Raw genomic sequence first — 144179 nt, 5'->3', positions numbered from 1 at the left:
TTTACTATTCTTGGCACAACTCTCTGAACTCCAGGAAACAGCACATGACTCTACGGTCTGAGACGGTTTCCTAAATATTTCATGTACAATGAAAATCGTTCAAGGGTGGATGACTGTTTGGAAGGTTTTTGCTTGCCCGGCAGTGCCAGTTTCAGAGCTCGGCACAGTGTGTGCCCAGGGAACAAGGGCCGAGGGGCTGACACCACGGCTCAGAAAGGCCTGGCGTCTGCTCGGTCCCCGTCCTCATGTCTCCATCTTACATCCTGCAGTCACTCCGTGTCATTTACCTTTTATGGGGCTGGACTGGCTTTGCTTTTCCAGAAGGATGGTGGCAGGAAATTAAAGCCTGTCACCTGTCAGTGCCTTTGGTGGCGTGTCCTGGATAAACGGTGCAGTGGCTCATGGCGTTACTAAGCAAGAGAGGTGAGGGCGGCCACCCAGCATCAGAGAGGCTTTCTCGTGGAGAGAAAATGCAGAGACTGCACAGCAAGATGGTCAATGCTAGTGATGCCAGGCCTTGAGATCTTCTCCCCAGAGCGGGCAAGCTGTTTGACAAGCATGGCTCTTTCTGGTTACAACAAGGCGAATTTCGTTACTAAAAGCAATAATACATAGATGTACTATTGTTTATAGTTAGAATGGACACTTGTACATGCATGCCTGCTCAGTTGTGTCCGATTCTTTGTGACCCTATGGTCTGTAGCCTGGCAGGCTTCTCTGTTCAGACGTGGGATTCTCCAGGCAAGGATACCGGAATGGATTGCCATTTCCTCCTCCAGGGGATCTTCCTGACCCAGGGACTGAATCTGTGTCTCCTGAATTACAGGTAGATTCTTTACCGCTTGTGTCATTGGGGAAGCCCTATGGACACTTTTTATGGGCTGAATATTTGTTCCTTACCTCCCAAATTCATATGTTGAAGCCCTTGTTGTTGTTGTTTAATTGCTAAGTCACATCTGACTCTTTGCAACCCCATGGATGGTAGCCCACCAGGCTCCTCTTTCCATGGGATTCTCCAGGCAAGAATATTGGAGTGGGTAGCCATTCCCTTCTCCAGAGGATATTCCAGACCCAAGGGCTGAACCCTTGCCGCCTGTATTGGCAGGCAGATTCGTTACCATAGAGCTACCAGGGAAGCCCCCACCGCAACCCCCACATTAAGTTTGGATGAGATCGTGAGTCTGATGCTCTCAAGAATGGAATTAGCACCCTTATAGAATCACAAGAGCATTTGCTTCCTCTCTCTCCTCTCCCTGTGAGGATACAGCGAGAAGTCCACAGTCAGTGACCCAGACGAGGTCCTCACCAGACCCTGACCGTGCTGCTTCCTGATTTCAGACTGTCAGCTCCAGAACCGTGAGAAATGAGTTTATGTCACTCGTAAGCCACTCAACCGGCGAGGTTTGGTTAGAGCCACCTGAACTAAGACAGCAGCGCTTGCTGAGCACTTACTGTTTTCAAGGTACTGGGTCCATCTCTTTGCATGCAGCATCTTAGTGTTCCCTCACCATAAATCTGTGAGCTATTATCCTCATGGTATGGATGACAAAATAAAGCTCAGAAAACTTAAACAGTTTGCCCTAAATGACTCGGGAGTTAATGGTGTGGCCTTTAGCAAATCTAAAATTAAGCCACTTCCAATGCCCATAACCTTAGAAACCCCAAAGCCACTGGTGAAAATGGCAGAACTCAAGATATCTGAGTGTAGCGGAGGGGAACTTTCTCTGGGGAAGATTAGCTACAGGGCAACAGCACCTTCGGGAGATTTGTGTCATGATAACACTCCAAGGGAATAGAATAAAAATAATAGTGACTGTACTTGTACCATGTAGCCTTTTGTTAAATTAAACATATCAATACAGTACTAAGTCCCCCACATACAAATGAGTTTCGTTCCAAGAGCATGTTCACAAAAGCAATTTGTTCATAAATCTAATAAACTTAGCCTCAGTACCCAACTAACACAATCAGCCATATAGTACTATACTGTAATAGGTTTATAATATTTTTCACACAAATCATACATAAAAAGCAAACACAAAAAATAAAGAAAACATTTTTAATCTCACAGTTCAGGACCTTGAAAAGTACGAGAGGACAATACCACAGCTGGCATACAGGGGCACCTTCGCCTCTTTGAAAGTTCACACCTAGAAGGTTCACGGGTAGGGGACTTACTGTATATTTTCCAGGCAAACAGAATCTACAGGTTTGGGAAGTGGTGTTCTAATTGTCCATCTCCCAGTGTGAGGAAACTGGATCCAGTGAGGTCATATGCTGCATCCTGGGCCAGGCTGCTGGTGACAGCAGAGTGGGACCTCAAGTCCCCCCGGGCTCAGCGCTCAGCACCCAGTTAAGCCAGCTTTAGAGCTCCTCAGCCGATGCTCTTGCAATGCTCCATGTCCCACACACGAGGACGCAGGGCATGGGTGTCCTGGGTCCCAAGTGTGGTTGCCCTGGCTTTAACCCGGCCTCATTGTGTCCTTGACTCCAGCCTAATTTCCTCCATTCTTCCTTTCATTTCCTGTAAAGCCAGAGCCGTCAGAAGCAGTGTCTGGGTCCCTTTGCTCCTCTCTTCTGATTTCCTCATCCACACAGTCTCAGTTGCCACCAGGCCCTTCTTTTGAGGATATAGGCCCCCCCCAGAGAGTGAGAGCCAGTCTTATCAGAGCAGTGCCCCTGGGGCTTGTGGAGGGGTCAAAGGCAGTACGTTTTTATATTGGTCTTTTGAAATGTCTTATTATAAAACAATTTTTTGAATCTAGGTTTAGATTTTTTTTTATTATTCTGGATGCCCTGATTCTTCACCACAGTGTGTGGGTTCTTTGTTTTGGCCTTCGGGATTCTTTGGTTTTGGTGCACAGGTTGGCATGTGGGATCTTTTCTTCCGCCAGGGATGGAACCCATTTTCCCTGCATTGAAAGGTGGATTCTCAACCACTGGACCACCAGGGAAGTCCCAGGGGCTCCTCCAGAGAAGGACTTTCTCCTCCTCCTCCCGCTCCTCTTCCTCCTCATTCTTTACAGAGAGATCTTTCTTACAGGAGTTGCTTCAACAGAGTTTCATTAACACAACAAAGTCACAGGATAGAAAATGTTAGAGGTAATATCACATTAATATCTGGCATCTGGTACCCCTATTATGACAATTTCCCTGGTGGCTCAGACAATAAAGAATCTGTCTGCAATGCAGGAGATGTGGGTTCAACCCCTGGGTTGGGAAGACCCCCTGGAGAAGGAAACGGCAACCCATTCCAGTATTCTTGCCTGGAGAACCCCATGGACAGAGTAGCCTGGCGGGCTACAATCCATGGGGTTGCAAAGAGTCAGACATGACTGAGCAACTAATACACACCCCTACTATGTGCCCAGACATCATGCATCATCTCTAAGTTATACAACGATAGGTCTTATAGATATACAGTGATAAGGTCTTATCATCCACATTTTGCAGGTGACAGAACTGTAGCCTGGCATAGCTGAGTACCTTACTGAAAGTCACAGAGCTGGAATGGGAAGGAGCTGGAAGGAAACCCTAGGAATGCCCCAATCTAAACACTCTCTACTACCCGGGAATGGTGTTACTCTGTAAACATCTCTTGCAGATGGTGAGCTCACAGTTCCCCTCCCTCCTTCTGTTTTTAAGTCATCAGCTCCATGGCTTAGCAGTAGCTGGGGACAAGTGGCCATCCTGTTCTAAGCCTGTCTCAAAGGTCTGAGGAAACCTACAAGGCAAAGTCATCAGCCCTTCCCTTCCAGGAACACACCAGTTCTAGGTGAAGAAACAGATGGGAGGGGAGGGAGGTGAAAGAAGGAGTTGATAGTTGACAGACAGATTGGCAAAGATGAGAAGGGCTAGCAAGTTATCCCAGTGGGAAGGGTACCCAGGGCAGAGGGATCACAAGTGCCCTGGTGCTGACATGCAAGAGTTGTGTGGAATTACAGCAACATGATGGAGCTGGTGCAGGGGCGTGGGAAGAATGGGGAGATAACAGATAAGGGGGACCCAGTGGGGACAGGAAGATAGGGACCAGAGACTATAGCATCCTTGGATTCCAGGAGAAGCGGCCTGATTTCCTCTTGTAGGGGCAGAGGGTGCAGACTGAACATGGCTCTCCATCCCCACATGCACCATCTCACAGATGCAAATTAATACTGCCAAATAGCCTTTCTTTTTAAAGCTTTCTCACTCTGGTCTGATCACTCAGAAAGGAGGCTCGTGGAAAGGAGGAGCAAATTGCTGTGAGAGCCACCTGTCTGTCTGCCGGGAAAGCAGGCGTCCTCCCCTCCCAACGATACACCTTTTCCAAGAGCTGACAGCCTTGACAGCCCCTCCGTCACCACAGCGGCTTTCTGGGTGTGAGAGCTGAGCAATGACAGGGACCGGCACCCCAGACAGAAACACAACACACGCCTGGGGAAGGTAAACGATGGTACACATGGCATTTATCTCTGAGGTTGTTCCCCGAGCAAAACCAATTACTGGCCTTTTCCTTGCGAACGTGCAGTGAGTGTTAACGTACTGGAGGCTGGGGTGAAAAGACGCTATGATGCATCTTTGTGATATTCATGAGTCTGCTGAGAGTTTCAAGGCAAAGGATTTAGTATTTCTGGGTTTCTGCAGGCAGGGAGTGTGTGCGGTGCATCTAAGACGAGCTCCAAGGAGCAGGGTACTGAAGTGGCACTTTGTATGACAGGGGCACTTAGGAAGTGTAGGTGGAAGTTGGGATCAGCCTGGGAGAGGAGGAAGGACGGATCATGTCAACAAAAGACCTGCTAAAGGGCAAATGCACTGCTCTTTCCGGAGAACAGCGGGAGGGCTTTTTGCTACGCTACATAGCAATCACCATGTTAAATTGGGATGCAGGGCCAGACGTCCCCAAATGATGCAGGACTCACCTCCCTCTCTGCCAGGGCTAAGGATACCCAAACTTGTATTCATGGCCTGTTAGAGCAGACTTTGCATCACAAAGAACCATCTCTTAGCTATGCTGTCCTGTGGGAGACTGGGGTGGTCATGAAAGGAGAGCGATGCCGTGGCCTCATGTTGAAGTTTCCATCCCCAGGCTTGGCCAGAGTTACAGGACTCTGGTATCAGCGCCGGGGGCCTGCCAGCCACCCGCCTCTGCCTTCTCTATCTCCCTTGGGTTTCTCTGTGCAGGCATCTCCTTCTTCCCCTCTGGGGGCACCATGATGGTTTTATAGTTTTTGTGTTGCGTGAAGGTATCAACCAAAAGGGACCAGGAGAATCTCAAAATACAGAAGAACTCCGTTGCAAAGCCATGTGCATGGGGTATTATGTTTGCATGAGAGGCTGCTTTTTTTCTGATGTGCTCAGAGAAGAGCTGTAGGCAGGTGGTGGTCTTGCTTCTCCCCTCGCTTCTCCTTTACTCACAGGGGTGAGTAGGACTGAGCAGGAACCCTGGAGGCCTGGGCTGAGCTGCATGAGCAGATGCAGTGGGCAGAGAAGCCTGCTAGGCAGGAGATGCAAGACAGCAATGGAGGGCAGTTAGCCCTGAGACACACTCAGAACCCTGTACTGCCTTCCCGAAGGACTCAGCTGCAATTCTTGGGGAGGAAAATTAAGGCTCCTTGCTTATACAGACCTGTAGTCTGGTAGGCTGTCTCTTCTATTATCCCTTAGATGCAAATGGATTCATTCTCTCCTGGAATTAAGAGGGTGCCCCTAACTCACATTTTAGAAGCACATTTATTTTAGAAGCAAATAAAATGAACAGAGCCACAAAATTGTGTTGGAGCTGACAAGAGTCTCAGAGACCCTCTGTCTTAGGCGTTGCAAAACACTAGCCGGTGAACATACTTATTTGACACTTAGAGTTTTATTTATCATTCATTCATCATTCATTCATCATTCATTCATTCAAAAGGAGAAGAGGCAGCAGAGGATGAGGCGGTTAGGTAGCATCACCAACACAATGGACATGAGTTTGAGCAAACTCCAAGAGATGGTGAAGGACAGGGAAGTCTGTTGTGCTGCAGTCCATGGAGTCACAGAGTCGGACACAACTTAGTGACTGAACAACAACAACATTCATTCATTCATTTACCTGTTTTATTTGTTTTCAAAAGTACTCTTAAACATTGTGTGCTTTCCCAGGGCCCCGTTGTCCCCATCCCCTACCAGGTTCATTTGCTGTGACTCTGCATAATCAGCCTGGTTCTTAGAAGCCTTTGAACTTTTTTGCTTTTTCCACTTCCTCATTTTACAGATGGAGAAGCTGAAGTTCCAAGAGAGTAGGTGGCATGCCAAGTACACGTCACCAGGCATTGGAAAGGGTTCAACTTAGAGCTGGTCTCCTCTTTCCCTTGCCCACTGCTATTCCCTTCACGTTGAGATGCTTCCAATGTCTTGAAATGACCTCACTGTATTTAGCTCAATTTTAGCTTCACCTTAACCACCTTTGTGGTCTTACTGGAGCCTACCAGACTGCATATTTTATTTTATTTTTTCCCTTACAAAGGGGAACTGGAAGAGGGTAGACACCTTCAGCCTCTTCTTTATTGTCTCCTGAAGGTCTGAGATGATGTAAAATTGCAGTGAGCTGTGGGCAGTATCAAGGCTGCCTCCTTCACTTTGAATGCATCTTATCCTTGTCTATGGCCATATCACCCCAAGCACACCTGATCTTGTCTGAATGCATCTCCTCCTGACCTCAGCCAAATTCTTCCCTGCTCTGTCTCTACCTTCTCTGATACTCTGTCCATCCCTGCTCAGCTTCTTCTCTTCTAGAGGATTTTTCCTGCCTCCCAGTCTTGCTCAGCCATAATCTGTAGAGCAGCTGATATGTCTCCCTGGATGGTCCAGTCACCAAGAGTGGGGTTCTTGGGACTCACACACTGTCCCCAGCTTCTTAGCCACCTTGTTTGCTGTTATCGGCCTGCTTCCCCTTTCCCATGGCTGTCTAGCTCTATTCTGCTTTTTTGGTCCAGAACTCTCTGGATTATATGTTTTTAAGAGCAAAAAGATGCTTCAAATCCTGCCCTCCATGGCTTTCCACTAATGAGAATTTTGACCTCTGTATTCAGAATGGCCTGGGTAAAGGAGACAGATAGAAAGAGGCTACTCTTTTAGGTTTGATGGCTCTCCCATGATTGAGGCTTGTGCTCTGCTTTACAAGATGATCTCTAATGGGTTCATAGTGCTGCCACCTCTTGGCCTCCTGGAGGAAATCCCTAACAAATATCCATTCATCCATCCATACAACAAACAATAAACTACCAAAAAAGTGACCAAGTCCCCCAGTGTCTGCCCACATAGATTTTACCTCTTGGTGGAGGAAGATAGATAATATAGAACAAGTAAATGAACAAGATGATTTCTGCATGCTATGGAGAACATACAGCCAGATGATGTAAGAGAAAGTGATGGGCTTGGAGGGACTTCTTTAGACTACATGGCGGACAAAGGCCTCACTAGATAGGTGATATTTAGCCTGAAAGATACAAAGAAATCAACCAGGTGAAGGTCTGAGGAAGAGTGTTTCAGACAATGGGGATTGACAGGTGTTAAGAGTCCCGGGACTGAAAAAAGCTTGATATGTTAGGGAAAAGGAAGTCAGGCTAACATGGTGAACCATAATTACAGAGTTGGATAATGAGAGGAGTTGGGATCAGAATCTGGTAAGGAATTTGGAACTTTTCTCTAAATCTAATGGGCAGCCATTAGAGGGCTTTAAGTATTAACAGGAAAGTGACATATTATGATGTATTTTTAAACATGTTATAATACCAAGACTGCAAGATGGAAAATGGGATATTTGCATTCTCTCCCTTGCTGGCTTTGATAAAACAAGTTGCCATGTCAAGGAGGGTTATACAGAAGGAACGGATGAGGACCTCTATCCAACAACCAGATAGAAAGTGATTCCCTCAATCCAATGGCCCAGAACAAATTGAGTCTTGCTAACAACCATGAAAGGAAGGTTGGAAGCAAGTCTTTCCTTGGTCAAGTCTTCAGATGAGATGCCACCCAGGCAAAAAACTGGATTGCAATATTATGAATGACCCTGAAACAGAAGACCCAACTAAACTGTGCTCAAATTCCTAACCCATAAAATCTATGAGATAGTAAATACTATTAGGTTCAGTTTTTATGGCTAAATTTGTTGCATCTTTTAATGCACCCCATAAAGTGTTTGAGTGACCAGTTATCTGAATGTCAATAGTCATGAAGAAATATTGTACATTAACAAATGTATGTGGAATCTAGAAAAATGGTACAGGTGAGCCTATTTTCAAAGCAGAAATAGAGATATAGATGTAGAAAACAAACATGTGGAAACCAAAGGGGAAGGGGGTGTGGGATGAACTGGGAGATTGGGATTAATGTATATACACACGGCTATGTATAAAATAGATAACTAATAAGAATCTACTGTATAGCACGGGGAACTCAATGATCTGTGGTGACAAAGTGAATATAGCTGATTCACTTTATTATACAGCAGAAACTAATACAACATTGTAAAGCAATTAAGCTCCAAAAAAAAAAAAAAAAAGCCAATCATCTTGCTAAAAGCAAAATTAGGGTCTAAAATATTGAGGCGGTCCCATTCTTAGGAAGCATACCAAGAGATTCTAAGATTTAATGATCATGTTGGCATAATTAGCATCTGTGGGGACAATTCATAGTCAGAATTTACAGTAGTACAAAAGAAGACTAAATAAAGGCTCAGGTTTACATAAGGTCAGTCCCCATGAATTCTTGTTACTGCAGCCCATTATGTCAGTTACTCTTGTGGAGCTCTCACTTCAAAGGATATGTTGTTTCTGTTTTTTTTTTTAGTTGCTAAGTCATGTCAGACTCTCTTAAGATCCCATGGACTCCAGCCCACCAGACTTCTTCTGTCCATGGGATTTCCAGGCAAGCATTCTGGAGTGGTTTGCCATTTCCTTCTCCAGGGGATCTTCCTGTCCCAGGGATCAAACTCACATCTCCTACACTGGTAGAAGGATTCTTTACCACTGAGCCACCAGGGAAGTCCAACATCCAAGGATAAACCACTGATAAGACTAAAAGTATGACCTGTTGAATCCCCAATTGCTATTAAAAGAATCTCAAACCTCAGAAGCCCAAAGAACTACTTCTCTAATGATGAACATTCAAGTTACAACATGGAGTGGGGGAGACCTTTGAAGGCAGAGCAAGTATTTTCAGCTCTTATTATCCTCATTCATAAAATCCTAGCCACAAGGCATGCTGGAGCCTTTTTGGAGACAATGAGGGAGTTAATTTCAGGTTTCTGGGAGCAAACTCGGTGATAGCAATGGGCCCTGTAGACATAGGCAACTGCCTGATGCTCAGCATCTTTCAGTTCAGTTCAGTTCAGTCACTCAGTCGTGTCCAACTCTTAGCGACCCCATGAATCACAGCACACCAGGCCTCCCTGTCCATCACCAACTCCCAGAGTTCACTCAGACTCACGTCCATCGAGTCAGTGATGCCATCCAACCATCTCATCCTCTGGCATCCCCTTCTCCTCCTGCCCTCAATCCCTCCCAGCATCAGAGTCTTTTCCAATGAGTCAACTCTTCACATGAGGTGGCCAAAGTACTGAAGTTTCAGCTTTAGCATCATTCCTTCCAAAGAAATCCCAGGGCTGATCTCCTTCAGAATGGACTGGTTGGATCTCCTTGCAGTCCAAGGGACTCTCAAGAGTCTTCTCCAGCACCACAGTTCAAAAGCATCAATTCTTCGGTGCTCAGCCTTCTTCACAGTCCAACTCTCACATCCATACATGACCACAGGAAAAACCATAGCCTTGACTAGACGGACCTTTGTTGGCAAAGTAATGTCTCTGCTTTTTAATACGCTGTCTAGGTTGGTCATAACTTTCCTTCCAAGGAGTAAGCATCTTTTAATTTCATGGCTGCAGTCCCCATCTGCAGTGATTTTGGAGCCCAAAAAATAAAGTCTGACACTGTTTCTCCATCTATTTGCCATGAAGTGGTGGGACCGGATGCCATGATCTTCTTTTTCTGAATCTTGAGTTTTAAGCCAACTTTTTCACTCTCCACTTTCACTTTCATCAAGAGGCTTTTTAGTTCCTCCTCACTTTCTGCCATAAGGGTGGTGTCATCTGCATATCTGAGGTTATTGATATTTCTTCCGGCAATCTTGATTAGAGTCATGTTAATCTTTGGCTTGATTGAGACTATGCTGGTATTTAAGATGCTGGGGAATAGGTCTGATCAGGAAACAGGGATCCCAAGTATAGTGGACATCTGTTCATGGACTAAGTGATTGATGGCAGTGTAGGTCAGCAGCCAGAGCTTAAAGTTTGGTGACAGGGTCCAGTCTTTTAGATTATGAACAGAAATTATATGTTGGCTTCAAGCTGTAGTTTATATCTCTGCCCTTGAAAGGAAATATTGGGATATGCCTTTCTGCTAAGGTAAAGTCTATCTCTTGAGGCAGCATAAGATAATAGCCACAGATTCCACACACATGCATTAATATATGATATTTGTTTTTCTCTTTTTGATTTACTTCAGTCTTATGGCAGACTCTAGGTTCATCGCCCTCTCTACAAATAACTGATGTTCATCCTTTTTTTTATGGCTGAGTAACATTCCATTGTGGATATATACCATATATTCTTTATCCATTCATCTGTCTGTGGACATCTAGGTTGCTTCCATGTCCTGGCTATTGTAAATAGTGCTGCAATGAACATTGGGGTTCATGTGCCTTTTTGAATTAGTTTTCTCAGGGTATATGCCTAGGAGTAGGATTGATGAGTCATAGGGTAGTTCTCTTTTTAGTTTTTTCACAAACATCCATACTCTTCTCCATGGTGGCTGTAGAAAATGGTAGAGATGAACCTATTTGCAGGGCAGGAATAGAGATCCAGATGTAGGGATCTGATATGTGGACACAGAGGGGAGTGGTGGTGGAGGGGCTGGAATGAATTGGGAAATTGGGATTGACGTATGTGCACTGCCATGTGTAAAACAGAAAACTTTGGTCCCATTCCATTAGTTGGGACCAGTCATGTGATATTACCTCGATGCAAGGCAGGCTGGGAAATGTAGTCTCTGGCTTGACAGTCACTTCTCAACAACAATTCTACACCTGGAAGAGGACATAGTCTATCAGGGTCCACTAATTATCTCTGCCTCAGGTTTCCAATGAGACTACTGGGGCTCAGAGCAGATGCTCAAAAACTTGCACAAACCTTAGAAGTGACAAAGTCTGCACTGGCAAAGTGGAGAGAAAACTGTCAAACAGATGGATCTGATGCGACAGCTCCCCCAGGGCTTTTGGATCTCATGGTCTCACAGTTCCCAAGCAGATCTGATTAAAGGTCGAGGCTCTAAAGTCGGGTTGTCTTGGTTTTCAGCTTGGTGCAAGGTCTTATTAACTGCATGATTGTGGGCAAATGATTTCTCTCTTACATTTGGTTTTTGCATTTATAACATGGACCTAATAATGGTATCTCCATCAAATGTGTTTTTTTTTTGTGTGTGAGAATTAGGTGAACTGTAAGCAAAGAGTTTAGATTGGTGCTTGGCAAACAGTTCTAAGCGTTACCTGTGACCCTTGCTGTTGTGATCTCTTGGTTCATTTGGGTTCAATGTTGTTTCCATTTTGGGTTCATCTGCATCAGTATCAGGGCCTTTCATCCTGCAACCTCGTACTCATTCTTGTCATACTTTTGTGTCCACCCCCCACCCCCATGACAATTTCCTCTCTTCTCCCTTAGCTTTAGACCACTAGAATAAGTTTCCTTCTCCCTAAGAACGTTTGTAATATTTAGCAAAATGACCAACCACACTCTTCCTTCTGAAAGAGAGTGATATCTTGAGCCATAATTATCTCATCATCTTAGCCATCTCCCTCCGACTTCAACACAACAAAGATTTTCTCACTATATCTGCTCTGAGATAATTATACAGGGTGGTTGCATGATCCGCATATATTTTGTTCTCTAAATGACTGAGGTTTAAGAGTAGTAAAATCGATCACACTGCTTATTAAAACTGTAAAATACATTGCAATTCAGCATACCTGAGAATAGATGGAATAAGCAAATTCAGTTTGTACCAACAAACTCAAGTTAATACATATAAAAGACTCTCTCCTTTTGACCTCCAGTCTAGTGGATGTTTGGGCAGATAGTGTTCAACAGATGGGAGATACTATTGCTCCGGTCACCTTGCCTGGCTAGAAAGGGCCTAATGTTGAACTTCTAAATGTTAAAGAGGTCATTCATAATGAACTTGCATGCTAGGAATTTTTCCAAGTAAATGTCACATGCTCCTGTGTCACTGACCTACCCCCCTAGGTCTACATACCCCAAGGAATACAATGGCCCAGCCACAAAGAAGGCACTGCAGCACCATGCAATAACCTTTCCTTTACATGATGGTCTCCCTTGACATGGGGGGCATTGCATGCTAGCCATTGTGGGCTCACAACACTGGGCCATTGTGGGCTATGCCCAGGGCATACTTCTTGGACTCAGAGGTCATTCCTGAATGAGAAATTCAAGGACTCAAAACACCCCATGTCACTAGCATGTAATGAACTGGAACCCGTGGTTTGGGCTCTCATTCCAGTGTGAATTTCTCTTACTTTGTTTCTTCCTTCCTATGTAGTTCTTCCTGTATAGTTTCTTCTTCCCACATAGACCATTACTTGGGGACAATCCCTTAAAGTGAGGAGCTAAAAGTGGCTTTGGTAATCACCTAGTCCAAATTCCCATCCTGAGAAAGTAGAGGCTTTAGGTATTTTATTATTATTATTACCATTAACTGAATGGAAGCATGAAGCATTCTCTCATGTCATTGTGATGTAAGAGGTGCTTTAAAGCAAATCACAAGTATTATTTGACAGTTGTGTTTTCAGGGACCTGTTTAGCAGTATATATCAAAATGAAAAAAAAAAAAAAAGGTACATGTAGGTTGACTCAGTCATTAAACTTCTGCAGATTTCTCTACATCCTACATCATTTTTCATAATAATGAAGAAAAAAAACCTGATAGCAATACTAGTGTCCCTCATCGTGACAGTGGTTGAATAAACTATGGCACATCTTTGCAGTGGAAGAAGCTACCCAGGAAGAATACACAGGAAAGAAGACAATTTGGAGTAGGAGAAATTCACGCTGGAATGAGAACCAGACCATGGCCCCAGGCAATTGACAACATGAAATATATCTGGGGGGGGGAAACCCATGCAAAAAAAAATGTTAGTAGTGATTATGGTAGGAGCAGAGAACGAAGGCAGAAGGGCATATAAAAAAGCTTTCATTTTTCTTTTTGTACTCTTTTAATATTCTATATTTGTTTCACTTATCAGCAAGGATTATCTAGTGGATATATGTGTTTTTTAATTTTATACCTTTATATATAATATTTGTCTATAAATATATATGTATTGCTTTTTATACCTTTATGTATATATTTATATATAAAGATATAAAATAAAAACCAGTACAGATATCCACTAGATAATCCTTGCTGATTTTTTAATGAAAAATTTTCACAATGTAAGAACAGTTATATATATACATATATGAAAATGAACACATTGTTATTTTTATAAATCAAAACATACAATTCATTGTAGAAGCTTTTCAAAATACAGATATTCACTCATAATTCTAACACCCACTGCTTCATGATATCATATGCTTGTTCAACCTTTTCATTATGCATAATTTCATATATTCAAATACCATGGAGTTTTTTTTTCAATAAAAATATGATCACATTGTAAATACCTTTGTACAACTTGAAAGATCAAGTATCTATGACATGAAATAATTTTTTACAACATAATTTAATGATTGCAAGGTATTCAACTTTCTAGATAGTATATTATTCCAGATCCCTAATTGTTGATTCTTCTGTTTATTTTGTTTTGTTTCTGATTTGCTGTGATAACTACATAGTCACATTTATGTCCCTCAGGCTAACATCTCAGAAGTGACTGCACATTGTTTAAGCTTTTGATAAATATTGCCAACTAATTCCAAAGAATTCTAAATTCTATGGAGTTACACACTGGGAGTAGATAAAAATTTTCATTCACCTCATAATATAATAGATGCTTATAACAATCAAGGAAACCCTGAAAAGTTCAGTTACATTTGCAGAGCTTTGTATCATAAAATATGAAAATTGTTTTCTTTCTACCATAAAAAAAAATGCAAGAAATGCTTGAAAAGACAAGGATTCAAGTCAGATAAGACCCTGTTTTTACCATTCATTCAGACAGTATTTATTGAGTGTGATCCTCCGTCTTAGTGACTGGGCATATAATAAGATACAAGACCTCAACTAGGCAAATGAAATCTTTCAGAAAACAATTAGGACCAAGTGAAATTAAGTGAGGGCATGGGATGAGGTGGGTCCAAAAGAAAGGCTGGTCAGGGAGGGCCTCTTTGAGGTGATTTAAGAAGGGGCCAGGCATGTGAAGACCTGGGGGGAAAAGTACATTCTGGAAGAGGAGAAGGGAAATGCAAAGGCCTTGAAGTCACAGAGAAAGCTCTTAATTCTGATGATTCAGAAAAGCAGTCCTTGTGCCTTCAGCGAAGTGAGCAGGGCAGATAGTGACTGAAGATGAGATTGGTGAGCTGGGCAAGAAATGTGAGGGCGCTTTGTGCGCGTGCTCAGTCACTCAGTCACATCTGACTCTTCTGCGGCCGCATGGACTGTGGCCCACCAGGCTCCTCTCTCCGTGGGATTTCCCAGGCAAGAATGCTGGAGTGGGTTGAGATTTCCTCCTCCAGGGGATCTTCATGACCTAAGGACTGAACCTGTGTCTTCTGCATCTCCTGCACTGGCAAGCAGATTCTTTACTATTCTGCCACCTAAGGTGTAAAGGGCTTTCTAATTCACTGCAAGGAGCATAGATTTCATTCTAAGTGTGATAGGAAACGGTTGGCTGGTTTCTAACAGTGCAGTGTTGCATGGTTTTTTTTTTTTTTTTTTTTAACGTCTTTGAAGCTGCTGGGCAGAGAATGGAATGCAGGAGGTAGGTGGTTGAGTGGAAGCTGGGAAGCTTGTGAAGAGGACACAGCAATAGTTTACTGGTGATGGGCCCTGAATGACAGTGAGCAGTTGAGATGGAAAGAAGAGAATGGATTTGAGATGCATCTCGCAGGCAAAGGTGCTGAACATGGTGCTGTACGAAATGTGCAGAGTGAGAGAAAAGGGAAAACTGGGCGTGATGTTTGGGTTTCCCCCACTGCAACTGGTTTAATGAAGTAGCTGTTCACAGAGAATGAGGTTGGAAGCAGTTTGGACAGTGGATATGGGAGCCAGAATTCTTGTTTGGAACATGTTGGGCTTGATATTCTTATATATACATTTAAATGCTGAGGTGTCAGTGGATGTACCTCTGGGGTTCAGAAGCCATATAAAAGATGGTGGTCAGTGAGCTTAAAGAGAGTATTTAGAGGCCTGGGGCTAGATGAGCTCATTAGGGATGTGAGTAATAGGAGAGAAGAGGAGGGAAAGCAGGGAGAGTGTAGGAGAAGGGCAAGACTGACTTCTGGTTGTTCTATGATTCTGATTTCCAAGTAGAGGGAAATGTGCCAGACGGGAGGTGAGAAAAGGCAGCCAGGGGCCCAGGAAGATCCTCGGGAGAGTCTGGCATCCCCAGAGTCAGGAAGAGAACACGTGTCAAGAAGGAAGCAGTGGCCAACTGCCTCCAGTGATGCTCTCAGAGCCATTAGCAAGCTGACACTTGGGAAAGTGAAAAAAAACCAAAAAAAGCCAACTGTAAGCCAGCAGAAATGGACCAGGGATATGAGTGGCCAGCAAGCTGGAACTGTGGATCCAAACTGTAGGTTTGGAAAAAAATGTGAAGCTAGAGCCATGGGTACCTGTAATGTCAGCCAGGGGGCATGCCAGCCTGTGTTAGATTTTACACTAATTTTTATTGCAGACTATAACATACTTACAAGGAGGAAATAATAAGAAATAGCTATAGACATTTTTTATTTTAAATTAGTTTTTATTGGAGAATAATCGCTTTGCAGTGTTGTGTTAGTTTCTGCTGTACAGCAAAGTGAATCAGCTGCACTTTGCAAAGTGAATCAGACTCACAGAATGAATCAGGGTATACACACAGGCCCTCTTTTTTGGGTTTCCTTCCCATTTAGGTCATCTCAGAGCATTGGGTAGAGTTCCCTGTGCTATGCAGTAGGTTTTCTTTAGTTATCTACTTTATACATAGTAACAATAGGGTATATACATCAATCCCTATCTCCCAATTTGGAAATGGTTACATATATTTAAACAGAGAATTGTAAAGCAAACTCCTGACTCACATCCACACAGGGCAAGACCTAGAACAGCACCAGCCCTCAGAATCCCTACTGTGTACTTCTTAGAATTTTCCACCTGCCTGACTCAGGGATCATCACTTTGTTGCTCTGCTTTATACCTTTCTCAGTGTATATGTATCCTTCCACGACATAGCTTCATTTTGCCTGATTGTAAACAGTACATAGGAATACTTACACAGTATATGTTTTGGAGTCTCACTTCTTTGCTTCAGTCTTGCATTTGGAATATTCATCTTGCTGTAGATAGTTGCAGCTTGCTCATCTTAACTGGTGTTTGGCTGTGTGGATGTACCGACCCATTCTACTGGTGAGCCCAATTTGAGGCCTTCAGTAGCAATGCTGTTATGAATATTCCTGTACATGTCCATGTGTTTCTTGAGGGGATATGACTAAGATCAGAAATCCTCTATAGTGGAGCATACATGCCTTCAGTGTTAGGTGATGGTTTATGGTTTAGTCGCTAAGTCGTGTCCAACTCTTGTGATCCGATGGACTGTAGCCCACCAGGCTCCTCTGTCCATGGGATTCTGCAGGCAAGAATACTGGAGTGGGCTGCCATTTCCTTCTCCAGGGGATCTTCCTGACTCAGGAATTGAACCTGGGTCTCCTGGGATCAATTGTAGGCAGATGATTTACCCACTGAGCTATGAGGGAAGCCACTCAGTGTTAGGAGACAGTGGCAAACACTTTTGAAAGGGGATTTGACTAATGATTGATACTCTCACCAGCATCGTAGGAGAATTTCTCTTGTTTCATATTTTTATCCTTCTTGGTATTAACAGGTTATTAATCCTTTTGCCATCAGATGAGTATACAATGATATTTTAATGCAATTCTATTTTTCACTTTCTAATTTTTAGTTTTTATTTGTCTGTCATTTGGATTTTTTTTTTTAATTTTTATTTTTTGGTTAGAATCCTGGTTTTGTCTTTTTCAGCTTTTTCTATTGGTTTCTGTGCTTTTTTGAATGCTGATTTGGACTATTCTTTAGAGATTCTAGAAACTAATCCTTTGTTGATCATGTGCTTTATGAAAAATCATTTTATATTTTCACTCTTTGTAGGATGTCTTTTAATAAAGGAGAGGTTTAAAATTGTATCTTTTAAAATAAAATTGCTTCGAAAAGGAAGGAAAATGCCTGCCTGGAAAAGTCCCTCTGAGTCTTAAGGTCCTCATATCTTTGGGCTCTTTTGTCCCTGGAGTCCTCTGAATTATCCTAAAGTAGGAAAGAAGGGAACTTGAGGATGTCCCATTTAAGAATGGTGAAACCACTTTTGCTGTTTAGGTCTGGAACACTATGATAATGAGGCAACCCTTGCAGATTTCAGATTTGGACAAGCTCGTCTTGACAATGACAAGTCTGACAGTTGCTCCTGTAGAGAAAAGAAAAAAAAAAAAACTAGTAAGATGCCAAGGCAGTTACCTTAGCAAAAACATAGAGGTTTTTCTTTTTGTTTCCTTTGCAAAGAAAACTTGAAGATGCAGACTGTGAGACAGGGGTAAATAAGCCCCTGCTTTAGAAATGTCAACAGTTCTCAATAGGCCTTAGTCACAGACAAAGTCTCTTTACGGAGGAGGCGTGGGAGGGGTTGTTCCTAACGGCTGTTTTGTCCGTGGGCTAGTCCCTTCACCTGTTCATTTCTGAATCATCCACCACTACCCCCACCATCATGTCTCAGTCTATTTGACCAAATCCAAACCTATTTCCTCCCACTTCCAAATCGCTGCCTGCCATTCAAACCCATGTAGGCGCACTCCAATTGGCATTTGGTTCTGAATTAATGCATATTAATGGGTGGTAATACATTTCTACTAGTGCATATATTTACTTGAAATACAATTTTCCATCTAATGCATTTTATTCACATCACTGCATGGTAACTGCATCCAGAATAATATCTTTAGTGATTATTCATTACTGGAATAATATATCGGCACCAAACAGCAGCTTTTAAGTGGCTTCAGATTTTTTTCCTTTAAATTGAACATGTTATTATTACACAGATAGAATAATCCCATTATCCTCACTAACTGAAGATGACAGCTTTCCAGGAGGCTGTTTTACAGAGCCTGGCACAGGTGGGAACCAGGGCTTTTTCTCTGATGGGGGTGGGGTGTGTAGGGAACAGGTTTGAGAGGAAGTGCTGCTGCTTAAGATGTGAATACAGATGTGGCACGAACAGCTGCAACAGAGAACAGATGAGCAAGTTGAGTACAGCTCGAAGCAAAACATAGTGTGTGCTGTCTAAAACCAGAAATACAGGTAAAGGTTCTTTGAAAGCTGTGGATGAGGATGTGTGTATATGTGTTTGTATGTGAGAGAGAGACATGAAGGCAGCAAAGATAGCAAAAATTAATACAAGAAATCCCCTAGGATTACAGAGTAATTAGTAAATCATACTCCATGCAGAAACTTCAAGATAAATTGTCACAACATGCTTAAGCCAGTGTCATAACTTAGAACATGAGAGAGACACGGGAAACATTTGCTGACTGGCATTTCTGCTGTGTGTACCACGTATGCATGTTTCATAAGGGATAGTTATCATCCCCCAACCCCCATTTTCTCAGATTAGGAACCTGAGGCTCAGACAGATCAAGTGTAGTTGTCCACAGTTTGTATCGAATAATGGAGGAGGAAATGGCAACCCATTCCAGTATTCTTGCCTGGAAAATCCTATGGACAGAGGAACCTGGCCGGCTATATACTCCATGGGGTTGCAAAGAGTCAGACACAACTGAGCCACTGAACCCTTGTATTTAATAAGTGTTAGAAAGATGACTGGACTCGAAATCCATGTAGTTCCAAATCTGGTGATCCTTCATGGCATTTGGAATTGACGAGTGGTTAAGCATAGTTAAAACAGTGAGCAGCCATTTGATCCCATCCAAAATGTCTGTGAAACACTAGGTCCATGAGACATTTGGTCCACACCAGAAAGGTCCTTGATATTTTGTTCCATCCAAAACCACTTGGCATAGACCAAATATACTCATGAGTGTTTTAGATGGGGCCAAATTTCAAGGACCGTTTGGTATGCACCAAATGTCTTATGGACAATTTGAACAGAAACCAAAAATCCTGCCTGGGTTCAAATGTATACTTGTTACTTTTAGTTGCAAAATATATGGCCTTAGACAAATTTCTTGATTTGATGATTGCCATTTTCTTAGAGGGATTTTGTGAGAATTCAGTGAGATTTCACATGTGGAGTGCCCGGGATCATAAATAATTTTTCAGTTATTGATAACCTGTCCTTTTCTCCCTCTCTGTGATCTAGATTGTCAGGTGCTTCAGAGCTGAAACCAAACAGGAGCCACTCTGCAAGCTCCAAGAAATCTTATGAAACCATACCTCCTTTGGTCTCTGTATCCATGCCCCTTGTTTCAATCAGGACTAGAACTGAACTAGACCTCCAGCCTTTCTTTGCACTTAGCATCAGCACTTCGGAGAAAAGCAGTGAAGTTGACTGGCTACTTAACTTCACAGAAGAACCTAAGTCACCTTCAGTGTTTCATGGTGATTTTCCCATTAGACTCACCTGAGAAATGCTTTAAAAATAAGGATGCCGGCAGCTCAGTCCAGATGGTGAGGTTCCAAGGCATCAGTATTGTTTTAAAACTACTCACATTATTATAATATTTTACTGTTCCAGAAAGGCTGATCACCACTGGTTTAGAAGTTGACTTAAGGTTGAGTCTATAGATGGGAAGATCAGTAAGTCCCTGATCTAGGTGGCATATCCAGGTGCCAGGTCAGGTGTTGAGAACCACAGAAGCCTCCAACGTGGCCTAGAGGGAACCCGACACATTGCACTTACAATTTGCTTTGTTTTTTGACCTAGCTTTTCCTTTATTGTTTCCCTATTTCCTATGTAGATTTTTAAAGATCAATTTTAGGTTTTAAATAATCATATAGTAAAACTGACTTTTGTGCTGTACATTCTGGCAATCTTAATATGTATAAATTTGTGTAACCACCACAATCGAAATACAGAATGTTCAACCTAAAAAACTCCCTTGTGATGTCCCTTAATAGCTGTCCCTTTGTATTCTCAGGGTATTGGTTTCAGGATCTCCTGAAGAAACCAAAATCCTCAGATGCTTAAGTTCCTTATATTAAATGATGTTGTACGGTCAACCCTCTGTAGCCACAAGTTCTGCATCCATGTATTGAACCCATCATGATATGTGGATACAAAGGACCAACTATATAATTGCATCCTTTTCCAACTGCAACCATGGCAACCACCGATGGCTCTCCACCACTATGCTGCTGCTGCTGCTGAGTCGCTTCAGTCGTGTCCGGCTCTGTGAGACCCCATAGACGGCAGCCCATCAGGCTCCACCGTCCCTGGGATTCTCCAGGCAAGAACACTGGAGTGGGTTGCCATTTCCTTCTCCAATGCATGAAAGTGAAGAGTGAAAGTGAAGTCACTCAGTCGTGTCCGACTCTTAGCGACCCCACGGACTGCAGCCCACCAGGCTCCTCTGTCCATGGGATTTTCCAGGCAAGAGTACTGGAGTGGGGTGCCATTGCCTTCTAGCTTTGTCTTTTTGAGGATGTTATTTAAATGTGATTACAATGTATGTAATCTTTTGAGTCTGACTTCCCACACTCAGTGCAATATCTTTGGGATTCATCCAAATTGTTGTGTGTATCAATGGTTTATCCTTTTTATTGCTGAGTAAGTGTTCTTGCCTGGAGAATCCCAGGGACAGGGGAGCCTGGTGGGCTTCCGTCTATGGGGTCGCACAGAGCCGGACACGACTGAAGCAACTTAGCAGCAGCAGCAGCAATGTTCCATTACATGGATTACTGCATTTTGCTTACCCATTCATGAATTGAAGGGCTTTTGGGTTACTTCTGATTTTTGGCAATTATGAATAGAGATGCTATAAACCTTTGTGTACAAGCTTTTGTGGGAATGTAAGTTTTCATTTTCTAGGGCATATGTGTGGAGAAGGCAATGGCACCCCACTCCAGTACTCTTGCCTGGAAAATCCCATGGATGGAGGAGCCTGGTAGGCTGCAGTCCGTGGGGTCGATGAGAGTTGGACATGACTGAGCGACTTCCCTTTCACTTTTCACTTTCATGCATTGGAGAAGGAAATGGCAACCCACTCCAGTGTTCTTGCCTGGAGAATCCCAGGGATGGGGGAGCCTGGTGGGTTGCCGTCTATGGGGTCGCACAGAGTAGGACACGACTGAAGCGACTTAGCAGCAGCAGCAGCAGCAGGGCATATGTGTGTGTTTAACTTTATAAAAAAGCATCACAGCTTTCCATAGTGGCTGAACCATCTGGTATTCACACCAGAAAGATATGATAGTTGTATTTAACATCTTCACCAACACTTGATGGCTTAATTTGTTTTGGTTATTCTAATAGGTGTGCAGGGCTACCTGAGCATAGTTGTAATTGGTGGTGTTCAGCCGCAAAATCGTGTCCGACACTTTGCAATCCCATGAACTGCATGCCAGGATCCCAGTCCTTCACAGTCTCCCCAAATGTTAACTGATACTTTCTTAATGAGTAACGATGTTGAAAATCTTTTCATGTGCTTATGATATGCTTAAATAATCTTTGGTGAAGTCTCTTGTTCAGATCATTGGGACATTTTAGAAATTGACTTTGTTTTCTTAGTACTGATTTTTGAAAGTTCTTTATACATTCTAGATATAAGACTTTTGATATATAATTTCAAATATTTTCTCCCAGTCTACAACATATCTTTTCATTTTCTTAATAGGATCTCTCATCAACAAAGTTTTTTTTTTTTTTTTAATTTAGTAGAAGACCAGGTTATCAGTTTTTCTTACAGAGGTTATATTTCTGTCATCATATCTATGAACATTTTGCCTAACCTCAGGTTATAAAGGTTTTAAGATTTTTATACATTTGTGTTTTACATTTAGGTTTTTGATACATTTAAGATATATCAAAGAGCTTTAGGTTAAGGGTTTTTTGTTTGTTTGAATATAATGTCCAATTGTTGCCATATCATTGAAAAAAAAAAACCAAACACTATTCTTTCTCCATTAAAGTAGTTTTCATCTTTGTTAAAAATCAATTGAGGAACTTCCCTGGTGGTCTAATGGCTCAGAGTCTGCGCCCCCAGTGGAGGAGGCCCAGGCTCAACCCCTGGTTAGGGAACTGGATCCCACATGCGGTAACTAACAGTCTGCATGCTACAACTAAAGATCCCACATGACTTAAGAAAGATGAAAGATCCCGCTGCAACAACTAAGACCTGGCACAGCCGAATAAATAAATTTTTTTTTTTAAATATTAAGCGGCTATATTTCTATGGGCCTGTTTCTGGATTCTGTATCTTCCATTGGTCTACATGTCCACATGTCCATTCCTTTACCGGTAACACACTCTCTTAATTACTGCATCTTTACAGGAAGTCTTAAAATTGGATAATATGACTCGCAGAATTTTATTCTTACCTTTTAAAAATATTTGAGCTATTTTCATTTTGGGGAGATTTTCCTGGTGGCTCAGAAGGTAAAGAATCTGCCTGCATTGTGGGAGACCCAGGTTTGATCCCTGGGTCAGGAAGATTCCCTGGGGAACGGAATGGCAACCCACTCCAGTATTCTTGCCTGGAGAATTCCATAGACAGAGGAGCCTGACAGGCTACAGTTAAAATCAATCTTACTGGGATTTTGAATTTTTGGAATTGCATTAACTCTGTAAATAAATTTGGGAAGAATTAACATCTTTACTGCTTTGAATCTTTTAACTCATGAACATGGTATGTCTTCCATTTATTTAGATTTTTCTTCATTTCACCCATATGTTTGTAATTTTCTGGTCATGGATCTTGAATAAGTTTAGTTTCACTTTTTGGAACTATTGTAATAGCAGTTTAAAATTTTAGTTTCCTATTTATATTGCTGGTATATTAAATCACGGCTGACTCTTGTGGTGATCTTGTATCCTATGACTTTGTTAGGTTCACTTATTAGTTCTAAGAGGTTTTGTTTTTATTTGTTGTTTTTATTTTCTGTAGACTCTATGGAGTAGAATAGATAAACTTGTTGAATTTAAATAGGGAAAGGAAAGTTTTATTTCTTAATTTCTTGTCTGTAGGTCTTTTATTTTATTTTTTCCCATTTTACTAGTTATGAATTCCCATACTATGTTGAATAAGACCAGTGAATTTGGAATTTCTCTTTTTCTCAGTCTTAGGAGGAAAGTATTCTAGCTTTACCAAAAGGGTGATGATAATTACAGGTTCTTTATAAATGTTTTTTATTAGGTCAAGAATGTTCCTTTCTATTCCTAATCTACTTAGGGCTTTTTAAAAAATCATGAGTGGCTGTTATATTTTATTAACAAATTTTTACTTTTTCTGTATCAATGATTGATGATGATTCTATGCTTTAATCTTCTTTAGACTGTTCATACAGTTAAAAGTGAATCGCATTCATGGGTTTCAAAAGATTGATCTAGCTTTGCTTTCTTGGGATAAGCTCTACTTGGTTGTGATACATTGCTGCATGCATATTTTGATCTATTGATTTGCTTATATTTTTATTGAAGTATAGTTGATTTACACTGTTGTGCTCGTCTCTGCTTATAGCAAAGTGACTCAGTTATACATATATATGCTTTCTTTTTTATTTCTTTTCCATATGATGTATCATAGGATTTTGAATATGGTTCCCTATGCTATACCTTAGGACTTTGTTGTTTATCTATTCTAAACGGAATAGTTTGCATCTACCAGCTCCAAACTGACTTGCTTATATTTTGTGTGTTCATGTTCATGAGAGATATTGATATATTTCATTTGTAATTATGAAATATATATGAGTGAAATATATATTTCATTTCAGTTGTCTTTGTTCTATTTATTTATTATTTATTTTTCTTTGCATGGGGTCTTCATTACTGTGCACAGGCTTTCTCTAGTTGCTGTGAGTGGGGGCTACTCTTCTTTGCAGGGTGCTAGATTCTCATCATGGTAGCTTCTCTTGCTGTGAAGCACAGGCTCTATAGCTCAGGTTCAGCAGTTGTGGTGCACAGGCTTGGTAGCTCTGAGGCATGTGAAATCTTTCCAGACCAGGGACTGCAGTGGCAGACGGATTCTTAACCACTGGACCATCTGGGAAGTCCTGTTTTGTTTCAGAATAATGCTTGCCTTATAAAATGAGGTGTAAATTGTTTTTTCCTCTTCTATTGTCTGGATTAGGTTGTGTAGAAATAGTGTTATATTGTCTTTAAATATTTGATAGAATTTTCTAGTGCTATCTGGGTCAGGAAGTTTTTATTTTTAGAAGATTTTGAACTACAAGTTCAAATGATTTAATAGTACAGAAATATTCTGGTTATCTGTTTTATCTTGAGTGAGCTTTGGTACTTTATACTTTTTGAGGAATTAGCCCATTTCATCTTATTTCTCAAATTTATGTATATAGAGTTGATTATAGATTATGGTTTCTTTACTAATCATCCTTTTAATGTCTGCAGTGTCTGTAGAGATATCTGCTCTCTCATTTCAAATTCATCAGTATTTGTTTCTTTTCTCTTTTTTTTTCTTTGCAAATCTTGCTAGAGTTTTGATTTTTATTGATCCTTTAAAGAAAGCAACTTTTGGTTTCATTTATATTTTCTATTGTTTTATGTTTTCAATTTTATTTATTTCTACTTTCATTTTTATTATATTCTTCTTGCTGCTTGCTTGAGTTTAACACTCCTCTGTTTTTAGTTTTGTAATGTGGAAACTTAACTTGCTTTGAGTTCATTCTTTTTTTTTTTTTTTAATACAAGCACTCAGTGCTATAAATTTTCGTGTTGTTGTCTAGTCACTCAGTCATGCCTGACTCTGCGACCCCATGGACTGCAGCATGCCAGGCCTCCCTGTTCTTCACTGTCTCCCAGAGTTTACCTGAGTTCATGTCCACTGAGCGTAAGCATTGCTTTAGGTGAGTCTCCCACGTTTCGATATGTTGCATTTTCAGTTTTGTTCTTCTTTGTGAATTTTCAAATCCTGTTTTCCAAGGACTTATTACATTTTAAACTATTAGGATCCACAGAGAAGTTTGAAATTGTGATTTTGCCAGTGTACATAATATTAACATGTATCACTACTGGCAGGTTACGCCTCATCATACAGTCACTTGATAGATGTTTATTGAGTGTTTACTATAATTCAGGCACTGTTCTAAGCACAGCACATACAGCACTAAAGAAAACATATGAGAATTCCTGCTCTTTTGGAGCTTACATCCAATTGAGAAGACAGATCACAAACAAAGATATAATACAGTTTTAGGTAGTCATATGCGCTATGAAGCAATGCATAGTTTCCATCATTCCATTTAGTAGGAGTGTTGTTTTACATCAGATCAGATCAGATGAGTTGCTCAGTCGTGTCCGACTCTTTGTGACCCCATGAATCGCAGCGCACCAGGCCTCCCTGTCCATCACCAACTCCCGGAGTTCACTCAAACTCACGTCTATCGAGTCAGTGATGCCATCCAACCATCTCATCCTCTATCGTCCCCTTCTCCTCCTGCCCCCAATCCCTCCCAGCATCAGAGTCTTTTCCAATGAGTCAACTCTTCACATGAGGTGGCCAAAGTACTGGAGTTTCAGCTTTAGCATCATTCCTTCCAAAGAAATCCCAGGGCTGATCTCCTTCAGAATGGACTGGTTGGATCTCCTTGCAGTCCCCGGGACTCTCAAGAGTCTTCTCCAACACCACAGTTCAAAAGCATCAATTCTTCGGCGCTCAGCCTTCTTCACAGTCCAACTCTCACATCCATACATGACCACAGGAAAAACCATAGCCTTGACCAGACAAACCTTAGAGAGATCAAAAAGACTCTGAGGAGGTGTTATTTGAAGAAAGACCTGATTGAAGCAAGAGGACTACACTTGATTATGTGGAGAAGAGCCTTCAGTGCAGAGAGAAGAAACTTGCAAGACTTATGCAAAGGTCCGGGCCGGGTATAAGAAATGAACTAAATAGCAGGAAGGAGTCAAAGGATGAGGAGGCATGGTGATAGCTGATCTAACCACCAGCAGCTAATCCCCACCCACTTTGATCCAAGTGGATCTCAGGGAACTTATTAAAAAGTCGCTGAGTTCCACTCCTAACAATTCTGATTCAGGTAGGTGTAGTTGGCATCTGTCTGTCTGATCCAGTGTTCCAGGTCAGTCTTGTGCTGTTATATCTTTGGACCATATGGGGCAGACTCTAGCTTCTCAACTTCACTCAGTCGTTTGGATTTCTAAAGGCCACAGATGACAGGTCACCAGACTGAGACAGCAGTAGCCACTTCCTGCAGCCAGACAGGCGCATCACACATCGCATACACATCTTCCCTGCTTGGAAGGTCCGACCTCACTCATTGTGGCAGCTCTGATGGCGCGGTCTCTGGGGATGAAGGAGACTGACACGACCCTTATGTTTTTCACAATCTGGAAGCCTCGGCTGTTTGAACCACAGGATCTGATTTGAAAGGAAAGAAATGTGTCTCTTGGAAGAGAAATAAAAATAAACAAACAAGTAAACAGACAAGTACATATTCTAGATTCTAATTAGTTAGGAGCAAAATAATTAGTGACAAAACTGTCTCTTGGCAGGCGCTGGAGCAGACCTCTTCATTCCTATATGGAGACACTGACACCACTAAAGGCTTGTTATTCATCGCTTTCCAGGAGCCTCTATGATACTGGACTGCCAAGACCTCGGGGACCTACCATAGCTATTTCCCCACAATTTACAGGGAGAATGGAGCCTGGTTGCTTGGGAGATTAATTAACTTGTCAGACAATTAAGCAGACAGGCTGTAATCGAGGTTTCCATTTCATAATTGATTTATCACTTTGTAGCTTCTTGAATCCCCGCGCTCCAAGTAGAGAGACTGCTGTGCAGAGAAAACCACGCAGAGATGGCAGGAGGCTGCGGGGAGGGCCGGGGATGAGCTGCTCCTTCTCCTCACAAATCCTGCGGTCCAGCCTGGCTTCTCACCGGCCTGCAGACACGCCGAGCATTTCATTTCCTACCTTTCTAGTAGCACTGCCAAGAGAATTCCTTTTGTAGCCTCAGAGGCTCACCCAATCCGCTATTGTTTGGTGAGGCAAAGACTCCAAGGGATTTCCACCGGCTGCGTCTATGGTGTTGCAGCCGCCCTCCCCTGTGCTGAGAGTGACTGTACAAATGTCACACGTGGTGCATTCATTCTGAGACTGCCAAGTGGAAGCTTCCTTCTCTTTGTTCTCAACCAGACCTCAGGGGTCCTTTCTGGGATGCTGCCAGCCCTGAGAGCATCGGCTCACAACTGGTGTGCTGCAGGATGCTGGCTGTTTTCCAGCGTTATTGCGCATCAGTATCACCGGGGGAGAGGGGGTTGTCAGACAAGTGGAGCCTCCAGTCCCAACCCAAAGAATTGACTGTAGGAGGTCTGGGATGGGGCTTAGGAATCTGCCTGTTGAACACATTCTCCCAGGTGGTTCTACTGCAGGGAGTCCAAAGTGGGATGTTTAGATCAGTGTAGACTCCCCAACCTCAGGCTTGATTTGGGACCTTTGCCACCTGGTGCCCTGTAGCAGAGCCTAGGAGACCCTCAACATGCATTTCATGCATCCTTCACTCTTTACTGTGCAGTTGGACACCAGCATGGGGATCCTGGGAGCCTGGGCTTCTGGGTTTCTCCTTTAGGGATGCTTCAGTTTGTTGGATCAATAGGCAGGGGTCAAAGTCTATTCTGCTCTTTTGGATTTCCTTCTGGGTGCTTGTGGATAAGGCTTCCCAGGTGGCTCAGTGGTAAAGAATCTGCCTGTAATGCTGGGGATGCAGGTTCAGTCTCTGGGTCAGGAAGATCTCCTGGAGAAGGAAATGGCAACCCACTCCAGAATTCTCACCTGGGAAATCCCATGGACAGAGGAGCCTCATGGGCCATACAGTCCATGGGGTTGCAAAAGAGTGGGACATGACTGAGGAGCCAAGCAGCATCAGTGGATAGGTTTGGAGTCGCTCATGTGTATATGTGTGCCTGTGTGCCTGAGTGCACACACATGAATTGAGTTGGCCAAAACTAGTTTTTCCATAACATCATATGAAAAAATCCGAATGACCGTTTTGGCCAGCCCAATATTTTGGTTGCATTTGCATGCAGTTTTGTTTCATTATTTGCTTAAATCTCAAATTATTTTTTCATACCAGGCATTCTGTGCATGTCCTTTTCACACCACTTTGCCCTCATTCTCACTTCTCTCCCAGCTAGACTTCCTGAAGCAAATGTGCTCTGTCATCAGCTCTGTGAAGTCCTGTGTGTTGTCATCCATCTAAAGCCTCATACTTTCATAATAAGCTTAGGAAACTGAGCTTTACTGAGGGAGCTTTCCCTCTGTCTCATCTGTTTCCTACTAAGAATCTCAAACCATGTCCAGAGTTGGAAAGAATTTCTTTCTACACCACAGAGCAAGAGTAACTTTTACTTATTGATTGGCTTCAAAGCAAATGGCTTTTAAATAAAGCATCACAAGTATTGTAGAAATCTTCTCCTCCCTATCTTCATGTTCCTTCCTGCCCCCTGGCAACGACTGTTATCCTAAAGCTGATGTCTGGCATATTTATCTCAACTCCATTTTTTATGTTTATCTCTTATGTATTTGGATCCATAAGCCACACCATATATTGTTTCCTGAATTTTTTTGCATGGGGTTTGTAATTTATACTAATGGTATTCTTCATCCTTTAGCAGTCTTAATTATTATCTTTCAACCTGCTTTTTGCTCTAAACATATATATATATATAAAATATATACATACATGTATGATGTATGTATATATTTGATTTTGGCTGCACTGGATCTTCTTTGCTGTGAGCAGGCTTTCTCCAGCTGCAGTGCATGGGCTTCTCATCACGGCACATTTTCTTGTTGTGGAGCACAAGCTCTGGGGCACGTGGGCTTCAGTAGTTGTGGCCCTGGGTTAGTTGTCCCGCAGCATGTGGAATCTTCCAGGACCAGGGATCAAACTTATGTTCCCTGCATTGGCAGGCAGATTCTTAACTATTGGACCACCAGCAAAATCCTAAACATTATATTTTAAAGATCCATCTTTCTTTGCCTCTTGTAGGTAAAGAGGCAAAGATTTTAAGATCCATCTTTCTTAGCTGCTATAGAGTAATTCCTTCATCTGAGTGCACTGTTTCTGTTTAGGTCCCCCGTTGTTTCACCATTTAATGCAATAATCTGGTGACCCAAGCACCACTGTACCTGTTTCCTCCATGTGCCCATGTGCTGGGGCTTCTTCTGGGTTAATACCTGGAGGAGGACTTGCTGAATCTTAGACTGTGCATGTTTTGGATTAGGTTTGAGCAGACAGCAACACGTTTCTCTACTCAGTGCTTCTACCAGTATGTGAAAGCTACCTTTTCCTTTGTCCCCACAAAAGCTTAGTATGGCCAACTATGTACATTTCCACAAGCGTAATTGCAGTCTCCTTTCCGACCAGAGTTGGAAGGGGATCAGATTCTTCCTTTTGCAAATTTTTCCTAGAAGGACCTAGGCTTAAGTGGTGAACCTCCAAAATAAAGGAGCAAGATGAATTTAAACCTAGGGAATTCAGGTCTGCAAGAATGTGTTCTAAAAACCCAATAAAAACCTCATTTATTGAGTGCTCCGTAAAGTGCATACGAAGCAGTAAAAAAGCAGAAAAACCAAACGAGAGTCTATTTTTAATTGCAGCAGTTTAGACCGATAGCAAAGGAAAAGTTTCTGGGTCTCAACTATTCCATAGCCTTTGATTTTGGGTGTATGTGATGCTTAACTACATCATAGCATTTCAGGAAGGTGGTTTGTGGCTGGATCCTCTCCTCTCTGGGCTTTGCTGAAACTGTAAATACTCAGTTATGCATTGCCAGTCATCTCACTTTCATTTTTAGCTGGCTTAACCAGTGTCTTAACATCCCCCCTCCTCCTGCCACCAACATACTTTATTTTTCTTTCATTGAACATGCAGATAAACTTGAGACCAGTCCTCATGTGAATTATTTTGCCATCTGCACTTGGAAACCCTGTATTAATGAGGACTTGTAGGAACTGAATAATTGATGCGTGTGTATTTCTGAGCTTAATTATCAGCAAAACAGATTCTTTTCTTCTTTTTTTTTTTTTCTTTCTCCTGTGTGGGTTTATAAACATCATCGGAATGGCTGTTTTGAAGGTCAGTCATATAGCTAGATTAGTTGCAGGAAAAGTTAGACTGTGGAGGTCACTCAGTTATCTGGTCTCCCAAAGTCTGGGCAAATAATGACATCCAGATGTCTATCTGGAGAAAATTCAACTAGTCATTGATCCTTTCTGATAAGACAAGCATTCGTCCCATGCAAAGCTGATGAAAATGATGTCTCTCTCCCGGTGTTCACAACATAGTCGGAGTAACACAGCACATGTAAATAACTCTAATTCCAGCAAGATAGTTACTGAATGAAAAGTGAATTAAGAGACCGCAAGAAAACGGCCCCCCGGAACTGCCCTCGATTCTCCGAAGACGAAAATCTGAACTTAAACCCTGTGAAAGCATTTTGTAATACACAGAGCTCTGAATGAATGTAAAATAGTATGTCTCCCCTGAGAGACGAGGTTAAAATGTAGACTACTAGACCCTACTCCCCAAAACAACTGACAGAATCTCTAGCTAGGGCTTACATTTTCAGGCAGTTTCTCTACATCAGTGGCTCTCCAGCTTTATATACTATATAATATATATAGTATATTAATAAATGTAAGAGCAAATATCAATATATTTATTTTATATAATATATTAACATACAATTTTATTCATTTTTGACTGTACTAGGTCTTCGTTGCTGCACAGGCTTTGCTCTAGACGCAGCGAGCAGGGGCTACCCTCTAGTTGCGGTTCACAGGCTTCTCCCTGAGGTGGCTTCTCTTCTTGTGCAGCACAGCTCTGGGCATGTGGGCTTCAGTAGTTGAGGTTCCCAGGCTCTAAAGGGAAGGCTCAGTGGCTGCAGCACAGGAGTTTAATTGTTCCATGGCATGTGGGATCTTCCCAGATCAGGGATTGAACCTGAGTTTCCTGCACAGGCAGGAGAGAATTCTTTACCACTGAGGCACCAGGGAAGCAGGGTTCTCCAGCTTTACTCACGTCAGAATCTCCTGGAGGGCTTGTGAAAACACAGGCAGCTGGGCCACAGCTCAGTTTCTGATTCAGAAGTCTTTTGAGTCTGTCTTTCTAATAAAGGTTCGCAGATGATGCTGATCCAGGCTGTGCACTTTGAGAATCACTCCCTGAACGATGAACAGTAGCATTTAAAAGCTACTTACCTGAGACATCATTTGCTTTTGACTGTGTCACTCAGAAATGAAACTACAAAAAGCAAAAAGTAGCAAACAGGAAAGAAACTTAGTAAGGGTGAAGAAAAATCCGACTCTTCAATCAGTTTGCAAATGATACAGAATTCTCACCACCCTTGGGTCTTACTGAGGAAATCAGACACACTTGCCTGGTCTCTAGGATAGTTACAATCTAATGGGAGCCTTCAAACCTACAATAACAACTTGTGCCAGAGAGTAGACACACACTGGAGGCTTGCTACACAAGCCTCATTTGCTGGAGTGAGTCCATTTAGAAACCTTGTGGACTTGTTATATGGTTTGTACTAGTGTGTCTCTTGGACAGTGGATCTGTATAAATGGGATTCCCTACTGGAGTCTTCTCACAGTGAGGTTCACTCTCTCAACTCTTCCTGCTCTGGAGGTAAGATTTTATTCTAAGCATCGGTGCTATGGCTTGAGGGACCCAGTGGAGGTTACTGGAATGACATTTCTCAGTCACTGATTTATTTTAAACTTTTAATTCTGTATTGAAGTATAACCAGTTAACAATGTTGTGATAGCTTCAAGTGAACAGCAAAGGGACTCAGCCATGTATTCACATATATCCATTCTCTTCCAAACTCCCCTCCCATATCCAGGCTGCCACATAACGTTAAGCAGAGTTCCTTGTGCTATACAGCAGGTCCTTGTTGGTTATCCATTTTAAATACAGCAGTGTGTACATGTCCATCCCAAACTCCCTAACTGTCCCTTCCCTCCATCCTTCCCGACCACCCCCCCCCACCCGTCAGCAACCATAAGTTCGTTCTCTAAGTCTGTGGATCATCGGGTTCTGTCTTGTCAGCAAGTTTATTTGTATCATGAAGTGAAAGTGAAAGTTTAGTCATTCAGTCATGTCTAACTCTTTGCGACCCCATGGACTGTAGCCTACTAGGCTCCGTCCATGGGATTTTCCAGGCAAGAGTACTGGAGTGGGTTGCCATTTCCTTTTCCAGAGGATCTTCCTGACCCAGGGATCAAACCCGGGTCTCCCACATTGTAGGCAGATGCTTTACCATCTGAGCTACCAGGGAAGGTGCCTTTTGTGCCTTTTGTATTTGTATCATATCTTTTTATATTTTGCTTATAAGGGATGTCATATGCTGTTTCTGCTTCTCTGTCTGACTTACTTCACTCAGAATGACAATCTTTAGATCCATCCATGTTTCTGGAAATGGCATTATTTCATTCTTTTTTATCATAGCCACTAATTAAAAGATATATCACATTAGGGCTGGAAAGGATCACAGAGTTGATGCAGTCCATTATTTTATGGATTGGCATGCAGAAATTGACAAGGAAAGTAACCTAATCAAGTTCAAGGAAGAATTTATAAATCCCCGGACACTCAAGAAAAAAAGTATTGAGGAAGGTGGGCAAAAAGATGAAGACACATCCAGAAAAGGCAGCAAAAGGAAGTGTAAGCTGATAATAAAGGGAAGAAGGCAGCCCCTACCCCCTGCGTCGTGGTGGGAATAGACTGTATTACCTGGACAAAAGAGCAAAGAAGGGATAAATGCATGAGGCAGAGAGAGAGTAAGAGATTGAGAGTAATGGTGTTTTCAACATGCAACCATTTCACAGATTTAAAATTAAACAAGGGCTCAGTGGTTAGGAATCCGCCTGCCAGTGCAGGGGATACTGGTTCAATTCCTGGTCCAGGAACTCAGATCCCACTTGCCGCAGGGCGACTAAACCCTCGCACCACACCTTCTGAGGCTGCACACTCTAGAGCCTGTGCTCCACCGCAAGAGAAGCCACCGAATGAGAAGCCCACACACCACATTAGACAGTTTGCCCCAGCTCACCACAACTACAGAAAGCCCATGCACAGCAAGGAAGGCCCAGGGCAGCCAAAAGGAAAAAAAAAAGTAAAACAAAAAACCTAAATGAAGATCTTAGACTTGGGGAAATTGGAAATGATTGGCCAGTATGATAACTGGAAAGGATTGGCCAATCTGTCAATATGAAAAATTCAGATTCCCTGGCCTCCTCCAACCAGGAGTCTACCATTTCCATACCCACCACATGATTTTTTCACAAGTAAAACTTGGAACAACTGCTGTAGCTCATCAGATAAAGACTATTTCTCCTCTTCTTGCTTGTCTCCCAGGAAATATGTCATCTGCTTTAGATGCCTGAGCCTGGCCTCCCAGCTTCACTTTGAATACCTCCAGGGACAGGAAGCTCATTCTCTCAAAGGCGGGCTCATTCCGTTCTCACGTACTGCCTTCGTTTAAGTGGTCCTCAGGGCTTCACTGGCGGCGCGGCTGTAAAGAATCCACCTGCAATGCAGGAGGCGCAAGAGATGTGGGTTGGATCCCTGGGTTGGGAAGATCTTCTGGAGAACAGAATGGCGATCCACTCCAGTATTCTCACCTGGAAAAGTCCATGGACAGAGGAGCCTAGCAGGCCATGGTCCATGGAGCCCAGAGAGTTGGACATAACTGAGCACACACACTCACAAACACCCCACCCTGAGGGGCAGGGTGGCACGCGTCTTGGGAGTGAAAGTGTCCCCCTCTCTGGAGGAATGCTTGTGTGGCCCCCACATCCCCTGGGTTCTTACCTTCCCCTCTGTCTCATGACTTCTTTATCACCTGGAGATAATGACAGCTCTCACCTCATAGGACTATTTGGAAAGCTTTAGTTCATTGACACATGTAAAGCATTTACCGTGCTAGCTGGTATGTCAGAACAGTCAGGGCTGAATGTGCTCAGAAGGGCCCTTTGTTTGTTTAAATGCTCTGCTGTCTCCATCTTGAAATTCTTAATAATTTTTGAACAAGAGACCTCCCCTTTTCCTTTTGCACTAGGGCCTGCAAGCTATGAGATCCTGGGAAGAACTCAATATATGGTAACACTTAAATGTTGGCACGGTTGCTCTAACATTTTAAAAAGTTTGAATCCATAATATGGTTTTAAAAAAGAAAGCCTTGGCTCCAGGACCATGTTTCATGTTCATAGGAAGTCGTGGGTCCCTCCTTCATCAAAAGCTCAGGCTTATACTTCCCATGGTAGGAGGGTCTCTCCGAGTCCCAGCCCTGAATGGGGGCTTCCCTAGCCCTGGCATGCACTGCCCCTGCTCTTGTTTCTCACTGGCCTGTGTTGTGTTGAACCCAATTCTCTTCTGCCATCCTGCTCGGTCCTAGCGCAGACCGCTCCCACTCCCATTTCTAGGGAATCCTCACTTCAGTTCCTTTTCAGACATCATCCTGATCTCAAGAGACAGCAGCGAGCAGTTCTGAAGAGAGATCTTAGTTCCCTGCCCAGGAATTAGACCTGGGCAGCTTGGATGAAGACCAAGAATCCCCAGCACTGGACGACCAGGGGCCAGAGGCTCAAAGCAAAGTTTCCCAGGCTCTTTCCCTGTTGGAAATCAAGAATGTTTCAGGGGGGGCAAAAACTGTAAAAACAGACATAAAGTTGATTGTTAGAGACAGCACGATGTATGAGAGAGCACAGAAACGCTGTTTATTTAAGACAGAAGCAGGGCAGAGATACACACCCAGAAAGAAAGAGCGTGGACGTCCTCTCTAATAAAGAGGCGTGAGATAAAGAGGTGGCTTAAATCCCTTATGTAGGAAAGCCCTTCCAGGTGTTGGTTTACCTTTGGCCAGTTATCCTGTTTCTTTTCTTCACACCTACCTGGACGTAGTACTGTCCCCAACACGTGTGTGCATCTTTTTGCTATGGCGAATCCCACCGTAGAAGTCTGTGGGTGCACGCCCACACTTATTTTAAGGGGCGCTCTTTCTGACCCTCCCAGAGCTTTCCTGTGCGTGTGCAGACAGGGAGTCTTCCTTGACCTCAGGAGTGGGCACTTTACCTCCTTACTTCAGCAGAGCTCAGCTTCTGCCACCAGCTTGGTTCTTGGAGTGTCTGGATGAGAACAAAGCTTACGTTTTACTCCACTTGACAAACACCAGCTGTATGGTCCAGGGAACCATCTATCTCCTACCTCAATCTCATGTTGAGACACTGATTTCAGAGCACAGGGGTGTGCCCAGGAGGCCAGGTCTCTAAGAATGTTCTGCAGCAGTCACAAGCTGCCAGCTACACTAATTCTGAATACCTTGCCTTGAACTTGGGTCACCAGCCTCGTCTCCCTTTTTCAGCATGGTCATTTAATTTTAGGAGACTTGTTTCCCGCATGTCCTATTCTATTATAGACCCTTGCTTCAAGTCCAAGAAACCAGTTTCGAGAGAACAAATCCTCCCTTCCCAGAATCTTTATGAGAATCAATCCATCTTGTTCCCAGGGACCAGTTTTCACACCAATGTTCTCAGTCAGACATAGTCTCGATAGAGTAAAGAAAGTTATTGTCATACTCTAATCCCAAAGCAGTGGCTTCACCGGTAGCTCAGCGGTAAAGAATCCACCTGCCAATGCAGGAGACATGGGAAACATAGGTTCGATCCCTGACTTGGGAAGATCCTAAGATCCTCCGGAGAAGGAAATGGTAACCCACTCCAGTACTCTTGCCTGGGAAATCCCATGAACAGAGGAGCCTGGCGGACGACAATTGGTGTGGTCACAAAAGTGTCGGACACGACTTAGCAGCTAAACAACAACAACAACAAAAAACCCAAGGCAATACTGCCCCACGTTTGTTTAAGCAATATGCTTTCTGAGTTAACCCTTTGTGGGGCAAAGAGGTCACTTCAGCTCAGTCTGAATCCTTCTCCCCACAATTCTAGCTTGATGGTTCTATCCTGAGCTCCGGCTGAATTCCTCTTCAAATTGAATCTCCTTCAAGAACTTAAAAGCAGCCTGTGTGGAGGCTGTGGCAGGCCTGCTGAGATGACAAAGTGGTGAAGGACAGCACACGCCAGTGCCTGGAGAGATCTTGACACCTGTGATGTGCTTTGAAGGTGGTGCTCAGCGGAAACAAAGACAAATACTGCACAGTCCTTCTTGACCTTGAGCCATTTCCTTGCACTGAGCCCCAGACCCCCCATTTCTCTCCAGGAAGCGTTCTATCTACTGCTGGGCTGGCTTCTTACAGTCTTCCCTGGTTTTCTGCTGTCCGCCGAGCTGCCCACTGCAGTTTACAGGGGCCATGTCTGGCTGACATGTATTCTGCCATGAGTGCTAGCTGTCTTGAGGTGCAAGAGGGCTTTGGGTTGAAAAACCTGCCGGATTTGCACTTATTTTTAATTGTCCACAGCTTGAAATGAGCATGCCAGGAAGTCTGATTTCATCCCTCTAAGAGGGAGCTAGGCTGGGTTCAGCCCTTTCAGAGCTTTTAAGCAGCCACTGTGTCTAGTATCTTGGGAAAACAAGCAGAACCCACAAAAGATTACGTGACTAGCATACTTCCAACATGAGCACATCTCAGAGCCCACAGGACAAAGCTGATCCCAAAGGCGCATCTGACAATCTTTCTTTTCTCCCTTCATCTGAGCTAGTATCAGCCATTCAGTGGAATTGTTTAAATTGATCAATTAATTTGTGTTGAGTCTTGGTTGTAGCATGTGAGATCGTCGCTGCAGTGCAGGCTTCTCTCTAGTTGTGTTGCACGAGTTTAGTTACTGTGTGTTTTATAGGATCTTAGTTACGCAATCAGGGATTGGACCTGAGTCACCTGCATTAAAAGGTAGATTCTCCATCACTGGACCATCTGGGAAATCCATTCATTCTGTGGAATTTAGTTAAAGTGACTTAAACTACAGACTCTCTTTTTTTCTTGTAAATAAGATAAAGTGATGCTTCTTTAGGGCTGACTCACTTTGCAGGAACGAGCTGCCTGCCACCCTTCTGTGATGGCTTCCCTCCTTGACTAAGACTTTTGTCAAGGGACTTTACAGTTCCTCTTCATCTCCTGTTCACAGAAAGGCTGATTTACCCAGCCGGCTCTTAGTATGGAAACTCCGTTAGGGTCTGGAGCTCCTGGACTAAGTCTGGTTGTTGGATAGCAGACAGTGCCTCTAATTTTTATTCAAGAGGTGCCACAAATGAAACTGGGCAGGGAGGAAAAGTGGGCTGTAAAGAGGATCTTATTCTTCTTTTCATCACTTGCTAATGAGGAGGTTTATACTGTCCATTCTGAAAGGACTCTAAGAATCATGTTGTTGCTGTTGTTTAGTTGCCAAGTTGTGTCCTATTCTTTGTGACCCTATGGGCTGTAGTCCACCAGGCTCCTCTGTCCATGGGATTTCCCAGGCAAGAATACTGGAATGGATTGCCATTTACTTCTCCAGGCATCTCCCTGACCTAGGGATCAAACCCAGGTCTCCTGCGTGGCAGGAAGATTCTTTACTACTGAGCTTTTATATGAATTCCCTAAGTCTGTTCATTGGAGAAAGAACAACAGAGCAAGCATGAAAAGGAAAGCTTGAGACAAGAATGTTTTACTTTCTATTGCACGTCGTCAGCCATTGAAAAACTAGTAAGTGAAAGGAATCTTGCTTTCTTTCTAGGATCATATTCATTGATTTCTTGTATGTTTCTTCTTTAGACAGCACCGTTTCTTTTCCATGGATTATCTCTCTAGGGGTACAGTACCTAGGACTTTCTTTAGGAAACACATAAGATTGAGGCTTCCCTGTGGCGCTAGTGGTAAAGAAACACAGGTCCAATCCCTGGGTCAGGAAGATTCCCTGGAGGAGGGCATGGCAAACCACTCCAGTATTCTTGCGTGGAGAATCCCATGGACAGAGGAGCCTGGCGGGCTATATAGTCCTTGGGGGTCGCAAAGAGTCGGACACAGCTGAAGCAAGTTAGCGCATACACACACACACACACACACACACACACAAGATTATGTGAATAGCATCCTTCCAACATGACCACATTTCTTAGCCCATCAGATGAGAGTCTAAGGATGTAGGTCACTGGCCTTCAAAAACAGCAGGCATCTGACCACATGTGGACCACCTCTGAACCAACCCAGTGCCAGCCCTCATGCGTGTGCTGTGTCTTCAATCAAGCCTTAATATTTTAACTTCAACTGTGTGAGCAGTTCTGAATATCTGCTTTTTCCATCAGGTTTCATGCTTTTGATGATCAGTCAGGCGTCTGATCCAGACCTTCCTCTCAGTCAGCTCTGCCAGGCAGCTCAGCCTGGGTAGCCTCCCAAGGTCTTCCCAACATCAGATTTTAGCCAAATAAACTTGCAACTTACTGATGCCAATCGCACACACTCACTGACTTTTCAGCTCCTCTGCTTGTCTGGGAGGGAAATACTCGGATGGGTCAAGGACAAAATAAAGTCCGTGGGAAGTCACACAAGTGAGGTGTGACAATGAGATCTGGGGGTTTTAGTTTAGAGGGCTGACGTCTCTGCCTGCAGCTGGTGCTCTGGGTTAGCCCTGCTCTTGGGACAGGCTGGTGAGTGGAAAGGAAGCTCTCACCGTGGCAGTGGGGCTGATAGTCACAGACTTTAAGGAAGAAAGCCTTTTTTCCTCCTGAAAGTGAAAATGTTAGATGCTCAGTCGTGTCCAACTCTTTGCCACCCTTTAGACTGTAGCCTGCCAGGCTCCTTAGGCCATGGGATTCTCCAGGCAAAAATACTGGAGTGGTTTGCTATGCCCTCTTCTAGGGGATCTTCCTGATCCAGGAATTGAACTCGAGGTCACCGTGTCTCCTGCATTGCAGGCAGATTCTTTACCCACTGAGACTCCCTGCTTTGGAAAGGTGAAGTTCAGAAGGCAAATGTCACACTGGGACTTTGGGGAAAGGCGTCTGGAAACCAGCCGCTCAGCTTTTTTCTGGTCTTTGTCTCAGGCTGAAAAGGGTTTCGGTAGATTAATTAGTCTACATCTCTGGTAGTACATCTGCCTGCAATGCGGGAGACCCGGGTTCGATCCCTGGACTGGAAAGATCCCCTGGAGAAGGAAATGGCAACCCACTCCAGTATTCTTGCCTGGAGAATCCCATGGACGGAGGAGCCTGGTGGGTTACAGTCCACGGGGTCGCAAAGAGTCGGACACGACTGAGCGACTTCACTTTCACTTTCTGGCAGTACTGTGTGCTCAGTTGCTTTGGTCGTGTCTGACTCGTTGTGACCCCATGGGGTGTAGCCTGCCAGGCTCCTCTGTCCTTGGGGATTCTCCAGGCAAGAATACTGGAGTGGGTTGCCATGCCCTCCTCCAGGGCATCTTCCTGACCCAGGGATCAAACCCCTGTCTCTTAGGTCTCATGCATTGGCAGGCAGGTTCTTTACCACTAGCGCCACCTGGGAAGCCCCCACCTCCAGTAGAGCATTGTTTCAGATTCTGTAGTAGAGAATGCCTTCAGCGCAGTGCCAAGGGTATCTCAGAAGGGGGCACTCTGACCATCCTCCAGGTCCTTTGATGACCCACCCTGCCCCTGTGCGATGGTGGCTCTCTTCCTGGTTCCCGTCGATGGTTCCCTGGGTACCAGGCTCTGTGCTCTGTTACTTCTCTGTATGATTTCATCTCTGAATTGGCGAGTGATGTTGCTCCCAGCTTACCTGGTGATCATCAGCTGCAAAGCAGTTAAGGACCCATTTAAATATTCTTTGAGTGTCTTAAACTGTTGCACCTGGGGCCACCATGGGGGTTGAACCTGAACCCAGCTCTGTCTAATTCCCAAGCCCGAGCTGTCAGTCCTGACACTGCTGCAGAGACTTACACTGGGTCCATTCTACAAGCTGGTGTTATTCATCTATTGAGCAGGCACTGGGCTAGGTCCCGGGGACACTGAGACAGAATGAGAGGACGCAGCGTCTGCATCAAGCCTTGCAGTCTAATGAGGGGACGCGCAGTACGCTTCCTCGTGTGTTCTTCCGCCGTCATCTCTGTGTCATCTGCGACTGTCTTTCCCGTCTGCCAAATCAGTTAAACTTTCTTGTCTCGGCCATCGAAGCCTCCGCCCTCATCTCTCTGACTGTCATTTTGGTATCACAGGCAGATGGGATGCAAGCAGATCCTGTCTGTGGGTGCAGGGTGAGGCGAGGAAGAAGGTGAAGTGCCAGGGAGCTGGAACTGTCGAACAAATGATGTGACAGCAGACACGGGGAGGGTGACAGCTGGATAATAGCAGTTAATAGCCCCTGGTCAGACTCTGCTCAGGGAGATGGCATATGGAGTGACATCATAATGGCTCACGGGAAAGCTGCTCAGGACCGACGGAGGCCTCTGCAAGGCACCCAGCCTGGTGCACATCCTTGTCACGTTCACAAAGACCACTCTTTTGGAAACTGAATCCGTGCTGGTCATTGCCCAGTAATGCAGTCCCGGGGTGCCACGCAGAGAAAACCAGCTGGCCCACCTGGTATCTACTTAGCCATGTTGGTGTTGTTATTGTTTGGTTGCTAAGTCGTGTCCAAGTCTTTGTGACTCCATGGACTGTCAGGCTCCTCTGTCCATGGGGTTTTCCCAGAGAGAATACTGCAGTGGACTGCCCTGACCTCTTTCAGGGGATCTTCCCGACCCCGGGATTGAACCCACGTCTCCTGCATTGGCAGGTGGATTGTTTACCACTGAGCCACCAGGGAAACCCCCACTTAGCTACGGCTCTCATTAATAAACACTTAGAAGAAAAGATTGCCAAAGCCTTGGAGTTTGGGTGAGGCTTCCAGAAGCTCATGGGCTGCCCAGCTACGACTCTTGAAGATAATGATAAAGATAATACCGGTTAAAATAGCTAATGTTTTATTCAATATTTCGGTGAGTTTCAATTACTCCCAATTATCATTCAACCACTTTTCTATTTAAAACGATTATTGCCCTTTGCAATGAGCTTTGAAACAAATCGATTGTTTGCCGTGATTAGTCATCGCTTCTATCAGGGGTCTCTCTCTCTAGTCCTCCACAACTCTGCTGTCTTTCAATTTATGACTAACTGGCAGTTGATGCTGGTTAACCCTTTGTTCCCAGGGTTAGTAACCAAATGAATTCACAGAAGGGGGAAGGAAAAAAAAAGTCACCCCAGTCACCCTTGAGACAATTATACTCATTAAAAATCAATGGGATCCAATTACGAGCGGCAGGACTCTGACTCAGTTTAAAATGTATTGAACACCGATTCCCAGTCAAGTGACAGAGACACATGGCAGGGGCTGGACAGCTGTGGCAGGAAAGGAAGCACTTTGACTGGCTTCTGTGATTAGAGTCAGAGCCATTGCCTCCTAGTCATTACCGTCATCTTGGGTTTATTGTGTCATTTCCCTCTATGCTAAGTGTTAAATGAAGAGTAAGGGAAGATGCAAGGAATGAAGATTATCCGCACTCAGATAGAGTTGTAATCAGACAAAAAAAAAAAAAAAAAGAGAGAGACAGTGCCTACAGAACTTGTCATCAGAAAAGGACACACGCTGCAAGAAACAAGCTCAAACGTGAAGTGTCTGTCAGGCCTCGGGTACAGTCTTCCCTAACACATTTTTATTGAATCCTACTGTGACCCTAGGAACTCGGAGATGACTGAGATCACACCTGGCCTCAAGGAACTTGCCATGCATATTATTGTTTATGGCTTCATTTCATTCATCAGATCAACTACTGGGTTAACAGTGGACTAGATAGGGGTGTTGGAGAAGGAAATAGCAACCCACTCCAGTGTTCTTGCCTGGAGAACCCCAGGGACAGGGGAGCCTGGTGGGCTGCCGTCTATGGGGTCGCACAGAGTCAGACATGACTGAAGTGACTTAGCAGCAGCAGCAGCAGATAGGGGTGTTAGTTTTACAATCTTAGAAAAGCAGAGCTAGAGACTGTCATTGGTATTAATAAAATATAGTATCCTCGACACATTGTAATACTTTAGTGACATTTGTTAACAACTGAATTAGACCACAGAGTTCAAGGAAATGAAATTTAACATTAAAAACATGCTTTTCTGGGAAGGGCCTTTCAGAGTAAAATTGGAATTATCATTTATACTTACATTCCCCCCTCAATGTTTCCATGTGTTAGTATCTGCTTGGAAGTGTTGGGTGCTGGCTTGTTTTATTTACTTATATTTCCCTTGACTTTATGAGATATATTTGTCATATAACACTGTACAATTTTGGACTTCCCCTGTAGCTTAGTGGTAAAGAGTCCACTTGCAATGGAGGAGGCACAGGAGATGTGGGTTCGATCCCTAGGTCAGGAAGATCCTCTGGAGGAGGAAATGGCAACCCATTCCAGTATTCTTGCTTGGAAAAATCCCATGGACAGAAGAGCCTGGTGGGCCACAGTCCACAAGGTCTAAAGAGTCAGACTCAACAGAACACACATACACACACTGTGTAATTTTAAGGTGTACAGCATGATGATTTGATGCACAGATATATTGCAAATGATTACCACAATATGGTTATTTAGTACACGTGCTATTTCACATATAATTTTTCCGTGTGTGTGTGTGTGTGTAGTGAGAAAGTGTTGGATCTTCGAGACTTGCAAGCACCTAATACAGTATTTTAAACTGTATCACCATGGCCCTTTGTCCCATATCACCCCATTTCCCCACTCCTAGCCCCTGGCAACCATATTCTACTCTCTGTTTCTATGAGTTCAGCTTTGTTTTTTCTTTTTCTGTTCAATATGATGTTAGCTAATGTGCTTGCCATAAACAGTCTTTATTAATTTGAGGTTTATTTCTTCTATACTGAATTTGTTGAAAGCTTTTATCATGAAAAGCTGTTGGATTTTGTCAAATGCTTTTGCTGCATTTTTTTGGAGAGGATCACATGATATTTTATTCTTTATTCCATTAATGTGGTACATCATATTTATTAATTTCCATATGTTGAAACATCCTCACATCCCAGGGATAAATCCTGCTTGATCATGATATATGATTCTTTTTATGGCTGTTGGATTTAATTAGCTAAAATTTTGTTGAGAATTTTTGCATCTTATATGGTAAGCAAAGTAAGCAAAGAGAAGACAAAAGAAACATGTGTGCTGTTTTAGAATCCAAGAGAAGTGGATGTTTTAAAATAAGGGGAGATGTCTACTTGCCAATGTTACAAAAGACTCCAGATAATTACAGAATGAGATGTGACCTTTGAATTTTAAAATATGGGGATGTGATGCTTGCATTCAGTGAGGTATTTGTGAGAAAGGTTTGGTTACAGTGGGTTGCAGGATAGTAAGATAGCAGCTAGAGTAACTTTTCTATGAAGGGACAGAAGAAACATGGGGCATTTAACAATTTTATTTCAGGTATAAGCAATCTGAAATCCAAAGTTTTAAATTTCATCTTGTTGTGTTTTAAGGTAGGAGATAGTAGAGCATGTTTGTTTGCTTATGAGATGCTCCAGTAAAAAAAAAGAAGAAATTAATGCTGCTGGAGACAGTATTAATTGAACTGGTAAACACCTCAAGAAAGAAAGTATAGTTGAGACCTAGAACACAAGTGGGAAATCCAGAATACTAGCTGGTTGCAAACCATGCATTCATGGGATCTTGGAATGCTTGAATTGACAAAAGTATTAGAGGTCATCTAGTCCAAATTATTCACTTGCTGATTCAGTCCTTCAAGTAATAGGTTTTGATATCTTTCATGCAGCAAGCATGATTGAAATAGAACCTGTGCCCTTGATGCATAAGCACAACCTCCTTTTTTAAACAAGAAAAATGAGACACAGAACATAGAGTACCTTGCATAAAATCATAACTTTTTTTCAGCTAGAGCTAGAATGGAAATTCATGGTGCTCTACTATCAATACATTTTGCCGTTAAAAGCAAACAAACAAACAGTTACAGTAAAATTAGGAGGGGGCTTCCCTGGAGGGTCAGCAGGTAAAATAATCTGCCTGCAAGGCAGGAGCTGCAGGAGACATGGGTGTGATCCCTGGATAGGGAAGATTCCCTGGAGGAGGGCATGGAAATCCACTCCAGTATTTTTGCCTGGAGAATCCCATGGACAGAGGAGCCTGGTGGGCTACAGTCCATAGGATTGCAAAGAGTTAGACACAACTGTAGCAACTGATCATACATGCACACAAAACTCAAAGGAGGTAAAATTAAGAGATTTCCCATATACCCCTTGCCCCCCACATTCATAGTGTCCCCCATTATTGACATCCCCATAATAGTGGTACGTTTATTACAACAAACCTACATTGACACCTCATATTTGCCCAGTTAGTAGTTTACATTATAATTCACTCTTGGTGTTGCATATTCTATAGGCTTTGATAAATGTGTAGTGATGGGTACATATCTTTATAGTATCATGCAGAATATTTTTACTGTCATAAAAATCTGTATTTCACCTGTTCATCCCTTCCCTCCACCCAAGCCCTTGGACTTGGGTTGATTAGAAGTACAAGGCCTAACCTTGGACTGATCTTTATACCTGCCTCCACAGTTTCAACTTCCCCTGACTGTCAGATAGTTGGAATCATACAGTGTGTAACCTTTTCAGATTGGCTTTTTTCACTTAGTATTAATATTATGCATTTAAGTTCTTCCATGTCTTTTCATGGTCATTATTCTTTCAGTTTACCATCCAACCACTTAACTCAGAGCCTCACTTCCTCACTTACTACACAGGTATATAATACAGTGAGAACTGATGAAACGAGTTCTATGTTGGGTTTGCAAAAAAATGAATGAGACACCCACAAACACACATTCTCATGGGGGAGATGCTATGATGCATCAAAGAAACTTTGTGAAGATAGAATGAAAAATAATATGGGGTATCTCCTGAGAACAGCCTTTCAAACAAGCATAAATTATATACTGTTTTACTTTTATATGGACATAAGAAGTCAGGCTGCTTGATAGAGATTCAATAAAGTTCATCTTGATTCCTTCAGGACTTGAGAGTAGGCTCTTGTCTAACACTCAGTAATGAATTGTCCAAGTAGACGCATGTACTGATAAAGCAAAAGACTTTATTAGAAAGCAATGTCCCTGGCAGAGAGCAGGAGGGTAAGGGAACCCAGGAGGACTGCTCCCCCATGTGGCTCATCATAGTCTCAGGTTTCATGGTAATGAGGTCAGTTTCTGGGTTTTCTCTGGCCAGTCATCTTCCTTGCAGATATTTGATCTGACGCAGGGTCCTTCCTGGGAGAAGGCAATGGCACCCCACTCCAGTACTCTTGCCTGGGAAATCCCATGGATGGAGGAGCCTGGTAGGTTACAGTCCATGGGGTAGCGAAGAGTTGGACACGACTAAGTGACTTCACTTTCACTTTTCACTTTCATGCACTGCAGAAGGAAATAGCAACCCACTCCAGTGTTCTTGCCTGGAGAATCCCAGGGACGGGAGCCTGGTGGGCTGCCATCTATGGGGTTGCACAGAGTCGGACACAACTGATGTGACTTAGCAGCAGGGTCATTCCTGGTGGTGTACACATATCCCAGTCAAGATTCTGGCAGGTTGGGGGACATACGGTGTCCCCTTCCTTTTACCCCTCCCCAATTCTCCCAGTTAGTTTTCTGTGGCAGTGCTGTGTTCCTTACTGGGACCTCTTGTTGCAGACAACTCGTGCAAGTGGTTATCACTGCATCAGCCAAGGTGGGTGGTTTCGGTCAATAGTTCCCTAACAGTAATGTAGAATTATTGTGTCAAAGATATCAAATGTTAAATCAATGCATCAATGCTAAAGCTGATAATCTTTGTAATTAATAATCACAATCATTTCTTTCTAAGCTTGGGCTGTCATTAAATAAGAAGGTCCGTTTTTCAGATTTTGAATACCTCATACATATTCCTATGCCTTATTCTGAAAGCCCTTCCTCTTTCCTATCTTTTCAAACCCTGTAAAGCCTCATTCAAGTAACTCATTCCCAGAAAACTTCCTGACATCTCTCCTCTAGCTGTAGTAAAATACTAATAGAATACTGCTAATTTATTTTCTGGCATTTACCTATGTTTTTAAATCTATTAAGCTGGTATGACTGTAAACTCCTCAAACATCAAATTGCATATTGCTTTCAGACACCCCCAAAGGCCAACCGTGCCTTCGGGAAGATGAAAAGGGTTGGATATTGACTACGATTATTTCTTATTTTCATGCAATTTTTATGGAACAATGCAGTAATTGTATACTAGACTGTAATACTGTGATTTATGATAAATATATATTTAGTATTTGTCCCCATTTCTGGCATGCGTGTGTGTGCTTAGTCAAGTCAGTCTCTGACTCTTTGCCACACTTTGAACTGTAGCCTACCATGTTCCTCTATCTGTGGGATTTTTCAGGCAAGAATACTGGAGTAGGTTGCCATTTCCTTCTCCAGGGGATCTTCCCAACTCAGGAATCGAACCCACATTTCCTGTGTCTTCTGTGTTGCAGGCTGATTCTTTACCTGCTGAGCCATCTGGGAAGCCCACTGGAGAAGGGATAGGCAGATGTATTTAGGAGAGCTCCTAAAACTCTTGGAATTCCCTAAGTGAATGCAGAAATAAAGGTATCTTTTCTATGTTAATGAGGTGATTTTTGGAAAACACTTAAGAATGAAGGTGGGTTGTCAGTGGTGCCAACCATGTGATTAGAGCTGGAACTTTCAGTGCTAACCCCAGACATCTGGAGAGGAGAGAGGAGCTGGAGATTGGAATCAATTGCCAATGGAAAATGGGCTAATCATTCATGCCCAGGCAATGAACCTCCATGAAAACCTAGAAGGAGTGGATCTGGAGAACTTCCAGGTTGGTGAACATGTGTGCTGGGAGAGTGGCATGCCTAGAGGGGGACCATTCCCCACACCTTGCCCTGTGCATCTCTTCCATCTGGTTTTTCCTGAGTTACATCGTTTTAAAATAAACTGGTAATCTAGTGAGTAAACTGATTTTCTTGAGTTCCGTGAGACATTCAAGCAAATTTATCTCATGCAAAGAGGGGTTGTTGATGCCTTCAGCTTGTAGCTAGTTGGTTAGAAGTACAAGGAGCAACCTGGGCTGGCGACTGGCATCTGAAAGAGGGGTGGTGTAGGGAAAAAGCAATTTGGCCAAGATAGTGGTGTTCAGGCTCTGTCTCCCCACAGCCTCTCATTCTCGCCACACATTTTGTAAATAATGGTTATGTAACAGCAGAAGGCTGAGCGCCAAAGAATTGATGCTTTCACCCTGTGGTGTTGGAGATTTTTGAGAGTCCCATGGACTGAAAGGAGATCAAACCAGTCAATCCTAAAGGAAATTAACCCCAGATATTCATTGCAAGGATTGATGCTGAGCCTGAAGCTTTAATACTTTGGCCACCTGATGCGAAGAGCCGACTCACTGGAAAAGACCCTGATGCTGGGAAAGATTTAAGGCAGGAGGAGAAGGGGAGAACAGAGGATCAGATGGTTGGATGGCATCACCAACTTCATGGACATGAATTTGAGCAAGCTCCAGGAGATGGTGAAGGACAGGGAAGCCTGGCGTGCTGCAGTCCATGGGGTTGCAAAGAGTCAGACATGACTGAGCAACTGAACAACAGCTGAGAGCATTTGTAACATGCATGTCACTGTGGACTTGGTTGGCCATGGACCACTTTTGTTCTGTATGTCTACGTAAGCTTCACCTGAGAACCCCCTGCAACCGTGCCAGATGTTAGAGAATCAACAGGTCTGTAGTTCCCACAGCTCCTCAAATCTCCTTCCAGGGTCCCTGCTCACGCCTTGCCTACGCTGGGTTCAGCAAACAGTGTGAACAGCAAGACAAGTAAGGCAGTGTTTTGGGATTGAGCCCTTAAGGTATGAAATCTGACCCTATCTCCATGTATTTTGTACAAGAATTGAGTTAAATTTTTGGACTCCCAGCAGCTGTCACAGAGAATTATTGTAGGGAAAAACCACCACTCATTTGGTGACCAGAAGTGTTGGAAGTGAGGTATTTTGTGTGTGTACTAAAGGAAGCTCACAGGAAATAAATACAGGATACAGAAGAACTGGGTTTTTTCCCCTATGTAGGAAGGCTGGGGTGCATGTGTGCTAAGTCGCTTCAGTCATGCCTGACTCTTTCCAACCCTATGGACCACAGACTGCCAAGCTCCTCTGTCCATGGGATTCTCCAGGCAACCAAACTGGAGTGGGTTGCAGTGCCCTCCTCCAGGGAATCTTCCCAACCCAGGGATCGAACTTCTATCTCATGTCTCCTGCATTGGCAGGTGGGTTCTTTACCACTGGCACCACCTGGGAAGACTTTACCTAGAGACACTGAAATTTCGCAAAATCTAAGTTAAAACTGTTTTGCTGATGTTAATCACACATGATTTGCAAATGGTGAGTCAGCAGAGCCCAACTTCATAGACTCAGGTGGGATAAATTAGAAAAGGTAACCGATCTCCCAAACAGCTCAGGTGACCATTCCCCTCCTCACCCATGAAACTCTGGCCAGAGTCAGCCAGTCTTTGCATACACATAGTATGCGAACTGTTGGTTCATTGGAAAAAGCTCCATCTAACGGCCAGCATTCTCCCAACAAGAGATAAATTATGAGGAATCCATGAAGGTGAGAAACTCCAGAATGAGTAGACAGTTCGGTTAGAGATTGGGAAAGATATGGCAGCTAAGGTTAAGAAGAGGTGATTTACAACTAATGTAGAATGTCATGCACAATCACCAGATCAAGAATAGGGGCTGTGTAACACATGGACGGTTTCTAAAATGATGATGTGGTCCTCGCTGAGCTTCCGGCTCAGCTAAGAAGTGATGTGTGGCATGGCTTGGAGAGAGAAAAAACTGGAAGTCTGGGAAATAGGGGGAAATTAGAAAATGTTTTATGATACATTAAAAACAAAACACAACAGGTGATTGTTCATAAAAATCACAGTGAACACAGTGCTTAGAAGAAAATGGATACATTCACATGCCTATATTTTCAAAGAAAAAAATATCAAATCAATAAGTTAAGCCCAAGAATCTAGGAAAAGAGCAAACTGATCTAAAACAGAAGGAAACAATAAAGATTAGCATGGAGATAAATGAAAGAGTGAATAGAAAAACAATAGAGAAAGTAAGTAAAACAAAAGTTGGTTCTCTGAAAATATTAACAAAATTAGAAAAGTGTAACTAGTCTGACCAAATGAAAATTACTAAATTACTCAAATTACTAAATCAAGATTTTACATGAATAAAAGTGACCAGAAGTGAATACTGTAAACAGTTTTATGCCAACAAAATGGATAACCTAGATGAAATAAACAAGTTTCTAAAAACATTTAAATTACCAAAACTAAATCAAGAAAGAATAGAAAAATCTGAGTAGAACTTTAACAGGTAAAGAAAATAATTAACAATGATAATAAAAACAACTTTCAACAAAGAAAACTTAAGAACCATATTATTTTATTAGTGAATTCTACCAAACTTAAAAGTATGAATATGAATTCTTCACAATCTATTCTGAAAAAAAGAGGAGGAAGAAACACTTTTCCAGTGATTCTATAAAGTGAGGATTATCCTGATACCAAAACCAGAAAAAAAAAAAATCACAAGAAAGGAAAATTACAGGCTAGTATATTTCATAACGGAGAAGGAAATGGCAACCCACTCTGGTATTCTTTTTTTTTAAATTTAATTTTATTTTTAAACTTTCCAATATTGTATTAGTTTTGCCAAATATCGAATGAATCCGCCACAGGTATACCTGTGTTCCCCATCCTGAACCCTCCTCCCTCCTTCTTCCTCCCTCCCCATACCCTCCTCTGGGTCGTCCCAGTGCACCAGCCCCAAGCATCCGGTATCGTGCATCGAACCTGGACTGGCACTCGTTTCATACATGATATTATACATGTTTCAATGCCATTCTCCCAAATCTCCCCACCCACTCCGGTATTCTTGCCTGGGAAATCCCATTGGCAGAGAAACCTGGTGGGCTACAATCCACCAGATGGGCTACAGTCTGTGAGGTCATAAAACGTCAGACATGACTGAGTGACTAAATCACCACCACCACCATCTTTCATGAATATAGACATTAAAATCCACATCCAAAGACTAGCAAACTGCATTTAATAGTATATGAGAAAGACTGTACATGATGATCAAGTAGAATTAATTCTCGAATGCCAAGTAGATTGAACAACAAAACCAGATCATTGTGCTATATTAATAAAATAAAAAGCAAAAAATCACATGGTCATCTCCATAGAAAAAGCACTTTACAAAATGCACATGTTTTCATCATAAAAACATTCAACAAACTAGGGATGGGAAGGAACTTATTCAATCTGAGAAAGTGTATCTATGCAAAGTTTGCAGATCGTATCATACTCAAGACTGCTGCTAAGTCGCTTCAGTCATGTCTGACTCTGTGCAACCCCATAGACGGCAGCCCACGAGGCTCCCCGTCCCTGGGATTCTCCAGGCAAGAACACTGGAGTGGGTTGCCATTAGATGGTTGAAAACGTCCCACTAAAAGCAGAAACAAGAAAAGGACACTTTGACACTTGATACTTTCCAACATTGTATTGAACATTTTGGTGAAGGCAGTTAGGTAAGGAAAAAGTAAATAAAAGGCATCCAGATTCAACAGGAAGAAATAAAGTGATCTCTATTTGCAGATTGGACGACACTGTACATAAAAACTAAGTTACACACACACACACACACACACACACACACACACAATATTGGTGCTTATAAATGAGTTCATCAAGGTTGCAAGGTCAATATAGAAAAATAGATTGTTTTTTATATATTATCAGGCTTCCCTCATGGCTCAGCTGGTAAAGAACCTGCCTGCAATGTGGGAAACCTGAGTTCGATCCCTGGGTTGAGAAGATCCCTTGGAGAAAGGAAAGGCTACCCACTCCAGTATTCTGGCCTGGAAAATTCCATGAACCGTATAGTCCATGGGATCACAAAGAGTTGGACATGACTGACTTTCACTTTATATATTACCAGTGAGCCACATAAAAATGAGGTTATCAAAACAATTTTATTTAAAACACTATCAAAAGAATAAAATATTTAGGAAAAATTTAAAAAATCAGGTGCAAGATTAGTCATTTAAAAGCTCCCCCCAAAGAAATCTTCAGACTAGTTTCACTGGAAAATTTTACCCACATTTCAAATATAATTAACACCAATTTTTTAAAAAAGTGCAAACATCATTGAAAGAAATTAAAGAAGATGTCAATAGAAAAATACTTTCTTTGTCCATGGGTTGGAAAATCCAGTATTATTAAGAAGGCAATGCTCCCTAAATTGGTCTATATATTTAATACAATCCTTATCAAAATTCTAGCTGTCTTTTATACATATTCTAAAAAATTGAAAATAAATTCATATGAATACAAGGCACCCAGAATAGCTAAAGGAAGCTTGAAAAAGAATAATAAATTTGGACTCACAGTTGTCCATTTCAAGAAATTCACTACAAAGCTAGAGTAAGGAAGATGGTATAGTTCTGGCATAAAATCATATGCAGAGATCAATGGAAGAGAATTGAGAGTTCAGAAGCAAACCTATACATTTAAGTTCAATTTATTTTTGAAAAAGTGCCAAGCTAATTCAATGGGGGAAAGAGCAGACTTTTTCAAAGGTGTTGAAATGACTGGATACTCACATGCAAAGTAATTAATTTGAAACCATATCTTAGTCTATATATAACACTTAAATCAGAAATGAATCAACAATAACAACAAAAAAACTAGACTTGTAATACTCTTAGAAGAAAACTTAGTTGTATATATTTATGACTGAATTAGGCAGTGGTTTCTTAAATATAATATCATAAGCACAAGTAAACCAAAAATAAATAAATGGGGCTTAACCAAAAATAAAAGCTTTTGGACTTTAAAAGCATTTCTTCAAAGACAACTCAGAGTGGGAAATATATTTGCAAATCATATATCTGAAAAGGGGCTAGTGTGTAGAATACTCAAAAGCATATCACATGTAAAAGATAAATTTTTAAAATGGGTAAGTTATTTGAATATTCATTTTTCCAAATAAGATATGCAAAATATAATCATCTTATGAAAATATGGTAAGCATCATTAGCCATTAAGTAAATCAATATTAAAACCTCATTTAAAACTACTTCACTCTGTTCTACAAGTAAAAATAAGTATTAACAAATGTAATTAAAAAAAAATTTACACCTACTGGGATGACTGTCATTAAAAGGAGAGACAATACCCAGCAATTTCATCTGCATATGTACACCCAAGAGAAATGAAAGCCCATGTATGTACACATAAAAACATATGTGTGCATAGCAGCATTATGCATAGAAGCCAAATTGTAGCACCAATCCCAGTATCCACCAATGATGAATGGGTAACAAAATGTGATGTATTTATATGATGGTATATTACTCAGCCACAAAAAGGAATTAATTTTACAGTGAATTATATCTCAACAAAAAGAAACTATTGCAGCAAAACTTCATTGATTTCAGTGGCAAAGGAAATAGAGATGACTGGAGCCCACAAATTTCCTTCACATGATAGTAAACAGTGGCTTTTTCTGATATGCCTTTAAAGTAAATACGGTAGTGCATAATTTATTCAAAAGACTTTCAGCTGCCTGAATGGGCAAGTTGATAATAATTAGAACCTTAGGAACAGAAGTTTGGGACGAAAGGCAGCATTAAAGCAGATGGCAGATAGGAGGGAGAGATTTCTGTAGTACAGCCCTGGGAAAGATAAAGAAACTTCATTCTAGCCCGTCGGGGAGGAGAAACCTGAAATGCAGGTAAAAAGGACTAATGGAACTAAATGAGTATGGTCTGTTATACTCTGGCATGAAGTTATCACAGGTTATTTAACTCCCAATCCAAACTGAAGGGTCTTGGAAAAATCCCAGTGAGGACTCACGGAGAGCTGCCCCTTAATCAGGATGAATTAAGTGAATCAGTGGCTGCTATGGGAGACGTTAAGGCACTCAAGTCAAGAGGAAGCTTGTTTGTTTATTTGTTTAATTAGAAATTCAGGTATTCTAGAGATATTGGCACTTTCAAGAGATTGCCCCCCAAAATATTAATTGATAAAATAAGTAATTCCATTTGGGAAATGATATCCCAAGGTAAGAATGCCTGCCTAACCTTTTTCTCCTTAGGGTTGGGAAAATGTTAAAGTGATTTCTTTTCAGTGTTAGCAATTTCACACTTTATATTAGGAGGGAGGAGCTTGGCAATGATCCAAATTACCCACATAAGAGAAGCAGCTAAACAAACTGCCTCACAAATAATGGCTCCTTTAAACATATTAAAATGGTAATACGTGGCAATTTCAGCATATGAAAATCTGTAAACCATGAAGTGAATTAGCAAAACATAAAATTATATGCCAACTGATTACTAAATTTTATTACTAAAATTACTATATTTTCAAGTACTGTATGCATGTTTTATTAAGGGGAAAAATAAGAATACAGAAAGAAAGAACAAATGTACTTGGCAGATTCCCTGTCCATTATTTTCTTCCTCGTGAATGACTTGGTGAAGTTGGTAATATTATCCCAATTTTATACATGAAAAATTAATAATCAGCACAATTAATATAATTTATCTAGGGACACCCACTGATAAAGGAAAGGATTCAAACTCAACTCTCTTGATGCCCAACTTTATTGATCCATAGTCCAGTGAGATAAAATTGAATAGTTTTCTATTTTTTTTTCCTTTGTTTACCAACTCAATAAAGTCTGAGCAGTGAGATACCAAGTGAAGTAATGCTTTCTTTCCTACTCTCTGCATTCATCTTGAATTTTCTTCCCCATCTCTTAATGATGACAGATCCCAGAGGTATCTATCAAATGTTATCATGAAAAAGGCCATTATAATCCAGTTTCATCTGGTGTGAAGCCCAAGTGTCCTCGCTTCATTAAATGTTTATCATCTTCCCTTTCTCTGATATCTACCAGATTTCAGCCCAAGAGATTTGCAGCCCGTGAAAGAGGTCATGAGTGGCAGGTGGGGTATTTTCTCCATTGCTTTCTCCTCTGGTTTCAGCTCCTGGGATGTCAGCTTGGGAAGAGGGAACATGAGAGAGGAAAGAAATGATTTTCTGTAACTAGCATCCTGTTGATGGTTCTATTTTTGACTTTTTCAGCTTCTTTGTGAAATGCTACAGGTATTCGGGTGCTGGCCCTCTCATGGAATGTATGCATGTGTGAGTTATCCAGGGGGCCTGATAGACCTCCCCACTGTTAAGATCCCATAAGTGAAAGATCTGCGCCAGCTTCAGTTACCTTCCCCCCTGACTCCTCAGCTTCTTCCCCAGGGGAACCCAGCCTTCGGTTGTTGTATCTCTTCACACGGTGTGCCGGCCTTCCTGGGTGGGATTCCAGCAAGCCGGCTCAGGTCCGACTGCCTACATGGCGTTCAGCTGGCACATTCACTGGACTCTCGGGCCGCGAGTAACAGGGGGAGCCCAGGCTGCTCTGGTGCCATACCCCCTTCATCTTCTGCCTCTCTTATATTCCTTGTGCGCTTTTGTACAAATAGTTTGAGAAAGGAAACAAAACAAAACAAAAAACAGCAGGTTCACCACAAAAGCAGATACCCTAGTACACAAATAAGATGACATCTTCCCTTTCCTGCAGCACTGACCTTAGAATTACCACAAAGCGCCCTCCTGAAGATCCTCTTACAAAAACTTTCACTCTCCCCATGGAAGCCAGGAGAATGTGAATACTTACTCTCCCAGCTCAATATCACGTCTCTGAAAGTTCTTCAGTTCTCAACCATTACCTCCCCGTCCTTGGACTTTATTCATATTTATTGATTACAGTCGATTTTCATCCATTCTCTATTTTGTATATAGTAGTATATATATGTCAATCCCAATCTCCCAACCCATCCTACCTCCCCACTTTCCCACTTGGTGTCCATGTCTGTGTATCTATTTCTCTCATTTCTGCTTTCAAATAAGTTCATCTATACCATTTTTCTAGGTTCCACATAATGTATTATATACAATATTAATTTTTCTCTTTCTTCACTTCACTTTACTCTTTATGACATTCTTATCTCTAGACTTTAATTTACATAGACTTGGGCGGGGATGGTGGCTCAATTATACTGACAGAGCAGAGCAATTTGTCTCCTTCCCCAACACTTGTACACACACACACACACACACACACACACTCTCACACACACACACACACACACACAGACTAGAGACTATAAAGTCTTGGAAAGGATTTTTGTCCCCTAAGTGTCTGAATCTCATTGTAGAAACTGGAATACTTTTTGTGTCATAGCTTTGTATGCTGGTCCAGGAACAGAGAGGTCTCTCTCAGAATCCTAGTACACGCATGAAGTCAGCAAAGTACAAAATAACGTTAGGAAGAGGTGGTATATATCCAATTAAATGCCCATTAACACTTAACAGGGCTTTGTGCCACTCCCTTGATGCCTAAAGCATTTGAAGAAAACAGAAAACAGCTAGTAAATCAAAGTAATGCGTGTGTGTGTGTGTGTGTGTGTGTGTGCATGCATGAATGCATGTGCCCTGCTGAGTTGCGTCCGACCCTTTGGGACCCAACAGGCTCCTCTGTCCATGGGATTTCCAGGCAAGAATATTGGACTGGGTAGCTATTTCCTCCTTCAGGGGATCTTCCCCATCCTGGGATTAACCCTGCATCTCCTGCATTGCAGGCAAATTCTTTACTGCTGAGTCACCAGGGAAGCCCAAATTCAAATATTAGAATTTATTGAAAATTGTCTCTCAGAAATCAATGGGGGGGTGGTAAACTCTAAGGGAAAAATAAAAATTTCTGTAGATTAGGGAGTTATAAACGGTAGTATAAACAAAGAAGGATATATGCCGCCTCTGCTTTCTACCCAAATTAGCAACAAACACTCTTTCCCCCAGCTAGATGGTACCAGTGGGTTTTGATTTCATGTTGTTAAAAAGTTAAGCTGACATTCTTAATTACTAGGGATTAAAATACTTTAAATCCATATTCGCCAACCCTGTTTATGTTTCTATCTCAGTGTTACTTAGCATTACCACACTTCAGGGGCACCTTGGCTTTTGAAACAAATCTCATCCCCTTTGTCCCCTTTGGGGGCTTTCCGTGTAGCAATGCAGAAGATACAGGTTCAATCCCTGGATACAGAAAATCCCCTGGAGAAAGAAATGGCAGCCCACTCCAGTGTTCTTGCCTGGAGAATCCCATGGACAGAGGAGCCTGGCAAGCTGCAGTCCACAGGGTCACAAAGAGTCAGATAGGACTGAGCGACTAAATAACAACCACATGTCCCTTTTAGAATACACCAGTTGACTGCTCTGCTCACCATCCTAAGCATGTCTGAAAATTGCAGTCTCTCTGCTTTTCTTTAGCCCGGGAGGCTCTCCCTTCTTAGGTCTATGTAACAAAGTCCCACTGCCTGCTGGAAAGTCAGATCAGAACTCGCCTTCTCGATCCTGCTGTGGGAAGTTCTCTCGCTCTGCTTTCCTTTCTGGACAGCGGGTCCTGAATTGCTGTTGAGTGACTCTCAGAATGAATATGTGCATATCCCAAGTGTCTGATGATGTGTTTTCCCAAGTTTTTGTGTTTGTTTTATTGTTCTATGTTTGTTTGGCAGAAGAGGGTGGAGTTTGAACGTTTTTACTCTGAAGATTATCTAAAAGATTAATAACATCATCTGGATGACCAGAAAATGACTAATGCCCTATAATTTTCTTGCACAAGTGAGTATGAATGTGATTTTTTGATCACGTTGGCATCAGGAGTTCCCTAAGAATACTAGGGCAGAGGTGGACTCAATAGGTAAATCATAGGCTCATGATAAGTGGAAGCTAAATAATTTAGGACATGCTAGGATATGCTTTGTGGAGAAGGCAATGGCACCCCACTCCAGTACTCTTGCCTGGAAAATCCAGTGGATGGAGGAGCCTGGTGGGCTGCACTCCATGGGGTCGTGAAGAGTCAGACTCGACTGAGTGACTTCACTTTCCGTTTTCACTTTCATGCATTGGAGAAGGAAATGGCGACCCACTCCAGTGTTCTTGCCTGGAGAATCCCAGGGACGGTGGAGCCTGGTGGGCTGCCGTCTATGGGATCGCACAGAGTTGGACACGACTGAAGCGACTTAGCAGCAGCAGCAGCAGGATATGCTTTGAGAAAGATGGCTTTCCTACAGAAAACAAACAAAGGGGGACTCTATTCCTGCCCTGCAAATAGGTTCATCTGCACCATTTTTTTTTTGAATTCCACGTATATGCATTAATATACATATTTGTTTTCTCTTTCTGACTTACTTCACTCTGTATGACAGACTCTAGGTTCATCCACATAGCTACAAATAGAGATGCAGTTGTAGAGGAGGAGCTTGTGGACATGATGCGGGTAGGGGAGAAAGAAAGGGTGGGATGAATTGGGAGAGTGGCATTGACATGTATATACTGCCATGTGTAAAAGAGATGCCAACAGCTGGTGAGAAGCCAGTGCTCTAGAGGTGCAGAATGGGCGAGTGTGGAAGGGAGGCTCAAGAGGGAGGGGGTACATGTATACATACAGCTGATTCAATTCATTGTACAGCAGAAGCTAACACAACATTGTAAAGCAGTTATATATGCATGTGTGCTCAGACGTGTCTGATCCTTTGTGACCCTGTGGCCTGTAGCCCGCCAGTCTCCTCTGTCCATGGAGTTATCCAGGCAAGAATACTGGAGTGGGTTGCCATTTCCTCCTCCAGGGGATTTCCTTGACCCACAGACTGAACCCACATCTCCTGAGGCTCCTGCACTGCAGGCAGATTCTTTACCACTGAGCCACCAGGGAAGCCCCAAAGCTATTATACTCAAAAAAAAAAAAAAAAAAGACTGAGGGGGCATGAATGATTGTATGGCCCAATGATATGGCAGAAAGGATTGAAAAGAACTTACACAGTTGCCCTCAGTACTATATTCACATTCAAAGTAGAAATTTAGTTACAAGACGGTAACACCATCCATCTTAGTAAATTAGCATCGTCGATTTTATGTTACTGGTTTTGTAGTTTTGTTGGGGCTCAATTGCTAAATTTGATTTGGTGTTATAGTTGTATCAGTGCAGTAAGCATCAAATATTTGGATATAATTTTAGGTTTGCACACATTTAGACAATATAAGTATTACCACATAGCATTTTATGTAAAAATTAAAGAATCTTTGGACAGTTTTTTTAGAAGGAGTAGAATACGATTTGGTTTTGAAAAACAGTGGCTTAGCATTGAATATTTGTCATTTCTTCAGAGAAGCATGTCTTTTTTCCAACACTGGTGTCAGTTCTTAGAGATCAGAGATTATATCTGTTTTCTGTATCTCTCACAGCAGATAGTTAGGTGTCTTACATATAACCGTTGCTCAGTAGAATTTGTCGATGATTTGTGATTGTACTATTGTACTTTTCCTGAGAGCTAAAGCTCTCAGAACTTCAGTTTTTCATATGAAACATGAAGTTGATGCATTAATACTTGGCTTATACATTCCATGCCTAGGCTGATATTTGAAACAGTTTTCAAAAAAAGCAGATCATGTCCACACTGAGGATAAATCTCAGTATGAGAAACATTTTATGTAAAGATAAAGACATATCTAGTGATGGTGTCCATTGGGAGGAAGCATGGCTCCATACGTTTTGTTCTATAAAAGAGGAGAGAGATGGATCTCTTTTCAACTGGGTGTAAGTCATGGGGCTTTATGCTGCTGACAATGAAGTATTGGCTACCCAATGGCACTTTTTCATGTGCCCGTTTCCTTGCTGAAGGGAATACGGCATCATTTCCTTTTAAAAATAGGTGTGGATGAAAAATAGTTGCATTTCCTTTGTTCCCTGCAAGTTTCCTGCAGGACCAATCAAGAAAGCAAATATAGCCTACAGTTCTGCATGTAGTTGGAACAACAAGAATACTCTCAGCCTAGAAGGACATAATGGTCTATAAAATTTCAACACAAATACAACTGAAAGTAAAAGTGTTAGTTGCTCAGTCGTGTCTGACCCTTTATAGCCCCATGGACTGTAGCCTGCCAGGCTCCTCTGTCCTTGGAATTCTCTAGGCAAGAATACTAGAGTGGGTTGCCATTCCTGTCTCCAGGGGATCTTCCCAACACAGAGATCAAACCCTGGGTCTCCCACATTGCAGGCAGATTCTTTACCATCTGAGCCACCAGGGGAGTCCCAAACTGAAAAACTTCAACAAAAGAGTGTGGAGACACAGACTCACCACTGTCTTATAGTCATCACCCTCTGATGTACGGTTGTTTTTCAAATAATGCAGTTCATTGACCAAAGTACTTAAACTTCCTGATTTAATTGTCAAGAATGTCCACCCAATTAAACATTTTTTTTCTTCTATGTGGACTTTAATGTCAGAAAGCTCTGAGTTAGAATCACAAGCCTATGGACTATAAATGCCTTACCTTAGCAAATTCTTAAGATCAGTTTCTTTTTTAAATGTAATTTAATTTATTTAAAAGATTTATTGGAGTATAGTTGCGTTACAGTGTTGGGTTTCTACAGCAAAGTGAATCAGCCATGCATGTATCCCTCCTATTTTGGATTTCATTACCATTCAGGTCACCACAGAACACTGAGTAGAATTCCCTGAGCTGTAGAGTAGGTTCTCATTATTTTATGGGTTTCCCAGATGGCACAGTGGTAAAGAATTTGCCTGCCAATGCAGGAGACACGACAGACATGGGTTTGATCCCTGGGTTGGGAAGATCCCCTGGAAAAGGAAATGGCAACTCACTCCAGTATTGTTGCCTGGAGAACTATATGGACAGAGGAGCCTGGTGGGCTATGGTCCAGGAGGTCTCAAAGAGTCAGACACGACTGAGTGACCGAGCATGCACTCCGTTATCTGTTTTATACACATAGTTTCTCTATAAAATAAGGACAGCATTGATTGAGTTTCAGATATGAAATGAGGATGGGAGGTGCTTCCTAGGTGGTGCTAGTTTTAAAGAACCAACCTGTCTATGCAGGAGACGCTGGTTCGATCCCTGGTTCAGAAAGATCCCCTGGGATAGGAAGTGGCAACCCACTCCAGTATTCTTGCCTGGGAAATTCCACGGGCAGAGGAGCCTGGTGGGCTACAGTCCATGACATTGCAAAGAGTCAAATACAACTGAGCCAGCACATACAGATAGACACAGACATGAGGACTGTGAGAATCTGTATGTAAAGTTCCTGGTTTTATATGAATGACCCAATTAATGGAAAATTTTCCTATTACCTATTAAGATCTGGAGGAACAGAGATCCACTGCTCTCTGAGCTCAAAGAGTGGCCCTACTTTCTGGTGGATCATCAATATTATCATGGGAAATTTGCAACACATATTATATAGACCCCACCCTGATTTAGAGGATCTGTAGAATCCAGTAATACATACTTCAATCCATGTCCCAGAATCACTGTCCTAGGGATCAAGATCAGTGTGCTACTTATATTTTGAATTCTTAATCCCTAGAAGGGGTCTGGTTCAAGACAAATGCTCAGTGCAAGGCACAAAGAAAGGACCCAGGGTATTCTGTTAAATGAATTCTAAACAAATCTCCTCTGTCACCCATGAGTGATTGCATTGATTCTAATGTTATTAAAACTGACCATTCAGAAGATGGATTATTTGGCTAATTACGGTTGGCCCAATTAGAGAAAAGTCTATTATAAAGCACTTCAAAATGCCTTAAAGTAAAATTGATTTGGCTATATTTTATAGAGTGATACAGAGTAAACTTCTTTCCTTATAACATAAAAGCTGTCACTTAGAGTCTTCCTTGTGTTGGATACTTAAGCAGACTCATTACACAGGGTTTTATGGCCGTGTTCTACATTTTCCAAAAACGAGGACTGCCATGCCACTTGGTCACCACTGTACAGAAGGAACTGCCTATAATACGTAGGGCTGGTGACATGAGGCAATGCTCTTACCTCCTCCTTCCATTTCTTATCCCCTTATGGCAGGATGAAGAGCTCTGGATAAGAAAGCAGTAGTACCTTTGCAGCAGTCTCTAGACTGATGTCAAAATGCCCAAGCTTAACAATTCAGAGACAACCAAGATACCGAAGGGCACCTCAGACACCGATGCTTACATCTTCTAGCCAACAGCTGATCTTTCCCTCTAGAGCACTTTTACATATTTCAGCCCAGGCTTTGTCCTTGTTGGGGAGTGAGAAATTTAAAAATACACGATCAAGTATTAGAAAAATAGAGAAAATGGAAATTAATATTTATTAGCTCTCTAGAGGAGAGTTTTTAGCTTTCAAGTAGTTAAAGAACTCACAAAGATATGACTACAAAGATATAAGCAAATAATTATAAAATAAAGAGTAAAAAGCAACCTGGGGAAAATATTCCCAGGATGTATTAGAGAAAGAGTGAATATTTTATATATAAAAAGATGATACTAACTTATAAAAATGAGACATCCTATAACTAAATAGGCAAAAGTCGGTATCAGTTAATTCACAGAAGAGGTAAATTCAATATGCATTATATGCAAAATATTCAATTTATAAACAAAAAATGCAAACTGAAAGGAAGACTCCACTTCAATTTTCTTATCTAATTAAAAAAAAAACATAAATTAAAAAAAAATGTCAATACCCTCTGAAAGAGGAAAGGGGCCTATATTGTATGGGAGGGTGAATTTATAGAATACAAGCCTGCATAGGATGACATTTAATAATATTTACTAAGAGATGTAAAAATGATCAGATCTACTGACCTAATAATTCTACTTCTGGAAAATGACTCTAACAACAACAACAAAAAATAGAAAAAAGGAATGAAAAATAATGAAGTTAATAATAAGAAATAAAACTCAAATTTGCAAGAGAAACTATATTCATTGCAATAAATATTTATAATTGGGTTTCATCCCTGGGTCAGGAAGATCCCCTGGAGAAGGGAATGGCAACCCACTCCAGTATTCTTGCCTGGAGAATTCCATGGACAGAGGAACCTAGTGGGCTATAGTCCTTGGTGTCTCAAAGAGTCAGACACGACTGAGTGACTAACACTTATTTTTCACATATATTCATTGCAATAGCATAAAAACTTGGAAACAAGCTAAGAGTCCAAAAATAAACTCAAAATGGATTAAAGATCTAAATGTAAGACCAGAAACTATAAAACTCCTAGAGGAAAACATAGGCAAAATACTCTCCAACATAAACCACAGCAGGATCCTCTATGACCCACCTCCCAGAATATTGGAAATAAAAGCAAAAGTAAACAAATGGGAACTAATTAAAATTAAAAGCTTCTTCACAATAAAGGAAACTATAAGCAAGGCGAAAAGACAGCCTTCAGAATGGGAGAAAATAATAGCAAATGAAGCAACAGACAAAGAATTAATCTCAAAAATATTCAAGCAACTCCTGCAGCTCAATTCCAGAAAAATAAACGATGCAATCAAAAAGTGGGCCAAAGAACTAAACAAACATTTCTCCAAAGAAGACATACAGATGGCTAACAAACATATGAAAAGATGTTCAACATCACTCATTATTAGAGAAATGCAAATCAAAACTGCAATGAGGTACCATTTCACGCCAGTCAGAATGGCTGCGATCCAAAAGTCTACAAGCAATAAATGCTGGAGAGGGTGTGGAGAAAAGGGAACCCTCTTACACTGTTGGTGGGAATGCAAACTAGTACAGCCACTATGGAGAACAGTGTGGAGATTCCTTTAAAAGCTGGAACTAGAACTGCCTTATGACCCAGCAATCCCACTGCTGGGCATACACACCGAGGAAACCAGAATTGAAAGAGACACGTGTACCCCAATGTTCATCGCAGCACTGTTTATAATAGCCAGGACATGGAAGCAACCTAGATGTCCTTCAGCAGATGAATGGATAAGAAAGCTGTGGTACATATACACGATGGAATATTACTCAGCCATTAAAAAGAATACATTTGAATCAGTTCTAATGAGGTGGATGAAACTGGAGCCTATTATACAGAGTGAAGTAAGCCAGAAAGGAAAACACCAATACAATATACTAACGCATATATATGGAATTTAAAGATGGTAACGATAACCCTGTATGCGAGACAGCAAAAGAGACACAGATGTATAGAACAGTCTTTTGGACTCTGTGGGAGAGGGCGAGGGTGGGATGATATGGGAGAATGGCATTGATACTTATAAACTATCATATGTGAAATGAATCGCCAGTCCAGGTTTGATGCATGGTACAGGATGCTCAGGGCTGGTGCACTGGGATGACCCAGAGGGATGGGATGGGGAGGGAGGTGGGAGGAGGGTTCAGGATGGGGAACAGATGTACACCGATGGTGGATTCATGTCAATGTATGGCAAAACCAATACAATATTGTAAAGTAAAAAAATAATTAATTAAAAAAAATAAAAATGGATAATATCAGGTTAATTGTGATTCACTTACCCAGTGAAATATTATGTGGCTATGTTAAAAACACATGCAAATAACTTATAATAATACAAATCATTTTGTAGGAAATACAGAAAACAAAATCATATATAGTCATGATTAAATTTAACCCCCTATCCCTCCAAAGCGGAAAAGAAAAGCCAGTATCTTTATGTAGAAATACAGCAATACAGTATCTCATGGATTGGTTTGTAGTTGAGGGGCTTTGATTGCCAGTTTTTCTTTTCCCCTACTATCACTCTTTTGTGTATTTTTATAGTTTTTTCTAATTACCATGTATAATGGGAAAAATAATGTTACTCACAATAATTCCCTCTAGCACTTGCTAATGGAGAAGGCAATGGCACCCTACTCCAGTACTCTTGCCTGGAAAAATCCCATGGATGGAGGAGTCTGGAAGGCTGCAGTCCATGGGGTCACTGAGGGTCCGACATGACTGAGCGACTTCACTTTCACTTTTCACTTTCACGCGTTGGAGAAGGAAATGGCAACCCACTCCAGTGTTCTTGCCTGGAGAATCCCAGGGATGGGGGAGCCTGGTGGGCTGCTGTCTATGGGGTCACACAGAGTCGGACACGACTGAAGCGACTTAGCAGCAGCAGCAGCACTTGCTAACACAATAGTAGGAATCCATCCTTATGTATTCAGAGTCTTAAGGGGTACTAGAAGAAAACTTCACTCTAGATGAAAGTGTCATTGAGCGCCAAAGAGCCTTGAAAGACATCCCTGCTCATCTCCATGAGCAAATGAAAAAAATGAATGTATTGGGTTGAGAATACATTGAGAAAAATTAGAAGAATACAGCAATTAATATTTATCAGCTTTCTAGAGGAAATTCTCTAGGCTTTCAAGGAATGGAAGAAACAAACAAAAAGAAAACATTTGACTGTGAAAATAATTCAGAAGTCTGCATTTAAGTAAATACAATCAAAATTAAAAGATAGCAACAAATGGGAAAACATTACAAAGAATGAATGTGAATCCCCCTCGAGTTCGATGCTCTTAGAACTGCTTTAGCTCACTCGCCTTTGGGTGGAATTTCTCTGGCAGGGGATGTGTGCATTCTAGGTTTAGTTTACCTTCCAGGGAACTTTAAAAAACCACACTGATTGTCCTTGTATATAAATTCCCAATGTGTCTGCCCAGTAGATGGATGAGGCAGCTATTTTTCTCAAAGTTAAACCTCAAGATTGTTCTATGGTAAAACACACACACACACACACACACACACACACACACACACATATATATATAATTTATTTATTCATTATATTATTATGGGAGTATGCATTTCCCAAATACAATATTAATATTATATACCCAAAAAAGAAAATTGGAATTTAATTTACATAGTACCTATGAAACACATTTGAAGAAGCTTATGGGACCAGCCTTTAATATTTCTTTGCATTAGCTCCTCAGGATGAATTAATTATGGCCCCAAAGAAATAGAGCCGAAAAAGACCTTAGGGATCATATTTAGTTTAAGAGCCTGATTTTGCAGATTGGTAAATTGGAGGTCAACAAATAACTTACAAAAACAACAGAACACAAAGTCATAGCTATACCTAGAAGCCGAATCTCTAAACTCCCAGATTTGTGCTCTTTACTTTCAACTTTTTTTTTTCTTAAGGTGAAAGAATTAATAAATACAGAAAACTACTTTTCTCTTCACATTTTCCAGATAGAATGGCATCTGGTATTGTTAAAACCTAAGTCAAAATTTGCTAATTATTCATATAAATCTATTTTGGAAAAGAGATTAACAAGCGTTTGGCAAAATGATCAACCTGTACACTCATGGCTAATTCATGTGAATATATGGCAAAAACCACCACAATATTGTAAAGTAATTAGCCTCCAATTAAAATAAATAAATGAAACAAAAAAGAGAAAAATTACTGTATCTTTTAGGACAGGTAAAAAGAAAGAATAAAATATAAGAGTTAATGATTATGCATTTGTTTATTTAATGTGTTAATATTTTTAGAACATCATATGCTCAATAAATGTATCTTAGACATAGGTTTCAGGTGAATGTAATGCCAGCACAAATTCAGAGCTGCTTTTTGAGTAGTTCGGTTTTCAATAATATATTCAAATAATATTCCTCAGAATATGGCATGTATAATTCTGGTGTTTTGTAAAATAATACTAGTTGCACTTTTTAATTTTTACGGTAAAGTTTCTGTTTTATTATTTATGCAATTATAACCAGTATATCAGAACTTCTTCTGTAAGCCATAGTACTTGGAATTCAAAGAGATATTTTAAGTAATTTACATTTCAGGTGGTACTATAAACATGACAAAAATTGGAAAATGGTACAAGAATGACTTAAGTTTCAGAAAAAGATGATTTAATAAGTTCCTGCACTAAAGGAATACTAATTCACAGAGGGCAGATGAGTCCTTTTGGAAATATCTTCTTTCAGGTTTAGAATTTAATTCCAAGCCAGCATGAGGCAACACATTGATTAAATGGTCTTTGAAGCATCGGTTATCTTAATGACCAGAGAAAAATAACCCTTGACTCAGCCTCACCCATTAGGGAGGTGAACAAAGCCAACACGTCCTTCACGTTGGGGTGATGGGACTTGTCACAGCCACAGAGCTAAACTTTTTCATGTTTCTTTCATTACGACGGATACTTTTTGTTTTCTCTTTTTGTGTTCTGAAAGTTATGTGTGTAATTAACATATGCAAAGTAACCATAAAATCACAGCATTTTAAAAATTACTTTTCTTTACTCTCAAACATCTCTGACTGTTTGACTGTTGTTATCCCACTCATCTTCCCAGAACTCCAGAAAAGGTGGACAGATGGGTATAACTTTGATACTCTGCAAAGAGAGCTGGAGGGTCTTGTGAACTCTCTTTACTCAGGGAGGTCACGAATACAGGGGAAGTAGACAATTTCTGAGTTTTCTGATTAGCCTTGCATATCCAGATCAGCTAAGGTTGAATCCACCAAGGCCAGGCTGTCACAGAAATCAGGGGAGAGGGATTGGTCAAGGTGATGTGTCAAAGAAACAGCCAAACGTTCTGAGATGCGACTTTTTGATGGACTTCTTGTGTGCATGTGTGCATGCTCAGTCGCTCAGTTATGTCTGACTGTGCGACTACATGGAGGGTATCCCGCCAGGCTCCTGTATCCATGGGATTTCCCAGGCAAGAATACTGGAGTGGGTTGTCATTTTTTTCTCTGTCGATGGACTTCAGAGAGGTCCTTTGGCCTGCACTGTGGTTCCACCGCCTAGAAAATGTTAAACATAATGACACAATGACTTGTGGATCAAGCTGGAATCAAGATTGCCGGGAGAAATATCAAAAACCTCAGATATGCAGATGACACCACCCTTATGGCAGAAAGTGAAGAGGAACTAAAAAGCCTCTTGATGAAAGTGAAAGTAGAGAGTGAAAAAGTTGGTTTAAAGCTCAACATTCAGAAAACGAAGATCATGGCATCTGGTCCCATCACTTCATGGGAAATAGATGGAGAAACAGTGGAAACAGTGTCAGACTTTATTTTTCTGGGCTCCAAAATCACTGCAGATGGTGATTGCAGCCATGAAATTAAAAGACGCTTACTCCTTGGAAGGAAAGTTATGACCAACCTAGATAGCATATTTAAGAGCAGAGACATTACTTTGCCAACAAAGGTTCATCTAGTCAAGGCTATGGTTTTTCCTGTGGTCATGTATGGATATGAGAGTTGGACTGTGAAGAAAGCTGAGTGCTGAAGAATTGATGCTTTTGAACTGTGGTGTTGGAGAAGACTCTTGAGAGTCCCTTGGACAACAAGGAGATCCAACCAGTCCATTGTAAAGGAGATCAGTCCTGGGTGTTCTTTGGAAGGACTGATGCTAAAGCTGAAACTCCAGTACTTTGGCCACCTCATGCGAAGAGTTGACTCACTGGAAAAGACTCTGATGCTGGGAGGGATTGGGGGCAGGAGGAGAAGGGGACGACAGAGGATGAAATGGCTGGATGGCATCACGGACTCAACGGACGTGAGTTTGAGTGAACTTCGGGAGTTGGTGATGGACAGGGAGGCCTGGCGTGCTGCGATTCATGGGGTCACAAAGAGTTGGACATGACTGAGTGACTGAACTGAATTGAGTTGTTAAAATGAGTCAATAAGAAATAGACTAATACAATTATGTGAAGTTTAAAAATAAAATTAAAAAAAAAAAGAAATAGACTTTCATGCATTGAGTGGGAGGGAATTTTGATAGGCTCTAGGATTGAAAGCTAATTTTTTACTTTTGAGTTTCAGGTTGTCATAATGTGCATAAAGGGTGAGAGGGCATACAAGATGCTAAGGTAGTTAATATTTCATGGCCATGAGAAGAACCTTTTACCTTCTGACCTATTGTGCTGCTTTATTGTAGCATTTGTCAAGACACTCTCTCAGTATTCACACTGACTTTTGAATAGATCCAACTGAAAGTATGGCAACCCATTTGGGAGATTCATTTACTACTTTCATATAATGGCTTTACCTACAGGTTTGTGATATCTCACCATCATTGGTAGAAATGAAAAGAAATTGTTGACAGCCTGAATTTAGCTTAGGGACTGAAAAAGTGTTTCATTTTTTCTAACTGCATTGTAATTGATTTTTTAAAATTTTTGAATAGTTTAAGTAAAATTCATGACTACTTTTTTTTTTTAACCTGTACCACTCATTTTGTTGGGAGAATAATTTTACATTTCATAAAATAACTGCTGAATTAAAATATAGGTATTTTAATAGACAAGATTATTCTCTTACGTCTACTCTAGCCACATAATTTTTTTTTAGAAGAACTTGATACCTCTCACTTTTCTTAAACACAGAGCCATAAAGTCTAAAGTCCCTAGTTGTAACTACCTATCATATCTGATTCATCACAAACACCCATTATGGCCATCTCAGTTCAATGTAATTCCCTCTTATATTAATTAAGCTGTATCATCAATAAGATACTTTGCTAGATTTTTTTTTTTAATGGGCTGAGAGTTTGGAAAATTCCACCTATACTTTGATTACACGGTCCCTCCTTCTTGGAGTTTACAATTTATCAGACTAGATACTTATCCATCCACTCACTGGTGCATCCACTGATTTAAAAATATGCATCCACCTGTATATTTTGGAGATTAATCCTTTACATATATAGAGAATGGAATATTACTCAGCCATTAAGAGGAACAAATTTGAGTCAGTTGAACTGAGGTGAATGAACCTAGAGACTGTTATACAGAGAAAAATAAGTCAGAAAGGGAAAAACAGATACGGTATATTAATGCATATATATGGAATCTAGAAAAGTGGTACATTGAACCTATTTGCAGGGCAGGAATAGAGACATGGATGTAGAGAATGGATATGTAGACACAGTGAGGAAAGGAAAGGGTGGGATGAATTAAGAGAGTAGCCTTGACATATACACACCACCATGCGTGAAATAGACAGCTAGTGGGAAGCTCCTATAGAGCATGGGGAGCTCAGTCTGGTTGCTCTGTGATGACCTAGAGGAGTTGGGTGGGAAGGGTGGAAGGGAGGCTCAAGAGGGAGGGGATATATGTATACTTATGGCTGAAATCTATGTTGTTGTATGCCAGAAACAAACACAACATCATAAAGCAATTATCCTCCAATTTAAAAAATAAAAAAATGTACCGATCATGTACCTGTGCTAAGCAGTATTTTTTTAATTTTTGTTTTTGTTTTTGTCAAAGAGTGGTTTTTATTTTCTTTCCCCTGATGTCTAGACATAAACCTCAGGAAAGTAAGGCATGCATACCAATGACTAAATCACAGGGTCTGTCTAGATAAACGCTATGGCAGAGGTTGCATATGTTATGACACTACAGAGAATAAATGGATAATTTCTAGCTGGGGAAGGAAGAAAAAAAATCCACGGACCTGGTGACATTTGAGCTAAGTCTTGAAAGATGAAGAGAGGGAATATTAAAAGCAAAAGCAGAGGTAGGGATGAGGAGCCAGAATGTGGAGAATGGAGAGGGTAAGACTGCTGTAGGTAATAGGAGCCAGTGTAGAGGGAGGGCTATTGAAAATAGTCTATTGAAAATCTCATTGTCATTCTCAAGAAATTGACCTTTAATTCTTAGGAAGCTACTAAATGGCAAGATTAGTGTTTCTGTCCCCAAAGATGTTAGATAGGTCCTTTTATTTTTTTCACCTCTTCCTCCCTTCTGATCCTTTTTTCTCTTTCCCCTGCCATAACTTCACTTACATTAAAATGCAACTGAGAAGACTGAGCTGCCTGCATTTTGATTCTACAGTGAAGACGCACTGGCATGGTTGTTTTCCCAAGTTCTGGGCTTCCCCGTGCTGAGTTTGTTGCAGAAGTGATATGATTAAAGTATTAACTACTGCAATATCTAACCACCCCACCCTTTGCTGTCAAAAGCAATTAATGTGGATTACATATATTTGAAAGAAGAATTTCTTTCATTTCAAACCTTGGAGCATCTCCAGAGAGGATTAGGTAGGAAAATGAATAGTATCATTTGCATAATTTAGAGAAATATGAATAATAATTTGTATTTGGAAACACTTGCTTAGACTCTTTCCAATACATTGGTGCCATATGGCTCATCGGCTGAGCGTGACCAGGAAGTAAAAATTCCATATGATACAGTAGTCATAGAAGCATTGTCATGTTGCGTGTGCTTTGATGCAAAATGGAAAACAAATAAATCAAAGTGCCTTATTTGAGATTCAGTCTATATGACTGTCTGATGGATTGAAAAGAATATATCTTTAGGGCTCCAGGGATATATATAAAATTTATAAACACCACTCTTGCTAGAGATATGCCCTGAAGATAAAAATGAGAGGAACAGGTTTAACTTATGAATTTAGAGATTTGAGTGGAGCAAAAGGCCTTTCTTCAAGTCATTCTCTTTTCTCAGTAGGCATAGAAACATCATTCAGCCAGAAGCTGGAAGTAGACACTGCAAAGGAAGCAGTGTCTAATGTAATTATCTTACACAGCAGAGATAGAACAATAGCCTTCTATGAATAAATCCACTTGCCCTGATTATTATCACCTTTCTTAGAGGGTGGGTTCAGAATTGTCTTTCACAATTTTAACCAGTAAGCGATGTTAAAGATGGGGTCCCTTCTGTGACACTGGACTTCCCATCAGAATAATCTACAAATATGAACCTGAATCACAATGACTCTAATAGATTGGCTAAGAAGCACCCCCAGGTTGACTCATTCTCCTTGTCTGGCTTCTGAGGTCTATTGGAAGTAAAAGACAAGCCTTTTCTGGATTCATGCCAGAATTTTGCTTTATGGCATTTTCAGGGTCCAGAGGGCTGGTGTGGTGAAATGTAGAGGGAAGTAGGAAGAGTCAACCTTTTGGGACAGCATAGGCTGACAGCAGCAGCTATGGTGTGGAAGCAGAAGCTTTATAAGCAGACCTCCATCTGAGATCAGGAATGAAAGGGCAGCAAGTTAAAATGAAAGAGACATGGGTCATTTCTAAGCCATGTCTGGGCTCTCCTCAGCTTCATTTATCAACATCTTGGGCCACACTGACAGATTCTGAGACGTAGGAGTCTCAGATGAGAAAAGATATTAATTTTCTTTTCAGCAAATGAAAAAAAAGGGTGAGTGAGTATTCTCAAGTAATCTTAATTTAATTGATCCGTCTAAGTTTGACATCAGCCAATGGTAATAAGGCTGATACACAACACAGTCCCTTTTTTAGTACCTTACCATTTATATGGGAAGATAAGATTTATTTCTGAATAAGTAGCAAACAAATTTTAGAAATGTAAGTGTGTATTATTGCTATATGGACCTATCGAGCTCATGCTTAGTCACTAAACTGTGTCTGACTCTTTGCAACCCCATGGACTGTAGCCCGCCAGGCTCCTCTGTCCATGGGATTTCCCAGGCAAGAATACTGGAGTGGGATGCCAGTTCCTACTCCAGAGGACCTTTCTGACTCAGGGATCAAACCCACGTCTCCTGCATTGGCAGGCTGATTCTTTACCACTGAGCCACCTGGGAAGCCTTTATGGACATATGCATGTGTGCTAAATCGTTTCAGTCGTGTCCAGCTCTTTGCAACCCTATGGACTGTAGCCTGCCAGGCTCCTCTGTCCGCGGGATTCTTCAGGCAAGAATATTGGAGTGGGCTGCCAGACCATCCTCCAGGTATGGACATATACATGTGTACAAAGTAGGTATACCGCTTTAAGAGGAACAATAGCTACATTTGGTGTTCTGGTAGGGCAGTCTTCTCAAATGGTCTGCGAGTGTTTTGTGGGACATGTCAATGTATTTTCTTTTGTAATATTTATTTCTTCATTTGGCTGTGTTGGGTCTTGGTGGCATCACGTGGGGTCTTTTCCTGCAGCACATGGACTCTCTAGCTGTGGCCTGTGGGCTCAGTTGTTGTTCTGCACCAGCTCTCCAGCTGCGCTGTGAGGACTTAGCTGCTCTGCAGCATGCGGAATCTTAGTTTTCCGACTAAGGATGGAACCCGCTGATTCTTAACCACTGGGCCACCAGGGAAGTCCTAGTGCCAATGTATTTTCATCCTTTATGTTTCTGGCTGAGGGACAGTAACGTCCCTGTACAGCTCCCAGGTTCCATTCCTCAGAACCAAGTTTCTTCTATTACCCATCTTGCTAAACCTTTCTCTTTTCCCCTTTGTAGATTTCCTCCAAGAGTTAACCAAACTCCTTTGCATTCTCATCTCTTTCATGCACATTCACTCTACCCTGCTATCCGCATTGCATCTCACTTCTTTCAGAGGCCAGACTTCTCTGGCTCTCCTGAGCATAAAAGCTCACGTTCCTAAGATCCAGGTGTCTCAGGAGGTAGCCTTCTCATGCTTTGCCCCCACCATTCTGTCTCTTTCTCCAAGGAGAAAGCCCTTGGTCCCTTGAGATCCATTGCCTCTAGCTACACTATGCTCATGCCCTGTATTTTGTCTTCAGTCCACAAATCATTTATATTTTGAAATCTTACAATATTCCTCTCCACTGAATGTTGTCATCACTGCGGGTTGGGGGGTGGGTTTAGGATGTATATCAGTGTCCCAGCTGACACTCTTGCCTGCCTCAGTTCCTGCTTACTCTGCTTAGGTCACCAATCTCCATGGATTAACCCTAGAGCTTTGTATCAATGCAAACTAGCCTACTTCTTAAATCTACAGCACCAGTATCATAGCTGGTGACCATACTGACTGGCTTTGCCTTCCATCTTCTTCTCATTCCTTTTCCCCTCGTTGCCATGCTTCTGTAGACCAGGATCCCTCCTCTTGTATGCTTCACTCCATTTCCAAGAATGTCAAATTTAGCAGCAGTTGATAATTGGTTATAACTTTGGTCTGTACAATTCACTCCCCAGTCTCTTTTTCTTGGTCTCTAAAATCTTTCATCAACTTTTATAAACCATGTAATTCTGTGGCTATCAGCCGCGATCATAAGCAAGAAACAATAATTGGCCTTGCTCCACAAAATGCTATAGGCATATTATTAACTGTGTTTTTTTTCACGTGGGTGAAAAAGTGACTAAATGCCATTGACTTTGAACACAGTGTTTATTTATGTGGATGTCATTAGAATGAGCCTCAATATTTCCAGAAATCCAGCAATGAAAATCTATGTGCTAAGGAATCATGGGATCATTCATGGTAGCAAAAATAGTGAGAGTTTTTAAAGTCTTTGGATAATGGCTCAACAAGAGAAAATAGAGCCCAAGTCTCCAGGAAATAGTTTAAGGATAGATCCTCAAAGTGATTTTTAAAATATTTCTTCTCAGCACTGCTCTTTTATCTGACCTCATTAAAATGTCTCAGCATTGTTTATTCAACATACCACTTAATCAAAACCCTCTGCTTCATTCTTCCCAAGATCATTTGTAATCCATATGAGCAAACATTCTGGAAGGTTATAATGAAGAGAGATATAGGAGAATTATAACAGCTTTCTTTTCTTTTTTGAACAGTAAATATTTTAGTAATCCATCTCCATTTCTAAAATCGGTTTATCTTTGAATCATATATTACTTTGCTTTAGATAAAAAGAACCGAACATGTCTGAAAATCTAAAAAGATTGGAAAGAGATTCAAGGAGCTATATTTCTTAATATTTACTTCTTAATCTAAATCTTTACTTATCATGTGTCAATGCACAACACACTAAGCCCTAAAAACTGATTTTGTCATCTGGTAAGAAAATAGTTAATAGTTCATCTTTTGGAGAGTGTTTTAATAGGATCTTATTTATTGTAGATATGGACAATCAAATAAAGTCATTCAAGTAGAGAGCCTTCATTTCACAGATGAGAAAAATCAAGGCCCAGAGAGGTTAAAACAATAACGACTTAAAAGCATGTATAATAATTTTAATGTGGGCTTCATTTGTCCCTGAAGACTCATGCCCCTAGATGTGCATTGTCTCAGTATTAAGAAAAATAATTTTAGCAGGGGTTATCATGACCACACTTAGAGATCCATCAGAATTATGCTAAGAAGTAAAAACAGAAGTTACCTTAACTTGAAGTTTGGTATAGTAACTGACTTCAAATATTAATGGAGAATGAACAAGGTGGAAAAACTCAGGAGCTGATTTCTGCTTGAGTCTTTTAGTTGAACACAATGAAAGAAAGCAGTGTGCCAACAACATCTCCCACCCGTGTGCTCTTTTAGAACCTTGGTGTTCCTCCATCAAGAGATGGACCCTCTTGCCACCCACTCTTGAATTTGGGTGGACTGTTTCAGACAACTCAACATGGTAGAAGTTGTTAGCAGCCTAACTGTTATGAGACCAAAACTCCCCATCCCTGGAGAGACCACACAGAGTGCTCCTAAAACTGCAGCGCCCTGCAATCCACCCACCACCACCGCCTTCCTGCTCCCTGCTTGTCCAAATCTAGCCACTCTTTTACTGTAACTGCAGGAAAGATCCCAAGTCAGAAATATGCAGCCAAGTGCCTCCCAAATCTCTGTATGAAATTGACATACAAGGAAATAATTCGTCCTTCTTTCACAACACTACGTTTCGAGGTAATGTGCTGTGCAACAATAGTAATGGAAACAAAAATTACCCCATGATCCTCTTTCTTTAACAGTCAGAAGAAAGATTTGCAAAGTAGATATGAGACTGCATTTGTTTTTAAATTGGGGTATAGTTTCTTTACAATGTTGTGTTAGTGTCTGCTGTACAAGCAAGTGAATCAGCTGTGTGTGTGTGTGTGTGTGTCCCCTACTCTTGGATCTCCCTCCCGCCTCTCTAGTTCATCCCAGAGCTCTGAGTTGAGCTCCTGTGCTTTACAGCAGTTTCCCACTAGCTAGTGATTTTACACGTGGTCGTATGTATATGTCAGACTTAATCTCCCAATTTATCCCACCCTTCCTTGCCCCTCCACGTGCACATGTCCATTCTCTGCATCTGTGTCTCTATTCCTGTCCTGCAAATAGGTTCATTTGTATCACTTTTCTAGATTCCACATATATGTGTTAATACACAATATTTGTTTTTCTCTTTGTGACTTACTTTACTCTGTATGACAGACTCTAGGAGATAGCATTTTTCTTTCTTTTTTTTTTTTTTCATTCTTTGAAGGTTGATGCAAGGCATTAGGCACTGAGGCAGCACATGCAGATTATCTCTTACCTGCTGACTCACCTTGTTTGTCTGGAGCTTCTCCCAAGTTCCAGCCACTCACTGAATCTCCTCCTTCAGCTGGTGTAAGTCCTTGACCAAGTGTGCTTACAGCTCCAGGGCAAAAACTGCCAGCTTTGCTACATGTCACCCACAGAATCCAGGTTTTCTGGTGCTTATAGAAAGATGTGGATTTCTGGTTGTCCTTAGGGGTTACTTTTGAGTTCTTGTTTTCCACGTGGATTCCAGTTCATCTGTAAGGGTTCCAGCTTGCCTTTTCTTTTGTCTACATTCATCTTTCCTTTCCAACCGCAGGACTGGCTGATCTATCTCAGCTTAGACTCATCTTCGTATTTGCAGACTCCTCTATCAGCTTCCACATAGCTTGAGGTTCACCGCTTACAGCAACTCCTTATTCTACATCACTCACAGAGCTCGGCTTCTATGATCAAGTCCTCACTGTTACAGAGATGTTCCTTGGAACACTCAGATTGATCTGTGAGCTGAGATAAATGGAAATGTCTTGATTCAGTCTTGCTTAGGGTTAGTCTACATTTTCCTAGGAAAGCCATTTGTTTTGGGAATATGTGTAGTTTCCAGTCATTCCAGTAATATAAATGCCTGTGCTCAAAGCCCAGAAGCTGGAGGCCAGGCTGGAATTTTAGAAATGCTCATGCAGATATTTGTGTATTCTGTAAACAGCAGAATCCAACTTGAGTGAGTTCTTAAAAAGAACCTGCATTCATGACTTCATGAGTTAGAAGTTGATGATACTTAATTATAGTTGTTTTTCTTCAGGAAATCTAAAGCCATTAATGAATTTATCTTTTCCATCAATCCTCTAGTCTATATATTTTTTGAAGTTTATTTGGCTTGTCAGGCCTTACTTGTGGCTTGTGGGATCTAGTCTCCTGACGAGGGTTTGTAGGGCCCCCTACATTGGGAGCACAGAGCCTTAACCACTGAACCATCAGGGAAGTCCTTAGTATATCTTTATATAGTACCTATTATTCTGTTTAAGACAACCAAGATCCTCTTCAGATTTGAAATATTGGAAAAGATGTGTGGGTGTGTGTTTGTGTGTGTGTGTGTGTGTATGTGTATGCGCTCAGTAGCTCAGTCGTGTCCAACTCTTTGCAACCCCATGGACTATAGCCCACCAGGCTCCTCTGTCCATGGGATTCTCCAGGCAAGAAAACTGGAGTGGGTTTCCATTTCCTTCTCCAGAGGATCTTCCCGACCCTGGGATAGAGCCTGAGTCTCTTGCATCTCCTGCATTGGCAGACGGATTCTTCATCACTGTACCACCTAGGAGGCCCATTGGAAAGCCAGATGCAGATAAATAGAAGCAGTACTATTAGTAAATAAACTGAATTTATAAACATTACAAGAATTACTTATTCAGCAGCTGTTGGAGACATAGAAGTAACTGCCTGCACTGTAAATCTGTATTGTACACTTTAAAAGGAAGGGGACTGAGGAGTAGAGAGATTCTCCATATGGCATCATATACTTTTCATAAACTGTGAACTTTCAAGGCCATTTTTACCATTTTCTAGGATGGGGATAGTAATGTTAGATGTTTTGTTTTGATACCTGGATTTCTGTCTAAGCTCTTTGTAGAAGAAAGTCTCTAGAGTAATGTTCAATCTCTTTAGCTATGAGTACCCTCACGGGATTCTCAGGTGGCTCAGTGGTAAAGACTCTGCCTGCCAATGCTGCAGACACAGGTGATTTGGGTTTGATCCCTGTGTTGGGAAGATCTCTTGGAGAAGGCAATGACAACCCACTCCAATATGCTTGCCTGGGAAATCCCATGGACAGAGGAGCCTGGCGGGCTACAGTCTGTGGGGTCACAGAGTCGGGCATGACCGCAGATACACACACAACTTTACGGGATGAGAAAACCCATGAAAGTGAACCTCTTGTCCTTAACTTACTTTTGAAACAAAGAAAGCAAGCAAAGTGAAAGACAGAGGCCAACAATCGCTTCATTATCAGTAAACTGTCAGAAGACAGTTTCTTAAGAGAGTTAAGTCAGCCTATAAGCCAACACGTACAGCAGAAAGGTAGACCTTCAGAGCCACAGACAGTTCTGAAGCGGAGCAAGTCCTGTATGTGAGGAACCTACAAGGACACTGGAAAACTCCTGATTTGCATGGCTTGGTGTGTTCTCAAGAGGAAAGGGAAGGAAAAACTGACGAAGAGAGCATGGCTATTTGGACAGTGCATTCTAGCTCAATTAACATGGAATCAAGAAAGAAGTGGCAAAGGGCAGGACTCTGGCTCTAAATGAGTGCCTTTTACAAAGAAATGAATGCAAGAAGTGGGAAGAAGTGCTTTCTTTTCTTTCCCCCAAGAACCTTATAACATACCTCCCATTTAAAAACAAACAAACAAGCAAACCTTGAGGGACTTCCCTGGTGGTCCAGTGGCTAAGATTTCTTGCTCCCATTGCAGGAGACCTGGGGTTTGATTCCTGGTCAGGGAACTAGATCCTGCATGTTGCAGCTAAGAGTTCTCACGCTGGAATTAAAATAACCCACAGAGTGCAACTGAAGATCTCACATGCCACAGCTTAAAAAAGAAAAAAAACACAAAACAATAAAAGATCAAAAGATCTCACGTGCCGCAACTAAGACCCAAGCATAGTAAAGCAAAAACTTCAAATACCTCCGCAGCAGCAGTGGCAGCAATAACATCTTCCCAAGTGCACTTTCTTTTTGGGCATTTCTTTCACCATAAGTGTATCCTTGTTACAAAGTCAAAGTGTTAGTCGCTCACTTTCATGTCCAACTCTTCACGACCCTATGGACTGTAGCCCACAAGGCTTCTCCATCCTGGCCTGGGATTTTCCAGGCAAGAAGACTGGAGTGGGTGGCCATTCCATTCTCCAGGGGATCTTCCCGACCATGGATCAAACCTGTGTCTCCTGCATTGCAGGAGGATTCTGTATTGTCTGAGCTACCAGGGAAGCCCTGCAACTTCTTGGTAGGAATGACTCAACTAATGCCACCTTAATTCCTTATTTCCTGTTTATCAGTCTATTGAAGTAGGCACGTTGTCTGCATCAGATGGCCACTGAAATTACTCTTGAAGCCTTTATTGCCAAATGCAGTGTTTCTTCCCTGTCCTCATGTCGCCTGTGCTTTCTACTATACTTGATGGGTCCCCACCTTTCTGAAACTCTCCCAATGACTTTGATTTAGAAGCATCTTTCCAAGTTCTCTTGTTGCTTCCTTGGTTTCTTGATAATCTCAGTGATATTTTCTGAGAACGCTGGCAACAAGGATTCCGCTTCATTTATCTTTAAGGTCCAGTACCTTGCACAGTACCTGGTGCCTGGTGGATGTAATTACCCCTTCAGGAGCCAATTCTCTGTCCTGGGCCATGTAGATGCAGCTCGTTTTTTTCTTTTTCAGAAGTCCATTGTCCTATATGCCTAGGGAAGGTAACTCCTTATCCAGCCCCAGGGATGGATAATGAGCTGTTTAATCAGATCATGTAATTTCCCCTCCCCACTAATTGATTTAAACATGGACTCATGATGCAATCACATGCAATAGAGAGGAAGGTTCTTAGGGCAGTAGTTCCCAATGTTTTAGGCACCAGGGACTAGTTTCCGGGAAGACCGTTTTTCCAAAGACAGAGAGAGAAATGGTTTCACGCTGATTCACATAAGGATCTTGGAACCTAGATCCCTCATCTGTGCAGTACACAGTAGAGTTTGCATTCCTATGAGACTAATCAATCCTGAATATTCATTGGAAGGACTGATACTGAAGCTGAAGCTCCATATTAAGCCACCCGATGTGAAGGGCTGACTCATTGGGAAAGACCCTGTTGCTGGGAAAGATTGAGGGCAGGAGGAGAAGGGGTGACAGAGGATGAGATGGTTGGAAGGCATCATCGACTCAGTGGATGTGAGTTTGAGCAAACTCCAGGCAATTGTGAAGGACAGGGAGGCCTGGTGTGCTCCATGGCGATTACAAAGAGTCAGACACGATTTAGCAACTGAACAACAAACAGGAGAATCTAATGCCACTGCTGATCTGGCAGCAGGCAGAACTCAGGCAGAAATGCCAGCGATGGGGAGGAGCTACAAATACAGAGGAAGCTTTGCTTACTCTTACTGCCTCCCCTTTCCTGCTGTGTGACCCAGTTCCTAGCAAGCAACAGACCAGCAGTGGTCCATGGCCTGGGGGTTGGGGACCCATGTTCTATGGGGTTTCTGGGGTAGTTTTTCAGAACTAATAAGAAAAGGAAGTAGATTAGTTTGTTAGGGGTGCTACAACAAAGCAGCTCAAGCTGGGTGGCTTAAATGACAGAACTATATTGTTTTCCAGTTCTAGAGGTTTCAAGTCTGAAACCAAGGTGTTAGCAGGTTTGGTTCTTTTGAAAGGATGGATGCAAAGAATCTCTGCCAAGCTTCTAGCCTTAGCTTTTAGATGGTCATCTTTAGGATCACTTAAAAATTCTCTCTGTGTATATATATCTGTATCCATATTTTGCCTTTTCATGAGGACATCAGTAAAATTAACCTTAAAGACTTCATTTTAAATTTATTACTCTGTAATGACTCTATTCTAAGTAAGGTCACACTCCGAGGTACTGGGAATCAGGACTTCAACATAAAAATTGTGAAGGTGTACAATTCAACAGATAACAAGGAACAACCTTTTCTTCAAGATTACTGATGTTTGGAGCTACAGTAGCCACTTTGTAACCATGAGAGGGCAAGATAGTTCAGTTCAGTCACTCAGTTGTGTTCGACTTTTTGTGACCCTATGGATTACAGCATGCCAGGGTTCCCTGTCCATCACCAACTCCCAGAGCTTGCTCAAACTCATGTCCATCGAGTCAGCATTGCTATCCAACCATCTGATCCTCTGTCATTCCCTTCTCCTCCTGCCTTCAATCTTTCCCAGCATCAGGGTCTTTTCAAATGAGTCAGTTCTTTACATCAGGTGGCCAAAGTATTGGAGCTTCAGCTTCAGCATCAGTCCTTCCAATGAATATTCAGGACTGATTTCTTTTAGGATTGATTGGTTTGATCTCCTTGCAGTCCAAGGGACTCTCAAGAGTCTTCTCCAACACCACAGTTAAAAAGCATCAATTCTTCAAAAGCATCAATTCTTCTACACTCAGCTTTCTTTATGGTCCAAATCTAGCATCCATACATAACTACTGGAAAAACCATAGCTTTGACTAGACAGACCTTTGTTAGCAAAGCATATGTCTCTGCTTTTTAATATGCTCTCTAGGTTTGTCACTCTTGAAGGGCACAAACAGAAATTGTGTGCATCAGGAGCCAGGAGATAGGAGCAGTGTCCCCAGAAGAAACTGAGCCAGACTTGTCTGTGAGTGTCCAGGAGCCTTTGGCAGAGACTTGGGTCGACAGCGGCCTGCTGTGGGGTCAGGTGCACTAAATACAATAGTGTAGGTGAAAGTCCTTTTGAAGGAGCTCCCCCTGACCTTCATTACCCCTACTATGGGAGGGAACACAGTCCCACCCATCAACAGAAAATTGGATTAAAGATTTACTGAGTATGGCCCTGCCCATCAGAACAGGATCCAGATTCCCCCAGCCAGTCTCTCCCATCAGGAAACTTCCACAAGCTTCTTATCTTTTCTATCAGAAGGCAGACAGAATGAAAACCACAATCACAGAAAATTGACCAAACTGATCACAGGGACCACAGCCTTGTCTAACTCAATGACACTATGAGCCATGCTGCGTAGGGCCACCCAAGACGGATGGGTCATGGTGGAGAGTTCTGACAAAACATGGTCCACTGGAGAAGGAAATGGCAAACCATTTCAGTATTCTTGCCTTGAGAATCCCAAGAACAGTGTGAAAAGGCAAGATAGTTAGCAGGGCAATAAACAGAAAGTGGTCGAATAATAAGAGAATCTGATCCTTGTTGGCATCTTTGATCAAAGTAATGTTTTAGGAAAACAAATAAGTCTACGGTGTGCATTCCATTTGGATTGGAGTGAGGTGAAACAGGGAGATAAACTTTAGTTTAAGTGCCTGTTGCAATAGTTGTAGTGCAATGACTTGAATTAAAGTAGTGAAAAGAAGGGATACAGTCAAGAAGCATCAAAGAGGAGAATTTCTTATAAGAAGAAATATGGTAGCCAGAGCTCAATTTGGGACACATTCTTACTCGTCCCTCTTCTAGGGCTTCTAGTGCTGGTAGCTGCTTGGATTGCATGCAATTTAAGAAAAAGATGAAAAGTAAAGAGCCAGTTACTCTAATAAACGTTTCATGAATACAAAGGCCTTGTGAATTGAACTTTCCCTTCTCCCACTGATACAATTCTAGATATTACCTGACAGTCTAAATATAGGCAATTAAAGTAGGTATTTCAAATCAGTGTTCCCGCAAACTGTGTGATTCATGAAATGCTAATTCTGTGAGTTATTAATCCTGTGTCCGTGGGATTCTCCAGGCAAGAATACTAGAATGGGTTGCCATTCCCTTCTCCAGGGGAATTTCCTGACTCAGGGATCAGACCTGGGTCTCCCATATTGCAGGCAGTTTCTTTACCATCTGAGCCACCAGGCAAATAAATCTTAGACCAAAGGTGAGGAAAGACATGTTTGGAACCCAGGTGAAGTCAGAAATTTGGGTTAAGGTCCACCTTGCAGGACTTCTCAGAGCCTTCAATATTCAAGTGTAGAGTGATAGAAATGTAGTATTTATAAAACTTATGAAATGTAGGGTTCAGTGATTGCAAACATTTTATCACAGAGCGTTTCACAGGAGTCTACTCTGTGGAGCATGTTTTGGGAAACTCTGCTCTAAACAATGCTGTCACTTGAGGCTCCTTTTTTCCCCTCTAGTATATCACACCATAGCTATTCAGTCTCTTCAGTGTAAAGGGCCTGTTATGGATGGAATTGCCAATTCCCTGGTGACCCGTGAGCCTTTGTGCAGTGATATTGACATCCCCATTTAAAAAACTGAGGCAGAAAGAGATGAGGCATACTACAGTATGAACAGAGCTATCCCCAGGAGACAGGGAAGAGGAGAAGAAATCTATGAGCCTGCCTCAGACCAGGTAATGGGCTCAATATTTGGCAAGACCAAGTGGGCACTGAGAGCCCACACTTGGAGTAGAACCCACCGAATAAATGGAATTTGCAATAGGCACCTCTGATAATGGAATTTTCAAGTGAGAAATGCAACTGCTCCTTCCCCGGGGAGAGTTTTTCTGGACTCATCTTCCTGGACATATGTTAGTTTTTATTATGAGTCCCCAAGCAGTGGTGCTGTCTGCATTCTACAGCAAGATGTGCTTGTGTTTTATGTCCAGAGTCTCTCCCAGGAGTCTCCCATGTTTGCACAACAGGTAACAGGCTCTATACTTTATGGATGTTGCCCTTAAGAAGATATCTTAAGATCTTTAGACCTCAGTTTTCTCATCCATAAAGTGTGGATACTTATAATAGCTCCTTTAACAAACTATTTTGAGGCTTATCCAAACCCAATGCTGGGCAAAAAATAAATGCTTAATGTGTGTGTGTGCTCATGTGTCTGACTCCTTGTGACCCCACAGACTGTAGCCCACCAGGCTCCTCTCTCCATGGGATTCTCCAGGCAAGAACACCGGAGTGGGTTACCATTTCCTTCTCCAGGGATCTTCCTGATCCAGGTATCAAACCTGCATCTCTGTCATCCCCTGCACTGGCAGGAGGATTCTTTACTACTGGTGCCACCTGGGAAGCCCAAATCCTTAATAAATGTAATAAAATACAAAAATTGTATGAACTCCCAATAAATTACTGAATTATTTTTGAAACACTGCCATACACTTTTAAAAGAAGATATTTCCAGGCAGAAGGTATGGCATGTGCAAATCTGTGGAAAGTGAACAGAAAGTATTTGTTGCTCAGTTGTGTCTGACTCTGTAATCTCTGGACTGTAGCCCACCAGGCTTCTCTGACAATGGAATTCTCCAGGCAAAGACACTGATGTGGGTAGCTATTCCTTTCTTCAGGGGATTTTCCTGACCCAGAGATTGAACTTGGGTCTCTTGCATTGCAGGCAGATTCTGAACCACGAGGGAGGAAATCTATTGAAATGGGAGTGAATTGCAAACAGTGAACAGAGCTGGGCTTTAGGGTTCAAGATAGATTGTAGCCGGCTATGGAAAGGAGGGTGTGCCATGTTGTAAAGCTTGGACCCTACATCCGTGGCAACTTCCTGGAGGATCAGTTGTGGAAGGACATGGCTGATTCCTTGCCGACTAGAAAGGTCACTTTGGTAAGAGCATGGGACTGTGTGCATAAGTGCCAACCAACATTTGAGATCCTTCACCTTTGTGTAGGTTGCTGTCTAATTTAAGATGTTAATTTGCTGATCCAATAGGTATTTACTACTGATGCATCATGGTTGACACGATTGGTTTGTGCATGGTTATGACCATGAGTTTGAGCAATATCTGTGTGATAATGATGACTGGTTTAGGCTAAGAAAGTTGAATACATACTATTTTTTCAATAAAATATTATGCCCTTACTCTGCATACCAGATTTCTCATCTTGACATTTCACGCAGCTTTGTGATATGATATCATATTCTTCAAATAGTATCTTCTCCTGATTCTTCTGTGAGAACACTGTTCTCATTGGTCTCCAGGGGCGGCAGGTGCATTCCTGCCTCTGAAACTTTGGCTCAGAGCATTTCCCATCCTTCTAGCTCTTCTCTATCAGGATTAACTTTTCATTAGGGCACATCTCCTATGTGACAATGGCGTCGAGTGCCCCAACCTTTTGCTGTCTGAACTTTCTCTGTATCACTTGTAAATGTATTGTTTCTATCAGTTTTTTGGGAGTTAATCTAAACTGCTTTACAAAAATGTGTCTCTCTTTCTGAATAAATTTTTGTTATAACTTGAGCAAGGTATGTCTGAAACAGTGATGACATCTACCTGTCCTAGGATAATGGAGAAGGAGAAATAATAGCTGAGGAATTGATGGAGCTTTGGGTAGGAAGGTCATGGAACTTTCTCTGGCTGCAGGACTGGCCTTTGAGGCAAGTGCTATCCAGTACAATATGCTCAAAAGCATAATGACAGAAAGGGAAATTAAGAGTTTAATTCCTATTAGTATCTTTGGAAGTTTCATCAATCTCTCTAAGCCTTGGTTTTCTCATCTATAAAGTTGAAACAGGAGGAAGGGGGCAGGGCACAAAACCTTTAAAAGAACGACATAGGATGTGACAAAGACTGGTTAGAACCAACTGGGGCCAAAATGGCAGAAGAAGTGACTTCCAGTAGACCTTGGCCTTCATTATCTGCTCACTGTAATACATTAGTATCTACATGAACCCACCAATGCCATGGTAGTTCTGAGGCCAACCATAAAAGGTCAAAAAGTGGGCATGGCCCAATTCCTGGAAATTCTTGCTCCTTCCTCCAAATAATTGGAATAATTCTCCCATTCATTAGCCTATAAAATTACTCAGCCCATAAAAACTGACCACACCATACTTCGAGGGATTCCTGCCTTCTCAAATGGCCCACACTCTCTGTCGAATGTGTTTCCCTCTAAATAAATCCACTTCTTATCTATCTCCAAATCTTTCACAATGAAGCCAGAACCTTAAATTTACCAAGAACAAAGTACAGCAAAAAAAAAAAAAAAATTTTAATTTAAAAAACAAATAAAACCTACATCTCATAAGGTTATTGTGGAAATTAAATCAATGAACTTACACAAAGCACTTAACACTATGATTGATGCATAATAAGCACTCAATAAATGATGGTTATTATTATCATTATAGTCTGTAAATGAGAGGTTACAATGAAGTGCTCCTGGAACTTAGAAATAAATTACCCTCTGTGAGAGAAAGTAGGAAAAATCAACACATAAAAAATGAGATTAACCATCTGTGGAATTAAGCTCTCCTCAAATGGTCTGCATGTCTGTGTGGTTGCAGAGCCTTGGGGATCACCCAAGTCTAATCAAGTAGGCAATGGTATAACATTACAAAGGCCCAGCTGGAAGGTGATTGATGAAAAAAAAAAAAAAGCAAAAACCTGGACTCCAATCAATTATATTAGCATAACTGAAGAAAGATCTTGTCTCAAGAGAATTGATAGACTCGGAGAAGGCAATGGCAACCCACTCCAGTACGATTGCCTGGAAAATCCCATGGACAGAGGAGCATGGTAGGCTACAGTCCATGGGGTTGCTGAGAGTCTGGCATGACTGAATGACTTCACTTTCACTTTTCACTTTCATGCATTGGAGAGGGAAACTGCAACCCGATCCAGTGTTCTTGCCTGGAGAATCCCAGGGACAGAAGAGCCTAGTGGGCTGCCGTCTATGGGGTCGCACAGAGTCAGACACGACTAAAGTGACTTAGCAGCAGCAACAGAAAAAGAAAGGGTCAAAGATCAAGGTTTTGCTATTTTTCATTCAGCATCCTGGAAAAGGGGGGGAATGAAGAGAGTCAGAGGCCAGAAGGGAAAGCTAAGGACACAGAGACAGGAAGACAGAAAAGGAAGAAGAGATAATGGTAGAGAGATGGAGAGACACAATGGAACAGAAAGTTGGGAAGAGAAAAGAAGTTGTATCCAAAATACATGGATGTTCCGAGTACTGTTGGTATTGTTTTTCAGTCCCTAAGTCGTGTCCTATGTTTGTGACCCCAAGGACTGTAGCATGCCAGGCTTCCCTGTCCTTCACCACCTCCCCGAGTTTACTCAGATTCATGTCCATTGAGTCTGTGATGCCAACCAACCATCTCATCCTCTGTCACCCCCTTCTCCTGAACTAAGAGGATGAAATTGTCTTTCCCTCAGAGAAAATCTAATATTGTTTCTTGTTCTTCCAAGCAATCTTGTGATCGCAATATTAACTTTCAAAGCCAAGGGATATTTCTAACAGCTCCTCTTATCTTAGTAACGGGACTCATCAGCTGGGCTAATGTGAGGCCTCAATTGTTGGAGGGGTGAAGTGACTCCGGGAGGACTTCCTGGTCAGTGCTGACTCTGGAAGTGCATGGGGGAAGCCTGCAAGAGGAGTTCCTAACTACAGTTGATCGTGGCTGGTCATGACTGATTAGATTTGAAACTATTCAGTGCAGAGAAAGATTGAAGGCGGGAGAAGAAGGGGACAACAGAGGATGAGATGGTTGGATGGCATTACTGACTCAGTGGATATGAGTTTGAATAAACTACAGGAGTTGGTGATGGACAGGGAGGCCTGGCATGCTGAAGTCCATGGGGTTGCAAAGAGTCAGAAACAACTGAGCGACTGAACTGAACTGAATGCAAAGATCATCTATTCCCAGCCCTTTCTATGTAGAACACTGGGATGATGCACTTGCCTTCCAGGAACTTTCAGTCCAGAAGCTCTGCAAACTGGCACAGTAATCCTCAAATAATTGATGCCAGCAGGGATCAAGGTGCTGTGTTATCATGTAGAAAGCGAGGACTAATTCTGCTGAGGGGGCTGTCCTTGAGAGGTAGACGCTGGAGGAGGTGGAATCGGAAATGACACTTAAACAGTAATGAGAGACAGATAAAAGGCTGGGGATGACATTACAGATAGAAATTAGAACGTGAATAATAGGGATGTGTTTTCAGTGGAAGGTGGTGGTGAACTGGAGATCATCTAGTGTCTTACTCAGTTCAGGCTGCTATAACAAGAGCTATGTTGCTGTTGTGCAGTCACTAAGTTGCCGACACTTCTGCAACCCCATGGACTGTATCCTGCCAGGCTCCTCTGTCCAGGGGATTTTCCAGACAAGAATACTGGAGTGGGTTGCCATTTCCTTCTCCAAGGGATCTTCCTGACCCGAGGATGGAACCCACTTCTCTTGTATCTCCTGCATTGGCAGGCATTTTTTTTTTTTTTTTTTTTGGCACTGAGCCACGAAGGAAACCCAACAAGAGTCATGGGCAGCTTATAACAACAGAAATGTATTTTTCAGTTCTGGAGGCTGGAGATTCAAAGTCTGGATGCCAGCATGATTAGGTTCTGGTGAGGACCTTCTTCCAGGTTACAGACTTTCAACTTCCCCTTGCATCCTCACATGGGTCAAAAAGGGTGAGAATGGTCTCTGGGCTGGCTTTTCAGTCAGTTCAGTTCAGTTGGTCAGTTGTGTCTGACTCTTTGCGACCCCATGAACCACACTACGCCAGGCCTCCCTGTCCATCACCAAGTCCTGGAGTTTACCCAAACTCAGGTCCATTGAGTCAGTGATGCCATCCAACCATCTCATCCTCTGTCATCCCCTTCTCCTTCTGTCCTCAATCTTTCCCAGCATCAGGGTCTTTTCAAATGATCAGCTCTTCGCATCAGGTAGCCAAAGTATTGGGGTTTCAGCTTCAACATCAGTCCTTCCAATGAACACCCAGGACTGATCTTTAGGATGGACTAGTTGGATATCTTTGCAGTCCAGGAGACTCTCAAGAGTCTTCTCTAACACCACAGTTCAAAAGCATCAATTCTTCAGCTCTCAACTTTCTTCACAGTCCAACTCTAGCATCCACACATCACTGCTGGAAAAACCATAGGTTTGACTAGATGGACCTTTGTTGGCAAAATAATGTCTCTGCTTTTTAATATGCTGTCCAGGTTGGTCATAATTTTCCTTCCAAGGAGTAAATATCTTTTAATTTCATGGCTGCAGTCACCATTTGCAGTGATTTTGGAGCCTCAAAAAATTGTCAGCCACTGTTTCCCCATCTATTTCCCATGAAGTGATGGGACTGGATGCCGTGATCTTCGTTTTCTGAATGTTGAGCTTTAAACCAACTTTTTCACTCTCCTCTTTCACTTTCATCAAGAGGCTCTTTAGTTCTTCACTTTCTGCCATAAGGGTGGTGTCATCTGCATATCTGAGGTTATTGATATTTCTCCTGGCAATCTTGATTCCAGCTTGTGCTTCTTCCAGCCCAGCATTTCTCATGTACTCCGCATAGAAGTTAAATAAGCAGGGTGACAATATACAGCCTTGATGTACTCCTTTTCCTTTGGAACCAGTCTGTTGTTCCATGTCCAGTTCTAACTGTTGCTTCCTGACCTGCATACAGGTTTCTCAAGAGGCAGATCAGGTGGTCTGGTATTCCCATTTCTTTCAGAATTTTCCACAGTTTATTGTGATCCACACAGTCAAAGGCTTTGGCATAGTCAATAAAGCAGAAATAGATGTTTTTCTGGAACTCTCTTGCTTTTTCAATGATCCAGTGAATGTTATCAATTTGATCTCTGGCTCCTCTGCCTTTTCTAAAACCAGCTTGAATATCTGGAAGTTCATGGTTCATGTATTGCTGAAGCCTGGCTTGGAGAATTTTGAGCATTACTTTACTAGCGTGTGAGATGAGTGCAATTGTGCAGTAGTTTGAGCATTCTTTGGCATTGCCTTTCTTTGGGTTTGGAATGAAAACTGACCTTTTCCAGTCCTGTGGCCACTGCTGAGTTTTCCAAATTTGCTGGCATATTGAGTGCAGCATTTTCACAGCATCATCTTTTAGGCTTTGAAATAGCTCAACTGGAATTCCATCACCTCCATCAGCTTTGTTCATAGTGATGCTTCCTAAGGTCCACTTGACTTCACATTCCAGGATGTCTGGCTCTAGGTGAATGATCACACCATCGTGATTATCTGGGTCATGAAGATCTTTTTTGTACAGTTCTTCTGTGTATTCTTGACACCTCTTCTTAATATCTTCTGCTTCTGTTAGGTCCATACCATTTCTGTCCTTTGTGGAGCCCATCTCCAAAACTCTAATAAAGTTTTGCCAAGCAAACGCCCCGGTCATAGCAAATACCCTCTTCCAACTACACAAGAGAAGATTCTACACATGGACATTACCAGATGGCCAACACCAAAATCAGATTGATTATATTCTTTGCAATCAAAGATGGAGAAGCTCTATACAGTCAGCAAAAACAAGACCAGGAGCTGACTGTGGCTCAGATCATGAACTCCTTATTGCCAAATTCAGACTTAAAGTGAAGAAAGTGGGGAAAACCACTCGACTATTCAGGTGTGACCTAAATCAATCCCTTGTGATTATACAGTGGAAGGGAGAAATAGATTTAAAGGACTAGATCTGATAGATAGAGTGCCTGATGAACTATGGATGGAGGTTTGTGACATTGTACAGGAGACAGGGATCAAGACCGTCCCTCAAAAAAAGAAATGCAAAAAAGCAAAATGGCTGTCTGAAGAGGCCTTACAAATAGCTGTGAAAAGAAGAGAAACAAGAAACAAAGGAGAAAAGGAAAGATATAAACATCTGAATGCAGAGTTTCAAAGAATAGCAAGGAGAGATAAGAAAGCCTTCCTCAGCAATCACTGCCAAGAAATAGAGCAAAACAATAGAATGGGAAAGACTAGAGATCTCCTCAAGAAAATTAGAGATACAAAGGGAACATTTCATGCAAAATGGGCTCAATAAAGGCTGCCTTTTTTAAAGGTTCTAATCATATTCATGAGGTTTCCACTCTTATGACCTAATTACCTTCCAAAGGCCCATTTTCCTAATTCTGTCCCAGGAAGGGTTAGGACTTCAACATGTGAATTTATAGGGCAATGTAAACATTCAGTCTCTAGCAACTCTATATGTGTGATGGAGAAAGTGAACTTCCCAAAGCACCTTTGGTTTTGAACCTCTTGGTATCTACAATAGGATCCATGGGATAAATGCTCAATAAAAGTTCATGACTATTTATATTTTCGTGCTTGACAGAGATACTTCCTTCAACAAGGAATCACAGGTCATTGAATATCTCATGTTCCAAGTACTAGATATTCTCAAATAAGTTGCTAAAGCATGTTCCATAGGGAAAGTGGAGAAGAGAGTCAGCCCTTGGGACCACCTGAGGAAAAATAAGGATGTACCCCATTTGTTTAAAGTCTTTCTATGTACCAAATACATCACCTGTATATCAGTTTACCTACTTTAAATCCATGCTGTTCTTGTTCAGTCACTAAGTCGTTTCTGACTCTTTGTGACCCCAAGGACTGCAGTCTAGGGGACTCCTCTGTCCTTCACTCTTGCCCAGGGTTTACTCAAATTCATTGAGTCAGTGATGCTATCTAATCACCTTATCCTTGCTGCCCACTTCTCCTCCTGCTCTCAATCTTTCCCAGCATCAGGGTCTTTTCCAGTGAATTGGCTCTTCACATCAAGTAGCCAAAATATCACAGCTGAAGCAACAGTCCTTCCAATGAATATTCAGGGTTGATTTCTTTTAGGTTTAGGATTGACTGGTTCGATCTGTCGTAGTCCAAGGGATTCACGAGTCTTCTCTGGCACCACAGTTCAGGAATTCCATGGACAGTATGAAAAAGACACTTTCCATACCAGATGCTAAATGCCAACTCCCCGCTGCTGGTGTTCCTAAGACACTTCCTGTTTGAGTGCCAGGCCTGAAGGACTCTAGATGTTCAGTGCTAAGGGAGGAAGAAATGGCATGCCTCTCAGTCCCAAATTAGTATGTTTTTTGAAAAAAATATTTTAATAGACCTTTAATTTTGGCTGGGAGAGCTGGTTTCAGTCAGGTGTATTTATGAGAAAAATTTCACATGTATTGAACAAGTGGGCTTTTTCTACACACACAAAGCAAATGGGTGGAGAAGAGAAAGAAAGAGCTAAACTTGAGATCAGTTAAATAATTGGGTTATTTGGAAAACAGCAGGCACCTATTTGGAGAATAAGTTCCATCATCTGTTTTCAAAATCACCATTTTTCTCGGATCCAAGCGTTTCTCCTTTGTCTGAGTCCTCACTGCTGAGTCTATGTGGGAAGCACTTCTTGACAGCAAATATATTCTGGCAGGGTTTAACAAGCACACATTTTACAATTAAAATAAACATTTGAAGAATTTCCTATCCTGGAGGGTTTGAAGATTAAGATATCTTCTCTCCAGAAAGATTTAAAAATATTACTTCTAAAAACTGATGAACTCCTCTTGCTTTGGAACTACTTTGGGTCAGTGATCAAACATGCATTGACCATTTGCAACATTTAGACACCATGGCTGTGGCAGGTGGTAGGTATGGGGCTGAGTGACAGGGAATCCCTACTCCTAAGAATGATTCTAATCCCTTTGAGCCAATATGTCCTGAAAGAGAATAGAAATGTACAAGGAATGGATTGTATATTCCTCTATCAGCCAGTATCCACTCAGGAAAGTAAATACCATACCAGTTATTTTTAACGTTCAGAATTTAATATAGGGACTTAGACAGGAATTGAATAACAAAGGTAAAATCGGCCTCTCAGTTAAGTTAAAGATTCTAACTTCAGGAAGCAAATACCACCTCCACCCCTCCACACTGGGGAAACTAAAGAAAGAGAAAAGGCTATTTTAAAATAATTTTTATTGGAGTATAGCTGCCTTATAATGTTGGGTTAGTTTCAACTGCACAGCAAAATGAATTAGTTTTAGATATATATACACACACGTGTATCTCCTCCCTTTTTTTCTTCCTTCCCATTCAGGTTAACACTGTGCATTAAGTAGAGTTTCCTGTGCTGTACAGTATGTTTATCTGTTTTATACATGGTATCAATAGTGTATATGTGCCAACCCCAGTCTCCCCACTCTTCTCACCACTCCTTATCCCCCTCGGTATCCATATGTTTGTTCTCTACATCTGTGTCTCTATTTCTGCTTTGCAAATAGGATCATCTATACCATTTTTCTAGGATCCACCTATATTTGTTAATACATGGTATTTGTTTTTTTGACTTACTTCACTCTATATGACAGTCTCTAGGTCCGTCCACATCTCTGCAAGTGACCCGATTTTGTTCCTTTTAATGGCTGAGTAATAGTCCAATGAAAATTGTATACATGTACCACACCTTCTTATCCATTCCTCTGTTAATGGAATGTTTATAATAGCACTATTTACCACAGCCAGGACATGGAAGCAACCTAAATGTCCATCAACAGAGGAAAGGGGCTATTAGAACCCAGGGATATGGAGGAGGGGTCTTATGGAGTAGGGCATAGATCTCTGAGGAGGGAAGGTAGCCCAGTTAACAGGGATGCTGTGGGTTTAAGATGAGGCCCAGCAAGGAGCTGAGGCCCAGACCCCTAAGGAGAAGACACAAGGATGTCAATCCTAGCAGTGTGTAGAAGGTATGTGGGGGAGCTGGAGTATTGATAATGGAATCAACTGCTTCTAAAAGGGTGAAAATCCTTGCTGGAGTGAAGCTGAGAACTTGCCCGTGTGTTAAGTCGCTTCAGTTGTGTGCGACTCTTTGTGACCCTATGGACTGTAGCCCTCCAGGCTCCCCTGTCCATGGGATTCTGCAGGCAAGAATACTGGAGTGGGATGCCATGCCCTCCTCCAGGGGATCTTTCCGAACCAGGGATTGAACCTGCATCTCTCATGTCTCCTGCACTGGCAGGTGGGTTCTTTACCCCTAGTGCCACCTGGAAAGTTGAGAACAACATGAAGTAAATCAGAAGAAAGCTGTCCCTTCTTTCTTCTGCATCCTCCTGATCGCCCTCTAGTGTCCCTGCTTGGCAGGAATGAGCAGAATTCAGTTCAGTGGCTCACTTGTGTCTGACTCTCTAAGACCCCATGGACTGCAGCATGCCAGGCTTCCCTGTTCATCATCACTCCCAGAGCTTGTTCAGACTCTTGTCCATTGAGTCAGTGATGCCATCCAACCATCTCAATCTCTGTCATCCCCTTCTCCTCTTGCCTTCAGTCTTTCCAAGCATCAGGGTCTTCTCCAATGAGTCAGTTCTTTGCATCAGGTGGCCAAAGTATTGGAGTTTCAGTCTCAGCATCAGTCCTTCCAATGAACACCCAGGACTGATCTCCTTTAGGATGGACTGGTTGGATCTCCTTGCAGTCCAAGGGACTCTCAAGAGTCTTCTCCAACAACATAGTTCAAAAGCATCAATTTGGTGCTCAGCTTTCTTTATTGTCCAGCTGTCATATCCATATATGACTACTGGAAAAACCATAGCTTGGACTATACAGACCTTGGTTGGCTAAGTAATGTCTGTGCTTTTCAATATGCTGTCTAGTTTAGTCTTAGCTTGTCTTCCAAGGAACAAGCATCTTTTAATTTCATGGCTGCAATCACCATCCACAGTGATTGTGGAGCCCAAGAAAAGTAAAGTCTGTCACTGTTTCCATTGTTTCCCCATCTGTTTGCCATGAAGTGATGGGACTGGATGCCATGGTTTTAGTTTTTTGAAGGTTGAGGTTTTTTTTTTTTTTAAACTTTACAAATTGTATTAGTTTTGCCAAATATCAACATGAGCTTTTTCACTCTCCTCTTTCACTTTCAAGAGGCTCTTTAGTTCCTCTTTGCTTTCTGCTATAAGGGTGGTGTCATCTACGTAGTTGAGGTTATTGACAAAGAAATGAGCTGAGAGCCACAGGCAAAGCAGAAATGTGGTTTTCATAGGTGAAGCCCAAGCATCTCAGAACATAGTGAAGAGGGTAAGATAAGAGAAAGTAGCTCAATAACCAAGACAATTCTTCATAAGAGGCACAAAGAAGAACCGTTTGGGGCACTTTATACATGGCAAAATGACTCCGGGCTCATTGGTCAGGCAAGGCTTCATGGACAAACAAATGATCTGATTGTTTCATTATGGCTCAGGCAGATACCACTGTGGGCCCTTCATTCATCACTCAACTGTTCACTCAGTGATTATTTAAATGTCTGTTAGGTGTCCAGTGCTCTGTGAAACATTGAGAATACAAGGATGGGTATGACAGACTGGGTACCTATCTCCATAGAACTTGCATTAGAGAAAAGAGAAAGAAAAATAAAGAACATCCACCAGAAATCCAGATATGAGTAAACTCTTGAAGGAAATAGAACAGGGCAGTGCAATCAAGCGATACAGGAAGGGGTTGAGACCACGTCCAATGAAGTCATAAGGAAGGTGATCTTTAAGAATGGGGTATTTCATTGTACACAGGAATGCTGAGACAGCTAAGTGTTCACATAACTGGGGGGGTGGTTGCTGGCAAATATAGCACATGTATGCTAGCACATACAGTGAGTGCAAACGTTTCTATGTAAGGTCCAAACCTTTTGAGACTGAAAATGAATATTATTAATAATTTTGCCAACACGAAGAGTGTGAATAGGGACCGTTCTAGACAATCAGGACATAGGGTCACCCCATTTTTCATTGTTTTTCCTCTCCTTCCCCTGGAGATCCTTCCCCTTTGCGACACAAGCACTGCAGCGCTGTACTTCCCTGTCCTTCACTATTTCCCAGAGTTTGCTCAAACTCATGCCCATTTAGTCAGTGATGCCATCCAACCATTTCAGCCTCTGTAGCCCCCTCCTCCTCTTGTCCTCAATCTTTTCCAGCATCTGGGTCTTTTCCAGTGAGTTGGCTCTTTGCATCAGTTGGCTGAAGTATTGGAGCTTCAGCTTCAGCATCAGTCCTTCCAATGGATATTCAGGGTTGACTGCCTTTAGGATTGCCTAGTTCAATCTCCTTGCAGTCCAAGGGACTCTCCAGAGCCCCTGCTGCTGCTGCTACTCTAAGTCGCTTCAGTCGTGTCTCACTCTGTGCGACCCTATAGACTGCAGCCCACTAGGCTCCTCTGTCCCTGGGATTCTCCAGGCAAGAATACTGGAGTGGGTTGCCATTTCCTTCTCCAATGCATGAAAATGAAAAGTGAAAGTGAAGTCGCTTAGTCATGCCTGACTCTTGGCGACCCCATGAACTGCAGCCCACCAGGCTCCTCCATCCATGGGATTTTCCAGGCAAGAGTACTGGAGTGGGGTGCCATTGCCTTCTCCAGGGCCCCTGTGGTGGTGCTATTTCAAATAGCACTACTTGCTTCCCTTATCTCTGTCGTATGAGGAAGTGTGAGCATGTGTGGGAATATTCGGTGAGCTTGGGAAGGATGTGTGAGTTGACAGATTCTTAGGAAGCCCCTTTTCTTGCAGGAGGCATACCCATTTAACTTGAATTTATCTAATCAGTGACTTAGCAGAAGGACCCAACTGAAAAAAATTGTACATGTACAATAATAAAATTATATTAATTTAAAAATGAACTTATGCATATACCCTTCCTTTCTGTGATATATATTGTGCATGCTCAGTCACTTTAGTCATGTCTGACTCTTTGCAACCCTATAGACTACACAAGGCTCCTCAGTCCATGGTACTCTCCAGGCAAGAATACTAGAGTGGGTTCCTCCACCAGGGGATCTTAGAGGATATTCCCGGCCCAGGGATCAAACCCACATTTCCTGCATCTCCTGCATTGCAGGCAGATTCTTTACTGCTGAATCACCAGGGAAGTGCCATGGTATGTATTATATATGGTTATGTATGATATATAATTGTATAAAAATACATTTCTAATGTATATTACGGAGAAGGCGATGGCACCCCACTCCAGTACTCTTGCCTGGAAAATCCCTTGGACGGAGGAGCCTGGTGGGCTGCTGTCTATGGGGTCGCACAGAGTCAGACACGACTGAGCGACTTCACTTTCACTTTTCACTTTCATGCATTGGAGGAGGAAACGGCAACCCACTCCAGTGTTCTTGCCTGGAGAATCCCAGGGACGGGGAGCCTGGTGGGCTGCCGTCTGTGGAGTTGCACACAGTCGGACACGACTGAAGCGACTTATTGAATTGAATTTAATTGAATGTATATCATGTACATAAAATACATATATATCTTATATTTATATGTATGTATCTATTTATCTATCTATCTTGTTGTAGCTGGTCTACTACCCCTAGTTAGATTATAGGCTGTTCAACTCATAAACAGTGGTTTGCATGTAAGATCTAAACCAAGAATATTTTTTGATTGATCCATGTGGCATGTAGGATCTCAGTTCCTGGACCAGGGATTGAACACCTGCTCCCTGCACTGGGAGTGCAGAGTCTTAACCGCTGGACCACCAAAGAAGTCCAAACCAAGATATTTTGAGACTGAAAAGGGATATTATTATGAATCTTGCCAAGATGATGAATGGAAACACGCACTGTCTTAGACAATCAAGAAATGTGGTCATTCTATTTTTAGTTGTTTTTATCTGCTTCCCCTGACACCTAGTTTTCATACCAAGAACCATGAGAACTTAGAAACTGTTAACTGAATTTGAAGAGTTTGATCTCTCCCACAGTATGGGAAGAAATTTGTAGATTTTAAGTCCTATGTGCTAACCCCCACTTTGCCAACAGCTTGTGTGATTTTGGACAAGTCATTTAGCCATCCTAGGACATCACTTTGGTCATAGTAAAATAAAAGTTTGTGGTGAGCATAGAGGAGATGATACACTAGGAGGATCTTGTACTTTTAAAAATGAGAACCCTGTCCTCTGTTAAAAGCACTCAAGCCAATAGGGCCAGTAGGGTACTGGAAAATGTTCTTTCCTCCTTCCTTCCTTTCTTCCTTCCTCCTTTACTTCCTTCCTTCTTTCATTCCATTCTTATTCCACAGTTCATTCATCATCCATCCATCCATCCATCAGCCATCCATTCCTATGGAAATCCATGGTAAAGGGTCAGGCCATCCAAGTGACTAAATTACATCATGTAGACCCCAGTATACAGTCTAGTCAAGGCTATGGTTTTTCCAGTGGTCATGTATGGATGTGAGAGTTGGACTGTGAAGAAAGCTGAGTGCCGAAGAATTGTTGCTTTTGAACTGTGGTGTTGAGAAGACTCTTGAGAGTCCCCTGGACTGCAAGGAGATCCAACCAGTCCATTCTAAAGAAGATCAGTCCTGGGTTTTCTTTGGAAGGAATGATGCTAAAGCTGAAACTCCAGTATTTTAGCCACCTCATGTGAAGAGTTGACTCATTGGAAAAAACTCTGATGCTGGGAAAGATTGAGGGCAGGAGAATAAGGGGACGACAGAGGATGAGATGGCTGGATGGCATCACCGACTCAATGGACGTGAGTCTGAGTGAACTCTGGGAGTTGGTGATGGACAGGGAGGCCTGGCGTGCTGCGATTCATGGGGTCGCAAAGAGTCAGACACGACTGAGCAACTGAACTGAACTGAACTGAACTGAGACCCCAGTATTACTATGTCTCCCAAAATAATTCTGTATTAGTAAAATCTGCCTACCCTAAACATTAAAGGTGATGACAACCTTTGGGTGAGCGCTGACACTGCTGAACAGAGTGATCATGCTATAGTTATATTGTACTTATGCCACACAACTATAATGAAACCTATATGATTAAATCCATCATTGACTATAGTAAATATATTTACCTGACTTCTGCAATTCATCTTCGTCTGGCCTCTTAGGAATAGAATTTATCATATCATTTACCCTCAGATGAAGGCCAATTTCTCCTTACTACACTTTTCTTCCTTTGTTTTCTTCATATTATTAATATATTTATGCAATTTTATTTTTTACAGAGGATTTTTTCATATTCTAATTTTATTTCACAACCAATGCGTATGCATATCCATTTATGGGATTTAAAATATATTGAATCAAAGATCAAGGAGGTTGATTAACTTGCTCAAAGGTGCTCAGGTAGTAAGTGACAAACAGGACATTTTAGCCCAGGAATTCAGTCTGTATTATTTTGAGAATATATTTATACTCAGATTTTTTTTATCATGTATGATCTAGAAAAAATTTATTTCTCTGAACAGTCACCTCTTTTCAGAAATGACCTGCCTCATTCTGGGTTCTCCAGATTGAATCTGATTCTGCAAGAATATGCTAATAGTTTCTATGGCCCAATTAAGACCTTCCAACACCCTACGTGCCAAAGTATTATATTCACAAACCCCCTTATGTGCGGCACTTTTGATCTAAACACAAAACTAACACAGATGCTAAGGTTAAAATAGCCTAAATTTTCTGTTATTACCAGACTCTGGGTAAGTTCACTGAAGATGAGTCTGTCTCAGTTATTTTGCTTTTATCATCATTTATTTGAGCGATGCCCTCACTGCTGACCCTCTACATATATACTCGCTCTGTTATGGGAAGTCAGCTCTGATGTTCTCTCTGGGTCTTGTCAAATGAGAGACTTGGACCAGATCATTTCCAAGTGTGTCCAAGATGTCTCATCTTCTGAGACTTTGCTGTGACCCTACCCAGATTCTGCAGGGAGCAGATTCAGAGAAGCTGATTTTGGTCTGAAGCCACAGTGGAGAACAGATGCCCAGCCTTGCCAAGGGCTCTAGGCTCTGGAGTCCCCGGCACAAAGGACACGAAACCCCTTTTTATTGCAAAAATCCTCCTGGTTCACTCTCTTCCCAAAGGAGCTGGTGTCAGGTTACCCTTTCTGCTTCCCAGCTGGTGCAGTGGTAAAGAATCTGCCTGCCAAGGCAGCAGACCCTAGTTCAACCCCTGGGTCAGGAAGATCCCGTGCAGGAGGAAAAAGCAACCCACTGGGAAATCCCATAGACAGAGGAGCCTGGCAGGCTATACAAAGAATCTGAGTGACTGTGCATACACGCACACACACTCACCCTTTCTGCCAGTGGTATGGATTTTCAGATAATGTACTCCAACACACTTGGTGCCTCTCCTTTTCCAGGGAGCTTCTGCAGCTTTGGAATTCCTGAGTCTATTTATCAACACCTCCCCAAACTCCTTGGGGGCAGCCCCATATACCACATCAACCTTTATTTAACTTATTTATTTACATTAAGTTGCATTTTGAGGGAAAATGAGAGCAGAGACAACCTATGCCTAAGGGAGAATGTAAACAGATGTCCCTTTTATTGTCACTGTGTTCAGCTGCTCAATTGTGTCCAATTCTTTGAGACCCCATGAACCATAGCCCACCAGGCTCCTCTGTCCACGGGATTCTCCAGGCAAGAAGACTGGAGTGGGTTGCCATTTCCTCCTCCAGGGGATCTTCCTGCCCCAGGGATCGGACTAGCATCTCCTGCATTGGTGGATTCTTTACCTCTGCATTAGCTGGGAGGCCTAGCTATGTGACATTTAATAGCCAGAGAGTTACCCCAGTGACAGCCACTTCTCTGCACATCCTTCTGGTCCAGACAAGAGACCCTGGGACACACCACTCTCTTCTACCAGCCGCACAGGGCCCAGATTACCCTGCTCTCCACATTCCCCAGGACCCCTTGGCTATCACCTCGCATTCCTGCAGGATAAAAGAGTAGATGGTTCAAAGTTCCTATGTCGTCACTCCCCTTAGACAAGGCCTCTGTAGTACTATGTAGGGTGGGTTACCCTTCTGCTGAGTGAAGGTTCCAGCCACTACACTCTCTCTGACACAGACTCTCTGGATAACCTTTTTGAACCCCTTGATGAAAGGAAAGTTCTGTCCTCATCATAATCAGCCAACAAGGAAGAATGCAGGTCTCTATGTCTGGTGAGCTCTGGGTTGTGCTATTTTACCTCACCCTTTATTGACTTGATCAGTTATGCTTCCTTTTCATAAATACGGAGTCACTGGGGAGTTCCAGGTAATTTCCTAGGTGAAGACGGATCAGACGTAGTTCTTGTACTTCCACGTACCACATTTTCCAGTAATATTGTCCAGAGAAGAAAATAGATCCTAGAGAAAGTGATACAAGATAACTGAACAGTGCCGATGGGCTGTGCATGAACATCCTTTGAGCTCTGGTGAGAAACATCCTTTCTGGTGAGTTACGGAAACCATCCCTGAAACTTTTGAGCAGCATCTATTATGAACACGAGCTTTGGATGAATAAATCCCTTCTCTGCTGCTCCTAACCTCTCCAAGACCCTGACTCTTCATCTCAAAAGCAGGAGATAGAATAACTACCACATAGGACTATAGCAAACAGGGATGAAATCTACAAAGCACGCAGCAAGGTGCCTGATACAAGGTAACCTTAGCTCCTTTTGAGCTCAATGTTAATTTTAATTACCAAAAGACAAATAAGTGGAAAGGAAGGGGAAGAGTATCTAGAAGACAGCACAGCATAAACAAAGGTGTGGGGACACCTATTCCCCTCATGCAGCCCCCTTGGACTACAAAATGTAAGATCTGGTCAGAGACTAGGGATGGTGGAACATGACAGGAGGGAAATTTGTGTACATTGGGGTATTTTGAGAGCAGCAGACTTCTCACATTGCCTTCCGAACCTCGTTTCCAGAGCCTTGATGTTGACCTCCAGCCTACAGTCCCTTCCTCCCTTGTTCCAGCTGTCATTGAATGGACTATCCCATTCTCATTCAAAGGCTAAGCATGCCTTTCCTCTAATTCCAGCACTTTTATTAGACAATCCAATGGATCATCTGATTGATAATCTCAGCATTAGAAGATCCTTATCAGACCCCAGAGAATGATTTTCTGTTATATAGCTGGGGCTATTTATTTATTTGTGTACCAAGGAATCTGTTTTTCGTTCAATGAAAATTTTCCATGTTTTGGCCTGCAGCAATATCCGGAGAGAGAGAGAAAGAAAGAGAGAGAAAGATATTCCTGTAGAGTGTAAGGACAAGGCTACCATCAAATGCAGTAATAAAAAGATAAAATCTAACATAACTAACACTGTTGAGTGTGGAGAAACATTGCTAAGATTAATAGAAGCTTAGCTGTGGGCGCTTTGAAAAGATCCAGGGATGTTTTAACATACAGGACAGGGTGGATATTGCTGGCAGCTCCCAATTTTAAGTTGCAGCGGATGAATGAGGAAAGAGGGATGCAGAGTGCAGTAAAAGCGATGTCTTCCTAACTCCATGAAGTCCTCCCTGGAGATTCAGGGATAAAGAACCTGCCTGCAGTGCAGGAGATGCAGGTTCCATCCCTGGGTTGGGAAGATTATCTGGAGAAGGAAATGGCAACCTGCTCCAGTATTCTTGCCTCGGAAATCTTATGGACAGAAGATCATTGTGTGCTACTCTCCATAGAGTCTCAAAAGAATTGGATTTGACTCATAGACTAAACAATGACTCCATAATTAAAAATGAAAAGAGCTTCTGGCTAAGAGGGATGGGGCAGACTGGAGCCATCCATCTGGGTGGCCTCCCATCTCCTGCCTTCATCAGGGCTGAGTATGTGATAACTGCTGAGAACAGGCAGTAGGTGAATATCGAATGGGTGAGATGCCTTCCACGGAACATTCCAGACAGGTTTGCAACAGCTAAAAGTCCGACATGGAGATGAACCAGAAAATGTTAATGTGTTCAGCAGGAAGGCGGGCAAACTTCAGCTCTTGCAATTTAACAGAGCTCCTGAGGCCACCCCAGCACCTAGGGGAAGATTTGGGTTAATCTACTTCAATTTTATTTTATTCTGGGCTTTTTTGTTGTTGTTTTTACATGAGTTCTATTCCTCATTGGTAGAGAAACCCTTGCTGTATCAAATGTCCTCTTTGGGCTTTGGAACTTCATTAATTAGCATCTTTTAAATGGTTGGGTAATATTCTTTTCTTCCTTTTCCGAGCCATTTCCCCAAGCCCTAATTTTAATAAAGCTGGTGTTCATGAACATTTGAATTTTAAAGCCCTTGGTTATAAGAAAGACAGAAGATGCATTTTAAAAGAGAGCCAATCAAGGATGACTCAAATGGTGAACAGGACTTCTCTGCTTTTATGAATCTACTTTTAAAGATCCAATATTATCTTAACACATTTTTTTTTCCTGCAGATATAGCAGAGAGCAACATAAAGAAAAAAAAGCTAAAGACTTGATTAGGCGGGCAGAGACTCCAGGGAAGAGTTAGAAGAGTAACTCTAACATACTTTAGTGTGGGTGGCAATTTCGTTTAAAATAGAACAATAATAAACCTGTTTTTATTTTTTTCATGGATAAGCACTGTACTTCAGGTGGCAAAGGTGAGCCATTTAAGAGCTTTTAAAAAAGAGAATATACAACTAAAACTCTTTAAGATTCCCAATTGTTCACAGAATTTATGCAGAGATGAATTCATTTGCCAGTATAGACTGTTAAAGGCAAAGTGGTTGAAAATCAACTCCACAGTTACCCACCTGCCTGGTGCAAGGGTGTGCGTTTCCCCAGCAACTGGGATAACATCATAACCACTTACAGTGCTGCTGAGCTGGCAGCCCCCTGGGTGGCTTCAGGTGGTACTGATGCGATCAGCTGTTGCCAGGGCAACACAAAACCTTGACCTTCTGAGACCTGCCAGGCAAGGAGTGGAGAAATACAGCTTTTGAGTCCTCCTTGGAGATCTGTTTGTGAAGAAAGGGATATCCATCTGCCATGGGATGCTTATTAAACCACAGACACTTAAAAGTAAATACATGCTTCCTAAATAATAGATGTGTGCTTGCAAGTGGTCTCCCCTTTGTAGGCAAAGGATGCTTTTATATTTGCAAATGGTAAATATTTTTTATCTTCTTTATGGAATCTACTCCTTGACTAGTGGCAGTGGGATTCTTCTCTCAGCCCTGCAGCCTCCCTACCCCCAAACTCACCAGTTCCTCAAGTTTCATTCTCTCCAGGACCTGGAACCTGGAGAATGGATTAAAGACATTTCTGCAGTTTTCTTAAAATACTTTACATACAGGAGAGCTGAGGTCCAGGAGCAGTGGGGATGAGCTGCCCAAGGACACAGAGATCAGGGGAATGAAAAATAGGGTTGTGTTTTCTTGAGTATATCTTTTATATTAATTTTATTCCTTAATTTTTGACTGTACTGAGTCTTCCTTGCAGTACGGGCTTTTCTCTAGTTGCGGCCAGCAGGGGCTACTCCCTGGCTGTGGTGCACGGCTTCTTACTGTGGTGACTTCTCTTATCGCAGAGCACAGGCTCTAGGCGTGCGGGCTTCAGTAGCTGTGGCTCCAGTGTTCCAGAGCACAGACCCAGGAGATGTGGCACACGGGCTTAGTTCCTCTGCTGCATGTGAGATCTTCCTGGATCAGGGATCAAACCTGCATCTCCTGCACTGGCAGGCAGATTCTTTACCACTGAGCCATAGCCCTCTTGAGTGTATCCTATTTCATCTGAACCCATACTGACTGTGTTGCCCTTTGTGAGTTTCATACTTATCATGGAGGCCTTTCAGTTTTCCTTTCTGCAAAATATTTTCTCGACTTGTAAGAAACCATCATTTCTGAAATCTTTCTATACTATTTTTGACCCAGTCATCATTGTCTTCTATCCTAAGTGTTTCGGAAGAGAAGACGGGGTGTCTGATTATATTCCTATTGGCTTATGATGACCCCGATCGCTTCCAGTCTGGAGTCCAAAAGAATCCTAGTCATTCTTTAAAGTATATTGGGTCTCTTGTCATTGAAAGCATTCAGAACACATCACTCTAAAATATACCACTTTGGTACATTGATTATTTTGAGCTGAAGACACCTGAGAAAGAGCAGATACAGGAAAAGCTTTCTGATCTCTGTCTTTCTATCTAAAAGCAGGTCATAAAATTTCTCATGAGAAAGGTCACCTCATGTACCAGGAAGAGAACATTCTTTTCACTGGAAACTGGGAGTCAATGCTGAAGAGTATCTGTACAAACAAATCTTCTAAAATCAACTTTATCTTCTATTACTTACCCCCTCATATTTCCTAGTCAGTGTCCTACAATTTACTGCCCCTGTTGCCCAAGCCACTTTGGTCACAATTTATTGTTTGTTTACAGAGCTTTTGGACCTACTGGCTTCTCTGGGTCTTCAGTTTTCTTATGAAGGCTCCCATGCACATAGAATTATTAAGTGCATTCTCTATGCTTTTCTCCTAAGAACCTGTCTTATGTTAGTTTAATTCTCAGACCCAGTCACTGAACCTAAAAGGGTAGAAGGAAGATTTTCCTGTGCTGCATCATCACAGAGATTTTATCAGGAAGGGTACTGTTTGGTATCCTGAATATTGGAGAATCAAAGGGGTGGACTCAGTCACTGAAACCATGTCAGTAGCATAAAGAGAAGACAACTATTTCATGAATATTTTAAAGAAATGACATAGACATTTTAAATCTGACTTTTAGGCAGGTAAGAGTCAGTCTTTCTTTTCTCATCAATAAAACAGGGGCAATATTTTCTACCTAGCTACAGATTGGTAAAGATTATCAACAACATGCTTAGATTTTTATCGATTACCGTATGCTAGCTTCCCCTCCAAGTTTGGAGTATTTTGATGGTTCTCAATGACTAATTCTAATCATTAGAATTAGTCGTTAGTCTAATTAGTCATTAGTTTAATTGGGTTATTTTTATGATGGCAATAATAATGTATTGGGAGGACAGAAGGATTCTGAAGGACTCATCCTTTTGGAAAAATAAATACGAGCCTTATTTATTTACAGTGGCTCTGTCTTACTGCTGGCACAACAGGGTAGGTGATTGCTGGGAGAGAGGAGTAAGACGCTGTTTTAGATGTAAATGATAAAGCCATGTTGCGCCCAGTGAGTATATAATGGAGACGATCAGACCATTACTGGGCATTGAGACAGAATAAACCAAGCCTTGAGTACATACTTGGTCCATAATGAAAGGCCCTTTTCATGATTCCACTCCTCATGAAAGAGAGTAAATCTTTTTCCTTTGCTTCTGGTAATTGCATTTCTGGACACAATTGCCTGTTATCTCTAGGAATCCCACAGGTGGAGACACTGGATTCTCTTGAGAATTTGATGTAGCAGCTCGGCTCTTCACTTCTTTGTAGCATTAAATGCCACAGTGCTGAGTAATCAGCATGTTTTCTGAATGAATGTGGTATGCCATCTGCAATTTGTTTACTCAGGCCCATGAGCTTCATTCCTCCAAAGGTGAAGAGCAGTGCTTTTCAGCAGAGATTTGAAATGGGTTCTTTATAGAGCCTTGCTTGTTACTTACCAAGGCAGAGACCATTAAAATGCAAAGAACTTGAAAAAAATAAAAGAACTCACTTACTTTGGATCACTGATGATCATTCTTGAATTGATGTGATTTACTTGAATTGCTGAATGGAACTTAGCGTTCTGGGTTTCACATTCAGCTTATAAGCACTTTTATTTTTCTGCCACTTTGACTCTCTCCAAAGCTACAGTTTACTTTCTAAGATGGATTCAAGAAGGTCTGATGAATGAAAATCCAAATTTGCAAAACAAATGAATTAGTGAACCAGAAGTCCAACCAGAGAGAAAATTCACAGTATGGCTCCTTAAATAAAATAATGCTTCCCATTGAGTCTGAAATAGAATTTGATTTTCCCCATGCATAGGTGAAAAAATTGAGATTAGAACTGTCTCCCAACATAAAAATTTGATTCACACACAACCTTTAAGGAATACATGTATTATGTAAAAGACAATGTGCCTGCCTTACGGAGATTGATGTCAGAGACACAAATTCTCAGTGGGAAAACTGTTCTCAAATCTGAGATCTAGTTGTAAAATCCTTTGGGGCTTCCCTGGTGGCTCAGTGGTAAAGAATCTACCTGCCAAAGCAAGAGGCATGGGTTCAATCACCATGTTGGGAAGTTCCCCTGGAGAAGGAAGTGACAACTCACTCTAGTATTCTTGCCTGGACAATCCCATGGACAGAGGAGCCTGAGGGCTACAGTTCATGGGGTTATAAAAGAGTCAGACATGACTTAGCAACTAAACCATAAATGTGAAATACTTGAGTTCCCCAGAGGTATTGTAGTCCACTTACAGATCTTTCACTTCTAAGCAAGGGCTTCCCTTATGGTTCAGCTGATACAGAATCCACCAGCAATGCGTGAGACCTGGGTTCAATCCCTGGGTTGGGAAGATCCCCTAGAGAAGGGAAAGGCTACTCACTCCAGTATTCTGGCCCGGAGAATTCCATGGACTGTATAGTCCATGGGGTTGCAAAGAGTCAGGCACGACTGAGTGACTTTCACTTTCACTCATAATCAAAGATTTTGTCTCTGGTTTCTCTATGTACCACCAAACTGCGTGTATCTGCTAGGTCGCTTCAGTCGTGTCAGACTCTGAGACCCCATAGACTGAAGCCCATCAGTCTCCTCTGTCCATGGGATTTCCCAGGTAAGAATACTGGAGTGGGTTGCCATGCCTTCCTCCAAGGGATCTTCCTGATCCAGAGATTGAAACCACATCTCTTTCATCTTCTGCATTGGCAGGCAGGTTCTTTATCACTAGCTTGACCTGGGAAACCCACCACCAAACTAAGAAAAGCCAAAGTGGCATCTTCTGGAAATATCTAAGCATTTCTCCACAAGTAGATTCCCAGCCAGGGCAACAGAATGAAGAAAGAGGAGGTATGTGAATGACTACACTTACTGCCACTGCCCAAAGAGACCTTGTTTGTGATGGGACTTAATTCTCTTGGCCACTGTTAGCTGACTCAGGGGTGGGTCATGCCAAATATATTTGCCCTTTATCTAATTTTAATTTATTGACATCAAGTCAGTCCAGTGGTTATGAGTTTGGGAAATAGAAGGTTATAGAAACTTGGGCCTGGTAATTATTTTCAATTATATGGATAGTGATAAGGAAAGAGAAAAAAACTAGTGTGAAGAAAGTTTGGAGAGGTTCTTAGAAGTAACATAGAGAAGCCATGTGGCTAAGAGAATTTCCGCTTGAAAACTTTTCAGTATTGCAAACTCCTGACTCTTTCCTTTATCTTAATGAGCATAGCTGTACACATTACTATACATAAAGTAGATGACTAATAAGGACACAGTGTATAGCACAGGGAACTCTTCTCTATACTCTGCAGTGACCTCTATGGGAAGAGAATCTATAAAAGAGTGGATATATGTTTAGGCATGACTGATTGACTTTGCTATACAGCAGAAAAACAAATACATTTCAAATCAGCTATATCCAATAAAAATTAAGACAATAATGAGCATATCTATATTATGAAATTTTGGGGAGCCAAGTCTGAGTGAGTTTGATTTCCCTTGCAACTTAAGGTGCTCTGAACATCTCATGTGCTTTGTTCTTTTAGAATCAGCCTCCAGTCAGAGAGGTTAGTTTCATCATTGACATTTTCTGAATGTGTTTAATAAATTTCAAAAATCACACCACTAATGATTTTCAATGGGGTCCTTGAGGGCAGTAGAAATTCATCTATTTGAAGAGTCCCTCAAACCCTCATTTGAGGGGATCACCTATCCTTCTCTGCATTTTTTCTGTGAGTGTCTAGGTCTTACCTTCTCCAAGGTCCTTTATCCTCTGACCTCCTAGAGCTGTATAAACTATTTTTTCTACCCTCTCCATTGACATAGATGCAAAACTCAGTTCTTTACACTTTCCAAAGAACTTCCATGAAGTTCTTATATCATGAATTTACTTAAAAATGAGAGTCCCAGGTGGCGCTAGTGGTAGAGAACCTGCCTGCCAATTCAGGAGACATAAGAGACCCTGGTTCAGTACCTGGGTTGGGAAGACCTCCTGGAGGAGGGCATGGCAACCCACTCCACTATTGCTGCCTGGAGAATCCCATGGACAGAGGAACCTGGTGGGCTACAGTCCATAGGGTCGCAAAGAGCTGGACACGACTGAAGCGACTTACACACCCACATGCACACTCAAGAACTGGGGGCTAGCGGAGGGTTACTCTGTCACCAGGATTTTTATACAATTTTTGTTTTTCTGCAAATTGCATTCCTCTTCATAACCTCCTCCAGATCCTCTCTCTTCCCTCTCTTGTCTATCTTCTTTTTCATCTGCCCTCACCCTCCCCAAAGAACCAGAAATCCCTCCTCATTTTACAGGCAGATCAGTTTAATCCTCTGAAAACTAGGTAACAGCCAAGGCTTAAGCCTTGGGGTTCACACCTTCTCACTAAGGACTTAACAGGTATTTTCTCAAAATGTGTCCTCTCTAATGAAAATTCAAGTGCCAGCTATGATAATAGCAGGGGTGATCACGGTGGTAGTGTCATACTATCTCAATACCCTGGTGCGTTGATTCATGTCCTTTGGGCTTTATGTCATCACTGATTTTCAACCAGTCTTTTTTAGTGCTGAGGTTATGGAAGTCACTCAGGGGCCCCCAGGCAGGAACAGAGTAGCTGAGCAGGGGAGGATCCAGGACCCATCAGTTCAGTTCCGTTGCTCAGTCGTGTCCGACTCTTTGTGACCCCATGAATCGAAGCACGCCAGGCCTCCCTGTCCATCACCATCTCCTGGAGTTCACTCAGACTCACGTGCATCGAGTCAGTGATGCCATCCAGCCATCTCATCCTCTGGCATCCCCTTCTCCTCCTGCCCCCAATCCCTCCCAGCATCAGAGTCTTTTCCAATGAGTCACTCTTCACATGAGGTGGCCAAAGTACTGGAGTTTCAGCTTTAGCATCATTCCTTCCAAAGAAATCCCAGGGCTGATCTCCTTCAGAAAGGACTGGTTGGATCTCCTTGCAGTCCAAGGGACTCTCAAGAGTCTTCTCCAACGCCACAGTTCAAAAGCATCAATTCTTCAGCATTCAGCCTTAACAGACAGAGGATAAGATGGTTGGATGGCATCCCTGACTTGATGGACATGAGTTTGAGCAAGCTCTGGGAGTTGGTGATGGACAGGGAAGCCTGGCGTGCTGCAGTCCATGAGGTCACAGAGTCAGACATGACTGAGCAACTGAACTAAAACCAGAGCAGTGCAGTGTATTGCCTCACACAATGGAGTTCTATGTGTGAAATACTTTCCAGGAGAAAGGTCATGATGCTAAAAATAGCTCATAACCTCCTGAAGAAGGAAATGAGAAACCACAGCAGAATTTTAAGTAAGGAAGGGGCAAGCTTTAATCCACTGCAGAGTGAGAGGAGAGGCTCTGGGGTCAGGAACCACAGTGAGGAGGTTAACATAGAAGCCCAGGAGGATGCCAAGAGCCTACCCCGAGATGGGAGAAGGCAGAAGAGAGCTATTTCCGAGGAAAAGTCACAGGACATGGTGATCAATTTGACTTTGGGGTCTGCCTGAATTGAGGTCTAAGGCAGAGGAAGGCATTATGATCTGTAAACGTTCTGACCTGGTGACTAGGTGAAGGTGGGTACAATTATTGGAAGGAGTGACTACAGTAGAACTTGATTTTGGAGGGTAGGTGGGAATCTTTGTTGTTCAGTCACTCAGTTATGCCCAATTCTTTGCGATGCCATGGACTGCAGCACCCCAGGCTTCCCTGTCCTTTGCTGTCTCCCAAAATTTGCTCAGACTCATGTCCATTGAGATGATGACGCCATCCAACCATCTCATCCTCTGTCGCACCATTTTCCTGCCTTCAATCTTTCCCAGCATCAGAGTCTTTTCCAATGAGCTGACTCTTCACATCAGGTAGGAATCTAGATTCATTTATTTATTTGGCTGTGCTGGGCCTTAGGTGTGGCATGAGGGATCTTCAGTCTTCCTTGCAGCATGCAGGGTCTTCAGTTGCCACATGTAGGATCTAGTTCCCTGACCAGGGATTTAACCCAGGCTCCCTGCAATGGGAACATGGAATCTTAGCCACTGGACCACCAGGGAAGTCCCTAGGTTCAACTTTTAATACTTTTAAATCATTATGTTTTTTTTTTAACCCTAACCCTATGCTTTCTGTAGAAGTTTAGTAGCTGGGTAAGCCTGTGTATTGTTGCTCAAAAGAGAGATTGACTTTGAAGTCACTGGTGTTAAAGAATCACTGCAAGGCATGAAGTAGGAATGATGTGGAATATGAAGCAAAGACTTTTGCACATGAGATACTGGGCGTGTACGTGTTTAGTGTCAGCAGAGGAAGCCGGGGGGGTTGGGGGGTGGCGGTGGTGGGTGGTGCTGGGAGGGAAGAGTCAGAGAAGCAAGAACCACATCGAAGGTTCTGGAAGCTAAGAGAAGAGAAGGTTGGAGTGGATAGCTGAGACAAATAGCGACATAAAGTTATGCAGGCTGCAGCCTGGATTTGGTGCTTAGACTGATGTTAGTGAAATACTTAGAAGATCTAGGAAAGTGATGGCAGCAGACAACAGGTGAGCCAAGATGTGACTAGGAGATGACAGAAGGACAAAGGGAAGGAGAGGGGAGAATGATGAGATGACCGTTTTGAAAACAGTTGTAGGCAGAAGGGAAGGAGTCAGGGGAAGACAGGCAACGGTCAGAGAAAAAGAGGACTTGTCTGATGAACAAGGGAATCAAAGGGAGTTTGAATAAAAGGGATTATAAGTATCAGGGGAACAACTCGCTTTGGAGAGGGCTACATCTCTACAAGAAGATTAAGATAAAGACAAGATGGGAGGTTGTTTGGAATATTAAGAGTTTTTTTTTTTTCTTTTTTTAATTTAGAAAGCTCTTTTCATGAATTCATTTCTAAAATGGTGCAAAAGGGGAAACTGGGTGGGGAAACTCATGACATCCAATATGCCTCATCGTCACATTGTAATGCGTTCTTCAAAACAAGTGGTGGTATTTCGTTCAAACATGGAGAAAATCTTAATAGGATCAGCCTAGGGACTGCAGGGTGCCTAGTGATTATCAGAGAGTTTAACACTTGGCTGCCTTCTTGACTGAGATCCATGAAGTCCTGGGGTGGGATTAGGAGTGGGGGCTGCCAGGAGATCCAAACAGTCCATCCTAAAGGAAATCAGTCCTGAATATTCATTGGAAGGACTGATGCTGAAGCTGAAGCTCCAATACTTTGGCCACCTGATGCAAAGAATTGACTCATTGGAAAAGACCCTGATACTGGGTAAGATTGAGGGAAGGAAGAGAAGGGGGCAATAAGATGAGATGATTAGATAGCATCACCAAATGGATATGAATTTGAGCAAAATCTGGGAGATAGTTGAGGACTGAGGAGACTGACATGCTACAGTCCATGGGGTCCCAAAGAGTCCGATACAACTTAGCGATTGAACAACAACAAGCCCTCTGGCAGAGATAAATGAATTTAGTTTAAAAAAAAAGATTGCTGGAGTCCTTCAGATAGTCTCTGACCCTGTATCTCAATTGGAACAAATGAAGAATAATAAAGTTTGCATCTCTGCATCAACACAGAAGCAGCCATCTGAAAAATAAAAAAATAAAAATAAAATGAGATGCTAAAAAATAAGCTCCGTGATCCACACATTTCTATGCAAGTATATCTGACATTTATTTCTCACTGAGATGAGAACAGAAGCCAGTTAAGTCCTGTGTAGATGTGGTCCAAACTAGATATTACCCAAGGGCAGTTTGTCTTCATGAACCTCAATCAAGAAAATAGATCCTCAAATAGTCATTCTTTCTCTTGGGAGGGTTGGGGAAGGTGGATGTGGCAGTAGGCAGAGCACGTCCAGTGCTCCCTGGATGGAGGAGGAGGCTGTGAGGGCAGAGTTGCAGTGGAGGTTTAGTCTACTGATCACAGGAGCATACTCAAGAGAGTTTTTAATTCCACGTAGCTGGTTTAGTTCAAGCAGAAACCTGGTGACAAATGGGGACTTGGTTATGACTTCATAATCCACTCAGCTAGGCTTCTGCCCTAGGCCAGTTAACCAGCAGACTTTCTCACTTGATAATCTCCTTTTATAGCCAGAGAAAACCACTTTATTAAAATAGTTAATGCAGCAATAATAAAGCACCCTATGTACATATAAACAGAAAGTAAGATTTTTAAGAGTCAAACACTTAGGTGTAACCAGATTTTCTTTCTTTTTTTTTTTTTTTTGTTTGCTTTAGTTTCTGTAAAAACACTACTGGAATGATCAGCTGCATAGTCTGATAAGGCTCTCATGGGAAAAACTGGTTAGAAATGATCATTTTTGCACACTTCACATCTACCTGTAATTTTTAGTTGTAGCCCAATTCCAGTTAGTATCAGTGAAAGATCCAAATGATTCACCCAGCTATGTCACCAATGGATCTTTTGAGAATAACAGTTCCTATCCTCTTAGGAAAAGTCTGATAATTCTGTATCAGACTTTGCTGTATCAGCAAAGCAAAAGTTACTACGTTGCCACCGTGTAGTCGCTCAGTCGTGTCTGACTCTTGCTACCCCACGGACTCAGGCTCCTCTGTCCATGGGATTTCCCAGGCCAAATACTGGAGTGGGTTGCCATTTCCTTCTCCAGAGTATTTTCCTGACTCAGAGATGGAAGCCACATCTCTTGTGTCTCCTGCTAAAGTAGCTATGCTAAGTCGCTTCAGTAGCGTCCGACTCTGTGCAACCCCATAGACCGCAGCCCACCAGGCTCCCCCGTCCCTGGGATTCTCCAGGCAAGAACACTGGAGTGGGTTGCCATTTCCTTCTCCAATGCGTGAAAGTGAAGTCGCTCACTCGTGTCGGACTCTTAGCAACCCAATGGACTGCAGCCTACCAGGCTCCTCCGTCCATGGGATTTTCCAGGCAAGAGTACTGGAGTGAGGTGCCATTGCCTTCTCCGAAAGTAGCTATAAACATGGTTAATTAATCATGACAATTTTAAACAACTTCTGAAGGCCAGTCCACCAGCAACAGCCTCTCGCTTCTGAAATAGGCCAGTTGGCAATACCTTTACTCCGTGCTGCCTTTCTGAAAGTCAGTTAATCAGAACTAGCCTCACTTGAGTAACCAAGCTTCCTCTACTTAATGTCAGCAGCTCCCCAATTGCTACTGCTTTGCAATGCCTTCCAGCCCTCAAACTGCATACTCTCCAAACTCTGTAGAAACTCAGCTCTCACCTTTATCCCCTGTATTAATCCACTGGGGCTACTATCATGAAATACCACAGAAACTGGCTGGCTTACAAACAAAAGAAATATATTTCCCATAGTTCTGAAGGTTGGAAGTTCAAGATCAGGGTGCCAGCACTGTCAGCCAAGGTCCCTCTTTCAGATGGAGGACTTCTTGTGTCTCCATATGGGGGAAAGGGGAGGGGTGTTACATCCTCATGACTTAAGCACCTCCCAAAGATCCTGCATACAAATAGTATCACCTTTAGAAGTCATGTTTTTTATCTTAAATATAAATAATTTATTATTATTATTTGCATTTACAAACATATTTTTAAATTTTGTTATTGGTGTATAATTGCTTTACAATGTTGTGTTAGTTTCTCCTGTATGACAATGTGAATCAGCTATACGTATACACATATCCCCTCCCTCTCGAGTCTCCCTTCCACCCCACCGCATCCCACCCCTCCAGGTCATCACAGAGCCCTGAGCTGAGCTCCCTGTGCAATACAGCAGCTTCCTGCTAGCTATATATTTTACACATGGTAGTGTAGCTATGCAGATCTTAATCTCCCTATTTATTCCAGCCCCCCTTCCCCACCTGTGCCCACATGTCTGTTCTCTAAGTCTTCATCTCTGTTCGACAGTTAGGATTTTGACATATAAATTTGTAGGGGATACAAACACTTAGATCATAGCACTTCCTGAATCTGCAACTTGTACATATAGCTCTTTCTTGCTCATGAAAGCAGTGATTTGGCTCTTTGTTTCATATGCTGAGAGGTTGTTTCATTGTTCAGGGCTCTTAGTTGCATTAGTAAGAGAGAGAGTCAAGCTCTGGGCTGAGGTGCTTGAAGCTGTGACAGACACAGATACAAATACAACTGGCCATTTCAGTTACACTCTTCTGTGAGAACTTCCTCGGCTGACTCCCACAGCACCTTGGTCCCTTGTCTGGTCTGCCTCAGTTTCTCCAGTCTTCTGAGCCTACAGTGTGCTACCAATTTCCCATCTAATGTAAAACATATTGATAAGAATAAGAAGCCATTTGGGAATTGGCATGGGGAGGAAGAATACACACACACAAACACACACACACACATATGCTGTAGTAGAAAACAGCAGATAAAAATGATCTTTAATCTCTCCATGACTTTGTTTCCCCATGATAAAATGACGACTATTTTTTTTTTTGATGTCTTTATTTGCTGCAATATCATTCTGCTTTATGTTTTGGTTTCCCATACCCCCTGCTTTGGAAGGCAACATTTTAACTACTGGACTGCCAGGGAAGTCCCGGAATGCTGATAATTGAAACTACTGTCTTGCCCAAGGTGAAATTAAATAACGTACACAAAGCATCTCATTCAGGGCCTGGGAGAGAAGCTAAGTTTAATAACGATGGTCTTATTTCTTCTAGGCATCTTTCAGTTCCCGACGGTTTGACTTTCTTTAGTACCTTCACTTTCAGTTCTGTTTTGGGTCTATTGAACAGTAAATCTCAATCGTGGCTATGCATTTACAATGCCTGTTAATCTAAAGATAACAACAAACCCCGAGTGATATAGATTTAGTAGGTTTGGAGTGGGGCTTAAGCATTTGTATTTTTCAAATGCCATGTGTGGATGATTCCGATGTGCATCCAGACTTAGGAAAGATGAGTTCTGACTCCAGGCTCAAAGAAGAGAATCATTGTGTGTCTTCTCAGTTGTCTGATGCTATTAACCGGGCAGGAAGCACATGTGGCTAAGGAGACACGGATAAGCGTCAGTGCTCTTTCCTGTGTCTGCAGTATAATACTTTCCATATATTAGGGTTAAATAAATGTTGGTTCAAGTCTAGAAACGAAAATCTATTTTCCTTGGATGAATCTCTTGGGTATGTAAATACTGGGAACTGCATTCCCTCTCCATAACTTAACCTAGACATCTCTCCTGATATCCAGATCTGTGGGCCTATCCACAAGAGTCTGTTGCAGACTCAGCTCAACTGCACTCTGCCTCACTGGTTTCGAACCTGGCTCTCTGCTTGACTGATTGTGTGTCTTTAGTTTTTCCCCATATCTCATAGGATCAGTGTGAAGATCCCATGAGATTAATATTTGGAAGTGAATAAATAAAAATATATATGTATCTCAATAATATTTGTATATCCATCTATCAATCATTTATCTATCTATGAACAGCAAATATATATACATATACATATTATATAAATAAATATGGTTATTATATTTTTTATTTTGGACTTCCCTGGTGGCTCAGCAGTAAAGAGTCTGCCTGCAGTGCAGGAGATGGATTGATCCCTGGGTCAGGAAGATGCCCTGGAGGAGGAAATGACAACCCACTTGGTATTCTTGCCTGGGAAATCCTATGGACAGAGGAGCCTGGTGGACGGCAGTCCATGAGGTTACAAAGAGTTGGACAGGCCTGAATGACTGAGCACACACACGCGCATATGTATTATTGAATTTATTAATCTCTCATGCAAATCCACTGTCCTCAGTTGGTCCCTATCTGGTGATGGTAGCACTAGACTTGAGGAGTCCATGCAAATGCCTGGAAGTCATCTTGGACTTCTCCCTCCAGTCACATGCTCCATACCTTCTAACAGCTAGCATTGACCATATATTCTTCATAATTTTCTTCCTTAAGAATCTTCTTTTAATTTATTCATTTGTTTGGCTGTGTCAGGGCTTCATTGTGGCATGCAGGCTCTTTGTTGTGGTGCAGGGCTCGTCTAGTTTGTAGCACTGACATCTCTGTAGTTTTGGTGCACAGGCTTAGGTGCCCTGTGGCACGTGGGGTCCTTAGTTCTCTGACCAGGGATCTAACCCAAGTCCCCTGCATTGGAAGGCACATTTTAACCACTGGACCACCAGTGAAAATCCCTTGACCACATTTTTCTTACCATCTCCCAGTGTAGGTCACCATTGACTCTTCCCTGAACTGCTACAATTGTCTCTGATTAGGTGTCCTGTCTCCAATCTACCCAATGCGGAGTGTAGCTTGCCTCCAAACTCATCATTCCAAACAGCAGAGAGGATTAATGTCATTGCCCTGCTTAAACTTCTACTGAGTTCATTTGCCCTTAGCCACTAATCTAAAGCACCTTACATATTGAATATATTCCTTTGGTCACTGTTTACAAGCCTCAACTGGTTGACACCCTCCTTGAACCTTGTGCCCCATTGATTTTTTTTTTTAATAATTTATTTTTTCTGCATTGGGTCTTTGTTGCTGTGCTCAGATTTTATTCGCAGTGAGCAGGGGCTACTCTAGGTGTGGTGTGAGGGCTTCTCATTACTGTAATGGCTTCTTTTATTGTGGAGAACAGGCTCTAGGTGTGTGGGCGTCAGCAGTTTTAGCACAGGGGCTCAATAGTTGAGGTCCATGGGCTCAAGCTGCCCCTCAGCATGTGGGATCATCCCAGACCAGAGACTGAACCTGAGTTCCCTGCATTGGAAGGTAGATTCTTAACCACTGGGCCAGCAAGGAAGTCCTTTCCCCATTGATTCGAACTTCCCTTTGGTCTTCAGCTGCTTCATGCTTCTCTGAGCTCTGTCCAATCAATGAAATGCTCTCCATCTGGGACACTCTCACTATGAATGCAAAATGAAGTATGTGCGATACATGAGCATTGGAACCTAAAGGAAATGTTGAGTATCTTAAGACTACCCTCTTGTTCCAAATCCTCACTCCCTATGATAAAAGCCCTTACCTCCTAGGTTGGTGAAGATGAAGCCAATGATGCATGGTCTTGATCCACTCTTTAACTGCATCAGCAAGCTCCAGCTACTGCCAAGATAGAATCTCCCCAACCCATTTATGTTCTGGGTGCTCATGTAAATTCTCCCCCCATCTCCGCTCAGTATCTTCCTCGTCTCTTATTATGATATGTCCACACAATTATGCCTTTATTTGCTCTCTTTGACTTTTGCCTATGATTCCTGGATTTGACACTTGGATTTTTCCGCCACTCCTTTATTTAAATGTTGGGGCTTCCCTGGTGGCTCAGACAGTAAAGAATCCACTTGCAATGTGGGAGACCTGGGTTCAACCCCTGGGTAGGGTAGATCCCCTGGGGAAGGAAATAGTAACTCATACCAGTATTCTTGCCTGGAGAATCCCATGAACAGTGGAGTCTTGCAGGCTACAGTCTATAGAGGGATACGGCCTTTTTGAAGGATGGCAGCATGGACCTAGTTTTATTCAGCATAGTCCCTGGGGTCACAAAGAATTGAACACAACTGAACAAATAAGCACACACATTTAAACCTTAGCATTTCACAGTGAGCTTTGGATTATTCTTGGCACCTGGAGTAGGACTCAGTAGGAATCCTCAAGTTCTCCTCTAGCCCCACAAAACCCAACCCACAGCAATACCCTGGCAAACAGGCCATGGCCTGCTCTGATTCCTCTTGGAGTTTAAAAAGTAAGACATTAGTTGTTGATTTCCAGATGATTCTTCCAGAATGTGATCTGTATCAGCAGGCTTCAAGCTGAACTTAATTTCCTTAATAGCAAATAAAAAAAAAATATGTTCAAGTTATAAGAAGTATGTGTGTGTGTGAGCATGCATGCATTAAACCTCTAAATGAGAACAAGAAATATGAACCTAATTGTAGCACTAATAATGAAGGAAATCTTGCCAGACAAATTTCAACTTCATTATTGGCTTTAATAAGCAAATGAGAGAACAAATGGAATACAGTGGATGTCCCTGGTCTTGACTTTATTAACACATTGCACAGAGCACTTCACGGAACGATAGCGCATCAGGGCATTTCAGTCAGCGTGGAGGTGAACAGTTGCAGCAGCCAGGAGCTGGCTGGTTGCATAAAAAGGGAAGGTGGTAGAAATGACAGCCTTTTTGAAGGACATCAGCATGGACCCTGTCTTATTTAGCACAGCTCCTAATGATGTGGAAAGGAGAGCACACAGTATATTAATTAAACTTGACAAGGATGCTGATTTGATTAGCAGAGTGAACTTGGAGAGTACAGAAACATAGTTAGGAAATACGAATTAAAGAATACAGTTTGGAAAAATGCAAATAGTGCATTTTGGTAGAAATAAGCCATTAGAAAAATACTTAGGGGTCCCATCACAGGAACTAGGACACATTTAGGAAAATACAGATGAAAATGCCACACTTGTTTTCATTCCCCAAGGAGGGCATGGAGCATCGCTCCTCATGCGTCTCTGAAGGCTAAACACTGTACCCCCTTAATAAGGCTTCAGCAGAAGGATTTCTTACTGAGATGAAGACACTTTGGAATTGATACTTCCCATGTATTTCACCTGACAGGCCCTTTACGTCAGCGGCATGTCACTCTCACTGCAGTTCTAACAAAACACTTGTCAAACTTCTGGATCATTGCATACTTTTAAAGGGACAAAAGATTTCTCTTTAGGGTCAAACTCTTCCTTCCCCTGCCTTCTTCATCCCTATTCAGCCAAGAATTTTCTATCAGGGTTTGGAACTGCCTTGGGATGGGAGTTCATGTCTACCTTATCAAGTACATTTAAGAAGTTTCTAAAATAATCAGAACCTTCTTTCATGTCACCTAATAATATTCCTTTTCCTGGCTTTTTATACTGTTGTTTGGTCACTCAGTGGTGTCCGACTCTTTGCAAACCCGTGGACTGTAAGCTGGCCAAGCTCCTCTGTCCATGGGATTTTCCCAGGCCAGAATACTGGAATGGGTTACCATTTCAGCGGATTTTCCTGACCCAGTGATCGAACTCAAGTCTACTGCATTGGCAGGTGGGTTCTTCACCACTTTTTATAATGATCCTTCAAAGACTGTTCATTCTGGGAATGTCATAATGAACTTTGGCTTGTTCCTTTCTTTTGCATACTGTCTTGCAAACATGAAATTATTTTCTTAGTCTTCTTCTGCAGATCCATTTTTGTCCAGATTTCTTTTTTTTATTATTATTATTCCTTCTTTCCTTTCTTGCAGCACCATCCAAGATGCTGGATTCTAGTTTCTTGGCTAGAACCAGGGATCGAACCAGTGCCCCCTGCAGTGAAAGCCCAGGGTTTTAACCATTGGACCACCTGGAAAGTCCTTCCCAATATCTTTCTTGACTCTCACATAAGTTCTGTAAGGTAGGGGGCCTTGTGTGCAGGGTTTTGTTCACTATTTTCCCACAGACTATCTTTAAAAGGCAATAATTAACCTCTCTGAACTTCCATTTCCATTAGTGAACATAATACTTACCTTGTTGTAAGAAACAGAGCAACAAGCCAGGCAAGCATACTGTATGGAACTAGAAAGTGCCATTCAAAGCAGATATTATTGCCATTGTACAGAACATTCTGGACTTCACAGAAATGTAGACACTTGTCCAGCATCAGAAGGATAATGAGTGATGGGCCATGAACCTACCTCCAGCATCCCTCCTTCTTTGTTCCGTGTTCTTCCACTCTCATCACCATGTTACCCACTTCCTGCAAGCGAATCTGGGACAGATACACCAAGCACATAAGGATGAGTTCTGTAGATTTTGTATGTGAAATAACCCTAATCTGGACTCCCTGATTATTGCAAATCTTTACTTCACACTAATTCTACTCACCTGAATGCTCATTAATTGCTAAAAAAAAATACAAAAATAATTTTAATGAAAAAAGAAGGAAAGTGAAAGAAAAAAAAGAAGAAATAAAGAAAATGATGTTTGAAGCTATGAAAATCTTATACATGGTGCCCAGTTCTGGGGGGAACCCATTGATAAAGTTGCAGAGAACTTAGCTGAAGTTACCCAGAAGCCTGGAAATCTTTTAGCCAACACAATCTGGAAATTCACAGTACCCATGAAGGGGAACACTGTACAAAAGTCCTCAGCAATTCATTTTCCTCCAGGTACAGAGAGTATCCTTTAAAAGGAAAGTATCCATTAAGATTATTCTGAACCTTGGGCTGGACTTGTGGCTTATTGACAGGCAGCATGAGGGACCCAGAGTTAGGCTGGATTAGTAAATTACAGCTTTGTCATTAGCTACGCAACAAGGGACATCAGTTTCTGCCTCTAGGTGTGATAAGCACGAGCACGTCACCAGATGACTGGGAGAGTCAGATGAGATGATGTCTATAAATCGGCAAACACTGCACCAGGCATATAATAAACATGATCATAACACATTACTGAGTACTTATTAGGTGCTAGACATTGCTTCAAGTGCTTCACAGGATCAACATACTTAATAACCATAATAACCCTGTTAGATAGGTTAATATTTTTCCCCTTTCATGATTGAGGAAATAAGAATAAAGAAGATGGGTAAAACTGCCAGCATCACACATCCCAGGAGTGTTGGAGACACGATATGAACCCGAGAAATTTGACTCCTCATCCCTGGTTTTTGGTTTTGTTTTAATTAAGACCTAATGGATACTCGATAAACTATTTCTTTACAGCATGCAATTTGCTTATAAAAAACAAATGTGTGAAGGCATCACCACAATTAAAATGTGGAATTTATATCCATCAGTTCCCAATTCCCTTGTGCCCCGCTGACTGCACTCCTTCCCACCCACCCTTTTCTGTCTGTACCCCGTCCCCTTCTTACATCCCCAGGAAACCACCAGTATGCTTCTGACTCTATAAATTCCTTTGCATTTTCTAGAATTTTATGTAAACAGAATCATATAGCAGGTACTTTTTTGGCAGGGGGTCTGGCTTCTTTCACTTAGCATAATTATTTTAAGATTCATCTATGTTGTTGTGCTTATCAATAGTTAATTCTTTTTGATATTATTATATGGAATAACCACAGCTGGTTTAGGGCCTCCCTGGTGGCTCAGCAGTAAAGAATCTGCCTGTCAATGCAGGAGATGCAAGAGATGCACGTTCAATCTCTGGGTTGGGAAGGTACCCTAGAGTAGGAAATGGTAACCCACTTCAGTAGTCTTGCCGGGGAATCCCATGGACAGAGGAGCCTGGCGGGTGACAGTCCTTGGGGTCACAAAAGAGTTGGACAATAATAACTTGTCAACAGTAACAACTTGTTTATCTGTTCACCTGTTGATGGACATTTTGGTGTTTCTAGATTCTGGCTAGTATATATAAACTTGCTATGAATATTAGTAACAACCATCTATATGGATATTAGTTTTCCCTAACTTAATCACAAAACCTCTGTAGTGCCTGCCTCTGTTATTGAGAAAAGCTCAGTAAACCTTAGGAGAACTTAGAAATGGTGGTCTAGCATGAACTTCCTTTCTTGAAATTGCATATTTTCCGGAAAAGAACTCAGTAGCCACATGGTCTTGCCTCTTTCCTAGAGTAACAGCAGAAGAAAAAGAACCCCTTGTATATTCCAACTTCACATGTGGAATTCTTTCTGGGGTAGAGGAAAGAGTGAAAAAGAAAAAGAAAAAAAGAAGCCACAAATGTGCTGGTTTACTGAAATTTGCTTTACTGGAAAGCAGGACCCAATCTACTTGTCAAAATTTTCAACCTGATGTGTTTTCAGTGCAGTTACTGGTGATGAATGGCTGGACCTGACCAAGTTACCTGCCAGAAGTTAATGGGAAGGCTCCAGCGACTTGGGCAGGAAATGAGATCCCCGGATGTTCCCAGAGTCAGTGAGACAATTAATCTGATTTACATCCATCGCATTTCAGAGAGCTAAAATTTCATCTGCTGCTCCTAAGCATTCATTTGGGGTGAAACCACATTACTTTAAGTGGAACCCATCCGTCAAGCTGTTTATAAAATACACAGTGACTAACATGGATAGAAAGCCAATAGCAGAGCTCAGAGATCACAGATGACACCCAGGCAGGAGAATGCATTAGACAGGACTGCAGACACATGGCATGAAGAAACACACCTCTTGGGCCAAAACTCTGCCCCCCAGAGAACACAGGGTCTTGATGAGTGTCTAAGACCCAAATGATAAACTCAAAAGTCCAGATAGCAGGAAGAGACAAGAGGTTGCTTCCCACAGCAGGAAATGAAATATTCTTGATGGAAAGGAAAGAAAATCAGGGATCTTATGGCAGGGTTTTTTTTTTTTTTCCTAGTTGTCTTCTCTTGTAGGATTTGTAGACACTAATATGACACAGATAAGATGGAAGTGAGGTGGCTAAAGCTGAAATTTATCTGTGGCTACAAAATTCACATTTTATAGAAGGGGCAAGAGAACAGCCTGAAGTATTTTGCCTGCTGTGTTGAGTCTAGGATACAGCTGAGAAGTTGTGAGGTGACAGCTCTCGTTGCATGGGGGGCCAATGGTGATCCTGATATATTATTTCCTATGTTTCTGGTTTAGAGACTTTTCAAAATCCAGAGTTATCATGAAGGCTGCTTCCTGTGGCATCAGGAACCTCTATCCATGGTGGTAACCACAAATTTCAAGTCAGTTTGAGGAATAAAATTTGGATAGTTCTCAACAGTAGATGAGTCATTCTTAAATTTCTTGGGTTTCTCTTAATAATTGTCATTGGTGATATTGAAAGAAAAAAAAAAAGCCAAGATTTCAGTAGTTATCTACAGCTATTAATAGTAAATAATCAGTTCAGTTCAGTCTCTCAGTCGTGTCTGACTCTTTGTGACCTCATGAACCGCAGCACGCCAGGAATCCCTGTCTGTCACTAACTCCCAGAGTTCACCCAAACCCATGTCCATTGAGTCGGTGATGCCATCCAACTATCTCCTCCTCTGTTGTCCCCTTCTCCTCCTGCCCTCAATCTTTCCCAGTATCAGGGTCTTTCAAATAAGTCAGTTCTTCACATCAGGTGCCAAAGTATTGGAGTTTCAGGTTCAGCATCAGTTCTTCCAATTTCCTTTAGGATGGACTGGTTGGATCTCCTTGCAGTCCAAGGGATTCTCAAGAGTCTTCTCCAACACTACAGCTCAAAAGCATCAATTCTTTGGCGCTCAGCTTTCTTGACAGTCCAACTCTCACATCCATAGATGACTACTGGAAAAACCATAGCCTTGACTAGACAGACCTTGATTGGCAAAGTAATGTCTCTGCTTTTTAATATGCTGTCTAACTTGGTCATAACTTTCCTTCCAAGGAGTAAGCATCTTTTAATTTCATGGCTGCAATCACCATCTGCAGTGATTTTGGAGCCCAGAAAAATAAAGTCAGCCACTGTTTCCACTGTTTCCCCATCTATTTGCCATGAAGTGATGGGACTGGATGCCATGATCTTCGTTTTCTGAATGTTGAGCTTTAAGCCAACTTTTTCACTCTCCTCTTTCACTTTCATCAAGAGGCTTTTGAGTTCCTCTTCACTTTCTGCCATAAGGGTGGTGTCATCTGCATATCTGAGGTTATTGATATTTCTCCCGGCAATCCTGATTCCAGCTTGTGCTTCTTTCAGCCCAGCATTTCTCATGATGTACTCTGAATATAAGTTAATAAGCAGGCTGATTTGGAACCAGTCTGTTGTTCCATGTCCAGTTCTAACTGTTGCTTCCTGACCTGCATATAGGTTTCTCAAGAGGCAGGTCAGGTGGTCTGGTATTCCCATCTCTTTCAGAATTTTCCACAGTTTATTGTGATCCACACAGTCAAAGGCTTTGGCATAGTCAATAAAGCAGAAATAGATGTTTCTCTGGAATTCTCTTCCTTTTTCAATGATCCATACTAGTCATGATTAAAAAATGGGCAGAAGACCTGAATGGAGATTTTTCCAAAGAAGATAGACAAATGACTAATGGGCACATGAAAAGATATCACTATTGCTAATCTTCAGGGAAATGCAAATCAAAACCACAAAGAGATATCACCTCACACCTATCAGAATGGCCATTATTAAAAAGACCACAAATAACAGGTGTTGGTGAAGATGTGGAGAAAAGGAAATGCTTGTTTACTGTTGGTGGGAATGAAAATTGGTACAGTCACTATGGAAAACAGTGTGAAGATTCCTCAAAAAAGTAAAAATAGAACCACCATATGATCTAGCAATTACCCTCCTGTTTATGTATCTGAAGAAAATGAAAACACAAATTCAAAAATATAAATGTACCCCAAGGTTTTTAGCAGCATTATTTGTAAGAGCCAAGATATGGAAGCAACCTAAGTGCCCATCAATAGATGAATGGATAAAGAAGATGTCACATGTGCATACAATGGAATACTGCTGCTAAGTCGCTTCAGTCGTGTCCGACTCTGTGTGATCCCATAGACGGCAGCCCACCAGGCTCCCCCATCCCTGGGATTCTCCAGGCAAGAACACTGGAGTGGGTTGCCATTTCCTTCTCCAATGCATGAAAGTGAAAAGTGAAAGGGAAGTCGCTCAGTTGTGTCCGACTCTTAGTGACCCCATGGACTACAGCCTACCAGGCTCCTCTATCCATGGGATTTTTCCAGGCAAGAGTGCTGGAGTGGGGTGCTATTGCCTTCTCCGCAATGGAATACTACTCATCCATAAAGAAGAATAAAAGTTTGCCATTTGCAATAAATACATGGACCTAAAAGATTTAATGCTCAGTGAAATAAGTCAGATAAAGAAAGACAAATGCTCCATGTTATCATTTATATGTGGAGTCTAAAAAAATAAGCAAATAGATTTAATAAAACAGAAAGTAGTGTTTACCAGTCAGGAGAGGGAAGTCAAGAAAGGGGTATGAGACTAAGAAGTACAAATTACTGTGTTTAAAACAGATAGGCAATAATAATACATTGTATATCATAGAGAAATATAGTTATTATTTCTCAATAACTTTAAATGAAATATCAGTACATAAAGAGTCTGCCTGCAATGCAGGAGACCCATGTTTGATCCCTGGGTCAGGAAGATCCCCTGGGGAAGGAATTGGCAAACCACTCCACTATTCTCACCTGGAGAATTCTAGACAGAGGAGCCTGGTGGGCTACAGTCCACGGGATTGCAAGAGTTGGACATGATTTAGCTATTAAACCACAAACCACCACACCAGAAACAAATATAATATTGTAAATCTTATTCTCCAAGCAAGAGTACTGGAATGGGTAGCCTTTCCCTTCTCCAGGGGATCTTCCCAAGCTGAGGATCTTCCCAACCCAGGTCTCCCACATTGGAGGCAGATTCTTCACCAGCTGAGCCACCAGGGAAGCCCTGTAAATCAGCTATACTTCAATGAAAAAGAGAAATTAAGTAACCTGTCCTAAAAGTGACTAAAACTCAAAGAAAAGATTCAGATCCAGACAACTGGATGCAAAAAATCTAGGTTCTTAACCCCTACTTTTTGCTATGTTCTTTAAATTTCACTGCAACCTTGCTGCTGCTGCTAAGTCACTTCAGTCGTGTCTGACTCTGTGCGACCCCATAGATGGCAGCCCACCAGGCTCCCCCGTCCCTGGGATTCTCCAGGCAAGAACACTGGAGTGGGTTGCCATTTCCTTCTCCAATGCATGAAAGTGAAAAGTGAAAGGTTTTCCAGGCAAGAGTATTGGAGTGGGGTGCCATTGCCTTCTTACAAGGGAGCTATTTCTTCCATTTTATGTACAATGAAACAGATTGTGAGAGGCCTAGTAACTTTTTAAAATCACACAGTTAGTGAATAATAGAGACTAGGAGTGGAACCCAGAATGCTTCATTTCAAAATTCACTTTCTTTCTATTCTGCAGAATATAAATTTAAATTGTTGTTGTTCAGTCACTGAATCATGTCTGACTCTGTGACCCCATGGATTGCAGCATGCCAGGCTTCCCTGTCCTTCACAATTTCCCAGAGTTTGCTTAAATTCATGTCCATTGAGTTGGTGATGCCATCCAACAATCTCTTTCGCTGCTGCCCCTTCTCCTCCTGTCTTCAATCTTTCCCAGCATCAGGGTCTTTTCTAATGAGTTGGCTCTTTGCATCAGGTGGCCAAAGTATTGGAACTTCAGCTGCAGCATCAGTCCTTCCAATGAACATTCAGGGTTGATTTCCTTATGATTGACTGGTTTGATCTCCTTGCAGTCCCAGGGATTCTCAAGAGTCTTCTCCAGCACCACAGTTTGAAAGCATAAATTCTTTGGTGCTCAGCTTTTTTTATGATCCAATTCTCACATCTGTACATGACTACTGGAAAAACCATAGCTTTGTCTAGACGGGTCTTTGTCGACAAAGTGATGTCTCCGCTTTTTAATAGGCTATCTAGGTTTGTCATAGCTTTCCTTCCAAGGAACAACCATCTTTTAATTTCATGGCTACAGTCACCATCTGCAGTGATTTTGGAGCCCAAGAAAATAAAATCTGTCACTGTTTCCATTGTTTCCCCATCTATTTGCCATGAAGTGATGGGACTGGATGCCATGATCTTAGTTTTTTGAACGCTGAGATGTAAGCCAGCTTTTTCACTTCCCTCTTGCACCTTCATTGAGAGGCTCTTTAGTTCCTTTCTGCTTTCTGCCATAAGGGTGGCATCATCTGCATATCTGAGGTTATTGTTATTTCTCCTGGAAATCTTGACGCCAGCTTGAGCTTCATCCAGCCTGGCATTTCACATGATGTACTCTGCATATAAGTTAAATAAGCAGGGTTACAGTATGCAGCCTTGATGTTTAATTACAAAAAATTACAATGCTAATTCAGAAAAGAGGGGTAGAAAAGTAAGCAGACTTTTAGGCAAGAACCCAGTGGCAGAGCTGTCAGTGGATATCAGTACCAACCATCTATATTATACATAGCATGACAGAGCTGGGATGGGCCAGAGGCAGGTGCTGGTGAGATGGATGAGCTGGGAATGGTGAGAAATAGGGGAAGGTTTTGCACACAGATGTGGATTGTATTTCATTTGCCATAAACAGCCTTTCTTGAATTCTGAATTCAATTGCAGATTTTGCAAAAAGAAAAAAAAAAAAATCCCCAAACAAATCTCTTGTTATCTAAGCCTTTGCCTTGAGTCTCTCCACACTCAGAAAAAGAGAAATAGAGCAGTTCAGTTCCTGTTGGTACATTACCATGGAGACGGCTTCCACAGTATCTTCAGCCCTGACTCACCCCTGCAGGGGTCTCCAAACTTAATTATTTATTAATAGGCTTTTTACCAGGGCAGTCTCCAGGGGTGGAACATCTTGCTTTCAAGGCTGAGACTGTGAAGAGAAACAGAGGCAGAAAATACTATGCAATTACAGAGAATTAATTAGAGCCTCTGTAAATGTACCGACAAACATGCCTTGGGACAGCCTGCAGTGGGATTTGAGGGTACTCAGGTGTCTGGGAGAGAACAGGAAAGTGGACAGTTGGTCTCCAATAATCATTTCTCCTGTGACACTGCAAGAGTCTTCCACGCTGTTCCTTCCCTGAACTAATTTTTCAAGATGGATTAGTAAGCTTCACATTCAGAGAAACAATTCAGGAATTCACCCTAATATGTATATTTTGTGTGTGTGTATATATATAATACACATCAATGTATCCATCATTGGACACCCTTCTAAGCATACCACAATAGCCTTAGCTATACTAATTAACTAATTAGTTAATTAATGGGGATTACTTAGAAATGATAGTGATAGAGTTAGGTCTTACAGGGAAATGTGATTCCTAGGTTACCAATTTACATGATTGCACATGATTTTTTTTTTTCTCTATGTTTAAACCTAATGAATGGAAATAGAGTGGGAAAAGCACAAAGGTATTTGATTAACTTGTTAATTAACTTATTAACTCATCCATTCATTTATCCATTCAATACAGATCTCTTTATTCACTTAACTATATTTACTGAGAATTAGATACTGGTTTGAATATCACACAGTACTTGACCCAACAGACATGAGACATGTACTTAGGTCACTAAATTCATGGTAAAAGGTTATTAGTTACCTTAAAATATACATTGGTGAAACACTGTGATAAATGGCATAATGAATGAGGTCACACTGAAATCACAGAGTGATTAGTGATACTTTGCGTCTGATAATGAATTAGTTGCATGCTGATAGCCCTTTCAACTCTGAAGAAGATCTGAATCTCTGAGGAGGAGTCAACTAATTTCCATGTTATTTTGTGCAACTAATGCACAAAATCTTACTTTAGTCCCACTGTTGAGTTTCCTTTTATTGAGGGCTATGTGGCATACCTATAGGCTGTAAGTAAATCATCAGAGATCTAACAGAAAATTCATTCTGTCCTTTAACAGACTGAAGTTTATACCTCCAATCCTTTCAAGTTAGGTATAATTACTTGGCACTCCAGTTTCTGATGTATTAATAGTTGAGTCTAGGTTGTAAAAAGGTACATACAGAACACTCCGTAGCACCTTAGAGCTAGAAAGAACCTGTAGGTCATAAAACCAATAAAAGCTACTGTGTCTTAGCTGTTTGTTAGATGTTAGACTCTTTACTTAATATATTAGCTCCTACTGTTAAAACCTACAAGGCAAGTAAGATTAGTTTCACTGACGAGGAATTTAAGCCTGGAAATAATGATGAACAGGTTCAGTATTCCAGAGCTGGTTAGAATGCCTGGAAAGAAACCCAGTAGTGTCTAACCCCAAAGCCAGAAAATATTTGACTGGACTCTGCAATCTATTCTGGGCTCAATTCCCTCATTATTTAGATAGGAAAATTAAGACCCAGACATTTGAGAAAGCCCATATTCATTCTTGATCAAAAGATCTTAACAATCCAGGAAGAATTTGATCGAGAACATTATCTAAAACCAGTCGCCAACATCATAATTAGCAGTAAGCCTTTAAAATAATTCTCATTGAAGTCAAGAACACTTCGGAATTCATGCAATCAATACTATTATTTAACATTGATTTGAGATTTTAGTGATGAAAATGAGAAAGGGAAATTAGAGTTATAAGAAACAGTGAAAAGAAGGAAAAGTTCATAATTGATCTCTTGATAAAACCAAATGGAACAACTGAAAATTCTAATAAAGCAAATGCTAGAGTTTGGAATATTGGCTGGTTTCAAACTACATATTCAAAAGCAAAAGCTACGGAAATGCAAGGGACCCAGAATAACTAAAATGATTTTTTAAAAAAGAAGAACAAATTTAGAGCTCTCATACCTCCCAACTTCACAATTTGTTACACAGCTTTAGTAAATAAGACAAAGTGATACCGGCCCAAAGATAGACATGTAGATCAAAAGAACAGAACTGAGAGTCTGGAACCAGCTCTCATCTTTATCATCAAATGACTTTTGACAACGGTGCCAAGACAATTTCTTGGGGGAAAGAATAGTCTTTCCAGCCAATGGTGCTAAGATAACTGGATATTCAGATGCAAAGGAATAAAGTTGGATCCCTTCCTTATATACCACACACAATAATTAACTCAAATTGAATCACAGACCTACAAGAACCCAAACTATAAAACCCTTAGAGGAAATAATAGAAATAAAGCTCCTTGATCTTGAATTAGGCAAACCTTTCTTATATTTGACATGAGAGCACATGGGACAAAAATCTAGATGGACTTCCCTGGTGCCCCGTAGTTAAGACTCAGGGGCACAGGTTCTATATCTGGTCAGGGAAGCAAGATCCCACATTCTGCATGGTGCAGCCAAAAAAATAAAAAGAAGAGGAAATTACCTATTTTTTTTAAAGAAATAGATATATTGGACTTCATAAAAATTAAAAGGGCTTCCCTGGTGGCTCAGTGATAAAGAACTTGCCTGCCAATGCAGGAGACACGAGTTTGATTCCTGGGTCAGGAAAATCCCTTGGAGAAGGAAATTACAACCCATTCCAATATTCTTGCCTGGGAAATCCCATGAAGAGAAGAGCCTAGAAGGCTACAGGCCAAAGGGTCACAAGAGAGTGGGACACAACTTAGAAAGTTAAAAGTCATCCCATAGAATGAGAGAAAATATTTGCAAATTAATATCTAAAAAGATACTGGTATCCAGAATACACAATGAACTCTTACAGCCCAATAATAAGAAATGAAAATAAAAGCGTACTGGAATTTGACTAGACATTTCTTTTAAGTAGATAAAGAAGAGGCCAAAAGGCGTGTGGAAAGATATATAATTAACCATTAAGGAAATGCATATCAAAACCAAAATGTGATACCATTTCAACACCATAAGTTGACTATAATCAAAAAGTGAGATGATAATTTATATCCAGGAGTGACACTGTAACCCTTGTACATTGCTGATAGAAATGTAGAACAGTGCAGCTACTTTGTTGAATAGTTTGGTGATTTCTCTAAATGACAAATATAGAGTCACCTTACATGACTCAGCAATTCCACTTGTAGGTATGGACTCAAGAGAACTGAGAACATGCCTAAAAAAACTTGAACATGAATGTTTCTGGCAATGTTATTCATAACAATCAAAACCTGAAAACTCTCCAAAAAAGTCATTAGCTGATGGACGGATAAATCAGTATGGCGTATCTATACAATAGAATATTATTTTTCAATAAAGTGGAGTAAAATACTGATATGTACTACAATATGGGTAGATCTTGAAAGTCTTCCTCTAAGTGAAAGAAGCCAGTCACAAAAGACCACACATGATATGAATCCATTTATATGAGATGTTTAGAATAGGCAGATCTGTAGAAACAGAAAGTAGGTAACTGGTTTCCAGTAGAGCTACTGGGGAGTGACTGCCAGCAGGCACTTTTCTTTTTAGGGGGATGGAAATGTTCCACACTTAGGTCATAGTTATGGTTTTGCAATTTTATAAATGCATTAAAGGCTTTGAATTGTTCAGTTTATATGGAAGACTATTGAATATGAATTATGCTCAGTAAGATATCTTTAACAAAGCAACAGATTTTGTGAGTGTGTGTATATATAAATGCAATTATGTGAAAAGCATAACAAAAATCTCTCATTAAAAGCAGTACACAATGAAAATGCTCAGTTATACAAAATGAAATACATGTCTACTTATTCATTCTTTCTTTTATCAAATATTTATTAAGCAGCTGTACTATGCCTAAAATGGATCTATGACCTTGATATGCATCAGTGAACAAAATAAAGAACCCTACTTTACATGTAGAAGGCCACAAAACTCCACTAAAGAAAGTTGTAAACAGGCCTCTTCTCCCTAAAATATTGATATATTGACAGTTTCAATACAATTTTTGAAACCTGCCAAAATGTTTAAAATATTTTTTCAGTCAAAACCATCCCCATGTCTAAAAAAAACACAAAATACTAACACATACATATAGTTCCTTCAGTTCAGTTCAGTTGCTCAGTTGTGTCTGACTCTTTGCGACCCCATGGACTGCAGCACATAGGCCTCCCTGTCCATTACCAACTCCTGGAGCTTGCTCAAACTCATGTCCATCAAGTCGGTGATGCCATCCAACCATCTCATTCTCTGTCATCCCCTTCTCCTCCTGCCTTCAAGTTTGCCCAGCATCAAGGTCTTTTCAAATGAGTTAATTCTTCGCATGAGGTGGGCAAAGTATTGAAGCTTCAGCTTCAGCATCAGTCCTTCCAATGAATATTCAGGACTGATTTTCTTTAGGATTGACTGGTGGATCTCCTTGCAGTCCAAGGGAGTCTCAAGAGTCTTCTCCAACATCACAGCTCAAAAGTATTAATTATTTGGCACTCAGCTTTCTTTATAGTCCAACTCTCACATCCATACATGACTACTGGAAAAAACATAGCTTTCACTAGATGGACCTTTGCTGGCAAAGTAATGTCTTTGCTTTTTAATATGCTGTCTAGGTTGGTCATAGCTTTTCTTCCAAGGAGCAAGCGTCTTTTAATTTCATGGCTGCAGTCACCATCTGCAGTTCCTTAATAGGATGAAATATATTTATCCCAGCCCTCAAGCCTACATTACTTTTAATGGAGAAAAATACTATTAACATTGGGTAAAAGAGAAAAGGGCAGATTACCACCTTTATGATTCACTGTGTATTAGATGTATTAACAATAGAATTAGAAATGAAATACAACTAGAGCCTTAACACATGAAAAGGAAGAAGTAATATTCTATTTATTTGGTGAAAAAAATGATTATCAGAAAAGCTTAAAATTATCCAAATAAGTCCCATTTTCAAAAATAAGCAAATTCAAATAGATTTTCAGCTTGGATATCTACACAGAAAAGCTAAAAACGTCAGACATACAAACAAAGCTATCTGTGAGGTATATTAAAAGAGAAGACTTTATAGCAATAAAAGAAAAAACAAGAAAAATGTGCAAAATTATATGAGGAAAATTATGAAACACTCCTGAAAGAGAAAGAATGTAATTTCAATAAATGGAAAGATATACCATGTTCTTGGAAGGAATATTCAACATCATTAAAATACAATATCTCTGGACTTCCCTGGTGGCACAGTGGATAAGAGTCAGCTTTCCAATTCAGGGGACCTGAAGATGTCCCTGGTCCCTGGTCCAGGTTCATCTCTGGTCTGAGAAGATGCCACAGGCCACGGAGCAACTAACCCTGTACACCAAAACCATCCAGAGCCCACACACCGCAGCTACTGGGCCTGCGTGCTGCCATTACTGCAGTCTGCGGGCGCCTAGAACCTGTGTGCCGCAGAAGCCCCTGCGGTGGGAAGCCTGGGCACCACAGCAGAGTAGCCCCTGCTCACTGTGACTAGAGAAAGCCTTCCCAAAGCAACAGAGACCCAGTGCAGCCAAAAAGAAAAGAAAAAGTAATGTCCGTGAGTTGATATACAAATAAAATTGGACTTCATTTTTTTTTATTATTTTTTTTTCTGGAGCCAGACAAGTTAATTATAAAGCTAATTTGCAAGAACAAAAAGCAAAACTAGCAGAAGACTCCATAATTAAAACATTGTGAACAGGACCAGAAAGAAAATCACTTTCATATGAAAATTTAATATACAATAGCATAGCATCTCATAGCAGTGAGGAAAGATAAACTTCTTGATGAAAGGAAATTGGATATATGGATACCAAATTAAAAATAAAACATTGGCTCATTCTTCATACCACATGCAAAAGGGAAATTCAAAATAAATCAGATTTAAATGTGAAAAATAAAACTTTATACATGCTGAATGAAAATATGAATTAATTATATAATAATCTGGAAATAGAGATAATTTATCTAATAATTCAAAAATCCAGAATCATAGGGGAAAGCTATCTATTTACATTAATGTTTTATATATTTTATCATATATGTTTACATTAGAATCAATTAAAATTAATAGAAAAATATTGTACAAAATATGATTTTGTAAGTATGAAAGCGACTTGCCACATATTTATAAATCACAGCAAAAAGTTAGTAGTCTTAATAATAAAACAACTTCTAAGAAATAATACAGGACAAGAAAAACAGCCCTATACACAAACGGGCAAGATACATAAAGACACCAGTACACAGAAACTAAAAAGCAAATGGTATTTAAAAACGAAAAGGTGTTCAACCTCATTTATAGTAAGAAATAGAAAAATTAAAAACTATACTGAAGTACCATTACCCACCTTTCATATTGGCAGAATTCAAAAGTTTGACAAAATGTAGCACTGTTGAGCCAGCAAAGACACTCTCAGAGGCTACCAGTGGAAAGGTAAAGTGGCACACCCAATTTAGTAATAGCTAGCAGAAGTAGAGATGCACGCACTCTTTGACCCAGCAGTCTCTGTTCTAGACATTTATGACAATGATGCCGTCCAAAAATATGAAGACATATTCACAAAGGTCTTCATTACAGTAATTTGTCATAGTAAAAGACTGACCCATTTGGTCCATCAATAGGGGACTAGTTAAATAAACTGTGAATGTACAATGAACTGCTACACAATTAACATTTACATTTATATGCTACTTTATCTGACCTCTGGGATAAATTTGCTATTTTAAAAATAGCAAGAAAGAGAAAATTTTGCATCGTATGTAAACTACCATCTAACCAAGAGATGGTACAGATCTATGAATAGATAGACAGCTAAACTTTTGTATTTAAAAATGGAAGGAAACCATATTCTGCAAAATTCTATAGGGGAAGGCAGAGTCGGACATGACTGAGCGACTTCTGTGTGTGTATAGGGGGAAGCAGAAATGGGTAGAAGTTAGAGTTTTCTAATACATTTTGAGTGATAGAAGTTAGATTTTTCTAATACATTTTGTTTTGTTGATTTGATCTTAACACCATATAAATGCATATAATTTTTGGAATAAAATTACATTAAAATTCATAAATGGAATTGCTAACTATTAAATGTAAACTCATACATATTTGAATTGAGTGGTTGGAATAACAATACGGAGATAAGATTTTTCAAATGACTTTAAAACATAGTAATTTATGCTATCTCCACCTTTAGGATTATATGCTAAAAGTGGAGAAGGCAATGGCACCCCACTCCAGTGTTCTTGCCTGGAGAATCCCAGGGGTAGGGGAGCCTGGCAGGCTGCTGTCTATAGGGTCGCACAGAGTGGGACACGACTGAAGCGACTTAGCAGCAGCAGCAGCATGCTAAAGGTAAAATAACTAAAACACCCAACATACACAAATTATGTTATCAGTTGTGAGTGTGTGTTTATGTATTGAGTAAATGACTATGCTAATAAAGATTTCTAGCATCAAGGAAGAAATCAAATCAGTTCAGTTCAGTTCAGTTCAGTCGCTCAGTCATGTCCGACTCTTTTCGACCCCATGAATCACAGCACGCCAGGCCTCCCTGTCCATCACCAACTCCCGGAGTTCACCCAAACTCATGTGCATTGAGTCCGTGATGCCATCCAGCCATCTCATCCTCTGTTGTCCCCTTCTCCTCCTGCCCCCAATCCCTCCCATTATCAGTCTTTTCCAATGAGTCAACTCTTTGCATGAGGTGCCCAAAGTACTGGAGTTTCAGCTTTAGCATCATTCCTTCCAAAGAAATCCCAGGGCTGATCTCCTTCAGAACGGACTGGTTGGATCTCCTTGCAGTCCAAGGGACTCTCAAGAGTCTTCTCCAACACCACAGTTCAAAAGCATCAATTCTTCGGCGCTCAGCTATTTTCACAGTTCAACTCTTACATCCATACATGACCACTGGAAAAGCCATATACCAAAGACAATAATCCTTCATTGGAATGTAAGTATATCATGAAGCCATAATATGTTTTCTTTGTTCAATGAAAAACAGCTAGAAACAACGACAAAGCAATAACAATGAGCAATTCTAATACCCCGATCTTGAACTACTTAATAACAAATTTAACCAGAGATCCTCAAGGACATGGTTGATTCCTGATGGGGTAAGAAATGTGGAAAATTAATCAGATCATAGAAAGTATGGAAGTTACTTAAGATTATTAATGTTCAACACAAAATGATCCATGGTAAAACAGAGATTTCCACTGTCTGAAAGGGAATAATTAGGGCACAACAATATGTTTAAATCCATCACATAATGACACAGAAAAACACAAACAAACAAAAATACTCCCACTAATTACCTTTGAAGTGCTAGGAAGCAACACATTATTTGAAAACTGGTCCCCCCCCTCCAAAAAAAAAGAGAGAGAAAAAATAAAGCAGGAAAAGATGTACCTACATAGCAGAGCATGTGATCATTAGGGTAAATTTGTTTAAAGAATTGAGAAACAGTAGTCACACTCTACAATAATAACACATTACTGAACTAAAACATTTAAGCCATGTGATATTACTTTAATAATAAAAATAACAACATGCACAGTGACCATAAATACTGACAAGACAATGAAATAAAATGCACCTCCAAGTCTGACTATTTCTCATATGACAAAGATGTCATTATAAATCATTGACAAAATGCTAGATTATTTAATAAGTAGCACAGAAGTAATTGCTAACAATCTGAAGATTTAACTTTTTTACCTTACACTATAACTCAAGAAAAACTCCAGATGGAATAAAGATAATACAGCATGTGAAGAAAGAGAAAAGGAAGGCAACGAGGGAAAAGAAGAAAGTGTAGAGTTAGGCAAAGAGATGAGTGTCAGCAATGAGAAATTATCTGATTTAGAGGGTATTAGGCAATGGCACCCCACTCTAGTACTCTTGCCTGGAAAATCCCATGGACGGAGGAGCCTGGTAGGCTGCAGTCCATGGGGTCGAGAAGAGTCAGACACGACTGATCGACTTCACTTTTACTTTTCACTTTCATGCATTGGAGAAGGAAATGGCAACCCACTCCAGTGTTCTTGCCTGGAGAATCCCAGGGACAGAGGAGCCTGGTGGGCTGCCGTCTATGGGGTCGCACAGAGTCGGACATGACTGAAGTGACTTAGCAGCAGGCTTTTTAATAATAAAGAGAGTCCCTTGGACTGCAAGGAGATTCAACCAGTCCATTCTGAAGGAGATCAGCCCTGGGATTTCTTTGGAAGGAATGATGCTAAAGCTGAAACTCCAGGACTTTGGCCACCTCATGCGAAGAGTTGACTCATTGGAAAAGACTCTGATGCTGGGAGGGATTGGGGGCAAGAGGAGAAGGGGACAACAGAGGATGAGATGGCTGGATGGCATCACTGACTCGATGGACGTGAGTCTGAGTGAACTCCGGGAGTTGGTGATGGACAGGGAGGCCTGGCGTGCTGTGATTCATGGGGTTGCAAAGAGTCGAACACGACTGAGCGACTGATCTGATCTAATCTGAGGCTTTTTAAGGCAAAAGCCTCAAAAACAATATGGAAAATATAATAATGAACAAAGTAGGCTCTAGCTGCTGCTGCTGCTAAGTCGCTTCAGTCGTGTCCAACTCTGTGCGACCCCATAGACGGCAGCCCACCAGGCTCCCCGTCCCTGGGATTCTCCAGGCAAGAACACTGGAGTCAGTTGCCATTTCCTTCTCCAGTGCATGAAAGTGAAAGTGAAGTCGCTCAGTCATGTCCAACTCTTAGCGACGCCATGGACTACAGCCTACCAGGCTCCTCCGTCCATGGGATTTTCCAGGCAAGATTACTGGAATGGGGTGCCATTGCCTTCTCTGTAGGCTCTGGAGTGGGGCTTTAATAATAGCTCTGCTCCTTACTAGTTGGTATGTGATCTTCAGCAATACAGTGAGCCTATTTGTGCCTCAGTTTCCTCATCTGAAAATATGAATAATTATTGTTTACACTTTAAAGATGGCTTAAATAAAATAGCATGCATGTGTACCAAGTCACTTCAGTCATGTCCAACTCTGTGCAATCCTGTGGACTGTAGCCCACCATGCTCCTCTGTCCATGGGATTCTCCAGGAAAGAATACTGGAGTGGGTTGCCATGCCCTCCTTCAAGGGATCTTTCTGGCCCAGGGATAAAACACCACGACTCTTAAGTCTCTTGCATTGGTAGGTGGGTTCTTTACCAGTACCACCACCTGGGAAGCCCAAAATAAAATAGCAATATTAATAATATCATACAATCTGGAACAGATAGCAAAACTAAATAAATGGGGGTGGAGGATATCATTGGACAGAATTTAAAGTTTTGTGTATATTGAAAACTTCAAAAATGTGATGCAAGTATAAATGACAAGCAAAATATTTGCTACATATAAATATATATGTTACACAAAAGACTAATAGAATTACAAATATATAAAATGAATATGCTATTGAGAAAAAAATGAGAGGAGTAATTCATAAAGTAGAAAGTATTAATCACAATTAAAATTTAATTTAAAATTAAACCTGATGAGATTAAAATTAAATATTTATTATCTGTGTATCTGAAAAAAGATTAAAGGTAATTTTCAGTGTATGTGAAAATCTACCAAAATTGCTGATATCTTACATCACTGCAGCAAATATGTGGTTAACTCTCTGTAGAGTAATTCAGGGGTCTGTGTCAGGAGTTTTAAAATATCTATAACTTCTGTACTTTAAATTATATTTTTTGTCATTTAAACTAAGAAAGCACTATTAATATATGCAAAAACATTCTTCATACTTTTACTTAGGGAAAACTCAGACTCAAGTTATGTGTCCAAAGTTATATGATTATCCAATACACTGATATACCAATAAATGCTGTATCAAGAAGATTTGTTAATGTCATGTATATGCTATGTTATAAAGTTTTAAAAAGCAGGTCCCACAACAATGCTTTCAGCGTGATCCCAGTTTTATATATAACTGGGTCTCTCTCTGCATAGTTGTTTGATTGCTTTGTTTTAGTTTGTGTATTTTTCAGGTTTTCCACAGACTATGCATATTTATTTTCTAAATATATATATATAAGGAAAAAAAAAACTCCTCAAAGCTTAAAAAATAAGCTACTATAACTATAGCTATACTATAATTATACTAACTTACCATGAGTTTGTCATGTTTTTCTTAAAATACTTTGTAATTTTACTTACAAAAGTAAACAGTCAATGCTCATAGCAGTGATCCCTGGAGTCTTGCAGACAATGAGGACAAAGAAAAGCCTGGCTGGAAGATACCAAGGAGTTTTTATTGACCATATGATGTCTCCTATAATAATATCTTGTTGTTTAGTTGCTAAGTCATATCTGACTCTTTTGCAACCCCACACACTGTAGCCCACCAGGATCCTCTGTCCATGAGATTTCCCAGACAAGAATATTGGAGTGGGTTACCATTTCCTCCTCCAGGGGATTTCTGCTTCTACCAAGGGATCAAACCCAAGTTTCCTGCATTGCAGGCAGATTCTTTACTGCTAAGCCATGAGGAAAACCCATATGACATCTTAAGCTGAGCTAAAAAGGACTAAACTTTGAGAAAAGTTTACATGGGTTCAGTTCAGTTCAGTTGCTCAGTCATGTCCGACTCTTTGCGACCCCATGAATTGCAGCATGCCAAGACTCCCTGTCCATCACCAACTCCTGGAATTCACTCAAACTCATGTCCATCAAGTCGGTGATGCCATCCAGCCATCTCATCCTCTGTTGTCCCCTTCTCCTCCTGCCCCCAATCCCTCCCAGCATCAGAGTCTTTTCCAATGAGTCAACTCTTCACATGAGGTGGCCAAAGTATTGGAGTTTCAGCTTTTAGCATCATTCCTTCCAAAGAACACCCAGGGCTGATCTCCTTCAGAATGGACTGGTTGGATCTCCTTGCAGTCCAAGGGACTCTCAAGAGTCTTCTCAAACACCACAGTTCAAAAGCATCAATTCTTTGGCACTCAGCTTTCTTCACAGTCCAACTCTCACATCCATACATGACCACTGGAAAAACCATAGCCTTGACTAGACGGACCTATGTTGGCAAAGTAATATCTCTGGTTTTTAATATGCTATCTAGGTTGGTCATAACTTACCTTTCAAGGAGTAAGCGTCTTTTAACTTCATGGCTACAATCACCATCTGCAGTAATTTTGGAGCCCAAAATAAAGTCTAACTCTGTTTCCACTGTTTCCCCATCTATTTGTCATGAAGTGAGGGGACCAGATGCCATGATCTTAGTTTTCTGAATGTTGAGCTTTAAGCCAACTTTTTCACTCTCCTCTTTCACTTTCATCAAGAGGCTTTTGAGTTCCTCTTCACTTTCTGCCATAAGGGTGGTGTCATCTGCATATCTGAGGTTATTGATATTTCTCCCGGCAATCTTGATTCCAGCTTGTGCTTCTTCCAGCCCAGCGTTTCTCATGATGTACTCTGCATATAAATTAAATAAGCAGGATGACAATATACAGCCTTGACATACTTTTTAAAACATTGCAATACCTTTCCCAATCCCCACTTCAAGTTAGCAAACACCCTTCACTATCAAAACTATCTCCCCCAAAGAAACACAGTGATAGTTTTTTCAAGCAAATGAAGATAATGGACATATTAATGCCAAATCATCCCCAATTCAGACTAATTCAAGCTCAGGTGTCTACCTACTAATCTGTTTTATTTATAGGGTCTGGCATGTAAATTCTGTGCCTTTACTTACTAGTAATAAAAAACGCACCAGATTTTCCATGCTCACCCAACATCTTGGTGTTGAGGATACTTCTTAGATCCATGGGCTTTCCAATATCCAACATCCAAATATCCTGTGATTAAAGTATCATAAATACAAAAATCTTATCCATCAAGTAAGGATAAAAAAAAAAAAAAACTTAGAATCTATTTAATTCTACATTAGTACCAAAAGGAGACTCTAAGACATTACAAAACAAGAAGGGATAGAGTCTATCAAATGTAAAATCTCTCCATTAATGAGAAAAAAATAAGATATTAGAGAGGAATACAGGTCAAGGCAAATCTGAGATACCTTCTTCACTAAGCTTGTCCAGTATCGTTTGTTAGGAATCATTCTGTAGTAATGGGCAAAATGTGGCTATGGGCAGAAAGCTGGCTTAGTGACACCGAGCCAAGAATATAAATTTTTTTTCTGATTAGATAAGTTTAAATATCATGGCTCTTTCTTTCAGCAAATATTTACTGAGCACCTACTGTATGACAGTCACTGTGATCAGTCTATGAGATATATCACAGAACTTTGAGTTTAGCATCTCATTGATGATATTTTGGGATAAGTGAAAGAGAAATATCTAAATTTCAAATTACGGCTTGCAGGTCAAATAGAGCCCACTACTTGTACTTGTAGATAACATCCTATTGAAATATAGCCATGCTCACTAATTTACATATTGTCTACGAGTGTTCATGTGCTGTAGGGGTAGTTTAGTTATGACAGAGACTACATGGACTGCAGACCCTAAAATAGTTCTTATCTGGTGCTGACCTCTGATTTAGAAGACACTAACGATTCCTATTTCTGTACAAATATCACATCTGTGACCCAACTACCCTCAATCTACTCTTCAAGCAGCACCTAGAATCATCCATTTTATATGCAAGTTCTATAACATTACTCTTTTCTTTATACATGACATTGGCTTTTCATGTCTCTTACAATGAAGACTATATTCTTATACAACCTGCAAAGCCCAACTTGCTTCAGCTGTGTTGATCTTCTTCTGATGCCTTGAATAGATCGCTCTCATTATGAATGTTTTCTTCTGTCTGGAGCAATGTTACACTTATATCCTGCAGTAATCAACTCATCCTTCATTCTTAGCTTAAATTTCACTTCCAGGGAAGTCTTCCCAACTATACTACTATAGGTCTGGTAATCACTACGCCTCCACCCCAACCTGTTATTTTCTCTTATGGTCATCTTTTATATTCTTTCATGATATGACTTATATTTTGCTTTCATATACTCATTTATGGGTTTTCATGGTGCCTGTCTATACTACTAGACTATAAGTTCAGTGAGGGTAATAATTAGGTCAATTTTTCAAAAAAGATTAAGTGAACTGTACCCATCTAAAGATTTCTTGGACATAGTAGGGATGTCATAAATTGATTCATTTTCACTCACTTTTGGATGAAGATGGTAGGAGAATTGTAATGCCAATTGAGTCAAGGTTCACTCTTTTTTATAATATATTTATTTATTTATTTATTGTGGCTGCACTGAGTCTTCATTGCTGTGTGTGGACTTTCTCTAGTTGCAGCCAATGAGGGTCATTCTTTGTTGCAGTAAACAGGCTTCTTATTGTGGTGACTTCTCTTGTTGCAGAGCTCTGGTTCTAGGCTGCATGGGCTTCAGTAGTTGCAATACATGGGCTGGGTAGGTGTGGCTCCCGGGCTCTAGAGCACAGGCTTATTTGCTCCATGCACGTGGGATCTTCTCTGACTAGGGATCGAACCCATGTCTCCTGCTTTGACACGCAAATTCTTTATTACTAAGCCATCAGGGAAGCCCAAGGTTCACTCTTAAATAGAGGTAGAAAATTGGTGGATAAGTTTGAATTTCTTGAATAAAATGCAAGATAAATCATATTCCAAAAATATCTAGATATCCTATGTCATGATTTCTGAAGTTTTATATATGTATATGTATATATATATATATATATATATATATATATATATATAGTTACAGCAGATATTCCAAATATGTAGCCTGGAAGACCAGGTGAAAGAAATATCTCAGATGATACAGAGTTGGGAAAATATAAAAGAACAGATAAAAGAATTGGATAATAAATCTTAGAGACCAACAGTGCAATAAAGGAATTTCAGGAGGAGGTAAAGGAAAAAAGAGAGGAGAGACAAAGATTGGCCAATTTTATTGTTGTTGTGTTCAGTCGTTCAGGCCTGCCCAACTCTTTGTGACCCCGTGAACTGTAGCCCACCAGGCTCCTCTGTCCATGAAATTTTCCAGGCAAGAATACTGGAGTGGGTTGACAGTTCCTACTCCAGAGGATCTTCCCAACCCAGGTACAAAACCCATGTCTCTTGCGTTTCTTGCATTGACAGGCGCATTCTTTACCACTATGCCACCTGGTAAGCCCACGGTTTTAGAAAAAAAGGATATCAGCCAAACAATAGTCAAAAAAGAAAATGGGAAGAAAGAATCGGGAAAAAAATGAAAGCCCAAAATCAATGAAAATTAATACTAAAAATAATTTTAAAAAGATTATAGGAATTAAAAAAGTTATTGATTGAAAAGGTCATAAGCTATCTCATAAGCTTGATGAAAGACCTAAAAGAAGCAGCAGCAGAAGGCACAGGATGAGGAGAATAAGAAAAAGAAAAAGGAATTAAATACAAGACTGAAGATTAGAAGGATATAATTTTACTAATATACTGGTAAAGGACAGTTATGAGAGAATACATGGAAAACGTTTGAAATCCTAGAAAAAGTAGATTATTTCCTAGCAAAATATTAAATTACTAAAATTAATCTAAAAAGAAGTAGAGACTTAAATTGATTAATATAAAAAGAATGTAAAAGCAATTATACATATCAGTGAAAAAAGATACCAGTAGGTTCACAGTTAATTCTATCTACTCCTTAAGAAAAAGATCATTTTGCTATGACAAAATTGTTATGTACCAATTTAAGAAGATTTTAAGAAGTTCTCTTAATTCCAAAATCAAATAGATAGATTTTTAAAATATGACAAATACAGCAGTAAGAATAAATGAAGTAGTGATACATGCTACAAAATGTATGGATCTTACAAAAAAAAATTGTCAGATGAAATATGTTAGACACAGAGACACATTTTGTATGATTCACATTTATAGAATGTTCATTTAAAATAGTCTATAGACACAGAAGTTCTTCCCAGGTGACTCAGTGGTGAGGAATCTGCCTGCCAGTGTAGGAGGCACAGGAGACTTGGATTCGGTCCCTGGGTCTGGAAGATCCCCTGGAGGAGGAAGTGGTAACCCATTCCAATATTCTTGCCTGGAAAATCCCATGGGCAGAGGAGCCTGGTGGGCTATAGTCCATGGGGTCACAAAGAGTTGGACACGACTGAGTGACTGAGCACAAGCACAATAGACACAGAAAAGCAGATTAGTCGTTGCCTGGGATTGGGGTTGGGGACAGGAATGGACTACACATGAGCATAAAGAATCTTCTTAATTAAAAAAAAAAAAAAGAACTTCCTTTGTGATCCAGTGATTAAGATTCCAAGCTTCCAGTGCAAGGGGCAGGGAGCAGTGGTTTGATCCTTGGTCAGGTAACTAAGATTCCACATGGTGCACAGCATGGCCACAATATTAAAAAGATCTTGAGGTGATGTAAATATATAAACTATAGTGATGATTGCACACCTGTAAATTGACTGAAAGTCATTGAATGAATGCTTAGAATTGGTGAATATTATGTTAATAGCTTGTAATTATCTCAGTAAAGATCTTTTAAAAAAGTAAATAGAAGATAAGGAAAATCAAGACTATCATTTATGAATATAGATGCAGAAGTCAAAATAAAATATTAGAAAGAGATTTCATAAAGTATTATACATATGCCATGACTAAATAACATTTCTTTCAGTAAAGCAAGAGTGACCGTATATCAGATACTCAATTGATATAATCCATTGCTTTGAGAAATTAAAGAGGAAGACACAGTAAGGCATATTAACAGACAATGAAATAACATATAGTCAAAGTCTTTGGTGGTGGTGGTGGTTTCAGTCAGTCAGTCAGTTTAGTCGCTCAGTCATGTCCGGCTCTTTGTGACCCCATGAATTGCAGCACGCCAGGCCTCCTTGTCCATCACCAACTCCCGGAGTTCACTCAGACTCACGTCCATCGAGTCAGTGATGCCATCCAGCCATCTCATCCTCTGTCGTCCCCTTCTCCTCCTGCCCCCAATCCCTCCCAGCATCAGAGTCTTTTCCAATGAGTAAACTCTTCGCATGAGGTGGCCAAAGTACCGGAGTTTCAGCTTTAGCATCATTCCTTCCAAAGAAATCCCAGGGCTGATCTCCTTCAGAATGGTGGTTTAGTCATTACTAAAAAAGCAAAAGTAGGCATAAAAACATGTTATGTAAATTTACTAACAATCAGCAGTAATATTATTTTTAGTCACAGATCACTAAAATGAAAGTGAA

Source organism: Bos javanicus, chromosome 21, assembly GCF_032452875.1.
Source record: "Bos javanicus breed banteng chromosome 21, ARS-OSU_banteng_1.0, whole genome shotgun sequence".
Lineage (NCBI taxonomy): Eukaryota > Metazoa > Chordata > Mammalia > Artiodactyla > Bovidae > Bos > Bos javanicus.
This window is presented reverse-complemented; position numbering follows the sequence as displayed.